The sequence below is a fragment of the Ranitomeya imitator genome, chromosome 4 (genome assembly GCF_032444005.1).
Source record: "Ranitomeya imitator isolate aRanImi1 chromosome 4, aRanImi1.pri, whole genome shotgun sequence".
NCBI lineage: Eukaryota > Metazoa > Chordata > Amphibia > Anura > Dendrobatidae > Ranitomeya > Ranitomeya imitator.
In genome coordinates, this window is record NC_091285.1 from 10,645,017 (window position 1) to 10,789,195 (window position 144,179).

Below are 144,179 nucleotides of genomic sequence, written 5' to 3' on the forward strand. Positions count from 1 at the left end.
GTGGCCACCTGAGTCTGTGCCATGGAAATGCCCAGCGCACCACATGGCACCATGCAGCTACAGGTAATACAGAGCAGCTCGCTGCTGAGAAGCCGGTGGTCCGTGGCCCACCCTTCCATCTTCTGTAATGCAGGACCCTTTGGGTCCACAAAGGGGATCGAGACCCCGGCTGCCAACTATACACGACCCAAGGAGTCTTCAAGAGCTCTGCCATGTCATTCGACGGGAGGAATTGTGACATGGGACTGCAACCAGGACCACCCGTGAACTGCCCCCTCCCCACATACAATAAGACAATCAAAGCTGTGTCTTCTATTCTTTAATTATTTCCAGTCAGGCTCATTTGCATACATTTACATATTTTCATCATTACGTTGGGAAACGATTTTTGCTTGCCTCGCCACACGGATGATGATGACGAGTCTCGTACAGATACATAGTGGTAAGGGATCAACACCGGGCGATATAAGGCAAATGGGTTCATAACCCCTTTCTCCACCAAAAATAGGGTGAAGAGGGGTCAATGTCTCCCCCCGAGATCTATGGACATAAAGTCTATTTAACACCAGAATCTCAATGAGGGTGGAGGTCATGGTGATCTGTGCACAGGAGAACATGGGGAAGGGGCTGTGTCCTCCTGAAAAGGGAACACACTGTAGTCCATGTATCATGGGTTGTCCAATGTTCTGAAGGTTCAGGTGCAAGAAAGACATTCATAACATAATATATAGAAGAAGTCAAAGTATGGAGGAGGAGGCCATGGCCGGAGAATACAGGGCAGTTCTTGGTGATTGAAGTTCTCTTTCTGGAGATGGGAATGCTCTTCTTAGTAATGGTGCTTCTATTCTTGGTGATGGAGGCAAAAGGTCTGTTCCTTGTGATGAATGTCCTCCTCCTTAGGATGGAGGCTCTCTCTGACCGATCTAGAGGTTCACCGCTTGGAGAAGGACAGTCTCTTGTTGGTTATGGAGGTTCCTGAAGCTTGGCGATTGTCTCCCTGGTAATGGAGGTTCTCTCCCCAATGATTGAGGTTCTCTTTCTAATAGAAATTCTCTTCCTGGTTATGCAGTTTCCTAAAGAATTGAAGTTCTCCCTCTGGAGATCATGGCAGATCTTTTCCTGGTTATTGAGGCTTTTGAAGTTCAGAGGTTCTCCTCCTGGTGATGGAAGTCCTTCTCCTGGTGACCCGGATTCTCCCCCTGGAGAATGGTTGTTCTCCCACTGGTGAATGGAAGACCTCGTCTTGGTGAATGGCGGTCCTTGCACTGGTGAATGGAGGTCCTCCTGGGTTTGGTGATTGTCATCTTGAGAGGTTCTCTTCCTTGTGATGGGGGATATCCCCCTAGTAATGGAGGTTCTTGAGGCTTCTAACAATGGCGATGGTGGTTGTCTTCCTTGTGATGGGGGATATCCCCCTAGTAATGAAGGTTCCTGAACTTTGTAGATTCTCTTCAATAGTCATGGTTGTCTTTCTTGTGATGGGGGATTTCCCCCTAGTAACAGAGGTTCCTGGAGCTTGTAGATTCTCTTCCTAGTGTTGGGGGATCTCACCATAGTAATGCAGGTTCTCCTGGAGATGGAAGTTCTCTTCCTAGTGAAGAGGGTTCTTCCCCTGGTAATGGAGGTTCCTAGAGCTTATAGATTCCCTGAAATGGTGGTGGTTGTCTTCCTAGTAACGGGGGATCTCCCCATGGTAATAGAGGTTCCTGGAGCTTGTAGATTCTCTTCCTAGTGTTGGGGGATCTCACCTTGGTAATGGAGGTTCTCATGGAGATGGAGGTTCTCTCCCAAGTGAAGGGGGTTCTTCCCCTGGTAATGGAGTTCCTGAAGTTTGTAGTATATCTTTCCAGTGATGGAGGCTTCCCTCATAGTAGCTCTCAGTTCATATCTAGTCCATAGCGTTGGTCCTTCCCAACCTCTGGATCCTGGCATCTTTCATGTGGCATCTCTTATGGAAGTCTATTGATTAGGTGAACATGTGGCACCACTTATGGGGTTGTGTGGCATCTCCACCTTGGTGCGTTTTGAGCTCTAGTTGACATGCAGAGCACTGAGCCAGTCCTGGGAAGCCACGTATGGAGCCCGGTGAAACTTAGCACCTTCACAGATACCCAGGTAACAGGTGATGATGGCCGCTTCAGTCTCTAGACCCTTGAAGGAGATAGACTATGGTTGCTCAGAACCGGCGGCTGGGAGTCGGGGAGCTGTTAGAGGGGTGCAGCCGGTGAGGAGAGGGTGATGTGGGCTCTGAAGGCAACGCCTGGTCCTCCTCTAGCACCAACTGAGCCCGGAAGGCGCGGAGGATTTCATCCAACTTACGGTCCATCTGTGAAACCTGGACAGGGGAGGGTGACACAACAGGAGACTAATGAATGCATAGAAAGTAGACCACCAGGGTCACCCCATAACACTGGAGGAGACCCCATGATTGCTATGAAGGCCTGCTGGCACTGCGCTGCCCGGGTGGTTACTGTGGGGGGTGGTCTGGGGACAGGAGCCGCGGGAACAATCCGCTGAGCTCATTGTATACGGGGGGCTTTGTTCTGCTGGGCGTCTGGCTGATTCCTAGACACTCAGACAATACTCGCACTCAGCCCATCCAGCTGCCCGGCAATGCCAGACCTGCGTGGCACTGCCAAGTGAGCAGACCTCGTTCCAGCTCAGCAGCCAGCGAGACCCCACAATTACACACCCAAGTGGGTCTCTGTGCTCCCAGGAGCAAGAGGTAAATGGCGGGAGGGGGCCGAGGCGCTGAGGTCTACCCTCCGTGTGCCAGGCTCGATCCTCAGCTGTATTATTCAGCCCTGGGAAAATGCTCCTCTGCCAGAGGAAGCGAGGACGGTGAAGGGCGAAGGGTCCGAGGGGGGTCGCAGGCAACAAAAGGCTGAAGGACACGTTATATCAGGGCTTTATGAAGACGATGAAGACAGCGCGACGTGCCACAAATTAAAGGGCACATCTCAGAGGATAAAGGTGGAGGACCCCTTTAACAATGAGCAGGCAGATTTAGTACCTTGTCTTCCAGACGCATGAGCCTCGATCCCACCGTGTAGAAGCCCTTGTCCAGGCCCTTCTCTGCGGAGAAGATTAGAGAGGGGGATTACAGGGGGGAAAAGGGGCAACAGCCGCCGGGGAACCGCAAACCTGCGCCCGTCAGACTGACAGCAACGTAGCATCATGCAGGACCGGATGGTACAGCACTATACTGCAATGGGCACGGTATGGCGGTACTCTGTGTATACACTGTATGGAGGTATTATGTGCACACTGTATGGCGGAACTCTGTATATACACTGTATGGAGGTATTATGTGCACACAGTATGGCAGTATTATGTATACAATGTGTGGCAGCATTATATAAACACTGTATGGCAGTATTATGTGCACATTGTATGACAGTATTATGTATACACTGTATGGCAGTATGTATACACTGTGTGGCAGCATTATATAGACACTGTATGGCAGTATTATATGCACACTGTATGGCAGTATTATGTGCATATTGTATGGCGGTATTATATACACACTGTATGGCAGTATTATATGCACACCGTATGGCGGTATTATGTGCAAACTATATGGCAGTATTATGTACACAGTATATGGCGGGATTATGTATACACTGTATGGCAGTATTATGTGCACACTGTATGGCAGTATTGCATGCACACTGTATGGCGGTATTATGTGCACACTGTATAGCAGTACTCTGTATATACACTGTATGACGATATTATGTGCACACTGTATGGAAATATTATGCATACACTGTATGGCAGTATGTATACACTGTGTGGCAGCATTATATAGACACTGTATGGCAGTATTATATACACACTGTATGGCAGTATTATGTGCACATTGTATGACGGTAGTATGTGCACACTGCATGGCAGTATTATGTATACACTGTATGGCAGTATTATATATACACTGTATGGCGGTATTAAGTATACATTGTATGGCAGTATGTATACACCTGGTGTGGCAGCATTATATAGACACTGTATAGCAGTATTATATACACACTGTGTGGCAGTATTATGTGCACATTGTATGGCAGTATTATGTGCACATTGTATGGCGGTATTATATACACACTGTATGGTGGTATTATATGCACACTGTATGGTGGTATTATGTGCACACTGTTTGACGGTAGTATTATGTACACAGTATATGGCGGTATTATGTACACACTGTATGGCAGTATTATGTGCACACTGTATGGCGGTATTATGTACACACTGTATGGCGGTATTGCACGCACACTGTATTGCAGTATTATGTGCACATTGTTTGACGGTATTATGTGCACACTGTATGGCAGTATTATCTGCTCACTGTATGGCGGCATTATATGCACACTGTATGGCAGTATTAAGTATACATTGTATGGCAGTATGTATACACTGTGTGGCAGCATTATATAGACTTTGTATGGCAGTATTATATGCACACTGTATGGCATTATTATGTGCACATTGTATGGCAGTATTATATACACACTGTATGGCAGTATTATATGCACACCGTATGGCGGTATTATGTGCAAACTATATGGCAGTATTATGTATACAGTATATGGTGGGATTATGTATACACTGTATGGCAGAATTATGTGCACACTGTATGGCAGTATTGCATGCACACTGTATGGCGGTATTATGTGCACACTGTATAGCGGTACTCTGTATATACACTGTATAACGATATTATGTGCACACTGTATGGAAGTATTATGTATACACTGTATGGCAGTATGTATACACTGTGTGGCAGCATTATATAGACACTGTATGCAGTATTATATACACACTGTATGGCAGTATTATGTGCACATTGTATGACGGTAGTATGTACATACTGCATGGCAGTATTATGTATACACTGTATGGCAGTATTATATATACACTGTATGGCAGTATTAAGTATACATTGTATGGCAGTATGTATACACTGTGTGGCAGCATTATATAGACACTGTATAGCAGTATTATATATACACTGTGTGGCAGTATTATGTGCACATTGTATGGCGGTATTATATACACACTGTATGGTGGTATTATATGCACACTGTATATGGCGGTATTATGTACACACTGTATGGCAGTATTATGTGCACACTGTATGGCGGTATTATGTACACGCTGTATGGCGGTATTGCACGCACACTGTATTGCAGTATTATGTTCACATTGTTTGACGGTATTATGTGCACACTGTATGGCAGTATTATCTGCACACTGTATGGCGGTATTATATGCACACTGTATGGCAGTATTATGTACACCGTGTATGGCAGTATTATGTGCACACTGTATAGCAGTATTATGTACACAGTGTATGGCAGTATTATATACACAGTGTATGGCAGTATTATGTACACACTGTATAGCAGTATTATGTACACAGTGTATGGCGGTATTATGTCCACACTGTATGGCGGCATTATATGCACACTGTATGGCGGTATTATGCATACACTGTATGGCGGTATTATGCATACACTGTATGGCGGTATTATGCATACACTGTATGGCGGTATTATGCATACACTGTAAGACAGTTTTATATACACACTGTATGACAGTATTATGTACGCACTGTATGGCAGTATTATATACACAGTGTATGGCAGTATTATGTGCACACTGTATGGCAGTATTATGTACACAGTGTATGGCAGTATTATATACACAGTGTATGGCAGTATTATGTACACACTGTATAGCAGTATTATGTACACACTGTATAGCAGTATTATGTACACAGTATATGGCAGTATTATGTACACACTGTATGGCGGTATTATGTACACACTGTATGGCGGTATTATGCATACACTGTATGGCGGTATTATGCATACACTGTATGGCGGTATTATGCATACACTGTATGGCGGTATTATGCATACACTGTAAGACAGTTTTATATACACACTGTATGACAGTATTATGTACGCACTGTATGGCAGTATTATATACACAGTGTATGGCAGTATTATGTACACAGTGTATGGCGGTATTATGTGCACAGTGTATGGCAGTATTATGTGCACACCGTATGGCAGTATTATGTACACAGTGTATGGCAGTTTTATGTACACAGTGTATGGCAGTTTTATGTACACACTGTATGGCAGTATTATGTACACAATGTATGGCAGTATTATGTGCACACTGTATGGCAGTATTATGTGCGATATAACTTTCTATTAGGACATTTCCTTTCTCTGGAGCCTTTTCTTTTTGTCTTTGTTATTCTTGGTCCAGATGTAAATCCTTTATTCTGCGTGGGACCTGTGTACATTGTACAGTTGTATGGGCACCATTACTCAGTAGAGGGCCCCTGTGAACTCTAGAGTCTGAGTCATCCCCAGCCTGTGCCCGCTGTGATGGTCACCGCAGTGCTTCCCCGGCTACATGGCAGTCAGGACGGTACCTGGCAGGAAGAGGCCCGGCTTCCCCAGGGAATGGTCCAGTCTGTGAAGAGAAGGATAAGGATGAGTGCGACTAATGGCAGCGAGCGGCCGCGGGACATCCATCCCGCCACATCGTGCATCCGGCGCCGCTGATCTCCTCAGGACACGGTACAGATCAGTATGGAAGGACAGGTCCACAACCTTACAATGTACGCTCTGGTTCACATTCACACAACAGTGAAGATCTCAGCTTGAACTTCTCACAGCTGAGGTTCTGTTACAATTGCATCCTGGCTGGTAATCTCCAGAATGATACAATGGATCCGTGCTGAGGTAACGTCATAAATGACCCCCGAAGTGTCAGATCACCGAGGGTCGTCTCAACTGGATACAACTGTGACAAACAAGCAGCTGTGAGAAGTATCGGGTGCGCGCAGGCGGAGCTGCGGACAGACTAAGCCTTCACCTCCTCTGCAGCTCCTTGATCCGCACCATCATGTTCAGGTGTCCCTGGGAATACTGCTCGATCACGTCCCGGACGTCGTACGGTTTCCGAGCTTGCTGGGAGCGTGGGAAGAAAAGGGACCAGAGAGGAAAGTGTCAGGGCTGCGGCGGGCGGTGCACGGTCTGGCGGTATATAACACTGGAGCTGCAGCACTTACACCGCGCTCCGTTTCGTACCTGGAATTTCCTGCGGGCAACAAAGTACTGCATGCGGCGGGTGACCTTCACTGCCGTCCGGTGCGCGTCTGTCAGTCTGCAACACAGTAACACACACTGGAGAAATTGTGGGGGTAGTAGTACTGCTGCCGGTTGTGGTAGTACAGGTGGAAGTGATGGGGGTTAGAAGTAATGGCGGTGATATAACCAGTGAGGGATGGGGAAGGATCCGAGGTCACTCTTGCGGCATTACGGATATTTCTTATGGCAACGGAAAAAACATGAGGAGAGTGCTGCAGCACAGACACACAGCTGAGTATCGCAGCACAGACACACAGCTGAGTGCCGCAGCACAGACAAACAGGAGAGTACTGCAGCACAGACACACAGCTGAGTACAGCAGCACAGACACACAGCTAAGTATCGCAGCACAGACACAAAGCTGAGTGCCGCAGCAGACACAAAGCTGAGTGCCGCAGCACAGACACACAGCTAAGTATCACAGCACAGACACACAGCTGAGTGCTGCAGCAGACACACAGCTAAGTATCACAGCACAGACACACAGCTGAGTGCTGCAGCACAGACACATAGGAGAGCGCCACAGCACAGACACACAGCTAAGTATCGCAGCACAGACACACAGGAGAGTGCTGCAGCAGACACACAGCTGAGTATCGCAGCACAGACACACAGCTGAGTGCCGCAGCACAGACACACAGTTAAGTATCACAGCACAGACACACAGGAGAGCGCCACAGCACAGACACACAGCAAAGTATCGCAGCACAGACACACAGCTGAGTGCCGCAGCACAGACAAACAGGAGAGTGATGCAGCACAGACACACAGCTGAGTACAGCAGCACAGACACACAGCTAAGTATCGCAGCACAGACACAAAGCTGAGTGCCGCAGCACAGACACACAGCTAAGTATCACAGCACAGACACACAGCTGAGTGCTGCAGCACAGACACACAGGAGAGCGCCACAGCACAGACACACAGCAAAGTATCGCAGCACAGACACACAGGAGAGTGCTGCAGTAGACACACAGGAGAGCGCCACAGCACAGACACACAGCTAATTATTGCAGCACAGACACACAGGAGAGTGCTGCAGCACAGACACACAGCTGAGTACAGCAGCACAGACACACAGGAGAGTACAGCAGAACAGACACACAACTGAGTGCCGCAGCACAGACACACATGAGAGTACAGCAGCACAGACCCACAGCTAAGTATCACAGCATAGACACACAGGAGAGTGCTGCAGCACAGACACACAGAAGAGTGCTACAGCAGACACACAGGAAAGTGCTGCAGCACCAGCACAGACACACAGCTGAGTGCCGCAGCACAGACACAGAGCTGAGTGCCGCAGCACAGACACACAACTAGGTGCCGCAGCACAGACACACAGCAGAGGGCGGCAGCATAGACACACAGCCGAGTGCGGCAGCACAAACACACAGCTGAGTGCCGCAGCACAGACACACAGCTGAGTGCCGCAGCACAGACACACAGCTGAGTACAGCAGCACAGACACACAGGAGTACAGCAGAACAGACACACAGCTGGGTGCCGCAGCACAGACACACATGGGAGTACAGCAGCACAGACCCACAGCTAAGTATCACAGCATAGACACACAGGAGAGTGCTGCAGCACAGACACAGAGTTAAGTATCGCAGCACAGACACACAGAAGAGTGCTACAGCAGACACACAGGAAAGTGCTGCAGCACCAGCACAGACACACAGCTGAGTGCCGCAGCACAGACACACAACTAGGTGCCGCAGCACAGACACACAGCAGAGGGCGGCAGCATAGACACACAGCTGAGTGCGGCAGCACAAACACACAGCTGATTGCCGCAGCACAGACACACAGCTGAGTGCCGCAGCACAGACACACAGCTGAGTACAGCAGCACAGACACACAGGAGTACAGCAGAACAGACACACAGCTGAGTGCCGCAGCACAGACACACATGAGAGTACAGCAGCACAGACCCACAGCTAAGTATCACAGCATAGACACACAGGAGAGTGCTGCAGCACAGACACAGAGTTAAGTATCGCAGCACAGACACACAGGAAAGTGCTGCAGCACCAGCACAGACACACAGCTGAGTGCCGCAGCACAGACACAGAGCTGAGTGCCCCAGCACAGACACATAACTGAGTGCTGCAGCACAGACACACAACTAGGTGCCGCAGCAGACACACAGCAGAGGGCGGCAGCATAGACACACAGCTGAGTGCCGCAGCACAGACACACAGCTGAGTGCCGCAGCACAGACACACAGCTGAGTGCTGCAGCACAGACACACAGCTGAGTGCCGCAGCACAGACACACAGCTGAGTGCTGCAGCACAGACACCACTAGGGAAGACTTGATTGGAATCAGTAGGAATAAGCGCCCCCTTCTGGTGAGGCCTGAATGGATTCTAGGCCACTATATTCAGTTCAGCAGAATAATAGGGGAGGGGAACATCAGAAGGTTGAAACAGTAAATGAAGGCCACGCAGAGGCTGCATGCACACTCGGAGCACGCTCACACTGCAGCCACAGGAGCTCAGGTATAAAAGCGGATTCCTCACTTCTGTCTCCAAGTCCTTTCATAAATCCCTGAACTCCAGATCTTCCCAGAATATTTTGTGCTTTACCCTCCGCCATCTCAGTTAGCTGTCAGTAAATGAAAAAAACCCCAAACACACTGGTCCTGCTCACACAGCTAAACTTCGTTGCAATGTGTTAGTAGCAGCAGTAGCCCAGGATAGGAGAGAAATGTGTGCCCCATCTGCAATTGTAACAAACCCTCAGCTGTGCTGGCAAAACGACGTTACAGTAAGATTTCAGCCTTTGGATGGGAAAATAATAATTAAAAAAAAGTCTCATTCACTGACAGCAAGCATGAAACCCGAGAAAACATCGCTATGGAGTTCCACTTTTATACCTCATCTTCCTGTGCAGACCCTCACCTGCTCATGGCGCTGCCAGGGGGGATAAAGAACAGCGATTACACGGGGCGGGCGTCAGACGGTGCACGCGTATGTACTCAGGGGTCACGAAGCAGAAGGCGCAGGGTGCTCAGGAGCAGCGCCTCTCATGTCCTTGTGGCTGGATGTAGAACTGCAGCTTAGCGTTGTTCACTTCAGCTGCAGTACCTAGGTCGGCCACATGGACATCAGTGGCGCCGATTCTGAAAAAAAATAGCTGACCCTCATTTCTAAAGCATAAATGACAGCTCTCCCCCCCCTCTCGCAGCAAACAGTGAGAGCCGCTGCAGCTACAGCTCCCTCCTCTCCCTCCGCTGTTTTATTGATGGATGTTTTTTAGCGTCAGAGGCGTTTTCTGCGCACAGGTGAGAGTATAATGTACCCTGTCACATGCGGCTTCTGCTTGGCGCCCCCATTACAGATACCGGCGGCAGATTAACCCCCTCCCTCCTCCTTACTGGGATATCTCGGTCACGGCCGGCAGGGAGCTCTCCTCGCTCATGGCGTCCATGTCGTCAGTGTAGCTGTTAGACCTGGAAATATCCGGCAGGGATCCGTCCGCTCGACCTCTCCCTGCAGAGAAATGAAGGATTACTCCAATCACAGCCAAAGCTGCAAACAATATTCTTCCGCTTCTTGTTGGAATTTTTTGGTTTTCATGCACTATACCTTGTACTGAGGAGCTAAGAGACGTGCAGATAGAGAGGGTAGACCAGGACCTACAGCGACCTGTTACAGAGAGGAAGAGGAAGAGACAGAGAAGGTGACAGAGACGCCGGGAAATGTCACCGAGCACGAGACATCAGAGACGTGCACAGAACTATGGAAGGAGCCATGCATAACTAAGCTGCATTACCAACGATGGCCACTAGGTGTCGCCATCCCCATAATTATAGCTGATAGAGGGGAAGCTGAAGGGGAAATTTAAAGGGACAGCACATGTCCAGCGTTACATTCATTGGATAACACTCAATGTAGCCGATGTCTGCCCCCTACCTGCCGGCCCCTGAAAGTTCATGTCTCTGTTCTCGCCCTCCGTATGATGATAGGTGATGTGAGGCACAGACAGCGCATTTTCCGGGGAGAAGACTCGGGGTCCCCGTGCTAGAGGCGAAAGGCATAGCGGGGCTAGTGTAGGACTTGTGGGGGTGACAAGGGCCTCGTGTACAGACTTGGTCTTCTTCTTACTTCTTCTGTTCTGGGGGAAGAGGAAGGAATTTCAGTCATCAAATTTATAAAGCCACCACTAGAGGGAGCTCACTACATACAGATTTATATATACAGCCACCACTAGAGGGAGCTCACTACATACAGATTTATATATACAGCCACCACTAGAGGGAGCTCACTACATACAGATTTATATAGTCACCACTAGAGGGAGCTCACTACATATGGATTATACAGTCACCACTAGGGGGAGCTCACTACATACAGATTTATATATATACAGCCACCACTAGAGGGAGCTCACTACATACAGATTTATATATACAGCCACCACTAGAGGGAGCTCACTACATATGGATTATACAGCCACCACTAGAGGGAGCTCACTACATACAGATTTATACAGCCGCCACTAGGGGGAGCTCACTACATACAGATTTATACAGTCACCACTAGGGGGAGCTCACTACATATGGATTATACAGCCACCACTAGAGGGAGCTCACTACATACAGATTTATATATACAGTCACCACTAGGGGGAGCTCACTACATACAGATTATACAGCCTCCACTAGAAGGAGCTCACTACATACAGATTTATACAGTCACCACTAGAGGGAGCTCACTACATACAGATTTATATATACAGCCACCACTAGAAGGAGCTCACTACATACAGATTTATACAGTCACCACTAGAGGGAGCTCACTACATACAGATTTATACAGTCACCACTAGAGGGAGCTCACTACATACAGATTTATACAGCCTCCACTAGAAGGAGCTCACTACATACAGATTTATACAGTCACCACTAGAGGGAGCTCACTACATACAGATTTATATATACAGCCACCACTAGAGGGAGCTCACTACATACAGATTATACAGCCACCACTAGAGGGAGCTCACTACATACAGATATATACAGCCTCCACTAGAGGGAGCTCACTACATACAGATTTATACAGCCTCCACTAGAGGGAGCTCACTACATACAGATTTATACAGCCACCACTAGAGGGAGCTCACTACATACAGATTTATACAGCCTCCACTAGAGGGAGCTCACTACATACAGATTTATACAGCCACCACTAGAGGGAGCTCACTACATACAGATTTATACAGCCACCACTAGAGGGAGCTCACTACATACAGATTTATACAGCCACCACTAGAGGGAGCTCACTACATACAGATTTATACAGCCACCACTAGAGGGAGCTCACTACATACAGATTTATACAGCCTCCACTAGAGGGAGCTCACTACATACAGATTTATACAGCCACCACTAGAGGGAGCTCACTACATACAGATTTATACAGCCTCCACTAGAGGGAGCTCACTACATACAGATTTATACAGCCACCACTAGAGGGAGCTCACTACATACAGATTTATACAGCCACCACTAGAGGGAGCTCACTACATACAGATTTATACAGCCTCCACTAGAGGGAGCTCACTACATACAGATTTATACAGCCACCACTAGAGGGAGCTCACTACATACAGATTTATACAGCCACCACTAGAGGGAGCTCACTACATACAGATTTATATAGTCACCATTAGAGGGAGCTCACTACATACAGATTATACAGCCACCACTAGAGGGAACTCACTACATACAGCTTTTTACACCTCCCCTTGCATGCTATAATACATTTGTACTCAGTGAGCGCCCCCTAGAGGAGGTATAAAGATTATCACCAGTGAATTTGTTCTAATTAACTTGGGTAGGATTGAATACTGTCAGGAATGCCCAGACCTGTCTCCGCGTGCCCGGGCTGAGTGGCGCCGATGCTGTCTTGCTTCCCTGTTCTGGGGGGGTCAGGTAGATTTTCCATGTGGCGGTGGAGCTATAGGACTTCTCAGCGGCATAGCACCTCCAGAGGGTCTGCACAGGAGACAGGTGAGATGACATTGAGGACCCGCCGTTCCCCCAACACCACCAAAGACCCCTACCTGGATCAGTGACGCCGCCGCCGGGATCTGTCTGTTGAAATGTTTCTGCCTTTGCTTCTGTTGAACCTTCAGAGCAAAACCGGAGCCCAAAATCCCCTATGAGATGAAATAAAAAGTGGTTTACAGAACGCTTCAAGCTCTGCTTGCTGTCAGGGAATGGAATTTGGAAACCTAATACTTCTCACATCTGAGAATTTGTTACAGTGTATCAGTGCAGGAAAAACGAGAAGCAATATGGACGATACTCACCGCTGGAAGAGCAAAGAACGATATGGCAAAGACGGAGAAGCAGGAAGCGATGGTTTTCCCGATCCAGGTCTGCGGGACTTTATCTCCATATCCTATGGTTGTCACTGTGACCTGTGCAAGGGAGACTGAGCCAGGTCATACGGCGGGGTGCAGGGCGGAACAACGTCTATATGGAAACTGTACGGATACAGCTCCCATATACTTCCTGCAGAGGGCAGCAGAGAATGCCGCTTTGGCTGTGACTAGAGAAGATGTGTAGACTATCAGCAGACGGGGTCATACTCACCACTCCCCACCAGAGGGCGTCGGCGTAGCTGGAGAATCCGGTCCTCCCTTCCTCATCTACAGCGTCTTTCTCGGCCAGGTAGACGAAGTACGAGGAGAAGATCAGTCCCAAGAACCCGATGTAGAGTGTGGTGATCAACTCCTGGGGCGGCCGGAGAGCAAGAAGAGGGGACAGAGTGAGATCGCAGCGGAAGACCGAGAAATGCTCATTATTACAGGGCGGCCACTGCCCCGAGGGTGAAAATAGGGGCCGAAACGGAGGACGGCATCAGCTGGGATATGTCCTCACCTGGCGGTGGATGAACACGACAGACCCTAGAAGTCTCCACGTTCCCCCCTGTCGATCTACATGTAGCATGCGGAGGATCTGCAGGAACCGGATCCCTCTAAAGACGGAAGAAAGAGGGAGAAAACCGTCAGGAAAACACAGAATCCAAAGAGACCACTTGTGTTCTACCCCAGAGCTGCACTCGCTATTCTGCTGGTGCAGTCACTGTGTACATACATTACATTACTGATCCTGAGTTACCTCCTGTATTATACTCCAGAGCTGCACTCACTATTCTGCTGGTGCAGACACTGTGTACATACATTACATTACTGATCCTGAGTTACATCTTGTATTATACCCCAGAGCCGCACTCACTATTCTGCTGGTGCAGTCACTGTGTACATACATTACATTACTGATCCTGAGTTACATCCTGTATTATACCCCAGAGCTGCACTCACTATTCTGCTGGTGCAGTCACTGTGTACATACATTACATTACTGATCCTGAGTTACCTCCTGTATTATACCCCAGAGCCGCACTCACTATTCTGCTGGTGCAGACACTGTGTACATACATTACATTACTGATCCTGAGTTACATCTTGTATTATACCCCAGAGCCGCACTCACTATTCTGCTGGTGCAGTCACTGTGTACATACATTACATTACTGATCCTGAGTTACCTCCTGTATTATACCCCAGAGCTGCACTCACTATTCTGCTGGTGCAGACACTGTGTACATACATTACATTACTGATCCTGAGTTACATCCTGTATTATACCCCAGAGCCGCACTCACTATTCTGCTGGTGCAGTCACTGTGTACATACATTACATTACTGATCCTGAGTTACCTCCTGTATTATACCCCAGAGCTGCACTCACTATTCTGCTGGTGCAGACACTGTGTACATACATTACATTACTGATCCTGAGTTACATCCTGTATTATACCCCAGAGCTGCACTCACTATTCTGCTGGTGCAGTCACTGTGTACATACATTACATTACTGATCCTGAGTTACCTCCTGTATTATACCCCAGAGCTGCGCTCACTATTCTGCTGGTGCAGTCACTGTGTACATACATTACATTACTGATCCTGAGTTACCTCCTGTATTATACCCCAGAGCTGCACTCACTATTCTGCTGGTGCAGACACTGTGTACATACATTACTGATCCTGAGTTACATCCTGTATGATACCCCAGAGCTGCACTCACTATTCTGCTGGTGCAGTCACTGTGTACATACATTACATTACTGATCCTGAGTTACATCCTGTATTATACCCCAGAGCTGCACTCACTATTCTGCTGGTGCAGTCACTGTGTACATGCATTACTGATCCTGAGTTACATCCTGTATTATACCCCAGAGCTGCACTCACTATTCTGCTGGTGCAGTCACTGTGTACATGCATTACTGATCCTGAGTTACATCCTGTATTATACCCCAGAGCTGCACTCACTATTCTGCTGGTGCAGTCACTGTGTACATACATTACATTACTGATCCTGAGTTACATCCTGTATTATTCCCCAGAGCTGCACTCACTATTCTGCTGGTGCAGTCACTGTGTACATACATTACATTACTGATCCTGAGTTACCTCCTGTATTATACCCCAGAGCTGCACTCACTATTCTGCTGGTGCAGTCACTGTGTACATGCATTACTGATCCTGAGTTACATTCTGTATTATACCCCAGAGCTGCACTCACTATTCTGCTGGTGCAGTCACTGTGTAAATACATTACATTACTGATCCTGAGTTACATCCTGTATTATACCCCAGAGCTGCACTCACTATTCTGCTGTGTGTGACTCCTGGAGCCCAATAAACTCACCAACCTAATGGCAGACGTGGCGAAGACCTGGCCGTTGGAGCCCACGCTGAGGACAATGATGGAGGCGATGACCACGATGAGATCTGGAGGAGAAGAGGCGATTTGTGGTCTCACATTTTGGTAAATGGAGCTGGAGGTCGGGTGATATTGGGGAGGGGGGGAGAAGCCTCAGGATTGGGGACCTTGGTGTTGGCTCCCTTGACTCCTGGCACCTTCCCTCGCTTTATACTATGAGGGGCACATATAACAGTGGGGTCTTACGTGGCTGAGGAGCTAATCTGCCGTCCGTGGCCCCGGGACCCCGCTGTTGCTGCTGCCTCTACACCCCTGGGAGACCTCAGACAGCAGAGTGTCACCAAAACCAACGCACTCAGCGGATCCATCAGCGCCATCTGTCTCCTTCCCAATTCATCTGCCTGATGGGCGACTCGTGTGACCCTATACCAGACGGTATATCCAACATGGCCGCTCACCAATTATAGAGATGGGCTTCCGGGCAAAACGTATCCGCCCCTTGAAGCCGACGTATTTACTGCGACAGCCGGCCGACCACAGCCGCACCAGGTACTCGGCACCGAAGAAGACCACCAGGACGATCTCCTGCACGACACAAATGGTTAAAGAGACCATCAGGGGCGCTGTGCCAATACAAGCTCTGGGGCTGACAACCTTTATTAGCATGGCGGACATTAACCCCTTCCCAATATCTCATGTTCGTATATGGGACGGGCTCAGGAGCTGCGCTGCACGCCTGTAACAGCCGAGATCAGAGCAGCTCTGACCACCGACACCTGCCTGTAACAGCAGAGATCAGAGCAGCTCCGACCACCGACACCTGCCTGTAACAGCAGAGATCAGAGCTCCTCCGACCACCGACACCTGCCTGTAACAGCAAAGATCAGAGCTCCTCCGACCACCGACACCTGCCTGTAACAGCAGAGATCAGAGCTCCTCCGACCACCGACACCTGCCTGTAACAGCAAAGATCAGACCTCCTCCGACCACCGACACCTGCCTGTAACAGCAGAGATCAGAGCTCCTCCGACCACTGACACCTGCCTGTAACAGTAGAGATCAGAGCAGCTCCGACCACCAACACCTGCCTGTAACAGCCGAGATCAGAGCAGCTCCGATCACGACACCTGCCTGTAACAGCCGAGATCAGAGCAGCTCCGATCACGACACCTGCCTGTAACAGCAGAGATCAGAGCAATTCCAACCACCGACACCTGCCTGTAACAGCAGAGATCAGAGCTCCTCCGACCACCGACACCTGCCTGTAATAGCAGAGATCAGAGCTCCTCCGAACACCGACACCTGCCTGTAACAGTAGAGATCAGAGCTCCTCCGACCACCGACACCTGCCTGTAACAGCAGAGATCAGAGCTCCTCTGACCACCGATACCTGCCTGTAACAGCAGAGATCAGAGCTCCTCCGACCACCGACACCTGCCTGTAACAGCAGAGATCAGAACAACTCCGATCACCAACACCTGCCTGTAACAGCAGAGATCAGAGCTCCTCCGACCACCGACACCTGCCTGTAACAGCAGAGATCAGAGCAGCTCCAATCACCGACACCTTCCTGTAACAGCCAAGATCAGAGCAGCTCCAACCACCGACACCTGCGTGTAACAGCAGAGATCAGAGCAGCTCCGGTCACCGATACCTGCCTGTAACAGCAGAGATCAGAGCTGCTCCGACCACTGATACCTGCCTGTAACATCCGAGATCAGAGCAACTCCGATCACCAAAACCTGGCTGTAACAGCAGAGATCAGAGCAGCTCCAATCACCGACACCTGCCTGTAACAGCCAAGATCAGAGCAGTTCCAACCACCGACACCTGCGTGTAACAGCAGAGATCAGAGCAGCTCCGATCACCAACACGCACCTGTAACAGCCGAGATCAGAGCAACTCCGATCACCGACACCTGCCTGCAACAGCCGAAATCAGAGCAACTTAGATCACCGACACCTGCCTCTAACAGCAGAGATCAGAGCAGCTCCGATCACCAACACCTGCTTGTAACAGCAGAGATCAGAGCAACTAAGATCACCAACACCTTCCTGTAACAGGAGAGATCAGAGGAGCTCCGCTCACTGACACCTGCTTGTAACAGCAAGGATCAGAGCAGCTAGGATCACCAACACCTGCCTGTAACAGCAGAGATCAGAGCAACTCTGATCACCAACACCTGCCTGTAACAGCAGAGATCAGAGCAGCTCGGATCACTGACACCTGCCTGTAAGAGCCGCGATCAGAGCAGCTCCGACTGCCGACACCTGCCTGTAACAGCCGAGATCAGAGCAGCTCTGATCACCAACACCTGCCTGTGAGAGCAGAGATCAGAGCAGCTCCGATCACCAACACCTGCCTGTAACAGCAGAGATAAGAGCAGCTCCGATCACTAACACCTACATGTAACAGGTGAGATCAGAGCAGCTCCGATCAACAACACCTGCCTGTAACAGCCGAGATCAGAGCAGCTTCGATCACCAACACCTGCCTGTAACAGCAGAGATCAGAGCAGCTCTGATCACCGACACCTGCCTGTAACAGCAGAGATCAGAGCAGCTCTGATCACCGACACCTGCTGGTAACAATATCTGATCGCTGCTGTGTAGCCCCTTAAATGTCACTGTTGATCTCTAATGGGGGCATATAAGGACATGACTTGGGTGTTGCGTAGTTTTGAGAATCTATCCGGATCTCGGCAGCGCAATCTCAAGGTGTTGATAACTTTGGAATGACCCCCACGGCTGCCAAGTCGGTACCCGGGGAGCTCCAGCCTGTGGCTCAGCCTCACAGCAGGCGATTATTTCTCTTTCTACACTGCGGCACTAAGGTCGTGCAATGCACAGAACAAGGGTCAGATAGAGGCACAAAAGGACCGAAAAAAAAGAAAGAAAAAGAAAAGACTAATATATAAACCTTTGTATCAGCGCACTCTACAAACTAAATGACGCTGTGAAAAAATAAATAAAACACATTCGCCATTGCTGCGTCCGTAGAAGAGCGATCTGTGAAAATATAAAATCATTCATCACGTACGGAGAACACCACAAAGCAAAAAATCAAAAAGAGGTTTTCCGTCAGCCCCATTCTCTATGCAAACGGGAATTCACGGGCAGCCTGGGAGTTGTAGTGCTTCTCGCTACTCACCATCCAGAATAGAGTCCCAGTGGCAAATTCAGAGTAATGTTCAATGGTGGACAGGACGCTGAAGATCAGACAGATGAGGACGAGGAGGAACCTGCGCGACACAAGCGACAACGGACCACGGTTATTATGTGTCGGGGGCGGAAAGAGACGGCGGAACCCAAGAATGATGGGTGTCGTGCACTACAACTCCCATCATACACAGCGCACTGTCAATCATCTCTACAGAGGATCAGCGGCATCGAAATATCGAACAGCATCGCCCACCCCGATGATACTGTGTGATACTGTCTGCTGAGACGTGTATCTAATCCTCTCCTGTGTGATACTGACTGCTGAGACGTGTATCTAATCCTCTCCTGTGTGATACTGACTGCTGAGACGTGTATCTAATCCTCTCCTGTGTGATACTGACTGCTGAGCCGTGTATCTAATCCTCTCCTGTGTGATACTGTCTGCTGAGCTGTGTATCTAATCCTCTCCTGTGTGATACTGTCTGCTGAGCCGTGTATCTAATCCTATCCTGTGTGATACTGACTGCTGAACCGTGTATCTAATCCTATCCTGTGTGATACTGTTTGCTGAGCCGTGTATCTAATCCTCTCCTGTGTGATACTGACTGCTGAGCCGTGTATCTAATCCTCTCCTGTGTGATACTGTCTGCTGAGCTGTGTATCTAATCCTCTCCTGTGTGATACTGACTGCTGAGCTGTGTATCTAATCCTCTCCTGTGTGATACTGACTGCTGAGCCGTGTATCTAATCCTATCCTGTGTGATACTGTCTGCTGAGCCGTGTATCTAATCCTCTCCTGTGATACTGACTGCTGAGCCGTGTATCTAATCCTCTCCTGTGTGATACTGTCTGCTGAGCTGTGTATCTAATCCTCTCCTGTGTGATACTGTCTGCTGAGCTGTGTATCTAATCCTATCCTGTGTGATACTGACTGCTGAGCCGTGTATCTAATCCTCTCCTGTGTGATACTGTCTGCTGAGCTGTGTATCTAATCCTATCCTGTGTGATACTGTCTGCTGAGCCGTGTATCTAATCCTCTCCTGTGTGATACTGTCTGCTGAGCCGTGTATCTAATCCTCTCCTGTGTGATACTGTCTGCTGAGCCGTGTATCTACTCCTCTCCTGTGTGATACTGTCTGCTGAGCTGTGTATCTAATCTTATCCTGTGTGATACTGTCTGCTGAGCTGTGTAGCTAATCCTCTCCTGTGTGATACTGACTGCTGAGCTGTGTATCTAATCCTCTCCTGTGATACTGACTGCTGAGCCGTGTATCTAATCCTCTCCTGTGTGATACTGACTGCTGAGCCGTGTATCTAATCCTCTCCTGTGTGATACTGACTGCTGAGCCGTGTATCTAATCCTCTCTTGTGTGATACTGTCTGCTGAGCCGTGTATCTACTCCTCTCCTGTGTGATACTGTCTGCTGAGCTGTGTATTTAATCCTATCCTGTGTGATACTGTCTGCTGAGCTGTGTATCTAATCCTCTCCTGTGTGATACTGTCTGCTGAGCCGTGTATCTAATCCTCTCCTGTGTGATACTGACTGCTGAGCCGTGTATCTAATCCTATCCTGTGTGATACTGTCTGCTGAGCCGTGTATCTAATCCTCTCCTGTGTGATACTGACTGCTGAGCTGTGTATCTAATCCTCTCCTGTGTGATACTGTCTGCTGAGCCGTGTATCTAATCCTCTCCTGTGTGATACTGACTGCTGAGCCGTGTATCTAATCCTATCCTGTGTGATACTGTCTGCTGAGCCGTGTATCTAATCCTCTCCTGTGTGATACTGACTGCTGAGCTGTGTATCTAATCCTATCCTGTGTGATACTGTCTGCTGAGCCGTGTATCTAATCCTCCTGTGTGATACTGTCTGCTGAGCCGTGCATCTAATCCTCTCCTGTGTGATACTGTCTGCTGAGCCGTGTATCTAATCCTATCCTGTGTGATACTGACTGCTGAGCCGTGTATCTAATCCTATCCTGTTTGATACTGTCTATGATAACCACCATACACAGAGAGGCAGTTGCCCCTAGCAACCAATCATATCTCTTCTTTTATTTTCAAAATTGCTTTGGAGAAATGAAAGCTGCAATCTGATTGGTTGCTATGGGTAACAGCTTCACCTGAGGCCTACTATGGCTGGTTTATATTACCACTGTCCCTGGAAGACACTGAATATCGGGAAACTGCTGAGTAATCATCTCTGGGGGGCGCGTGTCCTCCCTGGCGAGACCCCCGTGTGGTGAACTCCTATTATCAGGGAGTCTCCACTGGTCAGAAGAGAAGTACGGTAATTAAAATAAACTGAATTATTGATTGGCAGATGACTAACGGCTGGAGTAGTTAACCCCCGCAACGCTGAGCTGCGTAATGAGCCCCCGAGGGCGCTGCGTGCAGCTGGTGAATGGAGAGCGGGAATCCGGACACATAAATTAATGAGAGGAGAACTGGGGACACTGGAAACAGCAGCATGACACAACATGGCGGCGGGCACCAGGGCAAAGAGGGGCGCAAGGGCCAACACTACACTCCGGGCACCAAGTGACAGGGGCGCAGATAGGGTATATGGGTACAGGAGTACATTAGGGGGGCACAGATAGGGTATATGGGTACAGGAGTATATTAGAGGGGCACAGGTAGGGTATATGGGTACAGGAGTACATTAGGGGGGCACAGATAGGGTATATGGGTACAGGAGAATATTAGAGGGGCACAGGTAGGGTATATGGGTACAGGAGTACATTAGGGGGGCACAGATAGGGTATATGGGTACAGGAGAATATTAGGCGGGCACAGATAGGGTATATGGGTACAGGAGAACATTAGAGGGGCACCGATAGGGTATATGGGTACAGTAGAACATTAGGGGGGCACAGATAGGGTATATGGGTACAGGAGAATATTAGGGGGGCACAGATAGGGTATATGGGTACAGTAGAGCATTAGGGGGGCACAGGTAGGGTATATGGGTACAGGAGAATATTAGGGGGGCACAGATAGGGTATATGGGTACAGTAGAGCATTAGGGGGGCACAGGTAGGGTATATGGGTACAGGAGAACATTAGAGGGCACAGGTAGGGTATATGGGTACAGGAGAACATTAGAGGGGCACATATAGGGTATATGGGTGCAGGACAACATTAGAGGGGCACATATAGGGTATATGGGTACAGGAGAACATTAGAGGGGCACAGGTAGGGTATATGGGTACAGGAGAACATTAGAGGGGCACAGGTAGGGTATATGGGTACAGGAGTACATTAGAGGGGCACAGATAGGGTATATGGGTACACGAGTACATTAGAGGGGCACAGGTAGGGTATATGGATACAGGAGAACATTAGAGGGCACAGATAGGGTATATGGGTACAGGAGTACATTAGAGGGGCACAGGTAGGGTATATGGGTACAGGAGTACATTAGAGGGGCACATATAGGGTATATGAGTACAGGAGAACATTAGAGGGGCACAGGTAGGGTATATGGGTACAGGAGAACATTAGAGGGGCACCGATAGGGTATATGGGTACAGGAGAACATTAGAGGGGCACAGATAGGGTATATGGGTACAGGAGAATATTAGGGGGGCACAGATAGGGTATATGGGTACAGGAGAACATTAGAGGGGCACAGGTAGGGTATATGGGTACAGGAGAACATTAGAGGGGCACAGGTAGGGTATATGGGTACAGGAGAACATTAGAGGGGCACAGGTAGGGTATATGGGTACAGGAGAACATTAGAGGGGCACATATAGGGTATATGGGTACAGGAGAACATTAGAGGGAGCACAGGTAGGGTATATGGGTACAGGAGAACATTAGAGGGGCACAGGTAGGGTATATGGGTACAGGAGAACATTAGAGGGGCACAGGTAGGGTATATGGGTACAGGAGTACATTTGAGGGGCACAGGTATGGTATATGGTACAGGAGTACATTAGAGGGGCACAGGTAGGGTATATGGGTACAGGAGAACATTAGAGGAGCAGAGATAGGGTATATGGGTACAGGAGTACATTAGAGGGGCACAGATAGGGTATATGGGTACAGGAGAACATTAGAGGGGCACAGATAGGGTATATGGGTACAGGAGTACATTAGAGGGGCACAGATAGGGTATATGGGTACAGGAGAACATTAGAGGGGCACAGATAGGGTATATGGGTACAGGAGTACATTAGAGGGGCACAGATAGGGTATATGGGTACAGGAGAACATTAGAGGGGCACAGATAGGGTATATGGGTACAGGAGTACATTAGAAGGGCACAGATAGGGTATATGGGTACAGGACTACATTAGAGGGGTACATATAAGGTATATGGGTACAGGAGTACATTAGAGGGGCACAGATAGGGTATATGGGTACAGGAGAACATTAGAGGGGCACAGATAGGGTATATGGGTACAGGAGTACATTAGAGGGGCACAGATAGGGTATATGGGTACAGGAGAACATTAGAGGGGCACACATAGGGTATATGGGTACAGGAGAACATTAGAGGGGCACAGGTAGGGTATATGGGTACAGGAGAACATTAGAGGGGCACATATAGGGTATATGGGTACAGGAGAACATTAGAGGGAGCACAGGTAGGGTATATGGGTACAGGAGAACATTAGAGGGGCACAGGTAGGGTATATGGGTACAGGAGAACATTAGAGGGGCACAGGTAGGGTATATGGGTACAGGAGTACATTTGAGGGGCACAGGTATGGTATATGGTACAGGAGTACATTAGAGGGGCACAGGTAGGGTATATGGGTACAGGAGAACATTAGAGGAGCAGAGATAGGGTATATGGGTACAGGAGTACATTAGAGGGGCACAGATAGGGTATATGGGTACAGGAGAACATTAGAGGGGCACAGATAGGGTATATGGGTACAGGAGTACATTAGAGGGGCACAGATAGGGTATATGGGTACAGGAGAACATTAGAGGGGCACAGATAGGGTATATGGGTACAGGAGTACATTAGAGGGGCACAGATAGGGTATATGGGTACAGGAGAACATTAGAGGGGCACAGATAGGGTATATGGGTACAGGAGTACATTAGAAGGGCACAGATAGGGTATATGGGTACAGGACTACATTAGAGGGGTACATATAAGGTATATGGGTACAGGAGTACATTAGAGGGGCACAGATAGGGTATATGGGTACAGGAGAACATTAGAGGGGCACAGATAGGGTATATGGGTACAGGAGTACATTAGAGGGGCACAGATAGGGTATATGGGTACAGGAGAACATTAGAGGGGCACACATAGGGTATATAGGTACAGGAGAACATTACAGGGGCACAGATAGGGTATATGGGTACAGGAGTACATTAGAGGGGCACAGAGAGGGTATATGGTACAGGAGTACATTAGAGGGGCACATATAAGGTATATGGCTACAGGAGTACATTAGAGGGGCACAGATAGGGTATATGGGTACAGGAGAACATTAGAGGGGCACACATAGGGTATATAGGTACAGGAGTACATTACAGGGGCACAGATAGGGTATATGGGTACAGGAGTACATTAGAGGGGCACAGAGAGGGTATATGGTACAGGAGTACATTAGAGGGGCACAGATAGGGTATATGGGTACAGGAGTACATTAGAGGGGCACAGGTAGGGTATATGGGTACAGGAGTACATTAGAGGGGCACCGATAGGGTATATGGGTACAGGAGAACATTAGAGGGGCACCGATAAGGTATATGGGTACAGGAGAACATTAGAGGGGCACAGATAGGGTATATGGGTACAGGAGAATATTAGGGGGGCACAGGTAGGGTATATAGGTACAGGAGAACATTAGAGGGGCACAGGTAGGGTATATGGGTACAAGAGTACATTAGAAGGGCACAGGTAGGGTATATGGGTACAGGAGAACATTAGAAGGGCACAGGTAGGGTATATGGGTACAGGAGAATATTAGAGGGGCACAGGTAGGGTATATGAGTACAGGAGAACATTAGAGGGGCACAGGTAGGGTATATGGGTACAGGAGAATATTAGAGGGGCACAGGTAGGGTATATGGGTACAGGAGAACATTAGAGGGGCACATATAGGGTACATGGGTACAGGAGAACAGAGGGGCACAGGTAGGGTATATTGGTACAGGAGTACATTAGAGGGGCACAGGTAGGGTATATGGGTACAGGAGAACATTAGAGGGGCACATATAGGGTATATGGGTACAGGAGAACATTAGAGGGGCACAGATAGGGTATATGGGTACAGGAGAATATTAGAGGGGCACAGGTAGGGTATATGGGTACAGGAGAACATTAGAGGGGCACATATAGGGTATATGGGTACAGGAGAACATTAGAGGGAGCACAGGTAGGGTATATGGGTACAGGAGTACAATAGAGGGGCACAGGTAGGGTATATGAGTACAGGAGAACATTAGAGGGGCACATGTAGGGTATATGGGTACAGGAGAACATTAGAGGGAGCACAGGTAGGGTATATGGGTACAGGAGAACATTAGAGGGAGCACAGGTAGGGTATATGGGTACAGGAGTACAATAGAGGGGCACAGGTAGAGTATATAGGTACACAAGTACATTACAGGGGCACAGATAGGGTATATGGGTACAGGAGAACATTAGAGGGCACAGGTAGGGTACATGGGTACAGGAGTACATTAGACGGGCACAGGTAGGGTGTATGGGTACAGGAGAACATTAGAGGGGCACAGGTAGAGTATATGGGTACAGGAGTACTTTAGAGGGGCACAGGTAGAGTATATGGGTACAGGAGTACATTAGACGGGCACAGGTAGGGTATATGGGTACAGGAGTACATTAGACGGGCACAGGTAGGGTATATGGGTACAGGAGTACATTAGAGGGGCACAGGTAGGGTATATGCGTACAGGAGTACATTAGACGGGCACAGGTAGGGTATATGGGTACAGGAGTACATTAGAGGGGCACAGGTAGGGTATATGAGTACAGGAGAACATTAGAGGGGCACAGGTAGGGTATAAGGGTACAGGAGTACATTAGACGGGCACAGGTAGGGTATATGGGTACAGGAGAACATTAGAGGGGCACAGGTAGAGTATATGGGTACAGGAGTACATTAGAGGGGCACAGGTAGGGTATATGGGTACAGGAGTACATTAGACGGGCACAGGTAGGGTATATGGGTACAGGAGTACATTAGAGGGGCACAGGTAGGGTATATGGGTACAGGAGTACATTAGACGGGCACAGGTAGGGTATATGGGTACAGGAGAACATTAGAGGGGCACAGGTAGAGTATATGGGTACAGGAGTACATTAGAGGGGCACAGGTAGGGTATATGGGTACAGGAGTACATTAGACGGGCACAGGTAGGGTATATGGGTACAGGAGTACATTAGAGGGGCACAGGTAGGGTATATGAGTACAGGAGAACATTAGACGGGCACAGGTAGGGTATATGAGTACAGGAGAACATTTGACGGGCACAGGTAGGGTATAAGGGTACAGGAGTACATTAGACGGGCACAGGTAGGGTATATGAGTACAGGAGAACATTAGAGGGGCACAGGTAGGGTATATGAGTACAGAAGAACATTAGACGGGCACAGGTAGGATATATGAGTACAGGAGAACATTTGACGGGCACAGGTAGGGTATAAGGGTACAGGAGTACATTAGACGGGCACAGGTAGGGTATATGGGTACAGGAGTACATTAGAGGGGCACAGGTAGGGTATATGAGTACAGGAGAACATTAGACGGGCACAGGTAGGGTATATGAGTACAGGAGAACATTAGACGGGCACAGGTAGGGTATAAGGGTACAGGAGTACATTAGACGGGCACAGGTAGGGTATAAGGGTACAGGAGTACATTAGAGGGGCACAGGTAGGGTATATGAGTACAGGAGAACATTAGACGGGCACAGATAGGGTATATGGGTACAGGAGTACATTAGAGGGGCACAGATAGGGTATATGGGTACAGGAGAACATTAGAGGGGCACAGATAGGGTATATGGGTACAGGAGAACATTAGAGGGGCACAGATAGGGTATATGGGTACAGGAGTACATTAGAAGGGCACAGATAGGGTATATGGGTACAGGACTACATTAGAGGGGTACATATAAGGTATATGGGTACAGGAGTACATTAGAGGGGCACAGATAGGGTATATGGGTACAGGAGAACATTAGAGGGGCACAGATAGGGTATATGGGTACAGGAGTACATTAGAGGGGCACAGATAGGGTATATGGGTACAGGAGAACATTAGAGGGGCACACATAGGGTATATAGGTACAGGAGAACATTACAGGGGCACAGATAGGGTATATGGGTACAGGAGTACATTAGAGGGGCACAGAGAGGGTATATGGTACAGGAGTACATTAGAGGGGCACATATAAGGTATATGGCTACAGGAGTACATTAGAGGGGCACAGATAGGGTATATGGGTACAGGAGAACATTAGAGGGGCACACATAGGGTATATAGGTACAGGAGTACATTACAGGGGCACAGATAGGGTATATGGGTACAGGAGTACATTAGAGGGGCACAGAGAGGGTATATGGTACAGGAGTACATTAGAGGGGCACAGATAGGGTATATGGGTACAGGAGTACATTAGAGGGGCACAGGTAGGGTATATGGGTACAGGAGTACATTAGAGGGGCACCGATAGGGTATATGGGTACAGGAGAACATTAGAGGGGCACCGATAAGGTATATGGGTACAGGAGAACATTAGAGGGGCACAGATAGGGTATATGGGTACAGGAGAATATTAGGGGGGCACAGGTAGGGTATATAGGTACAGGAGAACATTAGAGGGGCACAGGTAGGGTATATGGGTACAAGAGTACATTAGAAGGGCACAGGTAGGGTATATGGGTACAGGAGAACATTAGAAGGGCACAGGTAGGGTATATGGGTACAGGAGAATATTAGAGGGGCACAGGTAGGGTATATGAGTACAGGAGAACATTAGAGGGGCACAGGTAGGGTATATGGGTACAGGAGAATATTAGAGGGGCACAGGTAGGGTATATGGGTACAGGAGAACATTAGAGGGGCACATATAGGGTACATGGGTACAGGAGAACAGAGGGGCACAGGTAGGGTATATTGGTACAGGAGTACATTAGAGGGGCACAGGTAGGGTATATGGGTACAGGAGAACATTAGAGGGGCACATATAGGGTATATGGGTACAGGAGAACATTAGAGGGGCACAGATAGGGTATATGGGTACAGGAGAATATTAGAGGGGCACAGGTAGGGTATATGGGTACAGGAGAACATTAGAGGGGCACATATAGGGTATATGGGTACAGGAGAACATTAGAGGGAGCACAGGTAGGGTATATGGGTACAGGAGAACATTAGAGGGAGCACAGGTAGGGTATATGGGTACAGGAGTACAATAGAGGGGCACAGGTAGAGTATATAGGTACACAAGTACATTACAGGGGCACAGATAGGGTATATGGGTACAGGAGAACATTAGAGGGCACAGGTAGGGTACATGGGTACAGGAGTACATTAGACGGGCACAGGTAGGGTGTATGGGTACAGGAGAACATTAGAGGGGCACAGGTAGAGTATATGGGTACAGGAGTACTTTAGAGGGGCACAGGTAGAGTATATGGGTACAGGAGTACATTAGACGGGCACAGGTAGGGTATATGGGTACAGGAGTACATTAGACGGGCACAGGTAGGGTATATGGGTACAGGAGTACATTAGAGGGGCACAGGTAGGGTATATGCGTACAGGAGTACATTAGACGGGCACAGGTAGGGTATATGGGTACAGGAGTACATTAGAGGGGCACAGGTAGGGTATATGAGTACAGGAGAACATTAGAGGGGCACAGGTAGGGTATAAGGGTACAGGAGTACATTAGACGGGCACAGGTAGGGTATATGGGTACAGGAGAACATTAGAGGGGCACAGGTAGAGTATATGGGTACAGGAGTACATTAGAGGGGCACAGGTAGGGTATATGGGTACAGGAGTACATTAGACGGGCACAGGTAGGGTATATGGGTACAGGAGTACATTAGAGGGGCACAGGTAGGGTATATGGGTACAGGAGTACATTAGACGGGCACAGGTAGGGTATATGGGTACAGGAGAACATTAGAGGGGCACAGGTAGAGTATATGGGTACAGGAGTACATTAGAGGGGCACAGGTAGGGTATATGGGTACAGGAGTACATTAGACGGGCACAGGTAGGGTATATGGGTACAGGAGTACATTAGAGGGGCACAGGTAGGGTATATGAGTACAGGAGAACATTAGACGGGCACAGGTAGGGTATATGAGTACAGGAGAACATTTGACGGGCACAGGTAGGGTATAAGGGTACAGGAGTACATTAGACGGGCACAGGTAGGGTATATGAGTACAGGAGAACATTAGAGGGGCACAGGTAGGGTATATGAGTACAGAAGAACATTAGACGGGCACAGGTAGGATATATGAGTACAGGAGAACATTTGACGGGCACAGGTAGGGTATAAGGGTACAGGAGTACATTAGACGGGCACAGGTAGGGTATATGGGTACAGGAGTACATTAGAGGGGCACAGGTAGGGTATATGAGTACAGGAGAACATTAGACGGGCACAGGTAGGGTATATGAGTACAGGAGAACATTAGACGGGCACAGGTAGGGTATAAGGGTACAGGAGTACATTAGAGGGGCACAGGTAGGGTATATGAGTACAGGAGAACATTAGACGGGCACAGGTAGGGTATAGGGTGGGTCATGGGTGGCAGTAGTTGGCGGGCTTGCAGATGTCTAATATAAAGGGCACCAGTATATTCATGTGGGGCATAATTAGGGGAACACATCTGTAATGCGGTAGGTTTGGGGCGCGGCGGGCACAGTATGGTGGTTGTATACTGTGTCGGGAGCAGATCTGCATGGAGACACTGTGTTAAGTACAGGACTCGGGCCCTCGCTGTGTGTAACGTTAGATTATAACAACTGTAACCTGTGAATAAAAGATGAAGAGATCAGGACACGGCTAATCCGAGCGACGCGGTGTGTCAGGGTGAGGCACATAACAGGCAGCCCTGACAGACGGACAGCGCAGACACACAACAGGCAGCCCTCACAGACGGACAGCGCAGACACACAACAGGCAGCCCTGACAGAAAGTCAGCGCAGACACACAACAGGCAGCCCTGACAGACGGACAGCGCAGACACACAACAGGCAGCCCTGACAGACGGACAGCGCAGACACACAACAGGCAGCCCTGACAGACGGACAGCGCAGACACACAACAGGCAGCCCTGACAGACGGACAACACAGACACACAACAGGCAGCCCTGACAGACGGACAACGCAGACACACAACAGGCAGCCCTGACAGACGGACAACACAGACACACAACAGGCAGCCCTGACAGACGGACAACGCAGACACACAACAGGCAGCCCTGACAGACGGACAATGCAGACACACAACAGGCAGCCCTGACAGACGGACAACGCAGACACACAACAGGCAGCCCTGACAGACGGACAACACAGACACACAACAGGCAGCCCTGACAGACGGACAACGCAGACACACAACAGGCAGCCCTGACAGACGGACAATGCAGACACACAACAGGCAGCCCTGACAGAAAGTCAGCGCAGACACACAACAGGCAGCCCTGACAGACGGACAACACAGACACACAACAGGCAGCCCTGACAGACGGACAATGCAGACATACAACAGGCTCCCCTGACAGACAGACAGCACAGAAACACAACAGGCTCCCCTGACAGACGGACAGCGCAGACACACAACTGGCAGCCCTGAAAGACGGACAACGCAGACACACAACAGGCAGCCCTGACAGACGGACAGCACAGACACACAACAGGCAGCCCTGACAGACGGACAACGCAGACACACAACAGGCAGCCCTGACAGACGGACAGCACAGACACACAACAGGCAGCCCTGACAGACGGACAACGCAGACACACAACACGCTGCCCTGACAGACAGCACAGACACACAACAAGCTGCCCTGACAGACGGTCAGCGCAGACACACAACAGGCAGCCCTGACAGACGGACAGCACAGACACACAACAGGCAGCCCTGACAGAAAGTCAGCGCAGACACACAACAGGCAGCCCTGACAGACGGACAGCGCAGACACACAACAGGCAGCCCTGACAGACGGACAGCGCAGACACACAACAGGCAGCCCTGACAGACGGACAGCGCAGACACACAACAGGCAGCCCTGACAGACGGACAACACAGACACACAACAGGCAGCCCTGACAGACGGACAGCGCAGACACACAACAGGCAGCCCTGACAGACGGACAGCGCAGACACAAAACAGGCAGCCCTGACAGACGGACAACACAGACACACAACAGGCAGCCCTGACAGACGGACAACACAGACACACAACAGGCAGCCCTGACAGACGGACAGCGCAGACACAAAACAGGCAGCCCTGACAGACGGACAACACAGACACACAACAGGCAGCCCTGACAGACGGACAGCGCAGACACAAAACAGGCAGCCCTGACAGACGGACAACACAGACACACAACAGGCAGCCCTGACAGACGGTCAGCGCAGACACACAACAGGCAGCCCTGACAGACAGACAGCACAGACACACAACAGGCTGCCCTGACAGACGGACAACACAGACACACAACATGCAGCCCTGACAGACAGACGGCACAGACACACAACACGCTGCCCTGACAGACGGACAGCGCAGACACACAACAGGCAGCCCTGACAGACGGACAGCGCAGACACAAAACAGGCAGCCCTGACAGACGGACAACACAGACACACAACAGGCAGCCCTGACAGACGGACAACACAGACACACAACAGGCAGCCCTGACAGACGGACAGCACAGACACACAACAGGCAGCCCTGACAGACGGACAACACAGACACACAACAGGCAGCCCTGACAGACGGACAACACAGACACACAACAGGCAGCCCTGACAGACAGACAGCACAGACACAACAGGCTGCCCTGACAGACGGACAACACAGACACACAACAGGCAGCCCTGACAGACGGACAACGCAGACACACAACAGGCTCCCCTGACAGACGGACAGCGCAGACACACAACAGGCAGCCCTGACAGACGGACAGCGCAGACACACAACAGGCAGCCCTGACAGACGGACAGCGCAGACACACAACAGGCAGCCCTGACAGACGGACAACACAGACACACAACAGGCAGCCCTGACAGACGGACAGCGCAGACACACAACAGGCAGCCCTGACAGACGGACAACACAGACACACAACAGGCAGCCCTGACAGACGGACAGCGCAGACACACAACAGGCAGCCCTGACAGACGGACAGCGCAGACACAAAACAGGCAGCCCTGACAGACGGACAACACAGACACACAACAGGCAGCCCTGACAGACGGACAACACAGACACACAACAGGCAGCCCTGACAGACGGACAGCGCAGACACAAAACAGGCAGCCCTGACAGACGGACAACACAGACACACAACAGGCAGCCCTGACAGACGGTCAGCGCAGACACACAACAGGCAGCCCTGACAGACAGACAGCACAGACACACAACAGGCTGCCCTGACAGACGGACAACACAGACACACAACACGCAGCCCTGACAGACAGACAGCACAGACACACAACACGCTGCCCTGACAGACGGACAGCGCAGACACACAACAGGCAGCCCTGACAGACGGACAGCGCAGACACAAAACAGGCAGCCCTGACAGACGGACAACACAGACACACAACAGGCAGCCCTGACAGACGGACAACACAGACACACAACAGGCAGCCCTGACAGACGGACAGCACAGACACACAACAGGCAGCCCTGACAGACGGACAACACAGACACACAACAGGCAGCCCTGACAGACGGACAACACAGACACACAACAGGCAGCCCTGACAGACGGACAACACAGACACACAACAGGCAGCCCTGACAGACAGACAGCACAGACACACAACAGGCTGCCCTGACAGACGGACAACACAGACACACAACAGGCAGCCCTGACAGACGGACAACACAGACACACAACATGCAGCCCTGACAGACAGACAGCACAGACACACAACAGGAAGGCCTGACAGACAGACAACACAGACACACAACAGGCAGCCCTGACACACGGACAGCGCAGACACACAACAGGCAGCCCTGACAGACAGACAGCACAGACACACAACAGGCTGCCCTGACAGACGGACAACACAGACACACAACAGGCAGCCCTGACAGACAGACAGCACAGACACACAACAGGCTGCCCTGACAGACGGACAACACAGACACACAACACACAGCACTTACAAACGGCACAGACACACAACACGCAGTCCTGACAGACATGGAGGACGCAAATGGGACATGTGCAATAACATGAGCACTACAACCCCCAACATCGTCCGACGACTGGATAGGACTGTATACTACAACTCCCAACATGGTCCGACCACTGGACACGACCGTACACTACAACCCTCAACATAGTCCAACAACTGAATCGTACACTACAATCACCTACATAGTCCGACCACTGGACCCGACTGTACACTACAACCCCCAACATGGTCCGACTACTAGATACGACCATACACTACAACTCCCAACAAGGTCCGACCACTGAACACAACTGTACACTACAACAACCAACATAGTCCGACCACTGGACACAACCATACACTACAACCACTATCATGGTTTGACCACTGGACATGACCGTACACTACAACTACTAACTTCGTCCGACTACAGGACATGACTGTACACTACAACCACCAACATAGTCCGACCATGGACACGACTGTACACTACAACCACCAACATAGTCCGACCACTGGACATGACCGTACACTACAACCACCAACATAGTCCAACAACTGAATCGTACACTACAATCACCTACATAGTCCGACCACTGAACACGACTGTACACTACAACCCCCAACATGGTCCGACTACTAGATACGACCATACACTACAACTCCCAACAAGGTCTGACCACTGAACACAACTGTACACTACAACCACCAACATAGTCCGACCATGGACACGACTGTACACTACAACCACCAACATAGTCCGACCATGGACACGACTGTACACTACAACCACCAACATAGTCCGACCACTGGACACGACTGTACACTACAACCACCAACGTAGTCCGACCACTGGACATGACTGGACACTACAACCACCAACATAGTCCGCCCACTGGACATGACCGTACACTACAACCACCAACATAGTCCGACCACTGGACACGAACGTACACTACAACCACCAATAGTCCGACCACTGGACACGACCGTGCACTACAACCACCAACATAGTCCGACCACTGGACATGACCGTACACTACAACCACCAACATAGTCCGACCACTGGACACGACCGTGCACTACAACTACTAACATGGTTTGACCACTGGACATGACCGTACACTACAACCACCAACATAGTCCGACCACTGGACACAACCATACACAACACCCAATGTGGTAGGAAGTTACAGAAATTTGCCCCATATAATGATATTTTGGGGTCTGGCCCTTTAAATGTACAAATCATTAAATGACAACGAAGCGATGGCTCCAACACCCTGAGCTCTTAATCACTGCACCATCCTCCAGCTATAATCCAAGGGTCCGGTGCCAGGTCCAGTCTGTGCCCATCTGTCATGGGGGCACCGGATTTTATAGGTGGTAATAATGGAAAAATATGCCTCAAACAAGCAGAAAAGCCCCTTATGAGGGCAGAAGGACAACAGGGGGCACAGGAACCAACCAGCAAATCTGCAGTGTAAAGCATGAGGGAGCTGCCGCCTGATCCTATAACAGGACCTTAATGTAATTCTCCGTTTCCCCTCCGGAGGCGCTGCAGAGTCCTCCGCCTGGGTCACGGCAGATCACTGTGGTACTGATACCCCCATCGTCTCCTCCTGTGGAGCGCCATTACAGCGGCTGCTCCCTGGCGCTCGGCCCTGTCTGAGCTGTGAACTCGCACAACATTAAATCTTAATATGTTTCCATTTTTGCAAAGTATCCTGGGCGGTAATTATAAGGTATCACAGATCCAGTGACGCCACTCCGAGAAAGTAGTCATCATCCGTAACCACTACAACTCCTAGTATTTCCTGACAGTCACACCATGAAGACTATTAGCCCAATAGTGTAAGTACCATAGAAACCCATGGCGGAGCGGCCCGATCCACAACCACATCCCCCGACTGCCCCAATGCTCATAGCAGTACCTGCTGCTGCCACTGAGGGGAGCTCAAGAGACTTATACACCCGTCAATGAATCCAATACCAAATGTATACATCCATGTAAGGAGCTCCCCCTAGTGGTGGCTGCAGACAGGATCTTATCATGTATCTCTGTATACAGGGAGCTCCCCCTAGTGGTGGCTGCAGACAGGACCTTATCATGTATCTCTGTATACAGGGAGCTCCCCCTAGTGGTGGCTGCAGACAGGATCTTATCATGTATCTCTGTATACAGGGAGCTCCCCCTAGTGGTGGCTGCAGACAGGATCTTATCACGTATCTCTGTATATAGAGAGCTCCCCCTAGTGGTGACTGCAGACGGGATCTTATCATGTATCTCTGTATACAGGGAGCTCCCCCTAGTGGAGGCTGCAGACAGGAGCTTATCATGTATCTCTGTATACAGGGAGCTCCCCCTAGTAGTGGCTGCAGACAGGATCTTATCATGTATCTCTGTATACAGGGAGCTCCCCCTAGTGGTGGCTGCAGACAGGATATTATCATGTATCTCTGTATACAGGGAGCTCCCCCTAGTGGTGGCTGCAGACAAGATCTTATCACGTATCTCTGTATATAGAGAGCTCCCCCTAGTGGTGACTGCAGACAGGATCTTATCATGTATCTCTGTATATAGAGAGCTCCCCCTAGTGGTGGCTGCAGACAGGATATTATCATGTATCTCTGTATACAGGGAGCTCCCCCTAGTGGTGGCTGCAGACAAGATCTTATCACGTATCTCTGTATACAGGGAGCTCCCCCTAGTGGTGGCTGCAGACAGGATCTTATCATGTATCTCTGTATACAGTGAGCTCCCCCTAGTGGTGACTACAGACAGGATCTTATCATGTATCTCTGTATACAGGGAGCTCCCCCTAGTGGTGACTGCAGACAGGATCTTATCATGTATCTCTGTATACAGGGAGCTCCCTCTAGTGGTGGCTGCAGACAGGATCTTATCTTGTGTCTCCGTATACAGGGTGCTCCCCCTAGTGGTGACTGCAGACAGGATCTTATCATGTGTCTCTGTATACAGGGAGCTCCCCCTAGTGGTGACTGCAGACAGGATCTTATCATGTATCTCTGTATACAGGGCGCTCCCTCTAGTGGTGGCTGCAGACAGGATCTTATCATGTATCTCTGTATACAGGGAGCTCCCCCTAGTGGAGGCTGCAGACAGGATCTTATCATGTATCTCTGTATACAGGGAGCTCCCCCTAGTGGAGGCTGCAGACAGGATCTTATCATGTATCTCTGTATACAGGAAGCTCCCCCTAGTGGTGGCTGCAGACAGGATCTTATCATGTATCTCTGTATACAGGGAGCTCCCCCTAGTGGTGACTGCAGACAGGATCTTATCATGTATCTCTGTATACAGGGAGCTCCCCCTAGTGGAGGCTGCAGACAGGATCTTATCATGTATCTCTGTATACAGGGAGCTCCCCCTAGTGGAGGCTGCAGACAGGATCTTATCATGTATCTCTGTATACAGGGAGCTCCCCCTAGTGGTGGCTGCAGACAGGATCTTATCATGTATCTCTGTATACAGTGAGCTCCCCCTAGTGGTGGCTGCAGACAGGATCTTATCATGTATCTCTGTATACAGGGAGCTCCCCCTAGTGCTGGCTGCAGACAGGATCTTATCTTGTGTCTCCGTATACAGGGTGCTCCCCCTAGTGGTGACTGCAGACAGGATCTTATCATGTGTCTCTATATACAGGGCGCTCCCCCTAGTGGTGGCTGCAGACAGGATCTTATCTTGTGTCTCTGTATACAGGGAGCTCCCCCTAGTGGTGGCTGCAGACAGGATCTTATCATGTATCTCTGTATACAGGGAGCTCCCCCTAGTGGTGGCTGCAGACAGGATCTTATCATGTATCTCTGTATACAGGGAGCTCCCCCTAGTGGTGACTGCAGACAGGATCTTATCATGTATCTCTGTATACAGGGAGCTCCCCCTAGTGGTGACTACAGACAGGATCTTATCATGTATCTCTGTATACAGGGAGCTCCCCCTAGTGGAGGCTGCAGACAGGATGTTATCATGTATCTCTGTATACAGGGAGCTCCCCCTAGTGGCGGCTGCAGACAGGATCTTATCATGTATCTCTGTATACAGGGAGCTCCCCCTAGTGGTGACTGCAGACAGGATCTTATCATGTATCTCTATATACAGGGAGCTCCCCCTAGTGGTGGCTGCAGACAGGATCTTATCATGTATCTCAGTATACAGGGAGCTCCCCCTAGTGGTGGCTGCAGAAAGGATCTTATCATGTATCTCTGTATACAGGGAGCTCCCCCTAGTGGTGACTGCAGACAGGATCTTATCATGTATCTCTGTATACAGGGAGCTCCCCCTAGTGGTGGCTGCAGAAAGGATCTTATCATGTATCTCTGTATACAGGGAGCTCCCCCTAGTGGTGACTGCAGACAGGATCTTATCATGTATCTCTGTATACAGGGAGCTCCCCCTAGTGGTGACTGCAGACAGGATCTTATCATGTATCTCTGTATACAGGGAGCTCCCCCTAGTGGTGGCTGCAGACAGGATCTTATCATGTATCTCAGTATACAGGGAGCTCCCCCTAGTGGTGGCTGCAGAAAGGATCTTATCATTATCTCTGTATACAGGGAGCTCCCCCTAGTGGAGGCTGCAGACAGGATCTTATCATGTATCTCTGTATACAGGGAGCTCCCCCTAGTGGTGGCTGCAGACAGGATCTTATCATGTATCTCTGTATACAGGGAGCTCCCCCTAGTGGTGGCTGCAGACAGAATCTTATCATGTATCTCTGTATACAGGGAGCTCCCCCTAGTGGTGACTACAGACAGGATCTTATCATGTATCTCTGTATACAGGGAGTTCCCCCTAGTGGTGGCTGCAGACAGGATCTTACCATGTATCTCTGTATACAGGGAGCTCCCCCTAGTGGTGGCTGCAGACAGGATCTTATCATGTATCTCTGTATACAGGGAGCTCCCCCTAGTGGTGGCTGCAGACAGGATCTTATCATGTATCTCTGTATACAGGGAGCTCCCCCTAGTGGTGGCTGCAGACAGGATCTTATCATGTATCTCTGTATACACGGAGCTCCCCCTAGTGGTGGCTGCAGACAGGATCTTATCATGTATCTCTGTATACAGGGAGCTCCCCCTAGTGGTGGCTGCAGACAGGATCTTATCATGTATCTCTGTATACAGGGAGCTCCCCCTAGTGGTGACTACAGACAGAATCTTATCATGTATCTCTGTATACAGGGAGCTCCTCCTAGTGGTGATTGCAGACAGGATCTTATCATGTATCTCTGTATACAGGGAGCTCCCCCTAGTGGTGACTACAGACAGGATCTTATCATGTATCTCTGTATACAGGGAGCTCCCCCTAGTGGTGGCTGCAGACAGGATCTCATCATTATCTCTGTATACAGGGAGCTCCCCCTAGTGGTGGCTGCAGACAGGATCTTATCATGTATCTCTGTATACAGGGAGCTCCCCCTAGTGGTGGCTGCAGACAGAATCTTATCATGTATCTCTGTATACAGGGAGCTCCCCCTAGTGGTGACTACAGACAGAATCTTATCATGTATCTCTGTATACAGGGAGCTCCCCCTAGTGGTGACTGCAGACAGGATTATACCATGTACCTCTGTATACAGGGAGCTCCCCCTAGTGGTGGCTGCAGACAGGATCTTATCATGTATCTCTGTATACAGGGAGCTCCCCCTAGTGGTGACTGCAGACAGGATTATACCATGTACCTCTGTATACAGGGAGCTCCCCCTAGTGGTGGCTGCAGACAGGATCTTATCATGTATCTCTATATACAGGGAGCTCCCCCTAGTGGTGGCTGCAGACAGGATCTTATCATGTATCTCTGTATACAGGGAGCTCCCCCTAGTGGTGACTGCAGACAGGATCTTATCATGTGTCTCTGTATACAGGGAGCTCCCCCTAGTGGTGGCTGCAGACAGGATCTTATCATGTATCTCTATATACAGGGAGCTCCCCCTAGTGGTGGCTGCAGACAGGATCTTATCATGTATCTCTGTATACAGGGAGCTCCCCCTAGTGGTGACTGCAGACAGGATCTTATCATGTATCTCTATATACAGGGAGCTCCCCCTAGTGGTGGCTGCAGACAGGATCTTATCATGTATCTCTGTATACAGTGAGCTCCCCCTAGTGGTGACTACAGACAGGATCTTATCATGTATCTCTGTATACAGGGAGCTCCCCCTAGTGGTGACTGCAGACAGGATCTTATCATGTATCTCTGTATACAGGGAGCTCCCTCTAGTGGTGGCTGCAGACAGGATCTTATCTTGTGTCTCCGTATACAGGGTGCTCCCCCTAGTGGTGACTGCAGACAGGATCTTATCATGTGTCTCTGTATACAGGGAGCTCCCCCTAGTGGTGACTGCAGACAGGATCTTATCATGTATCTCTGTATACAGGGAGCTCCCTCTAGTGGTGGCTGCAGACAGGATCTTATCATGTATCTCTGTATACAGGGAGCTCCCCCTAGTGGAGGCTGCAGACAGGATCTTATCATGTATCTCTGTATACAGGGAGCTCCCCCTAGTGGAGGCTGCAGACAGGATCTTATCATGTATCTCTGTATACAGGAAGCTCCCCCTAGTGGTGGCTGCAGACAGGATCTTATCATGTATCTCTGTATACAGGGAGCTCCCCCTAGTGGTGACTGCAGACAGGATCTTATCATGTATCTCTGTATACAGGGAGCTCCCCCTAGTGGAGGCTGCAGACAGGATCTTATCATGTATCTCTGTATACAGGGAGCTCCCCCTAGTGGAGGCTGCAGACAGGATCTTATCATGTATCTCTGTATACAGGGAGCTCCCCCTAGTGGTGGCTGCAGACAGGATCTTATCATGTATCTCTGTATACAGTGAGCTCCCCCTAGTGGTGGCTGCAGACAGGATCTTATCATGTATCTCTGTATACAGGGAGCTCCCCCTAGTGCTGGCTGCAGACAGGATCTTATCTTGTGTCTCCGTATACAGGGTGCTCCCCCTAGTGGTGACTGCAGACAGGATCTTATCATGTGTCTCTATATACAGGGCGCTCCCCCTAGTGGTGGCTGCAGACAGGATCTTATCTTGTGTCTCTGTATACAGGGAGCTCCCCCTAGTGGTGGCTGCAGACAGGATCTTATCATGTATCTCTGTATACAGGGAGCTCCCCCTAGTGGTGGCTGCAGACAGGATCTTATCATGTATCTCTGTATACAGGGAGCTCCCCCTAGTGGTGACTGCAGACAGGATCTTATCATGTATCTCTGTATACAGGGAGCTCCCCCTAGTGGTGACTACAGACAGGATCTTATCATGTATCTCTGTATACAGGGAGCTCCCCCTAGTGGAGGCTGCAGACAGGATGTTATCATGTATCTCTGTATACAGGGAGCTCCCCCTAGTGGCGGCTGCAGACAGGATCTTATCATGTATCTCTGTATACAGGGAGCTCCCCCTAGTGGTGACTGCAGACAGGATCTTATCATGTATCTCTATATACAGGGAGCTCCCCCTAGTGGTGGCTGCAGACAGGATCTTATCATGTATCTCAGTATACAGGGAGCTCCCCCTAGTGGTGGCTGCAGAAAGGATCTTATCATGTATCTCTGTATACAGGGAGCTCCCCCTAGTGGTGACTGCAGACAGGATCTTATCATGTATCTCTGTATACAGGGAGCTCCCCCTAGTGGTGGCTGCAGAAAGGATCTTATCATGTATCTCTGTATACAGGGAGCTCCCCCTAGTGGTGACTGCAGACAGGATCTTATCATGTATCTCTGTATACAGGGAGCTCCCCCTAGTGGTGACTGCAGACAGGATCTTATCATGTATCTCTGTATACAGGGAGCTCCCCCTAGTGGTGGCTGCAGACAGGATCTTATCATGTATCTCAGTATACAGGGAGCTCCCCCTAGTGGTGGCTGCAGAAAGGATCTTATCATTATCTCTGTATACAGGGAGCTCCCCCTAGTGGAGGCTGCAGACAGGATCTTATCATGTATCTCTGTATACAGGGAGCTCCCCCTAGTGGTGGCTGCAGACAGGATCTTATCATGTATCTCTGTATACAGGGAGCTCCCCCTAGTGGTGGCTGCAGACAGAATCTTATCATGTATCTCTGTATACAGGGAGCTCCCCCTAGTGGTGACTACAGACAGGATCTTATCATGTATCTCTGTATACAGGGAGTTCCCCCTAGTGGTGGCTGCAGACAGGATCTTACCATGTATCTCTGTATACAGGGAGCTCCCCCTAGTGGTGGCTGCAGACAGGATCTTATCATGTATCTCTGTATACAGGGAGCTCCCCCTAGTGGTGGCTGCAGACAGGATCTTATCATGTATCTCTGTATACAGGGAGCTCCCCCTAGTGGTGGCTGCAGACAGGATCTTATCATGTATCTCTGTATACACGGAGCTCCCCCTAGTGGTGGCTGCAGACAGGATCTTATCATGTATCTCTGTATACAGGGAGCTCCCCCTAGTGGTGGCTGCAGACAGGATCTTATCATGTATCTCTGTATACAGAGAGCTCCCCCTAGCGGTGACTGCAGACAGGATCTTATCATGTATCTCTGTATACAGGAAGCTCCCCCTAGTGGTGGCTGCAGACAGGATCTTATCATGTATCTCTGTATACAGGGAGCTCCCCCTAGTGGTGACTACAGACAGAATCTTATCATGTATCTCTGTATACAGGGAGCTCCTCCTAGTGGTGATTGCAGACAGGATCTTATCATGTATCTCTGTATACAGGGAGCTCCCCCTAGTGGTGACTACAGACAGGATCTTATCATGTATCTCTGTATACAGGGAGCTCCCCCTAGTGGTGGCTGCAGACAGGATCTCATCATTATCTCTGTATACAGGGAGCTCCCCCTAGTGGTGGCTGCAGACAGGATCTTATCATGTATCTCTGTATACAGGGAGCTCCCCCTAGTGGTGGCTGCAGACAGAATCTTATCATGTATCTCTGTATACAGGGAGCTCCCCCTAGTGGTGACTACAGACAGAATCTTATCATGTATCTCTGTATACAGGGAGCTCCCCCTAGTGGTGACTACAGACAGGATCTTATCATGTATCTCTGTATACAGGGAGCTCCCCCTAGTGGTGACTGCAGACAGGATTATACCATGTACCTCTGTATACAGGGAGCTCCCCCTAGTGGTGGCTGCAGACAGGATCTTATCATGTATCTCTGTATACAGGGAGCTCCCCCTAGTGGTGACTGCAGACAGGATTATACCATGTACCTCTGTATACAGGGAGCTCCCCCTAGTGGTGGCTGCAGACAGGATCTTATCATGTATCTCTATATACAGGGAGCTCCCCCTAGTGGTGGCTGCAGACAGGATCTTATCATGTATCTCTGTATACAGGGAGCTCCCCCTAGTGGTGACTGCAGACAGGATCTTATCATGTGTCTCTGTATACAGGGAGCTCCCCCTAGTGGTGGCTGCAGACAGGATCTTATCATGTATCTCTATATACAGGGAGCTCCCCCTAGTGGTGGCTGCAGACAGGATCTTATCATGTATCTCTGTATACAGGGAGCTCCCCCTAGTGGTGACTGCAGACAGGATCTTATCATGTATCTCTATATACAGGGAGCTCCCCCTAGTGGTGGCTGCAGACAGGATCTTATCATGTATCTCTGTATACAGGGAGCTCCCCCTAGTGGTGACTGCAGACAGGATCTTATCATGTATCTCTGTATACAGGGAGCTCCCCCTAGTGGTGACTGCAGACAGGATCTTATCATGTATCTCTATATACAGGGAGCTCCCCCTAGTGGTGGCTGCAGACAGGATCTTATCATGTATCTCTGTATACAGGGAGCTCCCCCTAGTGGTGACTGCAGACAGGATCTTATCATGTATCTCTGTACAGGGAGCTCCCCCTAGTGGTGACTGCAGACAGGATCTTATCATATATCTCTGTATACAGGGAGCTCCCCCTAGTGGTGACTGCACACAGAATCTTATCATGTATCTCTGTATACAGGGAGCTTCCTCTAGTGGTGGCTGCAGACAGGATTATACCATGTACCTCTGTATACAGGGAGCTCCCCCTAGTGGTGACTATCAGAACCAGTGTTTCCTCAGCTGAAGCTCCTCGTCATTTGTAAAACTACCACTCCCAACCTCTGTCTGTCAGATAATGCTGGGAGTTGTAGATTTGGAAAGCTGATAACAGCGTGGCCGCCGATGCCGTGACCCTAGAGGTATTGATCAGTGGGTGGCGCTGTGGTCAGGAGGCAGATGCTGTGTGGATTCCTCGCAGGAGCTGATATTATCCTCATCCCCCGATTATCCCGGCCAATCACTGCGACATCTGCAGCGCTGACACGGATTATCCACACGCAGGGATTACCGAGCCGCTGTCCTCGAAGGAGAGGCCGATCCCAAAACTTGGCAAGAAACCATCACCAAATCCAGGAATGAAAGTGTTAACCGTTTGCTTTATCAATTAATACAAAAATAAAATTTAAATAAATCATTAACCCTTCTAAGTCTGAAAGCTCCTTAAGGGGAGGACGGGAAAGTAATTATCGGGTATGTACATCTTTAAAAAACCGAGAGATTATTGAAATGTTATAGGTTGGGGGGGGGGGGGGTTAATGAGATGAGACCCCCACTATCCCACTATTATTAGATGAGGGGCTGCAGATTCCCAGCGTGCTCCGCCCCCTTTCATCCCAAATTAGCATAATTCTATTTTTAAGCTGAGGAGACATCACGCGATATTTGGGGTCTCGGCTCTCGGTTCCCCCCATAAGTGATAAAGTCTTCTGACCCGACTCAGATTATTTAAAGGTACGGCAGCATCAATCTAGAAGCCGATAATTGGGGATTTCTTGTCATTTTTCCCATCGGTCAGCACAACAGTGACTGTCTGTAATGGCTGATAACAGAGGACAATAGCTTTCATCCTTCAGCCCAAAAAAAGGAAAAGGGGAATTTGGGTTTGAAGAGAAACGTAGGGAAGCATCAGCATGGAGGCGTCATGTACGGCCGTGGGTTTAGTGTCTGCCCAAGATGGGAAGGGTCATGTGAAAGTAACCGCGACTAGACAAACTCAGCTCTGCTGCATCTGACAAATGTAGTCTTCCGATATGTGACAAATTCAACTTTGCTATTTCTGTTAGTCAGCTCTGCTACATCAGACATGTGGCAAACTCAGCCCTGCTACATCAGACATGTGGCAAACTCAGCTCTGCTACATCAGACATGTGGCAAACTCAGCCCTGCTACTTCAGACATGTGGCAAACTCAGCTCTGCTACATCAGACATGTGGCAAACTCAGCCCTGCTACATCAGACATGTGGCAAACTCAGCTCTGCTACATCAGACATGTGGCAAACTCAGCCCTGCTACATCAGACATGTGGCAAACTCAGCTCTGCTACATCAGACATGTGGCAAACTCAGCCCTGCTACTTCAGACATGTGGCAAACTCAGCTCTGCTACATCAGACATGTGGCCAAGTCAGCCCTGCTACATCAGACATGTGGCAAACTCAGCTCTGCTACATCAGACATGTGGCAAACTCAGCTTTGCTACTTCAGACATGTGGCAAACTCAGCTCTGCTACATCAGACATGTGGCAAACTCAGCTCTGCTACATCAGACATGTGGCAAACTCAGCTCTGCTACATCAGACATGTGGCCAAGTCAGCTCTGCTACATCAGACATGTGGCAAACTCAGCCCTGCTACATCAGACATGTGGCAAACTCAGCCCTGCTACTTCAGACATGTGGCAAACTCAGCTCTGCTACATCAGACATGTGGCAAACTCACCTCTGCTACATCAGACATGTGGCAAACTCACCTCTGCTACATCAGACATGTGGCAAACTCAGCTCTGCTAAATCAGACATGTGGCAAACTCAGCTCTGCTACATCAGACATGAGGAAAACTCAGCCCTGCTACATCAGACATTAGGAAAACTCAGCTCTGCTACATCAGACATGTGAAAACTCAGCTCTGCTACATCAGACATGTGGCCAAGTCAGCCCTGCTACATCAGACATTAGGAAAACTCAGCTCTGCTACATCAGACATGTGGCAAACTCAGCTCTGCTACATCAGACATTAGGAAAAATCAGCCCTGCTACATCAGACATGAGGAAAACTCAGCTCTGCTACATCAGACATGTGGCAAACTCAGCCCTGCTACATCAGACATGTGGAAAACTCAGCTCTGCTACATCAGACATTAGGAAAAATCAGCCCTGCTACATCAGACATGTGGAAAACTCAGCTCTGCTACATCAGACATAAGGAAAACTCAGCCCTACTACATCAGACATGTGGCAAACTCAGCCCTGCTACATCAGACATGTGGCCAAGTCAGCCCTGCTACATCAGACATTAGGAAAACTCAGCTCTGCTACATCAGACATGTGGCAAACTCAGCTCTGCTACATCAGACATGATGAAAACTCAGCTCTGCTACATCAGACATTAGGAAAAATCAGCTCTGCTACATCAGGCATGTGGCAAACTCAGCTCTACTACATCAGACATGTGGCAAAGTCAGCTCTGCTACATCAGACATGTGGCCAAGTCAGCCCTGCTACATCAGACATTAGGAAAACTCAGCTCTGCTACATCAGACATTAGGAAAACTCAGCTCTGCTACATCAGACATTAGGAAAAATCAGCCCTGCTACATCAGGCATGTGGCAAACTCAGCTCTACTTCATCAGACATGTGGCAAAGTCAGCCCTGCTACATCAGACATGTGGCAAACTCAGCTCTACTACATCAGACATTGGGAAAAATCAGCCCTGCTACATCAGACATGTGGCAAAGTCAGTTCTGCTACATCAGACACGTAAGCTCTGCTACATGTGATAAGATCTGCCTCTGATAAGCTCCTCTTTGCTGTACCTGCATACATAATGGATGGGGCTGGGCGCTGGGTTGGGGACTCGGTGCTGGGTTGGGAGCTCGGTGCTGGGTTGGGGGCTCGGTGCTGGGTTGGGGGCTCGGTGCTGGGTTGGGGGCTCGGCGCTGGGTTGGGAGCTCGGTGCTGGGTTGGGGCTCGGCGCTGGGTTGGGAGTTCGGCGCTGGGTTGGGGGCTCGGTGCTGGGTTGGGGGCTGGGTTGGGGGGCTCGGTGCTGGGTTGGGGACTCGGTGCTGGGTTGGGGGCTCGGTGCTGGGTTGGGGGCTCGGCGCTGGGTTGGGGGCTGGGTTGGGGGCTCAGCGCTGGGTTGGGGGCTCGGTGCTGGGTTGGGAGCTCGGTGCTGGGTTGGGGGCTCGGTGCTGGGTTGGGGGCTCGGCGCTGGGTTGGGAGCTCGGTGCTGGGTTGGGGCTCGGCGCTGGGTTGGGAGCTCGGCGCTGGGTTGGGGGCTCGGTGCTGGGTTGGGGGCTCAGCGCTGGGTTGGGGGCTCGGCGCTGGGTTGGGGGCTCGGTGCTGGGTTGGGGGGCTCGGTGCTGGGTTGGGGGCTCGGTGCTGGGTTAGGGGCTAGGCGCTGGGTTGGGGGCTTGGGCCGCCTGCAGACCCCATACTCACACACTGAAGTGGTAGATGAAGCAGCGCCATCCGCTCGGCCTCTCCAGGAAGTTGTAGATGTCGCCCTGCATGCTGGTGCGGGTCAGGTAGTGGCGGTAGAAGCACCTGGGGGAAGATTCCGGGTGGGTTTCCTTGGCGCCCCCACTCGGGCTGTTCACCTGCACCGTGGGGTCTTGCTGCGCAGAGCAGGGGGTCCCAGAGCCATTGTTTAAGGGGGGCTCTGCGCTGAGGGCCACAGATGAGTAGTGCAGGGGGTCCGGGGTCGGGGGCGCCGTGTGGCGGCTGTAGAGGGGGAGCCCCCTGCTGTCCCCCGGACCGCGCGACATGTCGCAGACTGCGGCTGATCAATATTTCACATCCTCAGAGCCGGTGTTAGATTGCAGCTCCGGAGTCCTGAGGGACCTGATGCCTTATCAGTGTCCTGCGCAGAGGGATCACGGCGGAGTCACCGCACAGGAGCCGGAGTCACTGCGGAGTCACCGCACAGGAGCCGGAGTCACCGCGGAGTCACCGCACAGGAGCCGGAGTCACCGCACAGGAGCCGGAGTCACCGCGGAGTCACCGCACAGGAGCCGGAGTCACCGCACAGGATCCGGAGTCACCGCAGAGTCACCGCACAGGAGCCGGAGTCACCGCACAGGAGCCGGAGTCACCGCACAGGAGTCGGAGTCACCGCACAGGAGCCGGAGTCACCGCACAGGAGCCGGAGTCACCGCGGAGCCACCGCACAGGAGCCGAAGTCACCGCACAGGCACCAGAGTCACCGCGGAGTCACCGCACAGGAGTCGGATTCACCACACAGGAGCCGGAGTCACCGCACAGGCACCAGAGTCACCGCACAGGAGTCAGAGTCACTGCACAGGCGCCGCCATCACCCCGAGCTGCGGAGGAAGGAGCACAGGTCACAAACACAGAAACTTTTCCAGAACTTCTCTTCCCTCCTCCGCTTGCTGTCAGTGATCACATCCTCTGCACTGACACACTGTACCACACCTGCAGCTGTGAGAAGCTCTGCAGTAACAAGACCGATTCCATCCACTGACAGCAAGCGGCAGCACCTCATCTGCAGAGCATCGCGCCTGGTTAATACAATGGATAGGAGAAAATGTGGCGGATCTGCAGAGCATCGCACCCAAATCACACTGCATGCGGTTATGTATATACTATATACAATGAGCTGCAGAACATCGCACCAGATATTACCTGCACTTAAACCTACTGTGGTCGTGACTACCCTAAAAAATGGTTAAAGCCCCCCCCCCACTGCTGCAGAGCATTACACCCTATATTCCGTGCACTTTCCTGCTGCAGACCCCTCCTGTACCCTGAGCCCCTAGCACACATAGTCTGCAGAGCATTGCACCCTATATTCCGTGCACTTTCCTGCTGAAGACCCCTCCTGTCCCCTGAGCCCCCCCCCCACAGTCTGCAGAGCATTACACCCTATATTCCGTGCACTTTCCTGCTGCAGACCCCTCCTGTACCCTGAGCCCCCCACACACAGGCTGCAGAGCATTGCACCCTATATTCCGTGCACTTTCCTGCTGCAGACCCCTCCTGTGCCCTGAGACCCACACACACACAGTCTGCAGAGCATTACACCCTATATTCCGTGCACTTTTCTGCTGCAGACCCTTCCTGTGCCCTGAGCCCCCCACACACACAGTCTGCAGAGCATTACACCCTATATTCCGTGCACTTTCCTGCTGCAGACCCCTCCTGTACCCGGAGCCCCCCACACACACAGGCTGCAGAGCATTACACCCTATATTCCGTGCACTTTCCTGCTGCAGACCCCTCCTGTACCCTGAGCCCCCCACAGTCTGCAGAGCATTACACCCTATATTCCGTGCACTTTCCTGCTGCAGACCCCTCCTGTACCCTGAGCCCCCCACACACAGGCTGCAGAGCATTACACCCTATATTCCGTGCACTTTCCTGCTGCAGACCCCTCCTGTACCCTGAGCCCCCCACACACAGTCTGCAGAGCATTGCACCCTATATTCCGTGCACTTTCCTGCTGCAGACCCCTCCTGTACCCTGAGCCCCCCACACACAGCCTGCAGAGCATTACACCCTATATTCCGTGCACTTTCCTGCTGCAGACCCCTCCTGTACCCTGAGCCCCCAGCACACATAGTCTGCAGAGCATTGCACCCTATATTCCGTGCACTTTCCTGCTGAAGACCCCTCCTGTCCCCTGAGCCCCCTCCCCCCCCCACAGTCTGCAGAGCATTACACCCTATATTCCGTGCACTTTCCTGCTGCAGACCCCTCCTGTACCCGGAGCCCCCCACACACACAGGCTGCAGAGCATTACACCCTATATTCCGTGCACTTTCCTGCTGCAGACCCCTCCTGTACCCTGAGCCCCCCACAGTCTGCAGAGCATTACACCCTATATTCCGTGCACTTTCCTGCTGCAGACCCCTCCTGTACCCTGAGCCCCCCACACACAGGCTGCAGAGCATTACACCCTATATTCCGTGCACTTTCCTGCTGCAGACCCCTCCTGTACCCTGAGCCCCCCACACACAGTCTGCAGAGCATTGCACCCTATATTCCGTGCACTTTCCTGCTGCAGACCCCTCCTGTACCCCCCACACACAGGCTGCAGAGCATTACACCCTATATTCCGTGCACTTTCCTGCTGCAGACCCCTCCTGTACCCTGAGCCCCCCACACACACAGTCTGCAGAGCATTACACCCTATATTCCGTGCACTTTCCTGCTGCAGACCCCTCCTGTCCCCGGAGCCCCCCACACACAGCCTGCAGAGCATTACACCCTATATTCCGTGCACTTTCCTGCTGCAGACCCCTCCTGTACCCTGAGCCCCCAGCACACATAGTCTGCAGAGCATTGCACCCTATATTCCGTGCACTTTCCTGCTGAAGACCCCTCCTGTCCCCTGAGCCCCCTCCCCCCCCCACAGTCTGCAGAGCATTACACCCTATATTCCGTGCACTTTCCTGCTGCAGACCCCTCCTGTACCCTGAGCCCCCCACACACAGGCTGCAGAGCATTGCACCCTATATTCCGTGCACTTTCCTGCTGCAGACCCCTCCTGTGCCCTGAGCCCCACACACACACAGTCTGCAGAGCATTACACCCTATATTCCGTGCACTTTTCTGCTGCAGACCCTTCCTGTGCCCTGAGCCCCCCACACACACAGTCTGCAGAGCATTACACCCTATATTCCGTGCACTTTCCTGCTGCAGACCCCTCCTGTACCCGGAGCCCCCCACACACAGGCTGCAGAGCATTACACCCTATATTCCGTGCACTTTCCTGCTGCAGACCCCTCCTGTACCCTGAGCCCCCCACAGTCTGCAGAGCATTACACCCTATATTCCGTGCACTTTCCTGCTGCAGACCCCTCCTGTACCCTGAGCCCCCACACACAGGCTGCAGAGCATTACACCCTATATTCCGTGCACTTTCCTGCTGCAGACCCCTCCTGTACCCTGAGCCCGCCACACACAGTCTGCAGAGCATTGCACCCTATATTCCGTGCACTTTCCTGCTGCAGACCCCTCCTGTACCCCCCACACACAGGCTGCAGAGCATTACACCCTATATTCCGTGCACTTTCCTGCTGCAGACCCCTCCTGTACCCTGAGCCCCCCCCCCACACAGGCTGCAGAGCATTGCACCCTATATTCCGTGCACTTTCCTGCTGCAGACCCCTCCTGTCCCCGGAGCCCCCCACACACAGCCTGCAGAGCATTACACCCTATATTCCATGCACTTTCCTGCTGCAGACCCCTCCTGTGCCCTGAGCCCCCCACACACACAGTCTGCAGAGCATTACACCCTATATTCCGTGCACTTTTCTGCTGCAGACCCCTCCTGTGCCCTGAGCCCCCCACACACACAGTCTGCAGAGCATTACACCCTATATTCCGTGCACTTTCCTGCTGCAGACCCCTCCTGTACCCGGAGCCCCCCACACACAGCCTGCAGAACATTGCACCCTATATTCCGTGCACTTTCCTGCTGCAGACCCCTCCTGTCCCCTGAGCCCCCCACACACAGTCTGCAGAGCATTACACCCTATATTCCGTGCACTTTCCTGCTGCAGACCCCTCCTGTACCCGGAGCCCCCCCCCACACAGTCTGCAGAGCATTGCACCCTATATTCCGTGCACTTTCCTGCTGCAGACCCCTCCTGTACCCGGAGCCCACCACACACAGCCTGCAGAGCATTACACCCTATATTCCGTGCACTTTCCTGCTGCAGACCCCTCCTGTCCCCGGAGCCCCCCACACACAGCCTGCAGAGCATTACACCCTATATTCCGTGCACTTTCCTGCTGCAGACCCCTCCTGTACCCTGAGCCCCCCACACACAGGCTGCAGAGCATTACACCCTATATTCCGTGCACTTTACTGCTGCAGACCCCTCCTGTCCCCGGAGCCCCCCACACACAGCCTGCAGAGCATTACACCCTATATTCCATGCACTTTCCTGCTGCAGACCCCTCCTGTGCCCTGAGCCCCCCACACACACAGTCTGCAGAGCATTACACCCTATATTCCGTGCACTTTTCTGCTGCAGACCCCTCCTGTGCCCTGAGCCCCCCACACACACAGTCTGCAGAGCATTGCACCCTATATTCCGTGCACTTTCCTGCTGCAGACCCCTCCTGTCCCCTGAGCCCCCCACACACAGTCTGCAGAGCATTACACCCTATATTCCGTGCACTTTCCTGCTGCAGACCCCTCCTGTACCCGGAGCCCCCCACACACAGTCTGCAGAGCATTGCACCCTATATTCCGTGCACTTTCCTGCTGCAGACCCCTCCTGTACCCGGAGCCCCCCACACACAGGCTGCAGAGCATTACACCCTATATTCCGTGCACTTTCCTGCTGCAGACCCCTCCTGTACCCGGAGCCCCCCACACACAGTCTGCAGAGCATTACACCCTATATTCCGTGCACTTTCCTGCTGCAGACCCCTCCTGTACCCGGAGCCCCCCCACACACAGCCTGCAGAACATTGCACCCTATATTCCGTGCACTTTCCTGCTGCAGACCCCTCCTGTCCCCTGAGCCCCCCCACACACAGTCTGCAGAGCATTACACCCTATATTCCGTGCACTTTCCTGCTGCAGACCCCTCCTGTACCCGGAGCCCCCCACACACAGTCTGCAGAGCATTGCACCCTATATTCCGTGCACTTTCCTGCTGCAGACCCCTCCTGTACCCGGAGCCCCCCACACACAGGCTGCAGAGCATTACACCCTATATTCCGTGCACTTTCCTGCTGCAGACCCCTCCTGTACCCGGAGCCCCCCACACACAGGCTGCAGAGCATTGCACCCTATATTCCGTGCACTTTCCTGCTGCAGACCCCTCCTGTACCCGGAGCCCCCCACACACAGTCTGCAGAGCATTGCACCCTATATTCCGTGCACTTTCCTGCTGCAGACCCCTCCTGTACCCGGAGCCCCCCACACACAGGCTGCAGAGCATTACACCCTATATTCCGTGCACTTTCCTGCTGCAGACCCCTCCTGTCCCCGGAGCCCCCCACACACAGGCTGCAGAGCATTACACCCTATATTCCGTGCACTTTCCTGCTGCAGACCCCTCCTGTCCCCGGAGCCCCCCACACACAGGCTGCAGAGCATTACACCCTATATTCCGTACACATTCCTGCTGCAGACCCCTCCTGCACCCGGAGCCCCCCACACACAGCCTGCAGAGCATTACACCCTATATTCCGTGCACTTTCCTGCTGCAGACCCCTCCTGTACCCTGAGCCCCCCACACACAGGCTGCAGAGCATTACACCCTATATTCTGTGCACTTTCCTGCTGCAGACCCCTCCTGTACCCGGAGCCCCCCACACACAGGCTGCAGAGCATTACACCCTATATTCCGTGCACTTTCCTGCTGCAGACCCCTCCTGTACCCGGAGCCCCCCACAGTCTGCAGAGCATTACACCCTATATTCCGTGCACTTTCCTGCTGCAGACCCCTCCTGTACCCGGAGCCCCCCACACACAGTCTGCAGAGCATTGCACCCTATATTCCGTGCACTTTCCTGCTGCAGACCCCTCCTGTCCCCGGAGCCCCCCACACACAGGCTGCAGAGCATTACACCCTATATTCCATGCACTTTCCTGCTGCAGACCCCTCCTGTACCCGGAGCCCCCCACACACAGTCTGCAGAGCATTGCACCCTATATTCCGTGCACTTTCCTGCTGCAGACCCCTCCTGCACCCGGAGCCCCCACACACAGGCTGCAGAGCATTACACCCTATATTCCGTGCACTTTCCTGCTGCAGACCCCTCCTGTACCCGGAGCCCCCCACAGTCTGCAGAGCATTACACCCTATATTCCGTGCACTTTCCTGCTGCAGACCCCTCCTGTACCCGGAGCCCCCCCACACACAGTCTGCAGAGCATTGCACCCTATATTCCGTGCACTTTCCTGCTGCAGACCCCTCCTGTCCCCGGAGCCCCCCACAGTCTGCAGAGCATTACACCCTATATTCCGTGCACTTTCCTGCTGCAGACCCCTCCTGCACCCGGAGCCCCCCACACACAGTCTGCAGAGCATTACACCCTATATTCCGTGCACTTTCCTGCTGCAGACCCCTCCTGTACCCGGAGCCCCCCACAGTCTGCAGAGCATTACACCCTATATTCCGTGCACTTTCCTGCTGCAGACCCCTCCTGCACCCGGAGCCCCCCACACACAGTCTGCAGAGCATTACACCCTATATTCCGTGCACTTTCCTGCTGCAGACCCCTCCTGTACCCGGAGCCCCCCACACACAGTCTGCAGAGCATTGCACCCTATATTCCGTGCACTTTCCTGCTGCAGACCCCTCCTGTCCCCGGAGCCCCCCACACACAGTCTGCAGAGCATTACACCCTATATTCCGTGCACTTTCCTGCTGCAGACCCTTCCTGTACCCTGAGCCCCCACACACAGTCTGCAGAGCATTACACCCTATATTCCGTGCACTTTCCTGCTGCAGACCCCTCCTGTGCCCTGAGCCCCCACACACAGTCTGCAGAGCATTACACCCTATATTCCGTGCACTTTCCTGCTGCAGACCCCTCCTGTACCCTGAGCCCCCACACACAGTCTGCAGAGCATTACACCCTATATTCCGTGCACTTTCCTGCTGAAGACCCCTCCTGTACCCGGAGCCCCCCACAGTCTGCAGAGCATTACACCCTATATTCCGTGCACTTTCCTGCTGCAGACCCCTCCTGCACCCGGAGCCCCCCACACACAGTCTGCAGAGCATTACACCCTATATTCCGTGCACTTTCCTGCTGCAGACCCCTCCTGTACCCGGAGCCCCCCCACACACAGTCTGCAGAGCATTGCACCCTATATTCCGTGCACTTTCCTGCTGCAGACCCCTCCTGTCCCCGGAGCCCCCCACACACAGGCTGCAGAGCATTACACCCTATATTCCATGCACTTTCCTGCTGCAGACCCCTCCTGTACCCGGAGCCCCCCACACACAGGCTGCAGAGCATTACACCCTATATTCCGTGCACTTTCCTGCTGCAGACCCCTCCTGTACCCTGAGCCCCCACACACAGGCTGCAGAGCATTACACCCTATATTCCGTGCACTTTCCTGCTGCAGACCCCTCCTGTACCCGGAGCCCCCCACAGTCTGCAGAGCATTACACCCTATATTCCGTGCACTTTCCTGCTGCAGACCCCTCCTGTACCCGGAGCCCCCCCACACACAGTCTGCAGAGCATTGCACCCTATATTCCGTGCACTTTCCTGCTGCAGACCCCTCCTGTCCCCGGAGCCCCCCACAGTCTGCAGAGCATTACACCCTATATTCCGTGCACTTTCCTGCTGCAGACCCCTCCTGCACCCGGAGCCCCCCACACACAGTCTGCAGAGCATTACACCCTATATTCCGTGCACTTTCCTGCTGCAGACCCCTCCTGTACCCGGAGCCCCCCACAGTCTGCAGAGCATTACACCCTATATTCCGTGCACTTTCCTGCTGCAGACCCCTCCTGCACCCGGAGCCCCCCACACACAGTCTGCAGAGCATTACACCCTATATTCCGTGCACTTTCCTGCTGCAGACCCCTCCTGTACCCGGAGCCCCCCACACACAGTCTGCAGAGCATTGCACCCTATATTCCGTGCACTTTCCTGCTGCAGACCCCTCCTGTCCCCGGAGCCCCCCACACACAGTCTGCAGAGCATTACACCCTATATTCCGTGCACTTTCCTGCTGCAGACCCCTCCTGTGCCCTGAGCCCCCACACACAGTCTGCAGAGCATTACACCCTATATTCCGTGCACTTTCCTGCTGCAGACCCCTCCTGTACCCTGAGCCCCCACACACAGTCTGCAGAGCATTACACCCTATATTCCGTGCACTTTCCTGCTGCAGACCCCTCCTGTACCCGGAGCCCCCCACAGTCTGCAGAGCATTACACCCTATATTCCGTGCACTTTCCTGCTGCAGACCCCTCCTGCACCCGGAGCCCCCCACACACAGTCTGCAGAGCATTACACCCTATATTCCGTGCACTTTCCTGCTGCAGACCCCTCCTGTACCCGGAGCCCCCCACAGTCTGCAGAGCATTACACCCTATATTCCGTGCACTTTCCTGCTGCAGACCCCTCCTGCACCCGGAGCCCCCCACACACAGTCTGCAGAGCATTACACCCTATATTCCGTGCACTTTCCTGCTGCAGACCCCTCCTGTACCCGGAGCCCCCCACACACAGTCTGCAGAGCATTGCACCCTATATTCCGTGCACTTTCCTGCTGCAGACCCCTCCTGTCCCCGGAGCCCCCCACACACAGTCTGCAGAGCATTACACCCTATATTCCGTGCACTTTCCTGCTGCAGACCCCTCCTGTGCCCTGAGCCCCCACACACAGTCTGCAGAGCATTACACCCTATATTCCGTGCACTTTCCTGCTGCAGACCCCTCCTGTACCCTGAGCCCCCACACACAGTCTGCAGAGCATTACACCCTATATTCCGTGCACTTTCCTGCTGCAGACCCCTCCTGTACCCGGAGCCCCCCACAGTCTGCAGAGCATTACACCCTATATTCCGTGCACTTTCCTGCTGCAGACCCCTCCTGCACCCGGAGCCCCCCACACACAGTCTGCAGAGCATTACACCCTATATTCCGTGCACTTTCCTGCTGCAGACCCCTCCTGTACCCGGAGCCCCCCCACACACAGTCTGCAGAGCATTGCACCCTATATTCCGTGCACTTTCCTGCTGCAGACCCCTCCTGTCCCCGGAGCCCCCCACACACAGGCTGCAGAGCATTACACCCTATATTCCATGCACTTTCCTGCTGCAGACCCCTCCTGTACCCGGAGCCCCCCACACACAGGCTGCAGAGCATTACACCCTATATTCCGTGCACTTTCCTGCTGCAGACCCCTCCTGTACCCTGAGCCCCCACACACAGGCTGCAGAGCATTACACCCTATATTCCGTGCACTTTCCTGCTGCAGACCCCTCCTGCACCCGGAGCCCCCCACACACAGTCTGCAGAGCATTACACCCTATATTCCGTGCACTTTCCTGCTGCAGACCCCTCCTGTACCCGGAGCCCCCCACACACAGTCTGCAGAGCATTGCACCCTATATTCCGTGCACTTTCCTGCTGCAGACCCCTCCTGTCCCCGGAGCCCCCCACACACAGTCTGCAGAGCATTACACCCTATATTCCGTGCACTTTCCTGCTGCAGACCCCTCCTGTGCCCTGAGCCCCCACACACAGTCTGCAGAGCATTACACCCTATATTCCGTGCACTTTCCTGCTGCAGACCCCTCCTGTACCCTGAGCCCCCACACACAGTCTGCAGAGCATTACACCCTATATTCCGTGCACTTTCCTGCTGCAGACCCCTCCTGTACCCGGAGCCCCCCACAGTCTGCAGAGCATTACACCCTATATTCCGTGCACTTTCCTGCTGCAGACCCCTCCTGCACCCGGAGCCCCCCACACACAGTCTGCAGAGCATTACACCCTATATTCCGTGCACTTTCCTGCTGCAGACCCCTCCTGTACCCGGAGCCCCCCCACACACAGTCTGCAGAGCATTGCACCCTATATTCCGTGCACTTTCCTGCTGCAGACCCCTCCTGTCCCCGGAGCCCCCCACACACAGGCTGCAGAGCATTACACCCTATATTCCATGCACTTTCCTGCTGCAGACCCCTCCTGTACCCGGAGCCCCCCACACACAGGCTGCAGAGCATTACACCCTATATTCCGTGCACTTTCCTGCTGCAGACCCCTCCTGTACCCTGAGCCCCCACACACAGGCTGCAGAGCATTACACCCTATATTCCGTGCACTTTCCTGCTGCAGACCCCTCCTGTACCCGGAGCCCCCCACACACAGTCTGCAGAGCATTGCACCCTATATTCCGTGCACTTTCCTGCTGCAGACCCCTCCTGTCCCCGGAGCCCCCCACAGTCTGCAGAGCATTACACCCTATATTCCGTGCACTTTCCTGCTGCAGACCCCTCCTGTCCCCTGAGCCCCCCCCCACAGTCTGCAGAGCATTACACCCTATATTCCGTGCACTTTCCTGCTGCAGACCCCTCCTGTCCCCGGAGCCCCCCACACACAGGCTGCAGAGCATTACACCCTATATTCCGTGCACTTTCCTGCTGCAGACCCCTCCTGTCCCCGGAGCCCCCCACACACAGGCTGCAGAGCATTACACCCTATATTCCGTGCACTTTCCTGCTGCAGACCCCTCCTGTCCCCGGAGCCCCCCACACACAGGCTGCAGAGCATTACACCCTATATTCCGTGCACTTTCCTGCTGCAGACCCCTCCTGTCCCCGGAGCCCCCCACACACAGCCTGCAGAGCATTACCTGCCTCCTCGCTCCATCCTCCCGCTCTGCCGCCACCTGTCCGCTGTGTCCGCGGCTCCGCCCCTCTCTCCCGGTGTCACTCCCCGTCCTCCCCGACTAATGAACCACAAGTGCCAGCAATGCCAGTGAGTGACGGGTGACTGGAGGAAAATAACCCCCAACATCTCACTGGAATTCACATACTTGTCTGCAGAGCTTCGCACTGCACAATCTATAGCGGCAACTAAAGCCCCGGGCGGAGAAGGAGCCGCCACCAGGGGGCAGTGTGCGGTGGGCGCAGGTCACACCCGGCGTCTGCGCTGCGGAAAGTCGCATCACTGACGGCACAGAGCAGGGGGGATCTGTGCGACATCTACAGGGTCTGCACTGATCACAGAAGATCCCACAGGGTCTGCACTGATCACAGAAGATCCCACAGGGTCTGCACTGATCACAAAAGATCCCACCAGAGTCTGCACTGATCACAGATGATCCAACCAGGGTCTGCACTGATCACAGAAGATCCCACAGGGTCTCCACTGATCACAGAAGATCCCACCAGGGTCTGCACTGCTCACAGAAGATCCCACAGGGTCTGCACTGATCACAGAAGATCCAACCAGGGTCTGCACTGATCACAGAAGATCCCACCAGAGTCTGCACTGATCACAGATGATCCAACCAGGGTCTGCACTGATCACAGAAGATCCCACCAGGGTCTGCACTGATCACAGAAGATCCAACCAGGGTCTGCACTGATCACAGAAGATCCCACCAGAGTCTGCACTGATCACAGATGATCCAACCAGGGTCTGCACTGATCACAGAAGATCCCACCAGAGTCTGCACTGATCACAGATGATCCAACCAGGGTCTGCACTGATCACAGAAGATCCCACAGGGTCTCCACTGATCACAGAAGATCCCACCAGGGTCTGCACTGATCACAGATGATCCAACAGGGTCTGCACTGATCACAGAAGATCCAACCAGGATCTGCACTGATCACAGATGATCCAACCAGGGTCTGCACTGATCACAGAAGATCCCACCAGGGTCTGCACTGATCACAGAAGATCCAACAGGGTCTGCACTGATCACAGAAGATCCAACCAGGGTCTGCACTGATCACAGATGATCCCACCAGGGTCTGCACTGATCACAGAAGATCCCACAGGGTCTGCACTGATCACAGAAGATCCAACAGGGTCTGCACTGATCACAGAAGATCCAACCAGGGTCTGCACTGATCACAGATGATCCAACCAGGGTCTGCACTGATCACAGAAGATCCCACAGGGTCTGCACTGATCACAGAAGATCCAACAGGGTCTGCACTGATCACAGAAGATCCAACCAGGGTCTGCACTGATCACAGATGATCCAACCAGGGTCTGCACTGATCACAGAAGATCCCACAGGGTCTGCACTGATCACAGAAGATACCACCGGGGTCTGCACTGATCACAGAAGATCCCACAGGGTCTGCACTGATCACAGAAGATCCAACCAGGGTCTGCACTGATCACAGAAGATCCAACCAGGGTCTCCACTGATCACAGAAGATCCAACCAGGGTCTGCACTGATCACAGAAGATCCAACCAGGGTCTGCACTGATCACAGAAGATCCAACCAGGGTCTGCACTGATCACAGAAGATCCAACCAGGGTCTGAACAGATCACAGATGATCCCACCAGGGTCTGCACTGATCACAGAAGATCCCACAGGGTCTGCACTGATCACAGAAGATCCCACAGGGTCTGCACTGATCACAGAAGATCCAACCAGGGTCTGCACTGATCACAGAAGATCCCACCAGGGTCTGCAGTGATCACAGATAATCCAACCAGGGTCTGCACTGATCACAGAAGATCCAACCAGGGTCTGCACTGATCACAGAAGATCCCACCAGGGTCTGCAGTGATCACAGATGATCCCACCAGGGTCTGCACTGATCACAGAAGATCCAACCAGGGTCTGCACTGATCACAGATGATCCCACCAGGGTCTGCACTGATCACAGAAGATCCAACCAGGGTCTGCACTGATCACAGAAGATCCCACCAGTGTCTGCACTGATCACAGATGATCCCACCAGGGTCTGCACTGATCACAGAAGATCCAACCAGGGTCTGCACTGATCACAGAAGATCCAACCAGGGTCTGCACTGATCACAGATGATCCCACCAGGGTCTGCACTGATCACAGAAGATCCAACCAGGGTCTGCAGTGATCACAGAAGATCCCACCAGGGTCTGCACTGATCACAGATGATCCCACCAGGGTCTGCACTGATCACAGAAGATCCAACCAGGGTCTGCACTGATCACAGATGATCCCACCAGGGTCTGCACTGATCACAGAAGATCCAACCAGGGTCTGCACTGATCACAGAAGATCCCACCAGGGTCTGCACTGATCACAGAAGATCCCACCAGGGTCTGCACTGATGACAGATGATCCTACCAGGGTCTCCACTGATCACAGAAGATCCCACCAGGGTCTGCACTGATCACAGATGATCCAACCAGGGTCTGCACTGATCACAGAAGATCCAACCAGGGTCTGCACTGATCACAGATGATCCAACCAGGGTCTGCACTGATCACAGAAGATCCCACCAGGGCCTGCACTGATCACAGATGATCCCACCAGGGTCTGCACTGATCACAGAAGATCCAACCAGGGTCTGCACTGATCACAGAAGATCCAACCAGGGTCTGCACTGATCACAGATGATCCCACAGGGTCTGCACTGATCATAGAAGATCCAACCAGGGTCTGCACTGATCACAGATGATCCCACCAGGGTCTGCACTGATCACAGAAGATCCAACCAGGGTCTGCACTGATCACAGAAGATCCAACCAGGGTCTGCACTGATCACAGAAGATCCCACCAGGGCCTGCACTGATCACAGATGATCCCACCAGGGTCTGCACTGATCACAGAAGATCCAACCAGGGTCTGCACTGATCACAGAAGATCCAACCAGGGTCTGCACTGATCACAGATGATCCCACCAGGGTCTGCACTGATCACAGAAGATCCCACCAGGGTCTGCACTGATCACAGAAGATCCCACCAGGGTCTGCACTGATCACAGATGATCCCATCAGGGTCTGCACTGATCACAGAAGATCCCACCAGGGTCTGCACTGATCACAGAAGATCCAACCAGGGTCTGCACTGATCACAGATGATCCCATCAGGGTCTGCACTGATCACAGAAGATCCCACCAGGGTCTGCACTGATCACAGAAGATCCAACCAGGGTCTGCACTGATCACAGATGATCCCACAGGGTCTGCACTGATCATAGAAGATCCAACCAGGGTCTGCACTGATCACAGATGATCCCACCAGGGTCTGCACTGATCACAGAAGATCCAACCAGGGTCTGCACTGATCACAGAAGATCCAACCAGGGTCTGCACTGATCACAGAAGATCCCACCAGGGCCTGCACTGATCACAGATGATCCCACCAGGGTCTGCACTGATCACAGAAGATCCAACCAGGGTCTGCACTGATCACAGAAGATCCAACCAGGGTCTGCACTGATCACAGATGATCCTACCAGGGTCTGCACTGATCACAGATGATCCCACCAGGGTCTGCACTGATCACAGAAGATCCCACCAGGGTCTGCACTGATCACAGAAGATCCCACCAGGGTCTGCACTGATCACAGATGATCCCATCAGGGTCTGCACTGATCACAGAAGATCCAACCAGGGTCTGCACTGATCACAGAAGATCCAACCAGGGTCTGCACTGATCACAGAAGATCCAACCAGGGTCTGCACTGATCACAGATGATCCTACCAGGGTCTGCACTGATCACAGAAGATCCAACCAGGGTCTGCACTGATCACAGATGATCCCACCAGGGTCTGCACTGATCACAGATGATCCCACCAGGGTCTGCACTGATCACAGAAGATCCCACCAGGGTCTGCACTGATCACAGAAGATCCCACCAGGGTCTGCACTGATCACAGAAGATCCCACCAGGGTCTGCACTGATCACAGAAGATCCCACCAGGGTCTCCACTGATCACAGAAGATCCCACCAGGGTCTGCACTGATCACAGATGATCCCACCAGGGTCTGCACTGATCACAGAAGATCCAACCAGGGTCTGCACTGATCACAGAAGATCCAACCAGGGTCTGCACTGATCACAGATGATCCTACCAGGGTCTGCACTGATCACAGAAGATCCAACCAGGGTCTGCACTGATCACAGATGATCCCACCAGGGTCTGCACTGATCACAGATGATCCCACCAGGGTCTGCACTGATCACAGAAGATCCCACCAGGGTCTGCACTGATCACAGAAGATCCCACCAGGGTCTGCACTGATCACAGAAGATCCCACCAGGGTCTGCACTGATCACAGAAGATCCCACCAGGGTCTGCACTGATCACAGAAGATCCCACCAGGGTCTCCACTGATCACAGAAGATCCCACCAGGGTCTGCACTGATCACAGATGATCCCACCAGGGTCTGCACTGATCACAGAAGATCCCACCAGGGCCTGCACTGATCACAGATGATCCCACCAGGGTCTGCACTGATCACAGATGATCCCACCAGGGTCTGCACTGATCACAGAAGATCCAACCAGGGTCTGCACTGATCACAGATGATCCCACCAGGGTCTGCACTGATCACAGAAGATCCAACCAGGGTCTGCACTGATCACAGATGATCCTACCAGGGTCTGCACTGATCACAGATGATCCCACCAGGGTCTGCACTGATCACAGAAGATCCCACCAGGGTCTGCACTGATCACAGAAGATCCCACCAGGGTCTGCACTGATCACAGAAGATCCCACCAGGGTCTGCACTGATCACAGAAGATCCAACCAGGGTCTGCACTGATCACAGATGATCCCACCAGGGTCTGCACTGATCACAGAAGATCCCACCAGGGTCTGCACTGATCACAGAAGATCCCACCAGGGTCTGCACTGATCACAGAAGATCCCACCAGGGTCTGCACTGATCACAGATGATCCCATCAGGGTCTGCACTGATCACAGAAGATCCAACCAGGGTCTGCACTGATCACAGAAGATCCAACCAGGGTCTGCACTGATCACAGATGATCCCACCAGGGTCTGCACTGATCACAGAAGATCCCACCAGGGTCTGCACTGATCACAGAAGATCCCACCAGGGTCTGCACTGATCACAGAAGATCCCACCAGGGTCTGCACTGATCACAGATGATCCCACCAGGGTCTGCACTGATCACAGAAGATCCCACCAGGGCCTGCACTGATCACAGATGATCCCACAGGGTCTGCACTGATCACAGAAGATCCAACAGGGTCTGCACTGATCACAGAAGATCCAACCAGGGTCTGCACTGATCACAGAAGATCCCACCAGGGTCTGCACTGATCACAGATGATCCCATCAGGGTCTGCACTGATCACAGAAGATCCCACCAGGGTCTGCACTGATCACAGAAGATCCCACCAGGGTCTGCACTGATCACAGAAGATCCCACCAGGGTCTGCACTGATCACAGATGATCCCATCAGGGTCTGCACTGATCACAGAAGATCCAACCAGGGTCTGCACTGATCACAGATGATCCCACCAGGGTCTGCACTGATCACAGAAGATCCCACCAGGGTCTGCACTGATCACAGAAGATCCCACCAGGGTCTGCACTGATCACAGAAGATCCCACCAGGGTCTGCACTGATCACAGATGATCCCATCAGGGTCTGCACTGATCACAGAAGATCCAACCAGGGTCTGCACTGATCACAGAAGATCCAACCAGGGTCTGCACTGATCACAGATGATCCCACCAGGGTCTGCACTGATCACAGAAGATCCCACCAGGGTCTGCACTGATCACAGAAGATCCCACCAGGGTCTGCACTGATCACAGAAGATCCCACCAGGGTCTGCACTGATCACAGAAGATCCCACCAGGGTCTGCACTGATCACAGAAGATCCAACCAGGGTCTGCACTGATCACAGATGATCCCACCAGGGTCTGCACTGATCACAGAAGATCCCACCAGGGTCTGCACTGATCACAGAAGATCCCACAGGGTCTGCACTGATCACAGATGATCCCACCAGGGTCTGCACTGATCACAGAAGATCCCACAGGGTCTGCACTGATCACAGATGATCCCACCAGGGTCTGCACTGATCACAGATGATCCCACCAGGGTCTGCACTGATCACAGAAGATCCAACCAGGGTCTGCACTGATCACAGAAGATCCCACCAGGGTCTGCACTGATCACAGAAGATCCCACCAGGGTCTGCACTGATCACAGAAGATCCAACCAGGGTCTGCACTGATCACAGATGATCCCACCAGGGTCTGCACTGATCACAGATGATCCCACCAGGGTCTGCACTGATCACAGATGATCCCACCAGGGTCTGCACTGATCACAGATGATCCCACCAGGGTCTGCACTGATCACAGAAGATCCCACCAGGGTCTGCACTGATCACAGAAGATCCCACCAGGGTCTGCACTGATCACAGAAGATCCAACCAGGGTCTGCACTGATCACAGATGATCCCACCAGGGTCTGCACTGATCACAGATGATCCCACCAGGGTCTGCACTGATCACAGAAGATCCCACCAGGGTCTGCACTGATCACAGATGATCCAACCAGGGTCTGCACTGATCACAGATGATCCCACCAGGGTCTGCACTGATCACAGAAGATCCCACCAGGGCCTGCACTGATCACAGATGATCCCACCAGGGTCTGCACTGATCACAGAAGATCCCACCAGGGTCTGCACTGATCACAGAAGATCCAACCAGGGTCTGCACTGATCACAGATGATCCCACCAGGGTCTGCACTGATCACAGATGATCCCACCAGGGTCTGCACTGATCACAGATGATCCCACCAGGGTCTGCACTGATCACAGATGATCCCACCAGGGTCTGCACTGATCACAGAAGATCCCACCAGGGTCTGCACTGATCACAGAAGATCCCACCAGGGTCTGCACTGATCACAGAAGATCCAACCAGGGTCTGCACTGATCACAGATGATCCCACCAGGGTCTGCACTGATCACAGATGATCCCACCAGGGTCTGCACTGATCACAGAAGATCCCACCAGGGTCTGCACTGATCACAGATGATCCAACCAGGGTCTGCACTGATCACAGATGATCCAACCAGGGTCTGCACTGATCACAGATGATCCAACCAGGGTCTGCACTGATCACAGATGATCGCACCAGGGTCTGCACTGATCACAGATGATCCCACCAGGGTCTGCACTGATCACAGAAGATCCCACCAGGGTCTGCACTGATCACAGATGATCGCACCAGGGTCTGCACTGATCACAGATGATCCCACCAGGGTCTGCACTGATCACAGAAGATCCAACCAGGGTCTGCACTGATCACAGATGATCCCACCAGGGTCTGCACTGATCACAGATGATCCCACCAGGGTCTGCACTGATCACAGATGATCCCATCAGGGTCTGCACTGATCACAGATGATCCCACCAGGGTCTGCACTGATCACAGATGATCCCACCAGGGTCTGCACTGATCACAGATGATCCCACCAGGGTCTGCACTGATCACAGATGATCCCACCAGGGTCTGCACTGATCACAGAAGATCCCACCAGGGTCTGCACTGATCACAGATGATCCAACCAGGGTCTGCACTGATCACAGATGATCCCATCAGGGTCTGCACTGATCACAGATGATCCCACCAGGGTCTGCACTGATCACAGATGATCCAACCAGGGTCTGCACTGATCACAGATGATCCCACCAGGGTCTGCACTGATCACAGAAGATCCCACCAGGGTCTGCACTGATCACAGATGATCGCACCAGGGTCTGCACTGATCACAGATGATCGCACCAGGGTCTGCACTGATCACAGATGATCGCACCAGGGTCTGCACTGATCACAGAAGATCCCACCAGGGTCTGCACTGATCTCACACTGTCACATCCATGTTTATCGCTGATCTTGAACGATGGAAGCTGTAGAGTCTTTATCTCACACTGATCTGGAGATATTTCATCTCTTACTCTGATCACAACCAATCCTGCATCCGGGCTTTATATTATCTCCGTTGATTGCAGCTTTGGATGTGAGCGGAGAATAATGGAGACACTTGGGATCTCACCTGGGACGGAGCGGTTGATCTGTGAGCTTATGGCAGCTAAGAGACGTGTAGATACAGCTTTGGATGTGATTAGAGTATAAAACACAAGATACTCTGGTTCAACAGGCCTGAACTGAGCCCCCTTATCGCGGGGCCCTTATGGGGTCACTATCCGCCCTCTGACCATTTCAGTAAATATTCTTCATGAAAACTCTGCATGGTTCCCCTGTTATTCCTCTTGGAAACGTGTGAATAAATTGACAAGTGGGCGTTACCACTCAGGGGTGTGTCCCTGCCCGTCCAATCAGCACTGAGGTGACCGGAGAGCTCAGGACTGGACAGCGCCGGCCGCAGGTCTCTTGTGGTGACATCTAGTGGCCGATATGGGAACTGCAATCCTTAATACATGATGCCGGGGGTCAGAGGTCAGCGCGGAGTCTATGTAACCATTAACCGACCGTGTATAAAGCGCACCGGGAACCTGAGCCCCGGCCGCGGGGGATGAGGCGCGGGCCCTGGGGACGGCGCTGGTGTCATTGTGCTGGTGAAAGGCTGCGGTGACGGCGGGATCAGGTGTCCGCCCGGGGCACGGGGAGGAAGAAAGACACCGGAGGCCCCGACAATCACCTAATGGGCGGCATTGTGTTACCTGGGGGCAGCGGGGCAACAGGAGGGGGCAACAAGCAGGGGGCGGGGGGCAACAGGAGGGGGCAATAGGAGGGGGCAATAGGAGGGGGCGGGGGGGCAGAGGGCAACAGGAGGGGGCAGAGGGCAACAAGCAGGGGGCAATAGGAGAGGGCGGGGGCAATGCGAGGGGGCAATAGGAGGGGGCGGGGGGGGCAGAGGGCAACAGGAGGGGGCAGAGGGCAACAAGCAGGGGGCAATAGGAGGGGGCGGGGAGGCAGAGGGCAACAGTAGGGGGCAACAAGCAGGAGGGAGCAGGGGACAACACGAGTGAGCGGGGGAGACTAGGGCAACAGGAGGGGGCGGGGGGCAACAAGCTGTGTGATACTGTCTGCTGAGCCGTGTATCTAATCCTATCCTGTGTGATACTGACTGCTGAGCCGTGTATCTAATCCTATCCTGTGTGATACTGACTGCTGAGCCGTGTATCTAATCCTCTCCTGTGTGATACTGTCTGCTGAGCCGTGTATCTAATCCCAACCTGTGTGATACTGACTGCTGAGCCGTGTACCTAATCCTCTCCTGTGTGATACTGTCTGCTGAGCCGTGTATCTAATCCTCTCCTGTGTGTTACTGTCTGCTGAGCCGTGTATCTAATCCTCTCCTGTGTGATACTGTCTGCTGAGCCGTGTATCTAATCCTCTCCTGTGTGATACTGTCTGCTGAGCCGTGTATCTAATCCTCCCTGTGTGATACTGTCTGCTGAGCCGTGTATCTAATCCTCTCCTGTGTGATACTGTCTGCTGAGCCGTGTATCTAATCCTCTCCTGTGTGATACTGTCTGCTGAGCCGTGTATCTAATCCTCTCCTGTGTGATACTGACTGCTGAGCCGTGTATCTAATCCTATCCTGTGTGATACTGTCTGCTGAGCCGTGTATCTAATCCTCTCCTGTGTGATACTGACTGCTGAGCCGTGTATCTAATCCTATCCTGTGTGATACTGACTGCTGAGCCCTGTATCTAATCCTCCCTGTGTGATACTGTCTGCTGAGCCGTGTATCTAATCCTCTCCTGTGTGATACTGTCTGCTGAGCCGTGTATCTAATCCTCTCCTGTGTGATACTGTCTGCTGAGCCGTGTATCTAATCCTCTCCTGTGTGATACTGTCTGCTGAGCCGTGTATCTAATCCTCTCCTGTGTGATACTGACTGCTGAGCCGTGTATCTAATCCTATCCTGTGTGATACTGTCTGCTGAGCCGTGTATCTAATCCTCTCCTGTGTGATACTGACTGCTGAGCCGTGTATCTAATCCTATCCTATGTGATACTGTCTGCTGAGCCGTGTATCTAATCCTCTCCTGTGTGATACTGACTGCTGAGCCGTGTATCTAATCCTATCCTATGTGATACTGTCTGCTGAGCCGTGTATCTAATCCTCTCCTGTGTGATACTGTCTGCTGAGCCGTGTATCTAATCCTCTCCTGTGTGATACTGTCTGCTGAGCCGTGTATCTAATCCTCTCCTGTGTGATACTGTCTGCTGAGCCGTGTATCTAATCCTCCCTGTGTGATACTGTCTGCTGAGCCGTGTATCTAATCCTCCCTGTGTGATACTGTCTGCTGAGCCGTGTATCTAATCCTCTCCTGTGTGATACTGTCTGCTGAGCCGTGTATCTAATCCTCTCCTGTGTGATACTGTCTGCTGAGCCGTGTATCTAATCCTCTCCTGTGTGATACTGACTGCTGAGCCGTGTATCTAATCCTATCCTGTGTGATACTGTCTGCTGAGCCGTGTATCTAATCCTCTCCTGTGTGATACTGACTGCTGAGCCGTGTATCTAATCCTATCCTGTGTGATACTGTCTGCTGAGCCGTGTATCTAATCCTCCCTGTGTGATACTGTCTGCTGAGCCGTGTATCTAATCCTATCCTATGTGATACTGTCTGCTGAGCCATGTATCTAATCCTCTCCTGTGTGATACTGTCTGCTGAGCCGTGTATCTAATCCTCTCCTGTGTGATACTGACTGCTGAGCCGTGTATCTAATCCTCTCCTGTGTGATACTGACTGCTGAGCCGTGTATCTAATCCTATCCTATGTGATACTGTCTGCTGAGCCGTGTATCTAATCCTCTCCTGTGTGATACTGACTGCTGAGCCGTGTATCTAATCCTATCCTGTGTGATACTGACTGCTGAGCCCTGTATCTAATCCTCCCTGTGTGATACTGTCTGCTGAGCCGTGTATCTAATCCTCTCCTGTGTGATACTGTCTGCTGAGCCGTGTATCTAATCCTCTCCTGTGTGATACTGACTGCTGAGCCGTGTATCTAATCCTATCCTGTGTGATACTGTCTGCTGAGCCGTGTATCTAATCCTCTCCTGTGTGATACTGACTGCTGAGCCGTGTATCTAATCCTATCCTATGTGATACTGTCTGCTGAGCCGTGTATCTAATCCTCTCCTGTGTGATACTGACTGCTGAGCCGTGTATCTAATCCTATCCTGTGTGATACTGTCTGCTGAGCCGTGTATCTAATCCTCTCCTGTATGATACTGACTGCTGAGCCGTGTATCTAATCCTCTCCTGTGTGATACTGACTGCTGAGCCGTGTATCTAATCCTATCCTGTGTGATACTGACTGCTGAGCTGTGTATCTAATCCTATCGTCTGTGATACTGACTGCTGAGCTGTGTATCTAATCCTATCCTGTGTGATACTGTCTGCTGAGCCGTGTATCTAATCCTCTCCTGTGTGATACCGTCTGCTGAGCCGTGTATCTAATCCTCTCCTGTGTGATACTGTCTGCTGAGCCGTGTATCTAATCCTCTCCTGTGTGATACTGACTGCTGAGCCGTGTATCTAATCCTCTCCTGTGTGATACTGACTGCTGAGCCGTGTATCTAATCCTCTCCTGTGTGATACTGACTGCTGAGCCGTGTATCTAATCCTCTCCTGTGTGATACTGTCTGCTGAGCCGTGTATCTAATCCTCTCCTGTGTGATACTGTCTGCTGAGCCGTGTATCTAATCCTCTCCTGTGTGATACTGACTGCTGAGCTGTGTATCTAATCCTATCCTGTGTGATACTGTCTGCTGAGCCGTGTATCTAATCCTCTCCTGTGTGATACCGTCTGCTGAGCCGTGTATCTAATCCTCTCCTGTGTGATACTGTCTGCTGAGCCGTGTATCTAATCCTCTCCTGTGTGATACTGTCTGCTGAGCCGTGTATCTAATCCTCTCCTGTGTGATACTGTCTGCTGAGCCGTGTATCTAATCCTCTCCTGTGTGATACTGACTGCTGAGCCGTGTATCTAATCCTCTCCTGTGTGATACTGTCTGCTGAGCCGTGTATCTAATCCTCTCCTGTGTGATACTGTCTGCTGAGCCGTGTATCTAATCCTCTCCTGTGTGATACTGATTGCTGAGCCGTGTATCTAATCCTTTCCTGTGTGATACTGACTGCTGAGCCGTGTATCTAATCCTATCCTGTGTGATACTGTCTGCTGAGCCGTGTATCTAATCCTCTCCTGTGTGATACTGTCTGCTGAGCCGTGTATCTAATCCTCTCCTGTGTGATACTGTCTGCTGAGCCGTGTATCTAATCCTCTCCTGTGTGATACTGTCTGCTGAGCCGTGTATCTAATCCTCTCCTGTGTGATACTGTCTGCTGAGCCATGTATCTAATCCTCTCGTGTGATACTGTCTGCTGAGCCATGTATCTAATCCTCTCCTGTGTGATACTGTCTGCTGAGCCATGTATCTAATCCTCTCCTGTGTGATACTGTCTGCTGAGCCATGTATCTAATCCTCTCCTGTGTGATACTGTCTGCTGAGCCGTGTATCTAATCCTCTCCTGTGTGATACTGACTGCTGAGCCGTGTATCTAATCCTCTCCTGTGTGATACTGACTGCTGAGCCGTGTATCTAATCATCTCCTGTGTGATACTGTCTGCTGAGCCGTGTATCTAATCCTCTCCTGTGTGATACTGACTGCTGAGCCGTGTATCTAATCCTCTCCTGTGTGATACTGTCTGCTGAGCCGTGTATCTAATCCTCTCCAGTGTGATACTGTCTGCTGAGCCGTGTATCTAATCCTATCATGTGATACTGTCTGCTGAGCCGTGTATCTAATCCTATCCTGTGTGATACTGTCTGCTGAGCCGTGTATCTAATCCTATCCTGTGTGATACTGTCTGCTGAGCCGTGTATCTAATCCTCTCCTGTGTGATACTGACTGCTGAGCCGTGTATCTAATCCTCTCGTGTGATACTGTCTGCTGAGCCGTGTATCTAATCCTCTCCTGTGTGATACTGTCTGCTGAGCCATGTATCTAATCCTCTCCTGTGTGATACTATCTGCTGAGCCATGTATCTAATCCTCTCCTGTGTGATACTGTCTGCTGAGCCATGTATCTAATCCTCTCCTGTGTGATACTGTCTGCTGAGCCGTGTATCTAATCCTCTCCTGTGTGATACTGTCTGCTGAGCCGTGTATCTAATCCTCTCCTGTGTGATACTGTCTGCTGGGCCGTGTATCTAATCCTCTCCTGTGTGATACTGACTGCTGAGCCGTGTATCTAATCCTCTCCTGTGTGATACTGTCTGCTGAGCCGTGTATCTAATCCTCTCCTGTGTGATACTGTCTGCTGGGCCGTGTATCTAATCCTCTCCTGTGTGATACTGTCTGCTGAGCCGTGTATCTAATCCTCTCCTGTGTGATACTGTCTGCTGGGCCGTGTATCTAATCCTCTCCTGTGTGATACTGACTGCTGAGCCGTGTATCTAATCCTCTCCTGTGTGATACTGTCTGCTGGGCCGTGTATCTAATCCTCTCCTGTGTGATACTGTCTGCTGGGCCGTGTATCTAATCCTCTCCTTTGTGATACTGTCTGCTGAGCCGTGTATCTAATCCTCTCCTGTGTGATACTGTCTGCTGGGCCGTGTATCTAATCCTCTCCTGTGTGATACTGACTGCTGAGCCGTGTATCTAATCCTCTCCTGTGTGATACTGACTGCTGAGCCGTGTATCTAATCCTCTCCTGTGTGATACTGTCTGCTGAGCTGTGTATCTAATCCTCTCCTGTGTGATACTGACTGCTGAGCCGTGTATCTAATCCTCTCCTGTGTGATACTGTCTGCTGAGCCGTGTATCTAATCCTCTCCTGTGTGATACTGACTGCTGAGCCGTGTATCTAATCCTCTCCTGTGTGATACTGACTGCTGAGCCGTGTATCTAATCATCTCCTGTGTGATACTGTCTGCTGAGCCGTGTATCTAATCCTCTCCTGTGTGATACTGACTGCTGAGCCGTGTATCTAATCCTCTCCTGTGTGATACTGTCTGCTGAGCCGTGTATCTAATCCTCTCCTGTGTGATACTGTCTGCTGAGCCGTGTATCTAATCCTCTCCTGTGTGATACTGTCTGCTGAGCCGTGTATCTAATCCTCTCCTGTGTGATACTGTCTGCTGAGCCGTGTATCTAATCCTCTCCTGTGTGATACTGACTGCTGAGCCGTGTATCTAATCCTATCCTGTGTGATACTGTCTGCTGAGCCGTGTATCTAATCCTCTCCTGTGTGATACTGACTGCTGAGCCGTGTATCTAATCCTATCCTATGTGATACTGTCTGCTGAGCCGTGTATCTAATCCTCTCCTGTGTGATACTGACTGCTGAGCCGTGTATCTAATCCTATCCTGTGTGATACTGTCTGCTGAGCCGTGTATCTAATCCTCTCCTGTATGATACTGACTGCTGAGCCGTGTATCTAATCCTCTCCTGTGTGATACTGACTGCTGAGCCGTGTATCTAATCCTATCCTGTGTGATACTGACTGCTGAGCTGTGTATCTAATCCTATCGTCTGTGATACTGACTGCTGAGCTGTGTATCTAATCCTATCCTGTGTGATACTGTCTGCTGAGCCGTGTATCTAATCCTATCCTGTGTGATACTGTCTGCTGAGCCGTATATCTAATCCTCTCCTGTGTGATACCGTCTGCTGAGCCGTGTATCTAATCCTCTCCTGCGTGATACTGTCTGCTGAGCCGTGTATCTAATCCTCTCCTGTGTGATACTGACTGCTGAGCTGTGTATCTAATCCTCTCCTGTGTGATACTGTCTGCTGAGCCGTGTATCTTATCCTATCCTGTGTGATACTGACTGCTGAGCCGTGTATCTAATCCTCTCCTGTGTGATACTGACTGCTGAGCCGTGTATCTAATCCTCTCCTGTGTGATACTGTCTGCTGAGCCGTGTATCTAATCCTCTCCTGTGTGATACTGACTGCTGAGCTGTGTATCTAATCCTATCCTGTGTGATACTGTCTGCTGAGCCGTGTATCTAATCCTCTCCTGTGTGATACCGTCTGCTGAGCCGTGTATCTAATCCTCTCCTGTGTGATACTGTCTGCTGAGCCGTGTATCTAATCCTCTCCTGTGTGATACTGTCTGCTGAGCCGTGTATCTAATCCTCTCCTGTGTGATACTGTCTGCTGAGCCGTGTATCTAATCCTCTCCTGTGTGATACTGACTGCTGAGCCGTGTATCTAATCCTCTCCTGTGTGATACTGTCTGCTGAGCCGTGTATCTAATCCTCTCCTGTGTGATACTGTCTGCTGAGCCGTGTATCTAATCCTCTCCTGTGTGATACTGTCTGCTGAGCCGTGTATCTAATCCTCTCCTGTGTGATACTGTCTGCTGAGCCGTGTATCTAATCCTCTCCTGTGTGATACTGTCTGCTGAGCCGTGTATCTAATCCTCTCCTGTGTGATACTGACTGCTGAGCCGTGTATCTAATCCTCTCCTGTGTGATACTGTCTGCTGAGCCGTGTATCTAATCCTCTCCTGTGTGATACTGTCTGCTGAGCCGTGTATCTAATCCTCTCCTGTGTGATACTGATTGCTGAGCCGTGTATCTAATCCTTTCCTGTGTGATACTGACTGCTGAGCCGTGTATCTAATCCTATCCTGTGTGATACTGTCTGCTGAGCTGTGTATCTAATCCTCTCCTGTGTGATACTGTCTGCTGAGCCGTGTATCTAATCCTCTCCTGTGTGATACTGTCTGCTGAGCCGTGTATCTAATCCTCTCCTGTGTGATACTGTCTGCTGAGCCATGTATCTAATCCTCTCGTGTGATACTGTCTGCTGAGCCATGTATCTAATCCTCTCCTGTGTGATACTGTCTGCTGAGCCATGTATCTAATCCTCTCCTGTGTGATACTGTCTGCTGAGCCATGTATCTAATCCTCTCCTGTGTGATACTGTCTGCTGAGCCGTGTATCTAATCCTCTCCTGTGTGATACTGACTGCTGAGCCGTGTATCTAATCCTCTCCTGTGTGATACTGACTGCTGAGCCGTGTATCTAATCATCTCCTGTGTGATACTGTCTGCTGAGCCGTGTATCTAATCCTCTCCTGTGTGATACTGACTGCTGAGCCGTGTATCTAATCCTCTCCTGTGTGATACTGTCTGCTGAGCCGTGTATCTAATCCTCTCCAGTGTGATACTGTCTGCTGAGCCGTGTATCTAATCCTATCATGTGATACTGTCTGCTGAGCCGTGTATCTAATCCTATCCTGTGTGATACTGTCTGCTGAGCCGTGTATCTAATCCTATCCTGTGTGATACTGTCTGCTGAGCCGTGTATCTAATCCTCTCCTGTGTGATACTGACTGCTGAGCCGTGTATCTAATCCTCTCGTGTGATACTGACTGCTGAGCCATGTATCTAATCCTCTCCTGTGTGATACTATCTGCTGAGCCATGTATCTAATCCTCTCCTGTGTGATACTGTCTGCTGAGCCATGTATCTAATCCTCTCCTGTGTGATACTGTCTGCTGAGCCGTGTATCTAATCCTCTCCTGTGTGATACTGTCTGCTGAGCCGTGTATCTAATCCTCTCCTGTGTGATACTGTCTGCTGGGCCGTGTATCTAATCCTCTCCTGTGTGATACTGACTGCTGAGCCGTGTATCTAATCCTCTCCTGTGTGATACTGTCTGCTGAGCCGTGTATCTAATCCTCTCCTGTGTGATACTGTCTGCTGGGCCATGTATCTAATCCTCTCCTGTGTGATACTATCTGCTGAGCCATGTATCTAATCCTCTCCTGTGTGATACTGTCTGCTGAGCCGTGTATCTAATCCTCTCCTGTGTGATACTGACTGCTGAGCAGTGTATCTAATCCTCTCCTGTGTGATACTGTCTGCTGAGCCGTGTATCTAATCCTCTCCTGTGTGATACTGTCTGCTGGGCCGTGTATCTAATCCTCTCCTGTGTGATACTGACTGCTGAGCCGTGTATCTAATCCTCTCCTGTGTGATACTGTCTGCTGGGCCGTGTATCTAATCCTCTCCTGTGTGATACTGTCTGCTGGGCCGTGTATCTAATCCTCTCCTTTGTGATACTGTCTGCTGAGCCGTGTATCTAATCCTCTCCTGTGTGATACTGTCTGCTGGGCCGTGTATCTAATCCTCTCCTGTGTGATACTGACTGCTGAGCCGTGTATCTAATCCTCTCCTGTGTGATACTGACTGCTGAGCCGTGTATCTAATCCTCTCCTGTGTGATACTGTCTGCTGAGCCGTGTATCTAATCCTCTCCTGTGTGATACTGACTGCTGAGCCGTGTATCTAATCCTCTCCTGTGTGATACTGTCTGCTGAGCCGTGTATCTAATCCTCTCCTGTGTGATACTGACTGCTGAGCCGTGTATCTAATCCTCTCCTGTGTGATACTGACTGCTGAGCCGTGTATCTAATCATCTCCTGTGTGATACTGTCTGCTGAGCCGTGTATCTAATCCTCTCCTGTGTGATACTGACTGCTGAGCCGTGTATCTAATCCTCTCCTGTGTGATACTGTCTGCTGAGCCGTGTATCTAATCCTCTCCAGTGTGATACTGTCTGCTGAGCCGTGTATCTAATCCTATCATGTGATACTGTCTGCTGAGCCGTGTATCTAATCCTATCCTGTGTGATACTGTCTGCTGAGCCGTGTATCTAATCCTATCCTGTGTGATACTGTCTGCTGAGCCGTGTATCTAATCCTCTCCTGTGTGATACTGACTGCTGAGCCGTGTATCTAATCCTCTCCTGTGATACTGTCTGCTGAGCTGTGTACCTAATCCTCTCCTGTGTGATACTGTCTGCTGAGCCGTGTATCTAATCCTCTCCTGTGTGATACTGACTGCTGAGCCGTGTATCTAATCCTCTCCTGTGTGATACTGTCTGCTGAGCCGTGTATCTAATCCTCTCCTGTGTGATACTGACTGCTGAGCCGTGTATCTAATCCCCTCCTGTGTGATACTGTCTGCTGAGCCGTGTATCTAATCCTCTCCTGTGATACTGTCTGCTGAGCCGTGTACCTAATCCTCTCCTGTGTGATACTGTCTGCTGAGCCGTATATCTAATCCTCTCCTGTGTGATACTGTCTGCTGAGCTGTGTATCTAATCCTCTCCTGTGTGATACTGTCTGCTGAGCCGTATATCTAATCCTCTCCTGTGTGATACTGTCTGCTGAGCTGTGTATCTAATCCTCTCCTGTGTGATACTGTCTGCTGAGCCGTGTATCTAATCCTATCATGTGATACTGTCTGCTGAGCCGTGTATCTAATCCTATCCTGTGTGATACTGACTGCTGAGCCGTGTATCTAATCCTATCATGTGATACTGTCTGCTGAGCCGTGTATCTAATCCTATCCTGTGTGATACTGTCTGCTGAGCCGTGTATCTAATCCTCTCCTGTGTGATACTGTCTGCTGAGCTGTGTATCTAATCCTCTCCTGTGTGATACTGTCTGCTGAGCCGTGTATCTAATCCTATCCTGTGTGATACTGTCTGCTGAGCTGTGTATCTAATCCTCTCCTGTGTGATACTGTCTGCTGGGCCGTGTATCTAATCCTCTCCTTTGTGATACTGTCTGCTGAGCTGTGTATCTAATCCTCTCCTGTGTGATACTGTCTGCTGAGCCGTGTATCTAATCCTATCCTATGTGATACTGTCTGCTGAGCTGTGTATCTAATCCTCTCCTGTGTGATACTGTCTGCTGGGCCGTGTATCTAATCCTCTCCTGTGTGATACTGTCTGCTGAGCTGTGTATCTAATCCTCTCCTGTGTGATACTGTCTGCTGAGCCGTGTATCTAATCCTATCCTGTGTGATACTGTCTGCTGAGCTGTGTATCTAATCCTCTCCTGTGTGATACTGTCTGCTGGGCCGTGTATCTAATCCTCTCCTGTGTGATACTGTCTGCTGAGCTGTGTATCTAATCCTCTCCTGTGTGATACTGTCTGCTGAGCCGTGTATCTAATCCTATCCTGTGTGATACTGACTGCTGAGCCGTGTATCTAATCCTCTCCTGTGTGATACTGTCTGCTGGGCCGTGTATCTAATCCTCTCCTGTGTGATACTGTCTGCTGGGCCGTGTATCTAATCCTCTCCTTTGTGATACTGTCTGCTGGGCCGTGTATCTAATCCTCTCCTGTGTGATACTGATTGCTGAGCCGTGTATCTAATCCTCTCCTGTGTGATACTGACTGCTGAGCCGTGTATCTAATCCTCTCCTGTGTGATACTGTCTGCTGAGCTGTGTATCTAATCCTCTCCTGTGTGATACTGACTGCTGAGCCGTGTATCTAATCCTCTCCTGTGTGATACTGTCTGCTGAGCCGTGTATCTAATCCTCTCCTGTGTGATACTGACTGCTGAGCCGTGTATCTAATCCTCTCCTGTGTGATACTGACTGCTGAGCCGTGTATCTAATCATCTCCTGTGTGATACTGTCTGCTGAGCCGTGTATCTAATCCTCTCCTGTGTGATACTGACTGCTGAGCCGTGTATCTAATCCTCTCCTGTGTGATACTGTCTGCTGAGCCGTGTATCTAATCCTCTCCAGTGTGATACTGTCTGCTGAGCCGTGTATCTAATCCTATCATGTGATACTGTCTGCTGAGCCGTGTATCTAATCCTATCCTGTGTGATACTGTCTGCTGAGCCGTGTATCTAATCCTATCCTGTGTGATACTGTCTGCTGAGCCGTGTATCTAATCCTCTCCTGTGTGATACTGACTGCTGAGCCGTGTATCTAATCCTCTCCTGTGATACTGTCTGCTGAGCTGTGTACCTAATCCTCTCCTGTGTGATACTGTCTGCTGAGCCGTGTATCTAATCCTCTCCTGTGTGATACTGACTGCTGAGCCGTGTATCTAATCCTCTCCTGTGTGATACTGTCTGCTGAGCCGTGTATCTAATCCTCTCCTGTGTGATACTGACTGCTGAGCCGTGTATCTAATCCCCTCCTGTGTGATACTGTCTGCTGAGCCGTGTATCTAATCCTCTCCTGTGATACTGTCTGCTGAGCCGTGTACCTAATCCTCTCCTGTGTGATACTGTCTGCTGAGCCGTGTATCTAATCCTCTCCTGTGTGATACTGTCTGCTGAGCTGTGTATCTAATCCTCTCCTGTGTGATACTGTCTGCTGAGCCGTGTATCTAATCCTATCATGTGATACTGTCTGCTGAGCCGTGTATCTAATCCTCTCCTGTGTGATACTGTCTGCTGAGCCGTGTATCTAATCCTGTGTGATACTGACTGCTGAGCTGTGTATCTAATCCTCTCCTGTGTGATACTGTCTGCTGAGCCGTGTATCTAATCCTCTCCTGTGTGATACTGACTGCTGAGCTGTGTATCTAATCCTCTCCTGTGTGATACTGTCTGCTGAGCCGTATATCTAATCCTCTCCTGTGTGATACTGTCTGCTGAGCCGTGTATCTAAACCTCTCCTGTGTGATACTGACTGCTGAGCCGTGTATCTAATCCTCTCCTGTGTGATACTGTCTGCTGAGCCGTGTATCTAATCCTATCCTGTGTGATACTGACTGCTGAGCCGTGTATCTAATCCTATCATGTGATACTGTCTGCTGAGCCGTGTATCTAATCCTATCCTGTGTGATACTGTCTGCTGAGCCGTGTATCTAATCCTCTCCTGTGTGATACTGTCTGCTGAGCTGTGTATCTAATCCTATCCTGTGTGATACTGTCTGCTGAGCTGTGTATCTAATCCTCCTGTGTGATACTGTCTGCTGAGCTGTGTATCTAATGCTATCCTGTGTGATACTGTCTGCTGAGCTGTGTATCTAATCCTCTCCTGTGTGATACTGTCTGCTGAGCCGTGTATCTAATCCTATCCTGTGTGATACTGTCTGCTGAGCTGTGTATCTAATCCTATCCTGTGTGATACTGTCTGCTGAGCCGTGTATCTAATCCTATCCTGTGTGATACTGACTGCTGAGCCGTGTATCTAATCCTATCCTGTGTGATACTGTCTGCTGAGCTGTGTATCTAATCCTATCCTGTGTGATACTGTCTGCTGAGCCGTGTATCTAATCCTATCCTGTGTGATACTGACTGCTGAGCCGTGTATCTAATCCTATCCTGTGTGATACTGTCTGCTGAGCTGTGTATCTAATCCTCCTGTGTGGTACTGTCTGCTGAGCTGTGTATCTAATCCTCCTGTGTGGTACTGTCTGCTGAGCCGTGTATCTAATCCTCTACTGTGTGATACTGTCTGCTGAGCTGTGTATCTAATCCTATCCTGTGTGATACTGACTGCTGAGCCGTGTATCTAATCCTATCATGTGATACTGTCTGCTGAGCCGTGTATCTAATCCTATCCTGTGTGATACTGTCTGCTGAGCCGTGTATCTAATCCTCTCCTGTGTGATACTGTCTGCTGAGCTGTGTATCTAATCCTATCCTGTGTGATACTGTCTGCTGAGCTGTGTATCTAATCCTCCTGTGTGATACTGTCTGCTGAGCTGTGTATCTAATCCTATCCTGTGTGATACTGTCTGCTGAGCTGTGTATCTAATCCTCTCCTGTGTGATACTGTCTGCTGAGCCGTGTATCTAATCCTATCCTGTGTGATACTGTCTGCTGAGCTGTGTATCTAATCCTATCCTGTGTGATACTGTCTGCTGAGCCGTGTATCTAATCCTATCCTGTGTGATACTGACTGCTGAGCTGTGTATCTAATCCTATCCTGTGTGATACTGTCTGCTGAGCCGTGTATCTAATCCTATCCTGTGTGATACTGACTGCTGAGCCGTGTATCTAATCCTATCCTGTGTGATACTGTCTGCTGAGCTGTGTATCTAATCCTCCTGTGTGGTACTGTCTGCTGAGCCGTGTATCTAATCCTATCCTGTGTGATACTGTCTGCTGAGCTGTGTATCTAATCCTATCCTGTGTGATACTGTCTGCTGAGCTGTGTATCTAATCCTCTCCTGTGTGGTACTGTGAGCCGCTGTTATTCGGCCTCTGCTCCGGGGCGCCCCTCTCTGGCAGCGGTGGGCAGTGCACCTCTCGCCCTGTAGGAGGGGGGTGAGCGCGGTGACATTTGGGGGTCTCTGGGGGGGGAGATTCCTGATGACTCTTCTCCTCCATTAGACTCTTTCTTTCCTCTCCGGTTTCCTGATGGAATCGTCAGATAGAAAGGGATCAGCGGCGGCCGAGACATTCCACCGGTATCAGCGGGAACAATCCGACACCGAGGAGACGGGAAAGTGATCCAAGGTGTGAACAAGACCGAGCACCAAAGTGTCCCCCAGTACAGGAGCGCGGAACGGGGGTCCGACATGTACACGTCCTCACAGATACCAGAGCGTCCCCCCAACTGGAGCATTATGGGGGCACTGTGGATATCACTGTTATTATGGGGGCACTGTGGATATCACTGTTATTATGGGGGCACTGTGGATATCACTGTTATTATGGGGGAACTGTGGATATCACTGTTATTATGGGGGCACTGTGGATATCACTGTTATTATGGGGGCACTGTGGATATCACTGTTATTATGGGGACACTGTGGATATCACTGTTATTATGGGGGCACTGTGGATATCACTGTTATTATGGGGGCACTGTGGATATCACTGTTATTATGGGGACACTGTGGATATCACTGTTATTATGGGGGCACTGTGGATATCACTGTTATTATGGGGGCACTGTGGATATCACTGTTATTATGGGGGAACTGTGGATATCACTGTTATTATGGGGGCACTGTGGATATCACTGTTATTATGGGGGCACTGTGGATATCACTGTTATTATGGGGACACTGTGGATATCACTGTTATTATGGGGCACTGTGGATATCACTGTTATTATGGGGCACTGTGGATATCACTGTTATTATGGGGGCACTGTGGATATCACTGTTATTATGGGGGCACTGTGGATATCACTGTTATTATGGGGGCACTGTGGATATCACTGTTATTATGGGGGGCACTGTGGATATCACTGTTATTATGGGGGAACTGTGGATATCACTGTTATTATGGGGGCACTGTGGATATCACTGTTATTATGGGGGCACTGTGGATATCACTGTTATTATGGGGCACTGTGGATATCACTGTTATTATGGGGCACTGTGGATATCACTGTTATTATGGGGGCACTGTGGATATCACTGTTATTATGGGGGCACTGTGGATATCACTGTTATTATGGGGGCACTGTGGATATCACTGTTATTATGGGGGGCACTGTGGATATCACTGTTATTATGGGGGAACTGTGGATATCACTGTTATTATGGGGGCACTGTGGATATCACTGTTATTATGGGGGCACTGTGGATATCACTGTTATTATGGGGGCACTGTGGATATCACTGTTATTATGGGGACACTGTGGATATCACTGTTATTATGGGGGCACTGTGGATATCACTGTTATTATGGGGGGCACTGTGGATATCACTGTTATTATGGGGGAACTGTGGATATCACTGTTATTATGGGGGCACTGTGGATATCACTGTTATTATGGGGGCACTGTGGATATCACTGTTATTATGGGGCACTGTGGATATCACTGTTATTATGGGGACACTGTGGATGTCACTGTTATTATGGGACACTGTGGATATCACTGTTATTATGGGGACACTGTGGATATCACTGTTATTATGGGGGCACTGTGGATATCACTGTTATTATGGGGACACTGTGGATATCACTGTTATTATGGGGGCACTGTGGATATCGCTGTTATTATGGGGGCACTGTGGATATCACTGTTATTATGGGGCACTGTGGATATCACTGTTATTATGGGGCACTGTGGATATCACTGTTATTATGGGGCACTGTGGATATCACTGTTATTATGGGGACACTGTGGATATCGCTGTTATTATGGGGGCACTGTGGATATCGCTGTTATTATGGGGGCACTGTGGATATCGCTGTTATTATGGGGACACTGTGGATATCACTGTTATTATGGGGACACTGTGGATATCGCTGTTATTATGGGGGCACTGTGGATATCGCTGTTATTATGGGGACACTGTGGATATCACTGTTATTATGGGGACACTGTGGATATCACTGTTATTATGGGACACTGTGGATGTCACTGTTATTATGGGGGCACTGTGGATATCACTGTTATTATGGGGCACTGTGGATATCACTGTTATTATGGGACACTGTGGATATCGCTGTTATTATGGGGACACTGTGGATATCGCTGTTATTATGGGGACACTGTGGATATCACTGTTATTATGGGACACTGTGGATATCACTGTTATTATGGGGGCACTGTGGATATCGCTGTTATTATGGGGGCACTGTGGATATCGCTGTTATTATGGGGACACTGTGGATATCGCTGTTATTATGGGGACACTGTGGATATCGCTGTTATTATGGGGGCACTGTGGATATCGCTGTTATTATGGGAACACTGTGGATATCACTGTTATTATGGGGCACTGTGGATATCACTGTTATTATGGGGGCACTGTGGATATCACTGTTATTATGGGGACACTGTGGATATCACTGTTATTATGGGGACACTGTGGATATCACTGTTATTATGGGACACTGTGGATATCGCTGTTATTATGGGGGCACTGTGGATATCGCTGTTATTATGGGAACACTGTGGATATCACTGTTATTATGGGGGCACTGTGGATATCACTGTTATTATGGGACACTGTGGATATCGCTGTTATTATGGGGGCACTGTGGATATCGCTGTTATTATGGGGGCACTGTGGATATCACTGTTATTATGGGGGCACTGTGGATATCACTGTTATTATGGGGACACTGTGGATATCACTGTTATTATGGGGGCACTGTGGATATCACTGTTATTATGGGACACTGTGGATATCGCTGTTATTATGGGGGCACTGTGGATATCGCTGTTATTATGGGAACACTGTGGATATCACTGTTATTATGGGGCACTGTGGATATCACTGTTATTATGGGGGCACTGTGGATATCACTGTTATTATGGGGGCACTGTGGATATCACTGTTATTATGGGGACACTGTGGATATCACTGTTATTATGGGGGCACTGTGGATATCACTGTTATTATGGGGACACTGTGGATATCACTGTTATTATGGGGGCACTGTGGATATCACTGTTATTATGGGGGCACTGTGGATATCACTGTTATTATGGGGGCACTGTGGATATCACTGTTATTATGGGGGCACTGTGGATATCACTGTTATTATGGGGACACTGTGGATATCGCTGTTATTATGGGGGCACTGTGGATATCACTGTTATTATGGGGACACTGTGGATATCACTGTTATTATGGGGCACTGTGGATATCGCTGTTATTATGGGGACACTGTGGATATCACTGTTATTATGGGGACACTGTGGATATCGCTGTTATTATGGGGGCACTGTGGATATCACTGTTATTATGGGGGCACTGTGGATATCATTGTTATTATGGGACACTGTGGATATCACTGTTATTATGGGGGCACTGTGGATATCACTGTTATTATGGGGGCACTGTGGATATCGCTGTTATTATGGGGGCACTGTGGATATCGCTGTTATTATGGGGGCACTGTGGATATCACTGTTATTATGGGGACACTGTGGATATCATTGTTATTATGGGACACTGTGGATATCACTGTTATTATGGGGGCACTGTGGATATCACTGTTATTATGGGGGCACTGTGGATATCGCTGTTATTATGGGGGCACTGTGGATATCACTGTTATTATGGGGGCACTGTGGATATCACTGTTATTATGGGGGCACTGTGGATATCGCTGTTATTATGGGGGCACTGTGGATATCACTGTTATTATGGGGGCACTGTGGATATCACTGTTATTATGGGGGCACTGTGGATATCACTGTTATTATGGGGACACTGTGGATATCACTGTTATTATGGGGACACTGTGGATATCGCTGTTATTATGGGGGCACTGTGGATATCGCTGTTATTATGGGGGCACTGTGGATATCACTGTTATTATGGGGACACTGTGGATATCGCTGTTATTATGGGGACACTGTGGATATCGCTGTTATTATGGGGACACTGTGGATATCGCTGTTATTATGGGGGCACTGTGGATATCGCTGTTATTATGGGGGAACTGTGGATATCACTGTTATTATGGGGACACTGTGGATATCACTGTTATTATGGGGACACTGTGGATATCGCTGTTATTATGGGGGAACTGTGGATATCACTGTTATTATGGGGACACTGTGGATATCACTGTTATTATGGGGGAACTGTGGATATCACTGTTATTATGGGGGCACTGTGGATATCACTGTTATTATGGGGGCACTGTGGATATCACTGTTATTATGGGGCACTGTGGATATCACTGTTATTATGGGGACACTGTGGATATCACTGTTATTATGGGGACACTGTGGATATCACTGTTATTATGGGGGCACTGTGGATATCGCTGTTATTATGGGGACACTGTGGATATCACTGTTATTATGGGGGCACTGTGGATATCACTGTTATTATGGGGACACTGTGGATATCACTGTTATTATGGGGGCACTGTGGATATCACTGTTATTATGGGGGCACTGTGGATATCGCTGTTATTATGGGGGCACTGTGGATATCACTGTTATTATGGGGGCACTGTGGATATCGCTGTTATTATGGGGACACTGTGGATATCACTGTTATTATGGGGACACTGTGGATATCACTGTTATTATGGGGACACTGTGGATATCGCTGTTATTATGGGACACTGTGGATATCACTGTTATTATGGGGGCACTGTGGATATCACTGTTATTATGGGGACACTGTGGATATCACTGTTATTATGGGGACACTGTGGATATCGCTGTTATTATGGGGGCACTGTGGATATCGCTGTTATTATGGGGGCACTGTGGATATCACTGTTATTATGGGGACACTGTGGATATCGCTGTTATTATGGGGACACTGTGGATATCGCTGTTATTATGGGGGCACTGTGGATATCACTGTTATTATGGGGGCACTGTGGATATCACTGTTATTATGGGGACACTGTGGATATCGCTGTTATTATGGGGACACTGTGGATGTGACGTGTATTTCGGGGCTGCCTGATATGACGTATTCCGCTCACGGTAGTGACGTCACTGCTCTCCCCGTTGCTCCGCCCCCTCAGTATTTCGCCTCCTGCCTTAGTTTGTCCCTCTCTTCTCGCCGTCCGCAGACAGTAATGATGGCGGCCTCCGTGCTGTTTCGGGCTTGTGTGACCCTTCAGGGCTCCGCGGTCTCCTCGGTGCTGGTGCGGGGCAGCAGTGCGGTGCCGGCGGTGTCAGGTGAGGGCGCAGGTGTGCGGGAACCCTGGTGGTAGAACTACTGGTCCCAGCAAGTCTGGATACCAACTACAGGACATTCACACCATGCTGACCTACAACCCCCAGCATGTGCGCGTACAGGAGGGAGGATGGGGGTGATCGCTCTCCGGTGTCTTTCCAGGTTCTCACAGAAAACGTCCCGGACCGAGAAATGTGCAGAGGAAGGAGGTGAGCGGAGCCCCCCGGGGTGAGAGGCGGAGCCCCCGTATGACAGCTGGAGCCCCCCGGGGTGAGAGGCGGAGCCCCCTATATGACAGCTGGAGCCCCCTATATCCCAGGCGGAGCCCCCTATATGACAGCTGGAGCCCCCTATATCCCAGGCGGAGCCCCCTATATCCCAGGCGGAGCCCCCTATATCCCAGGCGGAGCCCCCCTATATGACAGCCGGAGCCCCCCGGGGTGAGAGGCGGAGCCCCCTATATGACAGCCGGAGCCCCCCGGGGTGAGAGGCGGAGCCCCCTATATGACAGCTGGAGCCCCCCGGGGTGAGAGGCGGAGCCCCCTATATGACAGCCGGAGCCCCCCGGGGTGAGAGGCGGAGCCCCCTATATGACAGCTGGAGCCCCCCGGGGTGAGAGGCGGAGCCCCCTATATGACAGCCGGAGCCCCCCGGGGTGAGGGGCGGAGCCCCCTATATGACAGCCGGAGCCCCCCGGGGTGAGGGGCGGAGCCCCCAATATGACAGCCGGAGCCCCCAATATGACAGCCGGAGCCCCCGATATCCCAGGCGTAGCCCCCTATATCCCAGGCGTAGCCCCCTATATCCCAGGCGTAGCCCCCGATATCCCAGGCGGAGCCCCCTATATCCCAGGCGTAGCCCCCTATATCCCAGGCGTAGCCCCCTATATCCCAGGCGTAGCCCCCTATATCCCAGGCGTAGCCCCCTATATCCCAGGCGTAGCCCCCTATATGACAGCCGAAGCCCCCCGTATCCCAGGCGGAGCCCCCTATATCCCAGGCGGAGCCCCCGATATCCCAGGCGAAGCCCTCTATATGACAGCTGGAGCCCCCGATATCCCAGGCGGAGCCCCCGATATCCCAGGCGGAGCCCCCGATATCCCAGGCGGAGCCCCCGATATCCCAGGCGGAGCCCCCGATATCCCAGGCGGAGCCCCCGATATCCCAGGCGGAGCCCCCTATATGACAACCAGTGACCCCTATATCCCAGGCGGAGCCCCCTATATCCCAGGCGGAGCCCCCTATATCCCAGGCGGAGCCCCCTATATGACAACCAGTGACCCCGATATCCCAGGCGGAGCCCCCGATATCCCAGGCGGAGCCCCCTATATGACAACCAGTGACCCCTATATCCCAGGCGGAGCCCCCTATATCCCAGGCGGAGCCCCCTATATCCCAGGCGGAGCCCCCTATATCCCAGGCGGAGCCCCCTATATCCCAGGCGGAGCCCCCTATATGACAACCAGAGCCCCCGATATCCCAGGCGGAGCCCCCTATATGACAACCAGTGACCCCGATATCCCAGGCGGAGCCCCCGATATCCCAGGCGGAGCCCCCTATGACAACCAGTGACCCTTATATCCCAGGCGGAGCCCCCGATATGACAGCTGGAGCCCCCCGATATCCCAGGCGGAGCCCTCTATATTGCCGCCGGAGCCCCCTATATCCCAGGCGGAGCTCTGCCCCCTCACGCTGGATACATTGTATCTGTCCTGTTACTAGGTAACCGCCTGTCAATCACTCCTCAGGTCCCGCCTCCTCGCGCAGAGAAGATGCCCCCGGAGCAGGAGTGGAGCAGCGTCTTCCCCTCCGCCGCCTCCTTCCGGCCGGCCGCCGTCCCGCTGCCCGTGCGCATGGGATACCCCAAGAAGAAGGCGGCGCCCCCGGACAAGATCGGGAACCTGGAGCTGCTGAAGGTATTGGGGGGATCACATCAGGAAACTTCTGTGCGGACTACAACTCCCAGCATCCTCTGCATCCTTTTTATTTTCCCAGATTCCCAACTTCCTGCACTTGACGCCGGCCGCCATCAGGAAGCACTGCGCCGTCCTAAAAGGTACGGTCCGAAAATCTCATCTACTCCAGTCACATCCAAAGCAGCAAATAAATGGGAATGCGGCAGAGTTGTGATTGCAGCTCTGGATGTGATTGGAGCATAGGACGGTAACTGTGACCTATGACCCGTCCTCAGACCGTCCCCCGGCTCTCTGTATATAGGGATCCGGGCAGACAAGGGGCCGCTGACCTCTTCCCTTCTGTCCCCTGCAGAGTTCTGCACTCCGTGGCCGGCGGCGCTCACCAGCGATGATTCCTGCAGCCGCCACTTTCCCATCCAGCTCCAGTCCATGGATTACCTGTCCGCCGGTCCGTCGCTCCGCAACCCGAAGGCTCGAGCTGTGACCTTACAGGTGGGTGCCGTCCGGTCACATGGGGGGTCTTCAGGGTCAGCAGCCGTTAATCCCGGGACCCTCTCCGCAGGTGACGCTCTCCAGTCTGAACCTGGACACTCACGCCCAGAGGAAGCTGATAAAGCTCGTGGGGCCGCGGTACAACCCCGAGGACGATACCCTCACCCTCCGCACCGACAGGTAGGGCGGACCCCCGAATAAGAGCAGCATTACTGGGGTCCACGACTGACAAAATTCTGCCTCATTCCAGGTGTCCAGTCAGGAAACAGAATCAGGACTACGCCCTGTACCTGCTGACCGTCCTCTACCACGAGGCCTGGGTGCGTAACACATCGCCAGCAGAATAGCGAGCGCAGCTCTGGGGTATAATACAGGATGTAACTCAGGATCAGTAATGTAATGTATGTACACAGTGACTGCACCAGCAGAACAGTGAGTGCAGCTCTGGAGTATAATACAGGAGGTAACTCAGGATCAGTAATGTATGTACACAGTGACTGCACCAGCAGAACAGTGAGTGCAGCTCTGGAGTATAATACAGGAGGTAACTCAGGATCAGTAATGTCATGTATGTACACAGTGACTGCACCAGCAGAACAGTGAGTGCAGCTCTGGAGTATAATACAGGGTGTAACTCAGGATCCGTAATGTCATGTATGTACACAGTGACTGCACCAGCAGAACAGTGAGTGCAGCTCTGGAGTATAATACAGGATGTAACTCAGGATCAGTAATGTAATGTACACAGTGACTGCACCAGCAGAATAGTGAGTGCAGCTCTGGGGTATAATGCAGGATGTAACTCAGGATCAGTAATGTATGTACACAATGACTGCACCAGCAGAATAGTGAGTGCAGCTCTGGAGTATAATACAGGATGTAACTCAGGATCAGTAATGTAATGTATGTACATAGTGACTGCACCAGCAGAATAGTGAGCGCAGCTCTGGGGTATAATACAGGATGTAACTCAGGATCAGTAATGTAATGTATGTACATAGTGACTGCACCAGCAGAATAGTGAGTGCAGCTCTGGGGTATAATACAGGATGTAACTCAGGATCAGTAATGTAATGTATGTACATAGTGACTGCACCAGCAGAATAGTGAGCGCAGCTCTGGGGTATAATACAGGATGTAACTCAGGATCAGTAATGTAATGTATGTACACAGTGACTGCACCAGCAGAATAGTGAGCGCAGCTCTGGGGTATAATACAGGAGGTGTGCTGTATGAGGGTGGTGCCCCTCGCTGGGCATGTGGTGGTACTGCGCTCCTTGCAGCGCTCCTGTCTGCAGCCTGTCACTGTGATGTCCTCCCCCGTTCTGCGCTCCGCCACCTGATCTCGGGCCGTTCCCTGTACACAAACCTCCTGGCGCTTTCATTACCTTTCAGTGTCTCGTTAATAATTCAGCTCCTGCTCGTCGGATGAATCGCCTTTGATTGCTCTGCATATTTTATGAGCCTCGCTGACACTTGTGATTTTTCCATGATCCGGGGCGAGGGCTTGTGTTGGGTTGCAGGATGCAGGGGGGGATCCCGGAGGCGGCGGCGAGCTCCTGGCTACCCCCGCGGCACAGACACTTTTCTTTTGCCTTTGTATAATACCGACCCCTCCTCTCCATCTGCCGTGGAACTACAACTCCCACAGTGTCCTCACTGCTGCCGGCATCCTGGATGTTGTAGATACCTGGACATCTGCAGGGTGCACACCGTGCAGTCTACTGCTCTCTGTTGTCAGGACACTGCTGAGCAGCATCATTAATGCTGAGGTGGCTGATAACAGAGAGCAATTGCCTGTTCACCACCACTGCACTCAGTGCTTCTCCATCATGTACTGGCTGATGGCAATTACTTATGTCTTTCCCACTGTCAGCTTTTACTGTATCATGAAGTGGCTGATAACAGAGGGCAGTAGCACACTTGCCTCTGCTACAGTTGGCACAGTGCTAGTGCTGGGCTATGCCATGCCTTATGCTCTAGTCACATCCAAAGCTGCAAGTTATGAGCAGTGTTCCCATTGATTATTCATTCATTTTTCTGCATTTACGGGAAACAGTCAGCAAGCATGTTATCAACCACAGCTGAAGCAGCGGAGGATGCTGGGAGATTTCAGCTCCTGGTTAATAATGAAATCACTACAACATGACTTTTTTATTTTATCTGACAGAAAACGGAAGCGTGGGAGAGTGAGAAGGACGAAAGCGACATGGAGGAGTACGTCTGGGAGGGCAGCCGGTCGCAGCGGAACGTCCTGGACACGCTCTCCAGGATGCCGGGTAACGCCGCCTCCAGCGAACAGATCCTCCAGTCCCCAGGCGTGCAGGAATACCGCCGCGCCATGCTGAACCTGCGCAACCAGGGCGAGACCGAGGAAAGCATCAGCCTCTACAAGCAAAGTGTCAAGAGTCTACTGGGCGTGGCCTAACTACATCACATGACCTGTCCTGCCCTATAGACTCTCATGTAGACCTGTCATCTGCTGTGATTGGACTGAATAAATCAGAATTCTTTATTATATGATTGAAATTTTCCCTCGTATGCCCCAAAAATTATTTAATTGCTGCCCCCAAAAATAGAAAAGCCCTTTTAAAATGTGACTTCCCCAAGTGGTGGCTGTGTAAATCTGCATGTACTGAGCTCCCTCTAGTGGTGGCTGTATATATAAATCTGTATGTAGTGAGCTCCCTCTAGTGGTGGCTGTATATATAAATCTGTATGTAGTGAGCTCCCTCTAGTGGTGGCTGTATATATAAATCTGTATGTAGTGAGCTCCCTCTAGTGGTGGCTGTATATATAAATCTGTATGTAGTGAGCTCCCTCTAGTGGTGGCTGTATATATAAATCTGTATGTAGTGAGCTCCCTCTAGTGGTGGCTGTATAAATCTGTATGTAGTGAGCTCCCCCTAGTGGTGACTGTATAATCTGTATGTAGTGAGCTCCCTCTAGTGGTGGCTGTATAATCTGTATGTAGTGAGCTCCCCCTAGTGGTGACTGTATAATCTGTATGTAGTGAGCTCCCTCTAGTGGTGGCTGTATAATCTGTATGTAGTGAGCTCCCCCTAGTGGTGACTGTATAATCTGTATGTAGTGAGCTCCCTCTAGTGGTGGCTGTATAATCTGTATGTAGTGAGCTCCCTCTAGTGGTGACTGTATAATCTGTATGTAGTGCGCTCTCTCTAGTGGTGACTGTATAAATCTGTATGTAGTGAGCTCCCCCTAGTGGTGACTGTATAATCTGTATGTAGTGAGCTCCCTCTAGTGGTGGCTGTATAATCTGTATGTAGTGAGCTCCCCCTAGTGGTGACTGTATAATCTGTATGTAGTGAGCTCCCTCTAGTGGTGACTGTATAATCTGTATGTAGTGAGCTCCCTCTAGTGGTGGCTGTATATATAAATCTGTATGTAGTGAGCTCCCTCTAGTGGTGGCTGTATAAATCTGTATGTAGTGAGCTCCCTCTAGTGGTGGCTGTATAATCTGTATGTAGTGAGCTCCCTCTAGTGGTGACTGTATAATCTGTATGTAGTGAGCTCCCTCTAGTGGTGGCTGTATATATAAATCTGTATGTAGTGAGCTCCCTCTAGTGGTGGCTGTATAAATCTGTATGTAGTTAGCTCCCTCTAGTGGTGGCTGTGTAAATCTGTATGTAGTGCGCTCTCTCTAGTGGTGACTGTATAAATCTGTATGTAGTGAGCTCCCCCTAGTGGTGACTGTATAATATGTATGCAGTGAGCTCCCTCTAGTGGTGACTGTATAAATCTGTATGTAGTGAGCTCCCCCTAGTGGTGACTGTATAATATGTATGCAGTGAGCTCCCTCTAGTGGTGGCTGTATAATCTGTATGTAGCGAGCTCCCTCTAGTGGTGACTGTATAATCTGTATGTAGTGAGCTCCCCCTAGTGGTGGCTGTATAATCTGTATGTAGTGAGCTCCCTCTAGTGGTGGCTGTATAAATTTGTATGTAGTGAGCTCCCTCTAGTGGTGACTGTATAAATCTGTATGTAGTGAGCTCCCTCTAGTGGTGGCTGTATAAATTTGTATGTAGTGAGCTCCCTCTAGTGGTGGCTGTATAAATTTGTATGTAGTGAGCTCCCTCTAGTGGTGGCTGTGTAAATCTGTATGTAGTGAGCTCCCTCTAGTGGTGGCTGTATAAATCTGTATGTAGTGAGCTCCCTCTAGTGGTGGCTGTATATATAAATCTGTATGTAGTGAGCTCCCTCTAGTGGTGGCTGTATAAATTTGTATGTAGTGAGCTCCCTCTAGTGGTGGCTGTGTAAATCTGTATGTAGTGAGCTCCCTCTAGTGGTGGCTGTGTAAATCTGTATGTAGTGAGCTCCCTCTAGTGGTGGCTGTGTAAATCTGTATGTAGTGAGCTCCCTCTAGTGGTGGCTGTATAAATTTGTATGTAGTGAGCTCCCTCTAGTGGTGGCTGTGTATACCTATGAGTGTGGATTGCGGCTGTTTTCCCGGGAGCTCGGGCTTTGATTTCAGGGCGGATTATGTGTCTGGCGTCTGTGCGATGAGATAAAGGTCGTACTGTAAAGTTCGGGGCCTGGATTACACCCGTCACATTTTTACACGACGCCTCCAATTTCTGCCACTGATAAATCCTTATGTGTCGATGGACTGGGGGGATAACCTGCTTCGCTATACAGCTGCTGGTTGTGTTTGACCATAAGTATGTGCGCCCCCCCCCTCCTGTAATCAGCGGCTTTGCTTTCTATAAGCCCGAGATCTCCGTCTGCACAGCGCCAAGCGGCTGCTGCAGAAACGTAAAGCCACCAGATGGAAAGGAGGGAGGCAGTGTCCTGTAATTCTAGGACCCCCCGACCCAGGAGACTTGACCCTTTCCACGCCCGTCTCTTAGGATCATCCTTTGTGGGTGTTTGCCATAATCCCCGGGGGTCACGGCGTCGGTGATGTCGCCCATCTGATATAATTCTTGCTGTTGACCTCCTTCTAATCTGAGGACACGAAATCCCCATTTCTGGAGCCGATCCAGTGGCGGTGACCTTCACAGGCCGCTCCCCGAGCGAGAACCCAAACATCCCAGAAGAATGGAGCCATTCAGCGAGACCCCCCCGACTAAGGGGAGGAGGAGGACGGGGGGATACGCTCACCGCCGGGCAAACAGCGCCAACAAATAGGAAATTCCTTTAATCCGGCATCAATGGGATCTGACACTTTTCCAGATTATCAGATATTCTGGATTATCAAATTGCATCTCACTGAATGATTCTCCCAAAAAAAAAAAAAACAATCTGCGTCGGATTGTCGGACTTTCTGGATTATCGAATGTCACATTTCTAGTAGGTAAAATGCACGTTTTTCGTTTTTCAGGCTCTCATCGCGCTGGAGGTGTGGGGACTTTTGCAACATACCTTTTAGGGCTCAAAAAAAAATAGTTTGCAAAGTAGTCTCGAAAAATAAATCCGTTTTACGTATACAGGCGCCTAGAAAAGAGAAGGTGTGTATACTTTTGCAAATAAGAAATGTCTGCCGTTATGAGTATACAGCTCCTTTGCAGACCTATGTGTCCTGTCTTTCCCCCAACACCCGCCCCCCCCCCCACCCCCCGCAGAGGAGGCAGAATCACATGGATACGGGACCCCAACTACACAGGGGTTATTTGTAGTCTGTCGCCCTGGAGACGCATCGCTCTGCCTTGGTGCTGTAGACGCAGAACGGTAGGAAACTTCTCATCAGGACTAGATACAAAGTTGCTTCTTTTTCGATTCTCTGTGCACAGAAATAGTAAAAAAAACACATTGCATGCAAAAGTATACACACCCCAAAGTGCAAGGATAAATAATGTTGCAGTTTTTTTAGGTGCAAACTTTTAATTATCGTCCCAAATGTCCAGGGGAAGTGTCCTGCGGCTGCAATGTTGGGGGTGCAGCTGCCCCCCCTCCAGGTAGTTCGGGGCCTGGCCATTCCCTCACCTTTCAGTACCGGTATTATCCACCTGGGGGCCCGAGGGTCAGTCCTTCTCCTTGAGCAGAGTGCAAGTAATGAGGGTCCTTGTGCCGGTCCTCGGTGCCCTCCAGGGCCGGTACCTCCCGCGTCGCCGCCTCCTACAGCACCCAAACGCCAGGACCCCCGAGCAGCAGCACAATAGGGTCACCGTGGACCCGATCATCGTAGGAAGGGGCCACAGACTGGCCCAGGTGTCCGTAGGGTCCTCGATTTCCCCGTCGTATGTTTGGTTCCGGCCGCCGTGGCCCTTGGTTTCGTTCACGTGTTGCTTGCTGCTGTCCAGGTGCGCGGGGCTCTGCAGCTCCGGGCGATCCAGGGGCGGTGAGGACGGAGGGGCCTCCTGGTCGGGCATCTCGGCTCCTCGGGGGAAGACCGATGTCGTGTCTTGAGCAGTGATTGGAGGAGAATAAGTGGGAGCCAAAGAGCGGAGAGGAGAGTCCGCCGGGGACGGGGGCTGAAGAGGAGGGGGCTGGGTTGCCGTCGGCTCATCGTGTGGACTGGTGGGCAAAGACTGAGGCTCCTTGGAGGGTCCGAGAGTCGGAGGCACCCGGGATATGTTCAGACGCTCCCACTTTAGGGATGACCGAGGGTTCAGGTCGATCTGTTCCAGTTGATCGAATACCAGCAGATCCGGATCCACACCTAACGGGGAAACCCGATGATCGTCAGCACGTCCGAAGTTTAAGCAAATGACGGCGACTACAGTAGGAGAAGTTAGCTACTTCCTCTCTCTGAGAGCAAGCGAAGCTGAGGACGGGGGGAGATCACTTACTGTGACTGCCAGGAAGCTAAGAGAGTCCATGAAGCGCGCTATGGAAGACTTACCTGCTGTGACCGTGTAGAGACGCTGGGCTCTCGGAGCTGGAGGAGAAGTTAGCTACCTCCTCTGTCTGAGAGCGAGCGAAGGTGGGGACCACTTACTGTGATTGATTGCCAGGAAGCTAAGAGTGTCCCTATGATGCGTGCTAGGGAGGACTTACCTTCTGTGACCGTGTAGAGGACACTGCACACTCGGAGGAGGAGAAGTTAGCTACTTCCTCTCTCTATGAAAGCAAAAGTGAGCACGGGGGATCATTTACTGTGATAGATTGCCAAGAAGAGCTAAGAATGTCCGCTTGAGGTCAGCTACGGAGGACTTACCTGCTGTGACCGTGTAGAGGATGTTGCGCTCTCAGAGCTGTAGATGGAGAAGTTAGCTACTTCCTCTATGAGAGCGATAATGTGATTGATTTCCATGAAGAGCTAGGCGAGTCCCCATGACGAGCGCTAGGGAAGACTTACCTGCTGTGACCGTGTAGAGGACGCTGCGGAACTGGAGGATGAGAAGCTACTTGCTGTCTCTATGAGAGCGCAGGTGAGGATGGGGGATCACTTACCGTGATTGCCAGGAAGCTCAGAGAGTCCCCATGACACGCGCTACGGAGGACCTACCTGCTGTGACCTTGTAGAGGACCATGCGCTCTCATAGCTGGAGGAGAAGTTAGCTACTTCCTCTCTCTGAGAGCGAGTGAAGGTGAGGATGGGGGATCACTTACTATTATTGATTGCCAGGAAGCCTAGAGAGTCCCCATGATGCGCGCTGCGAAGGACCTACCTGGAGGAGGAGAAGTTAGCTACTTCCTCTGTCTGAGAGTGACGGTGTGGACGGGGAATCACTTACTGTGATTGCCATGAAGATCTAAGAGAATCCCCATGATGAGCGCTGCGGAGGACTTACCTGCTGTGACCGTGTAGAGGATGCTGCGCTCTCGGAGCTGGAGGAGACAGCTCTCGGGCTCGGGGCAATGCACCAGGTGACAGTCTCCGCTCTCAGCGCTCGTCTCAATGTAAAAGACGGCCACGTTGCACGAATCTGGGAACAAAGGGTCGAAACGCAATTACGAAACGCAGCAGAGGGTTTGTTACATGTGCATGTGACCTGCACTGACACACTGTAGCAGAAGTGCTCCTGGAATACCTTGGTGGCAGCACTTGCGGCTGCACATTTGGGCGGAGGTCTCTGGACGCCTCTGTAACAGCCGGGCTCCGCGCTGCTCCGATCCGGAGAAACTGAGGACTATTCCGGGGAAGCGTCTGATCCAGCAGCCATGGTAGAAGGCGGTGTGCGGGCACAGGGCGCTGGGCAGGCAGCAGATCCAGGGCACATCCAGGAGGGAGAGGAGCAGGAGACTCACGGACTCCACACTCACTGCCATCGCCGGGGGCTATGGGGTGGGGGGTCCTGCAGAGGGGACAGGAAAGGTACGGGGTCTCAGTTACCGCTGCATCCAATCATCCGCCTAAACCTTCTAATATACTTAAGACCAAGGAGATCTCCAAACACCACCATGAAGACCAACGAGATCTCCAAACAACACCATGAAGACCAAGGAGATCTCCACACAACACCATGAAGACCAAGGAGATCTCCAAACAATACCATGAAGACCAAGGAGATCTCCACAAAACACCATGAAGACTAGTGAGATCTCCAAACAACACCATGAAAACCAAGGAGATCTCCAAACAATACCATGAAGACCAAGGAGATCTCCACAAAACACTATGAAGACTAGTGAGATCTCCAAACAACACCATGAAGACCAAGGAGATCTTCAAACAACACCATGAAGACCAAGGAGATCTTCAAACAACACCATGAAGACCAAGGAGATCTTCAAACAACACCATGAAGACCAAGGAAATCTCCAAACAAAACCATGAAGACCAAGGAGATCTACAACCAACACTATGAAGACCAAGGAGATCTACAACCAACACTATAAAGACCAAGGAGATCTCCAAACAACACCATGAAGACCAAGGAGATCTCCACACAACACCATGAAGACCATGGAGATCTCCAAACAAAACCATGACAGCCTAGGAGATCAACAAATAACACCATAAAGACCAAGGAGATTTCCACACAACACCATGAAGACCAAGGAGATCTCCGAACAACACCATGAAGACCAAAGAGATCTCCAAACAAAACCATGGCGGCCTAGGAGATCTACAAATAACACTATGAAGACCAAGGAGATATCCAAACAAGTCAGGGGCAAAGTTGTTGAGAAGTACAAATCAGGGTGGGGGTATAAAAGTCCCAGTCTCTGATGATCCCCGGTGCACCATCAAATCCATTATTATCAAATGAAAAGAACATGGCACCACAACAAACCTGCTAAGAAAGGGCCACCATCCCAAACTCTCCCACTGGGCAAGGAGGGCATTAATCACGGAGACAGCACAGAGAACAAAGGAAGCTCTGAAGGAGCTGCAAAGATCCCATGCAGAGACTGGAGAATCTATCCATACAACCACAATAAGCCAGACACTTCATAGAGGTGGTCTTTATGGAAGAGTGGGCAGAAAAAAAGCCTTTACTTGCACACAAAAATTGTAAGGCATGTTTTGACTTTGCCAAAAGACGTGTGGGAGACTTCTCAAATGTATGAAGGAATGTGCAGTGGTCAGAGGAGACCGAAATTGAACTTTTTGGCCATCCAGCTAAACACTATGTCTGGGGCCAAACTAACAAAGCTCATCGCCCCAGAAGCACCATCCCCGCAGTGAAACATGGTGGTGACAGCATCATGCTGTGGGGAAGCAGCAGGGACAGAGAAAATAGTCCAAGTTGAGGGGAAGCTGGATGGTGCGAAATACAGGGATATTCTTGAGCAAAACCTGGTTTAGTCTTGGGACTAGGACTGAGACCACCTTCCAACAAGACAATGACCCAAAGCATACTGCTAAAGCAACACTCAAGTGGTGTAAGGGGAAATGTGTGAATGTTCTGCAGTGGCCGAGTCACGGCCCCGACCTTCATCCACTGGAGAATCTGTCGTCAGACGTGAAGATCTCGTCACCAGAGAAAACTTATAACGTGAAGGAGCTGAAGGAATGGGCAAAAATGCCAGTGACCAGAAGTGGAAAACTCAGAGAGACTTCTCCAAAGCGACTGCAGCTATAAATGCCGCAAAAGGAGGATCTACAAAGTACTGACTTTAGGGGGGTGAATAGTTATGCACTCTGAAGTTTTCAGTTATTTTGTTCTATTTGCTTCACAATAAAAAGAAAAACAAATGTTCACAGTTATCGGCACGTTCTCTACATGAACTGATGCAAACACTAAAAAAATTACCTGCATTAATTGCTCCTGTTTGACCTCGTTACCTGTATATAAGACACCTGTCCACACACTCAATCACTCTCCACCCTCTCCACCATGGCCAAGACCAAAGAACTGTCTGAGGACTTCGGGTACACAATTGTAGACCTGCACAAGGCTGGGATTGGATACATGACAATAGGCAAGCAGCTTGGTGAGAAGGCAACAACTGTTGGCACAATAATCAGAAAATGGAAGAAACGTAAGATGACTGTCAGTCTTCCTCTGGTCTGGGGCTCCATGCAAGATCCTGCCTCGTGGGGTGAGGATGAGAAAGGTCAGGATTCAGCCCAGACCTACACAGGAGGACCTGGTCTGTGACCTGAAGAGAGCTGGGACCACAGTCTCAAACATTACCATTAGTAACAATACGCCATCATGGATTACAACCCTCCAGGGTACACAAAGTTCCCCTGCTCACATCAGCACATGTTCAGGCCCGTTAGAAGCTCACCAATGACCATCTGGATGATCCAGAGGAGGCATGGGAGAAGGTCATGTGGTCAGATGAGACCAAATAGAACTTTTTGGTATAAACTCCACTCACCATGTTTGGAGGAAGAAGTTGAGTTCAACCACAAGAACACCATCCCAACTGTGAAGCATGGTGGAGGAAACTGCAGAAGCATTCCCAAAGTATGACGTTTCCTCCACCATGCTTCACAGTTGGGACGGTATTCTTGTGGCTGACAGGACAATGGCACCATACTAAAGGGAGGATGGATGGGGTCATATATCGCATGATTTAGGCCAACAACCTCTTTTCCTCAGTAAGAGTATTGAAGATGGGTCGTAGCTGGGTCTTCCAACATGACAATGACCTGAAACATACAGCCTGGGCAACTAAGGAGTGTCTCCGTAAGAAGCATTAACAGGTCCTGTAGTGGCCTAGCCAGTCTCCAGACCTGAGCCCAATAGAAAATCTTTAGAGGATCTGAAACTCAATGTTGTCCAGCAACAGCCCCGAAACCTGAAACATCTGGAGAAGATCTGTATGGGGGAGGGGGCCAATATCCCTGCTGCAGTGTCTGCAAACCTGGTCAGGAACTACAGGAAACATCCGACCTCTGTAACTGCAAACAAAGGTTTCTGGACCAAATATTAAGTTCTGTTTTTCTATTGTATCAAATACTTATTTCCTGCAATAAAATGTAAATTAATTATGTAAGAATCCTACAATGTAATTTTCTTTTTTTTTTATTAGATTATGTCTCTCATGGGTGAAGTGTACTTTTTTTATATGGGGTGTGCTGTCTGATATACTGGATCTGCCTATGGGGGGGGTGCTGACTTATATACAGGATCTGCCTATGGGGGGTGCTGACTTATATACAGAATCTGTCTATGGGGGAGGGGGGGGTGCTGCCTTATATACAGGATCCGGCTATGGGGGGTGCTGACTTATACTACAGGATCTGCCTATGGGGGTGCTGACTTGTATTATATTGAGGACTATCTGGCACATTATACTATATGGAGGTTATCTATGGGGGCCATCATACAGTGTGGAGATTACAGTAAAGGGGCCATTATACAGTGTTGGAGCCATCAAACAGTTTGGAGGCTACTAAGGGGTCAGTATACTGTGTGGGTGGTACTATACAGTGAGGGGGCATTACACTGTGTATAAGAGAGCATCATACTGTGTATAGGGCAGCTGTACGGGGGGAGACTCGGGACATTATTAAATGTAAAGTGGGCACTTATTGTTATAGGGGAACTCAGGTTACTGTGACTATCAAAGGGGCACACAGGGCAATATTACCGTCTAGGGGGCAAAATGTGGGCGCTGTTTTCTAGGGCACTTGCACCCGGCATTACTATATTATAGAGGGGTGCCTTAGAATTTAGAGGACACAGAAAACCACACAGCAGGCGCAGTAATAGAGACACATAGGGCAGCAGCGGCTCAGTATTGGGGTATCAGGGGCAGTAATAGGGACACATATGGCAGCAGCGGCTCAGTATTGGGGTATCAGGGGCAGTAATAGGGACACATACGGCAGCAGAGGCTCAGTATTGGGGTATCAGGGGCAGTAATAGGGACACATATGGCAGCAGCGGCTCAGTATAGGGGTATCAGGGGCAGTAATAGAGACACATATGGCAGCAGCGGCTCAGTATTGGGGTATCAGGGGCAGTAATAGGGACACATATGGCAGCAGCGGCTCAGTATTGGGGTATCAGGTGCAGTAATAGGGACACATACGGCAGCAGTGGCTCAGTATTGGGGTATCAGGGGCAGTAATAGGGACACATATGGCAGCAGCGGCTCAGTATTGGGGTATCAGGTGCAGTAATAGGGACACATACGGCAGCAGTGGCTCAGTATTGGGGTATCAGGGGCAGTAATAGGGACACATACGGCAGCAGTGGCTCAGTATTGGGGTATCAGGGGCAGTAATAGGACACATACGGCAGCAGAGGCTCAGTATTGGGGTATCAGGTGCAGTAATAGGGACACATATGGCAGCAGCGGCTCAGTATTGGGGTATCAGGGGCAGTAATAGGGACACATATGGCAGCAGCGGCTCAGTATTGGGGTATCAGGTGCAGTAATAGGGACACATACGGCAGCAGTGGCTCAGTATTGGGGTATCAGGGGCAGTAATAGGGACACATACGGCAGCAGCGGCTCAGTATTGGGATATCAGGTGCAGTAATAGGGACACATACGGCAGCAGCGGCTCAGTATTGGGGTATCAGGTGCAGTAATAGAGACACATACGGCAGCAGAGGCTCAGTATTGGGGTATCAGGGGCAGTAATAGGGACACATACGGCAGCAGCGGCTCAGTATTGGGGTATCAGGGGCAGTAATAGGGACACATACGGCAGCAGTGGCTCAGTATTGGGGTATCAGGGGCAGTAATAGGGTCACATACGGCAGCAGCAGCTCAGTATTGGGGTATCAGGGGCAGTAATAGGGACACATATGGCAGCAGCGGCTCAGTATTGGGGTATCAGGTGCAGTAATAGAGACACATACGGCAGCAGAGGCTCAGTATTGGGGTATCAGGGGCAGTAATAGGGACACATACGGCAGCAGCGGCTCAGTATTGGGGTATCAGGGGCAGTAATAGGGACACATACGGCAGCAGCGGGTCAGTATTGGGGTATCAGGTGCAGTAATAGGGACACATATGGCAGCAGCGGCTCAGTATTGGGGTATCAGGTGCAGTAATAGAGACACATACGGCAGCAGAGGCTCAGTATTGGAGTATCAGGTGCAGTAATAGGGACACATACGGCAGCAGCGGCTCAGTATTGGGGTATCAGGGGCAGTAATAGGGACACATATGGCAGCAGCGGCTCAGTATTGGGGTATCAGGGGCAGTAATAGAGACACATACGGCAGCAGAGGCTCAGTATTGGGGTATCAGGTGCAGTAATAGGGACACATATGGCAGCAGCGGCTCAGTATTGGGGTATCAGGTGTAGTAATAGGGACACATACGGCAGCAGAGGCTCAGTATTGGGGTATCAGGGGCAGTAATAGGGACACATACGGCAGCAGCGGCTCAGTATTGGGGTATCAGGTGCAGTAATAGAGACACATACGGCAGCAGCGGCTCAGTATTGGGGTATCAGGTGCAGTAATAGAGACACATACGGCAGCAGCGGCTCAGTATTGGGGTATCAGGTGCAGTAATAGGGACACATACGGCAGCAGCGGCTCAGTATTGGGGTATCAGGGGCAGTAATAGAGACACATAGGGCAGCAGCGGGTCAGTATTGGGGTATCAGGGGCAGTAATAGGGACACATACGGCAGCAGTGGCTCAGTATTGGGGTATCAGGGGCAGTAATAGAGACACATAGGGCAGCAGCGGGTCAGTATTGGGGTATCAGGGGCAGTAATAGGGACACATACGGCAGCAGTGGCTCAGTATTGGGGTATCAGGGGCAGTAATAGGGACACATACGGCAGCAGCGGGTCAGTATTGGGGTATCAGGGGCAGTAATAGAGACACATACGGCAGCAGCGGCTCAGTATTGGGGTATCAGGTGCAGTAATAGGGACACATACGGCAGCAGAGGCTCAGTATTGGAGTATCAGGTGCAGTAATAGGGACACATACGGCAGCAGAGGCTCAGTATTGGGGTATCAGGTGCAGTAATAGGGACACATACGGCAGCAGAGGCTCAGTACTGGAGTATTAGGTGCAGTAATAGGGACACATACAGCAGCAGCGGCTCAGTAATGGGGTATCAGGTGCAGTAATAGGGACACATACGGCAGCAGAGGCTCAGTATTGGGGTATCAGGTGCAGTAATAGAGACACATACGGCAGCAGAGGCTCAGTATTGGGGTATCAGGTGTAGTAATAGGGACACATACGGCAGCAGCGGCTCAGTATTGGGGTATCAGGTGCAGTAATAGGGACACATACGGCAGCAGCGGCTCAGTATTGGGGTATCAGGGGCAGTAATAGGGACACATACGGCAGCAGCGGCTCAGTATTGGAGTATCAGGGGCAGTAATAGGGACACATACGGCAGCAGCGGCTCAGTATTGGGGTATCAGGTGCAGTAATAGGGACACATACGGCAGAGGCTCAGTATTGGGGTATCAGGGGCAGTAATAGGGACACATACGGCAGCAGAGGCTCAGTATTGGGGTATCAGGGGCAGTAATAGAGACACATAGGGCAGCAGCGGGTCAGTATTGGGGTATCAGGTGCAGTAATAGAGACACATACGGCAGCAGAGGCTCAGTATTGGAGTATCAGGTGCAGTAATAGGGACACATACGGCAGCAGCGGCTCAGTATTGGGGTATCAGGGGCAGTAATAGAGACACATAGGGCAGCAGCGGGTCAGTATTGGGGTATCAGGTGCAGTAATAGGGTCACATACGGCAGCAGAGGCTCAGTATTGGAGTATCAGGTGCAGTAATAGGGACACATACGGCAGCAGCGGCTCAGTATTGGGGTATCAGGTGCAGTAATAGAGACACATAGGGCAGCAGCGGGTCAGTATTGGGGTATCAGGGGCAGTAATAGGGACACATACGGCAGCAGTGGCTCAGTATTGGGGTATCAGGGGCAGTAATAGGGACACATACGGCAGCAGCGGGTCAGTATTGGGGTATCAGGGGCAGTAATAGAGACACATACGGCAGCAGCGGCTCAGTATTGGGGTATCAGGGGCAGTAATAGGGACACATACGGCAGCAGAGGCTCAGTATTGGGGTATCAGGTGCAGTAATAGGGACACATACGGCAGCAGTGGCTCAGTATTGGAGTATCAGGTGCAGTAATAGGGACACATACGGCAGCAGCAGTGGCTCAGTATTGGAGTATCAGGTGCAGTAATAGGGACACATACGGCAGCAGCGGCTCAGTATTGGGGTATCAGGTGCAGTAATAGGGACACATACGGCAGCAGCGGCTCAGTATTGGGGTATCAGGTGCAGTAATAGGGACACATACGGCAGCAGCAGTGGCTCAGTATTGGAGTATCAGGTGCAGTAATAGGGACACATACGGCAGCAGCGGCTCAGTATTGGGATATCAGGTGCAGTAATAGGGACACATACGGCAGAGGCTCAGTATTGGGGTATCAGGGGCAGTAATAGGGACACATACGGCAGCAGAGGCTCAGTATTGGGGTATCAGGTGCAGTAATAGAGACACATACGGCAGCAGCGGCTCAGTATTGGGGTATCAGGTGCAGTAATAGAGACACATACGGCAGCAGAGGCTCAGTATTGGGGTATCAGGTGCAGTAATAGAGACACATAGGGCAGCAGCGGGTCAGTATTGGGGTATCAGGGGCAGTAATAGAGACACATAGGGCAGCAGCGGGTCAGTATTGGGGTATCAGGGGCAGTAATAGAGACACATACGGCAGCAGAGGCTCAGTATTGGGGTATCAGGTGCAGTAATAGAGACACATACGGCAGCAGCGGCTCAGTATTGGGGTATCAGGTGCAGTAATAGAGACACATACGGCAGCAGCGGCTCAGTATTGGGGTATCAGGGGCAGTAATAGAGACACATAGGGCAGCAGCGGGTCAGTATTGGGGTATCAGGGGCAGTAATAGAGACACATAGGGCAGCAGCGGGTCAGTATTGGGGTATCAGGGGCAGTAATAGAGACACATACGGCAGCAGCGGCTCAGTATTGAGGTATCAGGGGCAGTAATAGGGACACATACGGCAGCAGCGGCTCAGTATTGAGGTATCAGGGGCAGTAATAGGGACACATACGGCAGCAGTGGCTCAGTATTGGGGTATCAGGGGCAGTAATAGGGACACATACGGCAGCAGCGGGTCAGTATTGGGGTATCAGGGGCAGTAATAGAGACACATAGGGCAGCAGTGGCTCAGTATTGGGGTATCAGGGGCAGTAATAGGGACACATACGGCAGCAGCGGGTCAGTATTGGGGTATCAGGTGCAGTAATAGAGACACATACGGCAGCAGAGGCTCAGTATTGGGGTGTCAGGGGCAGTAATAGGGACACATACGGCAGCAGAGGCTCAGTATTGGAGTATCAGGGGCAGTAATAGGGACACATATGGCAGCAGCGGCTCAGTATTGGGGTATCAGGTGCAGTAATAGGGACACATATGGCAGCAGCGGCTCAGTATTGGGGTATCAGGTGCAGTAATACGGACACATATGGCAGCAGCGGCTCAGTATTGGGGTATCAGGTGCAGTAATACGGACACATACGGCAGCAGCGGCTCAGTATTGGGGTATCAGGTGCAGTAATACGGACACATATGGCAGCAGCGGCTCAGTATTGGGGTATCAGGTGCAGTAATACGGACACATATGGCAGCAGCGGCTCAGTATTGGGGTATCAGGTGCAGTAATAGAGACACATACGGCAGCAGTGGCTCAGTATTGGGGTATCAGGTGCAGTAATAGGGACACATATGGCAGCAGCGGCTCAGTATTGGGGTATCAGGTGCAGTAATACGGACACATATGGCAGCAGCGGCTCAGTATTGGGGTATCAGGGGCAGTAATAGAGACACATACGGCAGCAGAGGCTCAATATTGGAGTATCAGGGGCAGTAATAGAGACACATACGGCAGCAGAGGCTCAATATTGGGGTATCAGGTGCAGTAATAGGGACACATACGGCAGCAGCGGGTCAGTATTGGGGTATCAGGTGCAGTAATAGGGACACATACGGCAGCAGTGGCTCAGTATTGGGGTATCAGGTGCAGTAATAGGGAACATACGGCAGCAGCGGCTCAGTATTGGGGTATCAGTGGCAGTAATAGGGACACATATGGCAGCAGCGGCTCAGTATTGGGGTATCAGGTGCAGTAATAGGGTCACATATGGCAGCAGCGGCTCAGTATTGGGGTATCAGGGGCAGTAATAGAGACACATACGGCAGCAGAGGCTCAGTATTGAAGTATCAGGGGCAGTAATAGGGACACATACGGCAGCAGAGGCTCAGTATTGGAGTATCAGGGGCAGTAATAGGGACACATATGGCAGCAGCGGCTCAGTATTGGGGTATCAGGTGCAGTAATAGGGACACATATGGCAGCAGCGGCTCAGTATTGGGGTATCAGGTGCAGTAATACGGACACATACGGCAGCAGCGGCTCAGTATTGGGGTATCAGGTGCAGTAATACGGACACATACGGCAGCAGCGGCTCAGTATTGGGGTATCAGGTGCAGTAATACGGACACATATGGCAGCAGCGGCTCAGTATTGGGGTATCAGGGGCAGTAATAGAGACACATACGGCAGCAGAGGCTCAGTATTGGGGTATCAGGGGCAGTAATAGGGACACATATGGCAGCAGCGGCTCAGTATTGGAGTATCAGGTGCAGTAATAGGGACACATACGGCAGCAGAGGCTCAGTATTGGAGTATCAGGGGCAGTAATAGGGACACATACGGCAGCAGTGGCTCAGTATTCAGGTATCAGGTGTAGTAATAGGGTCACATACGGCAGCAGTGGCTCACTATTGGGGTATCAGGGGCAGTAATAGGGACACATACGGCAGCAGTGGCTCAGTATTGGGGTATCAGGGGCAGTAATAGGGACACATACGGCAGCAGCGGCTCAGTATTGGGGTATCAGGGGCAGTAATAGGGACACATATGGCAGCAGTGGCTCAGTATTGGGGTATCAGGTGTGATAATAGGGACACATACGGCAGCAGCGGCTCAGTATTGGGGTATCAGGTGCAGTAATACGGACACATATGGCAGCAGCGGCTCAGTATTGGGGTATCAGGTGCAGTAATAGAGACACATACGGCAGCAGCGGCTCAGTATTGGAGTATCAGGGGCAGTAATAGGGACACATACGGCAGCAGCGGGTCAGTATTGGGGTATCAGGTGCAGTAATAGGGACACATACGGCAGCAGCGGCTCAGTATTGGGGTATCAGGGGCAGTAATAGAGACACATACGGCAGCAGCGGCTCAGTATTGGGGTATCAGGGGCAGTAATACGGACACATACGGCAGCAGCGGCTCAGTATTGGGGTATCAGGGGCAGTAATACGGACACATACGGCAGCAGCGGGTCAGTATTGGGGTATCAGGGGCAGTAATAGGGACACATACGCCAGCAGCGGGTCAGTATTGGGGTATCAGCGGGATGAGGAGTTTGTGCAGGTTGGGAATAGATGGTGATGGGGCTGGAATGTCGGTCTGGGCCAGATGAAAAAGACAGGAAAAGTGAACGATTCCATCAGAGAGAACGTCAGCGGTAAGTCATTATCTGTAACTGTGCTGTGATCTATGTTCTGTAGGACTGGTATCTACCACTGACCATATGACGGTAATATCCATATTGGTCTTTATGTAGAGATTATCTTCAGTAACAGCGCGGTCATCTGCTGAGGTTCTCCTCCAGTATTAGGGGGCGTCACCGAGCTGTAATCAAGGTTACCTGGTTAGGGGCCCACTCAGAAGCTTCGCCCCCTGAACCAAAACCCTAGCTACACCTATGTCGCCACTGTATATATTATAGTGGGTAACAGACAAATCCACACAATGTACAATAATGAGTGTATAGTATACACAAGTGTGTAATAATGCCATGTGTGCTGCGTATAATACGGTATATGGTCTATAATGTGGATATAGTATATACCAGTGTTTATATATAGTGTGTGATGTGTATACTGTACACTATATGTACTGCATACTATGTGCACAGATTATATATAACAGTGTGAGGTGTAGATCATAGAAACATAGAATGTTAGAGTTGGAAGGGACCCCCGGGGTCCTTGTGTCTGACCCCCACTCAATGCAGTAGTCACTACTCCATCTCCGGCAGATGTCTGTCCAGCCTCTGTGTGAAGACTTCCATTGAAGGAGAACTCACCACCTCTCATGGCCGCCTGCTCCACTCATAGATCACCCTCTCTGTCAAAAAGTTTTTTCTAATCTGTATTTTCTCCCTTTACCATGATACATGTATAAGATCCATATTGGCCCCTCGCGGTGCTTTTCCTCGGTGTATCAGCCTCCTGTATGAGTGTGCACTCACCTCTTACCAGGCGCCGACCCCATGTGTTGGCTCATGCTGCTCCTCGCCTCTCATGGTTCTCTCCTCTCCAGATTTCAGGATCCCCCCTGAATGTCTCCTCCTCTCCTCCGTCACACAGTCCATTCTGTCCTCCGGGCCGGACTGGGGGAGGGGGACATGCACGTAATTGGCTGAAATTTTAAAAGAAACCAAAGTCTGGAATATAAAACTTTTCATCAAACGTTTTTTTGGGGGGGAGGAGGGGCAGCGGGGGAGATATTAATCTTTTAATACAAATATAATTAAAAGAGGCAAAAAACAAGTTTCAGATTATTTTTGTAGGATGAGAAAGTGGCGAAATTTTGAAATCTATAGTGAAGGGATCAGGGACTGACAGGAAAGATGAGAAAGGCAGGTGGACAGTGATTGAACATAGGGGGAGCTTAAATATTTAGAGCCCATGGGTAAAAACCAAGGCCTCTCCTACATTACCTTCCTATTAATAGCACTACTGTACCTTTATGTGGCAGGAGCCTCTATATCAGTGGTCCCCAACTCCAGGCCTCGAGGGCCGCCAACAGTGCAGGTTTTCAGGATTTCCTTAGTATTGCACGGGGGGGGGTTGGAATCATCACCTGTGCAGATGATCACATTACCACCGATGCAATACTAAAGAAATCCTGAAAACCTGCACTGTTGGCGGCCCTCGAGGCCTGGAGTTGGGGACCCCTGCTCTATATCCACTAGTGATTCTCTGGGGTACCGCCATGGGGTCTCATTTGACCCCTACTTTAAAAATGGCTATAGGTAGATTCATGGGTTGAGCAGGCCTCTTTCTCCACCATTAGGGTTGTGATATTAGGATGGCTGAGGGTCTCCTGTGCCAAAATAATAGAAGTATATTAGCCAGATGGTTCTGCTTGCTATCAGTAAATGGTATTTTTGTGTTTACACCTGAAAGACAAAAGCCTATCCTGATCTAATTACGTCTCACTGATGTTAGAGTTGTGCCCTGCGTAGACAATCCTCTGTGAACTAAACACAAAAACAGCACAAATCTCTCCCCTGTGCTCAGTCTGTATTCTGTTTCGCTCACAGAGGATTGGATACAACTTTCAAGTGTGGGACATATTAAATCTACAGAGGTTTTAAGTCTCTGAATGTAAAGCAGAATGCTACTATTCACTGACAACAAGCAAAAACCCTTTTAAGCGTCACATTGTGTATGTTGGAATCTCATGTGTTATACAGGGGTTATTCACAGGATCGTCTTCTTGTCACTGTCATGTGACTGATACGGTTTCCTCCTGTCATTGTGTCGCTCGTCCTCGGCCCGCGTTCCCACGCTCACTATTCTGTTGCTCATTGAACTGAGACTTTCAGGCTGAGTCCACAATAAACCTGAGCGTGATCCGCCCCGCGCTGCATTCTCTGCCCTATCTGCAAAGTGCATTACAGCTGAATGCAATCTATTGTTCCCTGTTATCAGCCATTTCAGGTAGAAACTGACTGTAGTGTTCTGTAATGGGAGCAGAACCCCCCTCTCCTGTGGTCACCAGTTTATATCACACATCACAGATGTCACTGCAGCACCACCTGTGTAATATAAGAGTAATGTGAAACGCGGAGCACCCAGATCACTGTGCTACAAGTGCCACCTGCTGGTCACAGGTGATAGCACAGAGAACACTGTGCCACAGGCATAACACCGGGTGCCACCTGCTGGTCACAGGTGATAGCACAGAGAACATTGTGCTACAGGCATAACACCGGGCGCCACCTGCTGGTCATAGGTGATAGCACAGAGAACATTGTGCTACAGGCATAATACTGGGCGCCACCTGCTGGTTCCAGGTGATAGCACAGAGAACATTGTGCTACAGGCATAATACCGGGCGCCACCTGCTGCTCATAGGTGATAGTGCAGCACTCCCACGTAAGGGCAATGGGGTACTCAGTACTGGGTCCTTCAGTTCCCTCAGCGAGGATGTCATGGTGGCCCGACCCGGACCGTGGCCCTATGAGGGGCACCCAATGGAAGGCAGAGTTCGTAGATAACGGTAGTGTTCGTGACGCCACCTGTGGTATTCGGTCAGGGTGACCGACGCTGCTTAGGGGTCCGCTGGGGTGATGTTATGGCAGCCAGATGGTATACCTTACCACAGGTGAAATATGTCCCCAGGGCTTCCCAGAAGAGTAGATGTTGCTGGTGGATGGTGAGAGGTGCGGTGAATAACGAGGACACAAGGTTGCAGTCTCTTTACCTTTACTGAAGGCTTCAGCATCCACAGTCCAGAGTGCCGGATGACAGGGTAGCAGAGTCCGGCCGGTCCGATGGCAATTCCAGAGTCCCCTGATCGAGGTAGAAATCAGTAGCCTTCCCCTTGCGCACAGTAACATAGTAGGTCCCTACTTGCATTATCTCCCATAGGGTCCTCACTCTTGTTACTTCTTTCTCTCTGTCCCCCAGATGGATAGGACATAACCCTTATGACGGTGGTGGCCTGAGGCTATTTTATAGGGACCCTAGTGTCGCCCCTCCTCCACAATTGCCACCTTGTCTGCTTAGGCCTTTAGGTCGGACAGCCAGCTTGGAACTGACTGCCCTGCCGGTCTCTGAAGTAAAGCGTAGAGTCTATTACTCCCTCGGTGTTCCGGCCACTGGATCTGCGCTTCAGATGGAGGCAGCCTGCTTCTAGCTGGTCTCCCACTGATGTTTTACTCCTGTTGCTACGACTTCATTTCTCACTTACCACGACACGTTTCCCTTTCGTGTCCTTTCCTAGGATGCTGCCGCAATCAGGTGCAGCTCCGTGTCCTTTCTGCCCTCCTCAGACCACAGTCTAGATCTGACTGGAGATCACTCCAGCCAGCTCGACCTGGAGACCTTTCTTCGTCGGTCTCCAGCCAGGAACTCTCCCTCTCCTCGTTCCCCTTAACTTCCTATCCAACTACCAGTTTTACCCTAATGTGAGGAGTGGCCTAATATATAGAACCTTTTGCTCCCCCTGGTGGCTGGAGTGTGAAATGTGTGTGTGGCTGTGATACCTGGCAGGGTGAACTCCTCTGGTGCCATCAGACGTAACATCACTCCCCCTGGTGGAAGAGCGACATTACTGCAACGACCAGGACTCTGGGGCGCTGCACTAGCACTGAGGACACTGCTACAGGCATAATACCGGGCGCCACCTGCTGGTCAAAAGAGGTTAAACAGCAGCCACCTAAGAGTATACACGGCTCAGCAGTCAGTATCACACAGGAGAGGATTAGATACACGGCTCAGCAGTCAGTATCACACAGGAGAGGATTAGATACACGGCTCAGCAGTCAGTATCACACAGGAGAGGATTAGATACACGGCTCAGCAGTCAGTATCACACAGGAGAGGATTAGATACACGGCTCAGCAGTCAGTACCACACAGGAGAGGATTAGATACACAGCTCAGCAATCAGTACCACACAGGAGAGGATTAGATACACGGCTCAGCAATCAGTACCACACAGGAGAGGATTAGATACACAGCTCAGCAATCAGTACCACACAGGAGAGGATTAGATACACGGCTCAGCAGTCAGTATCACACAGGAGAGGATTAGATACACGGCTCAGCAGTCAGTATCACACAGGAGAGGATTAGATACACGGCTCAGCAGTCAGTATCACACAGGAGAGGATTAGATACACGGCTCAGCAGTCAGTATCACACAGGAGAGGATTAGATACACGGCTCAGCAGTCAGTATCACACAGGAGAGGATTAGATACACGGCTCAGCAGTCAGTATCACACAGGAGAGGATTAGATACACGGCTCAGCAGTCAGTACCACACAGGAGAGGATTAGATACACAGCTCAGCAATCAGTACCACACAGGAGAGGATTAGATACACGGCTCAGCAATCAGTACCACACAGGAGAGGATTAGATACACAGCTCAGCAATCAGTACCACACAGGAGAGGATTAGATACACGGCTCAGCAGTCAGTACCACACAGGAGAGGATTAGATACACAGCTCAGCAATCAGTACCACACAGGAGAGGATTAGATACACGGCTCAGCAGTCAGTACCACACAGGAGAGGATTAGATACACGGCTCAGCAGTCAGTACCACACAGGAGAGGATTAGATACACGGCTCAGCAATCAGTACCACACAGGAGAGGATTAGATACACGGCTCAGCAATCAGTACCACACAGGAGAGGATTAGATACACGGCTCAGCAATCAGTACCACACAGGAGAGGATTAGATACACAGCTCAGCAATCAGTACCACACAGGAGAGGATTAGATACACGGCTCAGCAGTCAGTACCACACAGGAGAGGATTAGATACACAGCTCAGCAATCAGTACCACACAGGAGAGGATTAGATACACGGCTCAGCAGTCAGTACCACACAGGAGAGGATTAGATACACGGCTCAGCAGTCAGTACCACACAGGAGAGGATTAGATACACGGCTCAGCAGTCAGTATCACACAGGAGAGGATTAGATACACGGCTCAGCAGTCAGTATCACACAGGAGAGGATTAGATACACGGCTCAGCAGTCAGTACCACACAGGAGAGGATTAGATACACAGCTCAGCAATCAGTACCACACAGGAGAGGATTAGATACACGGCTCAGCAATCAGTACCACACAGGAGAAGATTAGATACACGGCTCAGCAGTCAGTACCACACAGGAGAGGATTAGATACACAGCTCAGCAATCAGTACCACACAGGAGAGGATTAGATACACGGCTCAGCAGTCAGTACCACACAGGAGAGGATTAGATACACGGCTCAGCAGTCAGTACCACACAGGAGAGGATTAGATACACGGCTCAGCAATCAGTACCACACAGGAGAGGATTAGATACACGGCTCAGCAATCAGTACCACACAGGAGAGGATTAGATACACAGCTCAGCAATCAGTACCACACAGGAGAGGATTAGATACACGGCTCAGCAGTCAGTATCACACAGGAGAGGATTAGATACATGGCTCAGCAGTCAGTACCACACAGGAGAGGATTAGATACACGGCTCAGCAGTCAGTACCACACAGGAGAGGATTAGATACACGGCTCAGCAGTCAGTACCACACAGGAGAGGATTAGATACACGGCTCAGCAGTCAGTATCACACAGGAGAGGATTAGATACACGGCTCAGCAGTCAGTACCACACAGGGAGGATTAGATACACAGCTCAGCAGTCAGTATCACACAGGAGAGGATTAGATACACGGCTCAGCAGATAGTGTCACACAGGATAGGATTAGATACACAGCTCAGCAGTATCACACAGGAGAGGATTAGATACACAGCTCAGCAGTCAGTATCACACAGGAGAGGATTAGATACACGGCTCAGAAGACAGTATCACACAGGATAGGATTAGATACACAGCTCAGCAGACAGTATCACACAGGACAGGATTAGATACACGGCTCAGCAGACAGTATCGCACATGATAGGATTAGATACACATCTCAGCAGACAGTATCACACAGGAGAGGATTAGATACACGGCTCAGAAGACAGTATCACACAGGATAGGATTAGATACACAGCTCAGCACACAGTATCACACAGGATAGGATTAGATACACGGCTCAGCAGACAGTATCGCACATGATAGGATTAGATACACATCTCAGCAGACAGTATCACACAGGATAGGTTTAGATACACGGCTCAGCAGTCAGTATCACACAGGATAGGATTAGATACACGGCTCAGCAGACAGTATCACACAGGATAGGATTAGATACACATCTCAGCAGACAGTATCACACAGGATAGAATTAGATACACGGCTCAGCAGTCAGTATCACAGAGGAGAGGATTAGATACACGGCTCAGCAGACAGTATCACACAGGATAGGATTAGATACACAGCTCAGCAGACAGTATCACACAGGATAGGATTAGATACACGGCTCAGCAGACAGTATCGCACATGATAGGATTAGATACACGGCTCAGCAGACAGTATCACACAGGATAGGTTTAGATACATGGCTCAGCAGTCAGTATCACACAGGATAGGATTATATACACGGCTCAGCAGTCAGTATCACACAGGATAGGATTAGATACACGGCTCAGCAGACAGTATCACACAGGATAGGATTAGATACACGGCTCAGCAGTCAGTATCACAGAGGAGAGGATTAGATACACGGCTCAGCAGACAGTATCACACAGGATAGGATTAGATACACAGCTCAGCAGACAGTATCACACAGGATAGGATTAGATACACATCTCAGCAGACAGTATCACACAGGATAGGATTAGATACATGGCTCAGCAGACAGTATCACACAGGATAGGATTAGATACACAGCTCAGCAGTCAGTATCACACAGGAGAGGATTAGATACACGGCTCAGCAGTCAGTATCACAGAGGAGAGGATTAGATACACGGCTCAGCAGACAGTATCACACAGGAGAGGATTAGATACACGGCTCAGCAGACAGTATCACACAGGAGAGGATTGGATACACGGCTCAGCAGTCAGTATCACACAGGATAGGATTAGATACACGGCTCAGCAGTCAGTATCACACAGGATAGGATTAGATACACGGCTCAGCAGACAGTATCACACAGGAGAGGATTAGATACACGGCTCAGCAGTCAGTATCACAGAGGAGAGGATTGGATACACGGCTCAGCAGACAGTATCACACAGGAGAGGATTAGATACACGGCTCAGCAGTCAGTATCACAGAGGAGAGGATTGGATACACAGTTCAGCAGACAGTATCACACAGGAGAGGATTAGATACACGGCTCAGCAGTCAGTATCACAGAGGAGAGGATTGGATACACGGCTCAGCAGACAGTATCACACAGGAGAGGATTAGATACACGGCTCAGCAGACAGTATCACACAGGATAGGATTAGATACACGGCTCAGCAGACAGTATCACACAGGAGAGGATTAGATACACGGCTCAGCAGACAGTATCACACAGGAGAGGATTAGATACACGGCTCAGCAGACAGTATCACACAGGAGAGGATTAGATACACGGCTCAGCAAAAACAGTATCACACAGGAGAGGATTAGATACACGGCTCAGCAGACAGTATCACACAGGAGAGGATTAGATACACGGCTCAGCAGACAGTATCACACAGGAGAGGATTAGATACACGGCTCAGCAGACAGTATCACACAGGAGAGGATTAGATACACGGCTCAGCAGTCAGTATCACACAGGAGAGGATTAGATACATGGCTCAGCAGTCAGTATCACACAGGAGAGGATTAGATACACAGCTCAGCAGTCAGTATCACACAGGAGAGGATTAGATACACGGCTCAGCAGACAGTATCACACAGGAGAGGATTAGATACACGGCTCAGCAGACAGTATCACACAGGAGAGGATTAGATACACGGCTCAGCAGTCAGTATCACACAGGATAGGATTAGATACACGGCTCAGCAGTCAGAATTACACAGGATAGGATTAGATACACGGCTTAGCAGACAGTATCACACAGGATAGGATTAGATACACGGCTCAACAGATGGTATCACACAGGAGAGGATTAGATACACGACTCAGCAGTCAGTATCACACAGGAGAGGATTAGATACACGGCTCAGCAGTCAGCATCACACAGGAGAGGATTAGATACACGGCTCAGCAGTCAGTATCACACAGGAGAGGATTAGATACACAGCTCAGCAGACAGTATCACACAGGATAGGATTAGATACACGGCTCAGCAGTCAGTATCACACAGGAGAGGATTAGATACACAGCTCAGCAGACAGTATCACACAGGATAGGATTAGATACACGGCTCAGCAGACAGTATCACACAGGAGAGGATTAGATACACAGCTCAGCAGACAGTATCACACAGGAGAGGATTAGATATACGGCTCAGCAGTCAGTATCACACAGGAGAGGATTAGATACACGGCTCAGCAGTCAGTATCACACAGGAGAGGATTAGATACACAGCTCAGCAGACAGTATCACACAGGAGAGGATTAGATACACAGCTCAGCAGTCAGTATCACACAGGAGAGGATTAGATACACGGCTCAGCAGTCAGTATCACACAGGAGAGGATTAGATACACGGCTCAGCAGTCAGTATCACACAGGAGAGGATTAGATACACGGCTCAGCAGTCAGTATCACACAGGAGAGGATTAGATACACGGCTCAGCAGTCAGTATCACACAGGAGAGGATTAGATACACAGCTCAGCAGACAGTATCACACAGGAGAGGATTAGATACACGGCTCAGCAGTCAGTATCACACAGGAGAGGATTAGATACACGGCTCAGCAGTCAGTATCACACAGGAGAGGATTAGATACACGGCTCAGCAGTCAGTATCACACAGGAGAGGATTAGATACACGGCTCAGCAGTCAGTATCACACAGGAGAGGATTAGATACACAGCTCAGCAGACAGTATCACACAGGAGAGGATTAGATACACGGCTCAGCAGTCAGTATCACACAGGAGAGGATTAGATACACGGCTCAGCAGTCAGTATCACACAGGAGAGAATTAGATACACGGCTCAGCAGTCAGTATCACACAGGAGAGGATTAGATACACTGCTCAGCAGTCAGTATCACACAGGAGAGGATTAGATACACGGCTCAGCAGTCAGTATCACACAGGAGAGGATTAGATACACAGCTCAGCAGACAGTATCACACAGGAGAGGATTAGATACACGGCTCAGCAGACAGTATCACACAGGAGAGGATTAGATACACAGCTCAGCAGTCAGTATCACACAGGAGAGGATTAGATACACGGCTCAGCAGTCAGTATCACACAGGAGAGGATTAGATACACGGCTCAGCAGTCAGTATCACACAGGAGAGGATTAGATACAGGGCTCAGCAGACAGTATCACACAGGAGAGGATTAGATACACAGCTCAGCAGACAGTATCACACAGGAGAGGATTAGATACACGGCTCAGCAGTCAGTATTACACAGGAGAGGATTAGATACACGGCTCAGCAGACAGTATCACACAGGAGAGGATTAGATACACAGCTCAGCAGTCAGTATCACACAGGAGAGGATTATTCGGGGTCTTATTCTGTGGATTATTCGGGGTTTTTGGTGCACTTGTAATATAAGTGACTACATGCTGTGTCCGGGTTGATGTGACCCCTCTGCTGTTGGAGGGGCTGTGGTGCCTCTTCTGGGGTACACACTGATGGAGGAGGTGCCTGTGTGTGAGGAGAGGCCGGGATTCGGGGCGGTGACTCTGTATTATGCAGGAAGTGCAGACAGGAGGGTCTGTGTCTGTGTGGTGGGAGGACGGGGGGATGTCTGCTGTCCCCCCACACACAGCGCCAGACATCAGGTAAGGGGATGTCCGTCCTCACAGCCGCTTCTCCCCTGCACTTTGGGGTCTCGGATGTGTCTCCCCCGTTACTGTATATAGGGGTCGGGGTCTCGGATGTGTCTCCCCCATTACTGTATATAGGGGTCTGGGTCTCGGATGTGTCTCCCCCATTACTGTATATAGGGGTCTGGGTCTCGGATGTGTCTCCCCCGTTACTGTATATAGGGGTCTGGGTCTCGGATGTGTCTCCCCCATTACTGTATATAGGGGTCGGGGTCTCGGATGTGTCTCCCCCATTACTGTATATAGGGGTCTGAGTCTCGGATGTGTCTCCCCCGTTACTGTATATAGGGGTCTGGGTCTCGGATGTGTCTCCCCCGTTACTGTATATAGGGGTCTGAGTCTCGGATGTGTCTCCCCCGTTACTGTATATAGGGGTCTGGGTCTCGGATGTGTCTCCCCCGTTACTGTATATAGGGGTCCCCCTGGTAGTGAGCGGTCAGAGCCCCCATAGAAAATGGGCGAGGGTCTGCCGGGCATGGAGTCTTCTGGGTATGACAGGCCTCGGCCCTGTAGGGGGCGCATACTGCTCCTCCTCGGCCCTGTAGGGGGCGCCCTCTGCTCTGTAGGGGGCGCATACTGCTCCTCCTCGGCCCTGTAGGGGTCACCCTCTCCTCCTCCTCCTTGACCCTGTAGGGTGGGCCCTCTGTTCCTCCTCGGCCCTGTAGGGGGCGCCCTCTGCTCCTCCTCGGCCCTGTAGGGGGCGCCCTCTGCTCCTCCTCTGCCCTGTAGGGGGCGCCCTCTGCTCCTCCTCTCCACTGTAGGGGGTGCCCTCTGCTCCTCGGCCCTGTAGGGAGCGCCCTCTGCTCCACCTCGGCCCTGTATGGGGAGCCCCCTGTTTCTCCTCGACACTGTAAGGAGCGCCCTCTGCTCCTCCTCGGCCCTGTAGGGGGCGCCCTCTGCTCCTCGGCTTTGTAGGGGGCGCCCTCTGCTCCTCGGCCCTGTAGGGGCGACCTCTGCTCCTCCTCTGCCCTGTAGGGGGCGCCCTCTGCTCCTCCTCGGCCCTGTAGGGGGCGCCCTCTGCTCCTCCTCGGCCCTGTAGGGGGCACCCTCTGCTCCTCCTAAGCCCTGTAGGGGGCGCCCTCTGATCCTCCTCGGCCCTGTATGGAGCGCCCTCTGCTCCTCCTCGGCCCTGTAGGGGGCGCCCTCTGCTCCTCCTAAGCCCTGTAGAGGGCGCCCTCTGCTCCTCCTCGGCCCTGTAGGGGGCACCCTCTGCTCCTCCTAAGCCCTGTAGGGGGCGCCCTCTGATCCTCCTCGGCCCTGTATGGAGCGCCCTCTGCTCCTCCTCGGCCCTGTAGGGGGCGACCTCTGCTCCTCTCGGCCCTGTAGGGGGTGCCCTCTGCTCCTTCTCTGCCCTGTATGGAGCGCCCTCTGCTCCTCCTAAGCCCTGTAGGGGGTGCCCTCTGCTCCCCCTCGGCTCTGTAGGGACGCCCTCTGCTCCTCCTCGGCCCTGTAGGGGGCGCCCTCTGCTCCTCGGCCCTGTAGGGGGGCGACCTCTGCTCTTCGGCCCTGTAGGGAGCGCCCTCTGCTCCTCCTCGGCCCTGTAGGGGGCGCCCTCTGCTCCTCCTAAGCCCTGTATGGAGCGCCCTCTGCTCCTCCTCGGCCCTGTAGGGGCGACCTCTGCTCCCCCTCGGCTCTGTAGGGGGCGCCCTCTGCTCCTCCTCGGCCCTGTAGGGGGTGCCCTCTGCTCCCCCTCGGCTCTGTAGGGGGCGCCCTCTGCTCCCCCTCGGCTCTGTAGGGGCGACCTCTGCTCCTCCTCGGCCCTGTAGGGGGCGCCCTCTGCTCCCCCTCGGCTCTGTAGGGGGCGCCCTCTGCTCCTCCTCGACCCTGTAGGGGCGACCTCTGCTCCTCCTCGGCCCTGTAGGGGGCGCCCTCTGCTCCCCCTCGGCTCTGTAGGGGGCGCCCTCTGCTCCCCCTCGGCTCTGTAGGGGGCGCCCTCTGCTCCTCCTCGACCCTGTAGGGGCGCCCTCTGCTCCTCCTCGGCCCTGTAGGGGGCGTCCACTGCTCCTCCTCGGCCCTGTAGGGGGCGCCCTCTGCTCCTCCTCGGCCCTGTAGGGGGCGCCCTCTGCTCCTCCTCGGCCCTGTAGGGGGCGCCCTCTGCTCCTCCTCGGCCCTGTAGGGAGCGCCCTCTGCTCCTTGCAGCGTGTAGATTATTTGGGGTCTGTGTCATATGCCTTTTCTTTGATTGACAGGTGTGTGATGTCCCCCCGGAGCGGTGTCGATGCGCGGTGTGATGTCCTCGCTGGACCAGGTGCAGATCCTCCTGGGCGGCCGGTCGTACCGCGTGCCCCGCGAGCGGCTGGAGGCGCAGAGCGGCTTCTTCCAGGCCCTCTTCCGCTCTGGGATGCGTGAGAGCAGCGGAGACGCGGTGACGCTCCACGGGCTGAGCCAGGAGGGATTAGAGGGGGTCCTCCGCCACATCATGGGGAGCCCCCTCCAAGACTGCATCCCCCCCGCAGAGAGCAGACGTGGACGTAAGAGACCGAGTGCGGAAGAGCCGGGGTCCGAGGCGGCCCCTCTGCAGGCGCTGGTGGAGGCCGCCTGCTACCTCCAGGTGCACGGCCTCCTGTCCCTCCTGCAGACCTCGCTGTCGGCGGACACCTGCCTGGACCTCCTGGACGTCTCCCAGCTACACGGTCAGTGGGATCTGGCGTCCGCCGCGCTCCGGTATATGGCGGCTCACTACCACTCCATGCTGCAGAGGTCGGACTTCCAGGACAGCCCCGAGGCTCTGAAGGAGCGGGTGCTGGAGGAGCGGCTCCGGGGGGCCCCGGCACTGCTGGTGCTGTCCCAGCAAGGCGCCGGCTCCTGGGTGCTGCTCCGCTACCTACAGGAAGCTGGCGGCTGGCAGGTGATGCCCGGGACCGTCCCTCCCAGCATGCTGCGGGTGCAGGGCTATGGCGCCACCGTCCTAAATAATTACCTGTACGTGGCCGGAGGCTCCCGGGACAATGGGCAGGAGGTCAGCGCCGTGCACTCCTACAATCCGAGCATCGGGAGCTGGAGCGAGGAGCCAGCCATGAACCAGAAGAGGTAACCCCCAATGTGGTCACAGGACGGCCCTCATTAAAGGGGATGTCACCCGGGTTGCTCCAGATCTTTGTAGTGGGTGCTGGGGGGGGGGGATAAACTGAGGGATGCCGAACTCTACCCCTTAAAATATATAAGGCACAACCCCACCGAAGACCCCTGAGTCCTCCAGAAAACACATCAGTGCCCTGCAGCATTACCAGCTATAATGCCCCCGTTATCAGTGCCATCACAGTGCCCCCATAAGAATGAGTCACAGTGCCTCATAAAGTAGTGCCAGCCCCTGTGCCCCCTGTATCAGTGCGAGCCCCCTGTATCAGTGCGAGCCCCCTGTATCAGTGCGAGCCCCCGTACCCCCTGTATCAGTGTGAGCCCCTGTGCCCCCTGTATCAGTGCGAGCCCCCTGTATCACTGAGCCCCCGTGCCCCCTGTATCAGTGCGAGCCCCCTGTATCAGTGTGAGCCCCCTGTATCACTGAGCCCCCGTGCCCCCTGTATCAGTGTGAGCCCCCTGTATCAGTGCGAGCCCCCTGTATCAGTGTGAGCCCCCTGTATCACTGAGCCCCCGTGCCCCCTGTATCAGTGTGAGCCCCCTGTATCAGTGTGAGCCCCCTGTATCAGTGTGAGCCCCTATGCCCCATGTATCAGTGCGAGCCCCCTGTATCAGTGTGAGCCCCCGTGGGCCCTGTATCAGTGCGAGCCCCCTGTATCAGTGTGAGCCCCCTGTATCAGTGTGAGCCCCCTGTATCAGTGTGATCCCCATGTATCAGTGCGAGCCCCCTGTATCAGCTTCAGTGTCGTCCCCCTTTTAGACCCATAATCTGTGCCCGTTCGGCTCTGCTACATCTGAGCCCCGCTCTGTAAGGGGTTAATGTGCGGTGCCGCCGTCCCGCTCCCTTATTTGGAGTTCTGCACTGAGGAGACTCATCATCATCCTCCCTGGTCTGTGTGGAGAGGTGGAGCGGCGGAGGTCTCCTGTGCGCCCCCCGGGCCACCACCACCACATCCCCATACAAGGACCCCCGTGCTTCTCATCTGTGGGGGATTTATGGCGTCACCTGCAGAGTGGGGCGATAATGGGGTGACCTGTCCTGCAGCTTCTATTGCACCTCATCGCCCGGCGGCGGCTCTGCTGGCTGTCAGTGAATAGAGACAGTCTCCCTATAGTCACAGGCCATGAGTAATGGGGACATGGAAACCCCGACGCTGTCAGCCTCGTCTCCAGTCACTGACAGCAAGCGGAGAATAGGAGCACAATGCAGGTAAGGAGGCGGCCGGGCGCGGAGTGCAAGGCTGCCACTAGGAATTTCGGGGCCCCATACTGGTAAAATTTCCAGGCCCCCTTGAGTCTCCGCCCAGGCTCCACACCAGCTCCGCCTCCACCTTCCAACCTTCCACAGTCCCACCGCCCGGTCTTGGAAAAACTCAACTTCTGCACCACGTCCTCATCAAATGGATATTAACAGTTCCCATCAAGCACCAGATCACATTCATAACCAGCAGCTTTTGTTCTGTCCAAAAGAATTTTTAAGCTGCCACCACGACACGGTAGACTCTTTTGGCCGGGCCCTACTCTACTGTAAACTATTAATATAAATATATTTGTATGTATTTTTCTTTAAGGGAATGAGTCACATACATTTTTTTTAATGACCATTAATACAACATACAACGGACAAATATTGTAACACCATGACCAGACCACGTATTACCACCACATAGTGACCGAATAATACCACATACAAGGGACAAATACCGTCACACCATGACTAGACCATATATTACCACCACATTGTGACTGAATAATACCACATACAAGGAACAAATGCCACTACACCATGACCAGACCACATATTACCACCATATAGTGACCGAATAATGCCATATACAAGGGACAAATACCACCACACCATGACCAGACCACATATTACCACCATATAGTGACCGCATAATGCCACATACAAGGGACAAAAACCACCACACCATGGCGAGACCACATATCACCACCACATAGTGACCGAATAATACCACATACAAGGAACAAATACCGCCAAACCACATATGACCACCACATAGTGACCGAATAATGCCACATACCAAATACCATGACAAATACCGCCAAACCACATACAGTAATACCATATAGTGACCTATAATACCACATACAAGGGACAAATACCACCATGGCCAGACCACATATTACCACCACATAATGATCGAATAATACCACATACAAGGGACAAATACTGTAACACCATGACCAGACCACATATTACCACCACATTGTGACCAAATAATACCACATATAGAACGCCCACCAGGGTCGGTGGGCACTTGGTACCTGGTCCGTTCGCAATTAAAGGGGTGGTCACGGTGGCAGCGATCCGGTCCGTGGCCCTGGGCACTCAAGTCAAAGGGACGGTCTTTAAAGGGGTTTGAAAAAATAATAAATGTTCGTGACGCCATCTGTGGTATTCGGTCAGTAGGGACCGACGCTGCTTAAAGGGGTCCACTGGGGTGATGTTATGGCAGCAGATATAGTATGGCTTCCCACAGGTGAAGTTGGGTCCCCAGTGCTCCCGATGTTGTATAGATGGTGAGTGGTGTAGTAAGAACAAAGGACGTAGTTGTGCAGTCTCTTTACCGGTTTTACTGATGGTAACAGGCAGCCACAGTCCAGGGCAGCAGATCACAGGTAAAGGCAGGGTCCGGCTGGCTTGGAAGCGAGTTCAGAGTCCCCTTAACCAGGTGGAGTTAAAAGCCTTCCTAATAGCGCGGTGATGTTGTAGTCCCTTACTGCTTATGGCTTCTGATAAGGTCCTCACAGTTCTCTCTGCCTCCCATGTAGGTTAGGACACAAACCCGTGTGACAGGTGACTCGAGCCTTTTTACAGGGTCTCTATCACGACCCGAGCTCTATGTGTCACTGTGTCTCCCGGGTGTTAGGGCGAGCAGGTGATGTATAATCCAGCTGTCCTGCCGGTTTCTGCTATGTGTCTTAGAGTCCCACTAAAGCCTAGGTCTTCCGGCTACTGGTGTCTGCGCTCAATCAGGGATGTAGCCCAGTCGCAGCTATTCTCCCCTGTTGTCACACTCCTATGCTTTGCGCTCTGGCACGTTAGCTAAAGGCTGTTCTTCTTTCTGTATCTCGCTATCTAGGAGCTACAGCACCTCGGGCTGTACGGCCCCTCACCCGTCCTTCTGCCTCAGACCGCTCCCATCTGCTCTCTGGCACCAACTGTCTAAATCTTCCCAACTGCCTATCAACTAGCTCCTCTTACTGCCCAGAGAGAGCAGCTCCCCTGAAGTCGGGTGTAGAGCTCCCCCTTCTGGCCTGGAGTCAGAACGGTGTTGTATGTGCTGATTACCTGTTAAGAGGAATCTTCCATCGCTTCCAAGCGGGACATCACTCTCCCCATGAGGAAAGCAATGCCACTGTGACAGCCAGGACCCTGGGGAGTCACACATACAAGGAACAAATGCCACTACACCATGACCAGACGACATATTACCACCACATAGTGACCGAATACTACAATACTGATCATTAGTTAAAAAAACAAAAAAACACAATGCTCAGTGCCATTATACTCAGGAACTCTTTATTTACTGTCAGTGTACAGGTAATACAGTGATCACCAGTGACATTATACACAGAAGCTCTGTATATAGTGTTAGTGTACAGGTAATACAGTGATCACTGGTGACATTATACACAGAAGCTCTGTACAGAGTATACAGTGTATAGTGTCAGTGTACAGGTAATACACTGACTCCCCAGTGACATCTCTAGCTGAAGGCCTTCATCTTTGCCTTTCTTTTTCATCCAGCACAGACCGCCATCACTTTTTCCAGCAGGACTCATCTCTGCATAAAATAACACAGTTACTTAGAGCACCACTTCCAGAGCACATTCCCCACTTTTTCCCTTTCTTCTACACTACACATCTGAATATAGATATGCACCCACCATTAATATTTAATTGGTTATTATGCAAACCACCATTCCAAATATAAATTATATTCCGCCACTGTGCTCCAACTAACTATACATAGCCTTAAAAAGCTTTGTATTGAAAATGAGAATGTAACATGTCATTTATCTTGTTATTCTTAATAAAAATTTATTTGAATAAAAAAAAAAAAACTATACATAGCCTTTTCCCCCACCTAATAAATATATATATTAACCCCTTACCGGCATCGGACGTACTATACCGTCCGATGCCGGCTCCCCTGCTTTGATGCAGGGCTCCGCGGTGAGCCCGCATCAAAGCCGGGACATGTCAGCTGTTTTGAACAGCTGACATGTGCCCGTAATAGGCGCGGGCAGAATCGCGATCTGCCCGCACCTATTAACTAGTTAAATGCCGCTGTCAAACGCAGACAGCGGCATTTAACTACCGCTTCCGGCCGGGCGGCCGGAAATGACGTCATCGCCGACCCCCGTCACATGATCGGGGATCGGCGATGCTAGTGAATGGTAGCCATAGAGGTCCTTGAGACCTCTATGGTTACTGATTGCACGTCGCTGTGAGCGCCACCCTGTGGTCGGCGCTCACAGCACACGTGCAATTCTGCTACATAGCAGCGATCAGCAGATCGCTGCTATGTAGCAGAGCCGATCGTGCTGTGCCTGCTTCTAGCCTCCCATGGAGGCTATTGAAGCATGGCAAAAGTTAAAAAAAAATGTGAAAAAAATAAAAAAAACATAAAAGTTTAAATCACCCCCCTTTCGCCCCAATCAAAATAAATCAATAAAAAAAATATCAAATCTACGCATATTTGGTATCGCCGCGCTCAGAATCGCCCGATCTATCAATTAAAAAAAAGTATTAACCTGATCACTAAACAGCGTAGCGGGAAAAAAATTCGAAACGCCAGAATTACGTTTTTTTGGTCGCCGCGACATTGAATTAAAATGCAATAACGGGCGATCAAAAGAACGTATCTGCACCGAAATGCTATCATTAAAAACGTCATCTCGGCACGCAAAAAATAAGCCCTCAACCGACCCCAGATCACGAAAAATGGAGACGCTACGAGTATCGGAAAATGGCGCAATTTTTTAAAATATTTTTTTAGCAAAGTTTGGATTTTTTTTTCACCACTTAGATAAAAAATAACCTAGTCATGAACTCGTACTGACCTGGAGAATCATAATGGCTGGTCATTTTTAGCATTTAGTGAACCTAGCAAAAAAGCCAAACAAAAAACCAATGTGGGATTGCACTTTTTTTGCAATTTCACCGCACTTGGAATTTTTTTCCCGTTTTCTAGTACACGACATGCTAAAACCAATGATGTCGTTCAAAAGTACAACTCGTCCCGCAAAAAATAAGCCCTCACATGGCCAAATTGACGGAAAAATAAAAAAGTTATGGCTCTGGGAAGGAGGGGAGCGAAAAACGAACACGGAAAAATGAAAAATCCCCCGGTCATGAAGGGGTTAATTAGCAGCTGTACTCTTTCCCCAATTCATTACCAGTCACTGCATACTCGATGCCCCCCATCTTCTCTCACACCCTCTATTAATTATCAACAGCTCTACCCTCTCATTCAATACATCATTTACTCCCCCACTCTCAAAATTCATTATTATTTGCTCTCTCCCAATCATCATTTGCTCTCCCCACCCCCCACCTTCAATTCAATTGCTGTCCCTCTTCCCTCACTCTCAATTCATCATGTGCAGTCCCCCTTTAACCCCCTCCCCATATCATCATGTGCAGTCCCCCTTTACCCCCACATCATCATGTGCAGTCCCCCTTTACCCCCACATCATCATGTGCATTCCCCCTTTAACCCCCCTCCTCACATCATGTGCAGTCGCCCTTTACCCCCACATCATCATGTGCAGTCGCCCTTTACCCCCCACATCATCATGTGCAGTCGCCCTTTACCTCCCACATCATCATGTGCACTCGCCCTTTACCCCCCCACATCATCATGTGCAGTCCCCCTTTACCCCCACATCATCATGTGCAGTCACCATTTACCCCCCCACATCATCATGTCCAGTCCCCCTTTACCCCCACATCATCATGTGCAGTCACCATTTACCCCCCCCACATCATCATGTGCAGTCCCCCTTTAACCCCCCTCTCCACATCATGTGCAGTCCCCCTTTACCCCCACATCATCATGTGCAGTTGCCCTTTACCCCCCATCATCATGTGCAGTCCCCCTTTAACCCCCCTCCTCACATCATCATGTGCAGTCCCCCTTTACCCCCCACATCATCATGTGCAGTCGCCCTTTACCCCCACATCATCATGTGCAGTCCCCCTTTAACCCCCCTCCTCACATCATCATGTGCAGTCCCCCTTTACCCCCCACATCATCATGTGCAGTCGCCCTTTAACCCCCCTCCTCACATCATCATGTGCAGTCCCCCTTTACCCCCCACATCATCATGTGCAGTCCCCCTTTAACCCCCTCCTCACATCATCATGTGCAGTCCCCCTTTAACCCCCCTCCTCACATCATGTGCAGTCGCCCTTTAACCCCCCCTCTCCACATCATGTGCAGTTGCCCTTTAACCCCCCCACTCCACATCATGTGCAGTCACCCTCCTCCCCTCACCCATTTAATTAATTTTGTACAAAAAACAAAAAAGTTTTGTATACTTACCTCACAGTCGCTCCCCAGCAGCGCGGCTCCACCTCCAGCGTTAGGTACTTCGGGTGGCGCACAGGTCACCTGACAAAGTACACAGAAGATGGAGGGGGCAGGAGCTGCGCAGCCATCAAGGTAAGACGGCCATGCACAGCTCTGGGAGAGCTCCCGGACCCCAGCGCCAACGTGTGCGCCGCAGCGCGCACCAATTTGCTCCACTACGGGGCCCGATGAACAGTAGCACATAAGCGGGGTCCCATACAGCAGTAATGCCCTGATGTCGGCCCTGGCGGAGTGACTGACGTCTGCTCATTACTGTTCTCCCTCCAGGTACAACTTCCGCTTGCTGGCAGTGAATGGGGCTCTGTATGCAGTCGGCGGCCATTCCCTGCAGACCATGGAGTCCTACAGCCCTGCGCAGAACACGTGGACGCTCGCGGCCCCCCTACCGGACACTCTGGTGGAGTTCTCAGCCTGCGAAAGTATGGGGAGGATCTACGTGGTCGGAGGCTACACCCCCCGGGGTCCGTACTCACTGCCCACCTTACACTAGTGCCCAAATCTGACAGCAGAATAGTGAGCGCAGCTCTGGGGTATAATGCAGGATGTAACTCAGGATCAGTAATGTAATGTATGTACACAGTGACTGCACCAGCAGAATAGTGAGTGCAGCTCTGGGGTATAATACAGGATGTAACTCAGGATCAGTAATGTAATGTACACAGTGACTGCACCAGCAGAATAGTGAGTGCAGCTCTGGGGTATAATACAGGATGTAACTCACGATCAGTAATGTAATGTATGTACACAGTGACTGCACCAGCAGAATAGTGAGTGCAGCTCTGGAGTATAATACAGGATGTAACTCAGGATCAGTAATGTAATGTATGTACACAGTGACTGCACCAGCAGAATAGTGAGTGCAGCTCTGGGGAATAATACAGGATGTAACTCAGGATCAGTAATGTAATGTATGTACACAGTGACTGCACCAGCAGAATAGTGAGTGCAGCTCTGGAGTATAATACAGGATGTAACTCAGGATCAGTAATGTAATGTATGTACACAATGACTGCACCAGCAGAATAGAGAGTGCAGCTCTGGAGTATAATACAGGATGTAACTCAGGATCAGTAATGTAATGTATGTACACAGTGACTGCACCAGCAGAATAGTGAGCGCAGCTCTGGGGTATAATACAGGAGATAACTCAGGATCAGTAATGTAATATATGTACACAGTGACTGCACCAGCAGAATAGTGAGTGCAGCTCTGGAGTATAATACAGGATGTAACTCAGGATCAGTAATGTAATGTATGTACACAGTGACTGCACCAGCAGAATAGTGAGTGCAGCTCTGGGGTATAATACAGGATGTAACTCAGGATCAGTAATGTAATATATGTAGACAGTGACTGCACCAGCAGAATAGTGAGTGCAGCTCTGGAGTATAATACAGTCGGTAACTCTGTCCTTTCTCTGCACAGGTCGGAATATGAGCGTCCTGCGTTACTGTCCGTCAGTGGACGAGTGGTCGGTGTTTGACCTGTGCCGGCAGCACGTGCGGAAGCAGCAGATGGTGTCTATAGAGGAGACCTTGTTTGTGGTTGGGGGCTTTAGACGGGACCCCCTGTCGGGGCTGAGCGAGGACTCGCTGAGCGTTCAGTCCTATAGTACCAGCAGCAGAGAGTGGAACTGTCTGAAAGTCAATACCTCCAAGTCCGGCCTGAGCGTCAGCTGCTCCCTACACAACGACGGGATCTACATCCTGAGCCGGGACGTGAACCCCAACACTGTGGGGCGACACCGCATATTCCTCAAATACTGTGTGTTTACAGGGGTCTGCGAGTACGTACGCGGACCCCCGAGCGAGGGGAACAATATGCAGCTCTTCTCTATGTACCTCGCCCTCCATAGCAGCTGAGAGGCAAAACTACCAAAATCTGCAGCCCCCAAATGTGGACTGCGACCGTCCCTCCCACCGGAGACCACAATCACTGCAAAAGTCTTATTAAAGGGATTGTCCACAGCAGACGCCCACACTCCATGTGCCCCGATAAGCTATAGGGACTGCCCCTTTACCACCCAATCAGGATGTCTCTCTGTAAGCAAAACCAGAGTGTGACCCCCTAATCCATTAAAGGGGCGACCGCTGACATTCCTTGTCGGTGAGCAATGTGTCACTTTGCCTTCACGGTTCCATTCTGCAGATGATAAATGCCGATTGGCACCTGCCCACTGAAAAAAGTGGACCACCCCTTTAAGAGGTAGAACTATGTCAATAAAGGGAATTGAAATGAATGAATGTTATATGTCGCAATTTGATCTCTGCTCCTGGGGATCGCAAACGTTGCCCTTTAAATGGTTGTTTCAACAAAATTTGCATAAATCAATGCTGCAAGTGACTAATAAATTTGATAATTTATTACACCCCCCCACTTTGCATGTCCCGACCTCTTGAAATTATAATTTTGCTTCGTAAAATTGCCAAAATTTATCTTGGTAAAAACAATATTGAGTGGCGAAAACAAGGCATACGAGTGCGGAGAGACACAGATAGTGCTGCAGCTTTCTATTAAGTTTTATCCCACTCCAGTTCTGGATTCACAGCTACACTGCTCAGTACTGTATATTGTCCTCCATTATGCTGTTTTTTATTAAGTGTTTTGTCCCTCACCAAAGTTGGTTTTATGGCTATACTGCTCAGTACTGCTATAGAATGACCTCCATACTTCTGTGTTTTATCCCATTCCAGAGCTGGATTCACATCTACACTGTTTAGTACTGCAAAATATTGTTCTACTTGCAGTTGTAGCTATCTAGTAAGTATTTTATCACACTCCTGTTGTTGATTCACAGCTACATGGCTCTGTACTGATGTATAGAGGTGGGCGGACCCCTGAATGTTCGGGTCTGGTGGGTTCGGCTGAACTGAGGCTGTGTTTCCAGCTGTGCCCCTGAACTGCAGTGACCTCAGTGAGATCACCACTAGCAAAGTGAGACTTTTTCTCTATGCTAGCAGTGATCACCGTAGTTCAGGGGCCCACTCGCTTCAGCTCATTCTTCTTTGCTTCTCAGCATGAATTGTCGCATGATGCCACTGTTCATGGTGAACAGCACATGTCGCACCAATGGATTACGGCATAGGTCACTATGGATTCCATCTCTCAGCCATCCATCCCTCATCCATCCATCTCTCTTTCATTCATCCCTCTTTCATCCAGCCATCCATGTATTCCTCAGACATTCAGCCATACCTCCAGCCATCCCCCGCCATCCATCCACCCCTCAGCCAGCCAGCCATCCCTCATCCATCCATCTCTCTTTCATTCATCCCTCTTTCATCCAGCCATCCATGTATTCCTCATACATTCAGCCATCCATCCCCCGCCATCCATCCACACCTCGTCCAGCCAGCCATCCCTCCATCCCACACAGCCTCCGGGACGGGCGGTAATCTCGATGAGGTCACCGCTGCTCACTGATGCTGCGCTCGCAGCAGCTCATTCCTCAGTAGTTCTCAGCCTGGACAGTCGCATCTTGGCACCGTCCAGGTTAGAAACGGTTTATCCCCCAGACATGGATTACGGCGTGGGGTAGAGCGACGGACAGTAGAGGGATATTGTTGTTTTATATTTTTGTTTTATTACAGGAGACGAGGGATTCAATGTAATGGGCTTTAGGTGAGTATAACTGTGTGTTTATTTTTATATATAAACCGTGCTTTGTTTTTATTTCAGATAAAGGACTTTATTCTGTCTGTGTTTATTTACAATACAACTATAGGATTAGTAATGGATATAATGTGTCTTATAGACGCCTCTCCATTACTAAGCTGTGGGCTTGTTGTCATCTGACAATACAAACGTGACGTCAACCCCACAAATATGAACCCCACTTGCCACCGCTACAGGGCGAGTGAGAAGAGCCGGGCAAAGCTCCAGAATTGGTGCGTCTAATAGGTGCGCCTTTTCTGGGCAGCTGCGGGCTGCTAATTTTAGGCTTGGGGAGGTCAATATCCATGGCCCCTTACCAGCATGAGAATGCGATCCCTCAGCTGTCTGCTTTAGCTTGTCTGGTTGTCAAAAATGGGGGAGGGGGAATCCCACACCAGTTTTTAAAATTATTTATTTAAACATTTTAAAAAAATAACGTGTGGGGACCCCTCTATTCTTGATAACCAGCCAAGCTAATGCTGACAGCTGAGGGTTGCAGCCCCCAGCTGTCAGTTTTGTCTGGCAGGTTATCCAAAATACAGGAGAACCCACGCCATTTATTTATTTTTTTAATCTTTATTTAGATCGCACCTGCCGGCTGATGAATACTCCCATCAGCCGCCGCCTGCTCTCACTGTCATGACAGCATTGCGATCCACCCACGGCTGTTAACATGTTAAATGCAGCTGTCAATCTCTGACAGCGTAATTTAGCATGCCTGCGTTGGAACGGTGTCACTATCCCTGCCCTTTGGCGCCCTTGTCACATGATCCCTGGGGGTTAATGGGTTGGCTGCTTTGTTGTAAGCGTTTACCTCACCCTAGTTCGGAGTTCACAGCTACACTGCTCAGTAAGCCTGTAAAATGTCCTACACACTGCTGCTTTGCTGTAAGTGTTTACTTCACCCTAGTTCTGGGACCACAGCTACACTGCTCAGTAATACTGTATGATGTTCTCCTTTTGAACATGTGCTGCATAGAAACAGTGATGATTAAAGGTAGAGGCTGCAGAGGGGGAAACTCGTGAAAAATGAGGATACAAGTCTAGGAGCTGCGTCCATAAAATGATAGCAGAGTGATGTAGTCCTCTGTGAGACACACAAGTCAGCTTTCTCTCCAGTGCTGAGTGCTTGTTACAATGTATCAGTGAATGTATTGTTCAGGATACTACATGTTCCAGAGAACTGGCTATATGGCACGCGTCTATGGGAATCCTCAGAGGTGTTTATAATGGATGTCGGATTTTAGGGGAGTTTATAAAGGATGTCAGATTTTAGGGGAGTTTATAAAGGATGTCGGATTTTAGGGAGGTTTATAAAGGATGTCAGATTTTAGGGAGGTTTATAAAGGATGTCAGATTTTAGGGGGGTTTATAAAGGATGTCGGATTTTAGGGAGGTTTATAAAGGATGTCGGATTTTAGGGAGGTTTATAAAGGATGTCAGATTTTAGGGGGGTTTATAATGGATGTCGGATTTTAGGGAGGTTTATAAAGGATGTCGGATTTTAAGGGGGTTTGTAAAGGATGTCGGATTTTAGGGAGGTTTATAAAGGATGTCGGATTTTAGGGGGGTTTATAAAGGATGTCGGATTTTAGGGAGGTTTATAATGGATGTCGGATTTTAGGGAGGTTTATAATGGATGTCAGATTTTAGGGGGTTTATAATGGATGTTGGATTTTAGCGAGGTTTATAAAGGATGTCGGATTTTAGGGGGGTTTGTAAAAGGATGTCGGATTTTAGGGAGGTTTATAAAGGATGTCGGATTTTAGGGAGGTTTATAATGGATGTCAGATTTTAGGGGGGTTTATAAAGGATGTCGGATGTTAGGGAGGTTGATAATGGATGTCGGATTTTAGGGAGGTTTATAATGGATGTCGGATTTTAGGGGGGTTTATAAAGGATGTCGGATTTTAGGGAGGTTTATAAAGGATGTCGGATTTTAGGGAGGTTTATAAAGGATGTCGGATTTTAGGGAGGTTTATAAAGGATGTCGGATTTTAGGGAGGTTTATAATGGATGTCGGATTTTAGGGGGGTTTATAAAGGATGTCGGATTTTAGGGAGGTTTATAAAGGATGTCGGATTTTAGGGGGGTTTATAATGGATGTCGGATTTTAGGGAGGGTTATAATGGATGTCGGATTTTAGGGGGGTTTATAATGGATGTCGGATTTTAGGGGGGTTTATAATGGATGTCGGATTTTAGGGGGGTTTATAATGAATGTCGGATTTTTGGAAGGTGGATAATGGATGTCGGATTTTAGGGGGGTTTATAATGGATGTCGGATTTTAGGGAGGTTTATAATGGATGTCAGATTTTAGGGAGGTTTATAATGGATGTCAGATTTTAGGGGGGTTTATAAAGGATGTCGGATGTTAGGGAGGTTGATAATGGATGTCGGATTTTAGGGAGGTTTATAATGGATGTCGGATTTTAGGGGGGTTTATAAAGGATGTCGGATTTTAGGGAGGTTTATAAAGGATGTCGGATTTTAGGGAGGTTTATAAAGGATGTCGGATTTTAGGGAGGTTTATAAAGGATGTCGGATTTTAGGGAGGTTTATAATGGATGTCGGATTTTAGGGGGGTTTATAAAGGATGTCGGATTTTAGGGAGGTTTATAAAGGATGTCGGATTTTAGGGGGGTTTATAATGGATGTCGGATTTTAGGGAGGGTTTATAATGGATGTCGGATTTTAGGGAGGGTTATAATGGATGTCGGATTTTAGGGGGGTTTATAATGGATGTCGGATTTTAAGGGGGTTTATAATGAATGTCGGATTTTTGGAAGGTGGATAATGGATGTCGGATTTTAGGGAGGTTTATAATGGATGTCGGATTTTAGGGAGGTTTATAATGGATGTCAGATTTTAGGGGGGTTTATAATGAATGTCGGATTTTAGGGAGGTTTATAATGGATGTCGGATTTTAGGGGGGTTTATAATGGATGTCGGATTTTAGGGAGGTTTATAATGAATGCTGGATTTTACTGGAGTGAAGCGATACAGGACTCGGACCACTTTGGGGATGTTTGTAGCTTGTTACCATAGAGAGCTAAGCTAAGAGCCCCATTCTCAGGATGGGTTGGACCCCCCACTGATGAATCATCCATCCAAATAGTCTCCAAAAAGGGGTTTGACTGTTGGGGCTCTTTTTGGGGGGCCCCAGGGAGGATCTCGTGCTCCTCTCTGGTACACCGCAATGTCGTATCTAACATTGATTTATTTGCCTGGAGCTTAAGTCTTGTGGAATGGACAATGTTGCATTGCAGTTTTGTATGTGAACACCAGGGGGAGCTGTGGTGCAATCAATTTCATTATCTGCTCAAAATAATTGAGTAAATCAGAAGGTCGCCCAATCTTCTTGGCTGCGGGCGAAATCCACGGGCAAATATTATTATCAGCGGTTAACAAAGTGAAAACTTCATATATTCTGGATAGAACACCCAGGCGGAGCGAGTTAACTCTATGAGGCCCTTATAGGACGATGGTTATTAGAAGGGTTATGAAGATGACTGGGAGACCATCAGACCTTCGAGAAACAAGGTCGTAAATGAAAATATCAAAAAAGTCATTACATTCACTGATGGTTTCCACGAGTAACTTGGAATGGACACAGCAGCTTGCTGATGGTTTCTGTTCAGCGACAAAATATCGACCAACTGAAAACAATCAGTAAAAATAGGAAGAAATGTAACAAGGATAGAACCTGGTGTAAAGAGGCGGTAATCACCCTGCCGGACCCCGATCTGCAGGTTACATCTGAACTGTGTGCAAGACCAGAAAGAAAGCCTCCGACTTCTACAGACCTCCAGGAGGCACCTGTGAAAACATCTATGGAAACCCACCCAAGGCTATCTGGGTGGGCTGCAGTCGAGAAGGAGTTAAACAACAGCTCAGAGAGGCCAGGATAGGTTCTTACAGGTCCATGAGCTGAAACTTGTGGCTGTTAGGGCATGATGGGAGTTGTAGTTTCTCAAAAGTTATGAGAAACTATTAATCTATTATCAAAGAGAGATGGATGGGGGTTGGGGTCCAACTGGTGGAGCTCCCCCTAGTGGCGACTGCAGACAGGATCTTACCATGTATCTCTGTATACAGGGAGCTCCCCCTAGTGGAGGCTGCAGACAGGATCTTACCATGTATCTCTGTATACAGGGAGCTCCCCCTAGTGGTGACTGCAGACAGGATATTATCATGTATCTCTGTATACAGGGAGCTCCCCCTAGTGGTGACTGCAGACAGGATCTTATCATGTATCTCTGTATACAGGGAGCTCCACCTAGTGGTGGCTGCAGACAGGATCTTATCATGTATCTCTGTATACAGGGAGCTCCACCTAGTGGTGACTGCAGACAGGATCTTATCATGTATCTCTGTATACAGGGAGCTCCCCCTAGTGGTGGCTGCAGACAGGATCTTATCATGTATCTCTGTATACAGGGAGCTCCCCCTAGTGGTGGCTGCAGACAGGATCTTATCATGTATCTCTGTATACAGGGAGCTCCACCTAGTGGTGACTGCAGACAGGATCTTATCATGTATCTCTGTATACAGGGAGCTCCCCCTAGTGGTGGCTGCAGACAGGATCTTATCATGTATCTCTGTATACAGGGAGCTCCACCTAGTGGTGACTGCAGACTGGATATTATCATGTATCTCTGTATACAGGGAGCTCCCCCTAGTGGTGGCTGCAGACAGGATCTTATCATGTATCTCTGTATACAGGGAGCTCCCCCTAGTGGTGACTGCAGACAGGATCTTATCATGTATCTCTGTATACATGGAGCTCCCCCTAGTGGTGACTGCAGACAGGATCTTATGTATCTCTGTATACAGGGAGCTCCACCTAGTGGTGACTGCAGACAGGATCTTATCATGTATCTCTGTATACAGGGAGCTCCCCCTAGTGGTGGCTGCAGACAGGATCTTATCATGTATCTCTGTATACAGGGAGCTCCCCCTAGTGGTGGCTGCAGACAGGATCTTATCATGTATCTCTGTATACAGGGAGCTCCCCCTAGTGGTGGCTGCAGACAGGATCTTATCATGTATCTCTGTATACAGGGAGCTCCCCCTAGTGGTGGCTGCAGACAGGATCTTATCATGTATCTCTGTATACAGGGAGCTCCACCTAGTGGTGACTGCAGACAGGATCTTACCATGTATCTCTGTATACAGGGAGCTCCCCCTAGTGGTGGCTGCAGACAGGATCTTATCATGTATCTCTGTATACAGGGAGCTCCCCCTAGTGGTGACTGCAGACAGGATCTTATCATGTATCTCTGTATACAGGGAGCTCCCCCTAGTGGTGACTGCAGACAGGATCTTATCATTATCGCTGTATACAGGGAGCTCCCCCTAGTGGTGACTGCAGACAGGATCTTATCATTATCGCTGTATACAGGGAGCTCCCCCTAGTGGTGACTGCAGACAGGATCTTATCATGTATCTCTGTATACAGGGCGCTCCCCCTAGTGGTGACTCCAGACAGGATCTTATCATGTATCTCTGTATACAGGGAGCTCCCCCTAGTGGTGACTGCAGACAGGATCTTATCATTATCGCTGTATACAGGGAGCTCCCCCTAGTGGTGACTGCAGACAGGATCTTATCATGTATCTCTGTATACAGGGAGCTCCCCCTAGTGGTGACTGCAGATAGGATCTTATCATTATCGCTGTATACAGGGAGCTCCCCCTAGTGGTGACTGCAGACAGGATCTTATCATGTATCTCTGTATACAGGGAGCTCCCCCTAGTGGTGACTGCAGACAGGATCTTATCATGTATCTCTGTATACAGGGAGCTCCCCCTAGTGGTGACTGCAGACAGGATCTTATTATGTACAAGTCCTTCTCAAAAAATTAGCATATAGTGTTAAATTTCATTATTTACCATAATGTAATGATTACAATTAAACTTTCATATATTATAGATTCATTATCCACCAACTGAAATTTGTCAGGTCTTTTATTGTTTTAATACTGATGATTTTGGCATACAACTCCTGATAACCCAAAAAACCTGTCTCAATAAATTAGCATATTTCACCCATCCAATCAAATAAAAGTGTTTTTTAATAACAAACAAAAAAACCAACAAATAATAATGTTCAGTTATGCACTCAATACTTGGTCGGGAATCCTTTGGCAGAAATGACTGCTTCAATGCGGCGTGGCATGGAGGCAATCAGCCTGTGACACTGCTGAGATGTTATGGAGGCCCAGGATGCTTCAATAGCGGCCTTAAGCTCATCCAGAGTGTTGGGTCTTGCGTCTCTCAACTTTCTCTTCACAATATCCCACAGATTCTCTATGGGGTTCAGGTCAGGAGAGTTGGCAGGCCAATTGAGCACAGTAATACCATGGTCAGTAAACCATTTACCAGTGGTTTTGGCACTGTGAGCAGGTGCCAGGTCGTGCTGAAAAATGAAATCTTCATCTCCATAAAGCATTTCAGCCGATGGAAGCATGAAGTGCTCCAAAATCTCCTGATAGCTAGCTGCATTGACCCTGCCCTTGATGAAACACAGTGGACCAACACCAGCAGCTGACATGGCACCCCACACCATCACTGACTGTGGGTACTTGACACTGGACTTCAGGCATTTTGGCATTTCCTTCTCCCCAGTCTTCCTCCAGACTCTGGCACCTTGATTTCCGAATGACATGCAAAATTTGCTTTCATCAGAAAAAAGTACTTGGGACCACTTAGGCTACGTTCACATTAGCGTTACGCTAATGTGCGTCGCTGTTGCGTCGGCGACGCAGCGGCGACGCAGCGGCGACGCGCCCCTATGTTTAACATAGGGGACGCGTGCGTCTTTTTGCACGCGTTTTCCGACACGTGCGTCGTTTTAGACGCTAGCGTCGGACGCAAGAAAACGCTACAAGTTGCATTTTTCTTGCATCCGATTTCGGCAAAAAACGACACAACAGCGACGCGACGCTAATGTGAACGTAGCCTTAGTAACAGTCCAGTGCTGCTTCTCTGTAGCCCAGGTCAGGCGCCTCTGCCGCTGTTTATGGTTCAAAAGTGGCTTTACCTGGGGAATGCGGCACCTGTAGCCCATTTCCTGCACACGCCTGTGCACGGTGGCTCTGGATGTTTCCACACCAGACTCAGTCCACTGCTTCCTCAGGTTCCCCAAGGTCTGGAATCGGTCCTTCTCCACAATCTTCCTCAGGGTCCGGTCTCCTCTTCTCGTTGTACAGCGTTTTCGGCCACATTGTTTCCTTCCAACAGACTTACCATTGAGGTGCCTTGATACAGCACTCTGGGAACAGCCTATTTGTTGAGAAATTTCTTTCTGGGTCTTACCCTCTTGCTTGAGGGTGTCAATGATGGCCTTCTTGACATCTGTCAGGTCGCTAGTCTTACCCATGATGGGGGTTTTGAGTAATGAACCAGGCAGGGAGTTTATAAAAGCCTCAGGTATCTTTTGCATGTGTTTAGAGTTAATTAGTTGATTCAGAAGATTAGGGTAATAGGTCGTTTACAGAACCTTTTCTTGATATGCTAATTTATTGAGACAGGTTTTTTAGGTTATCAGGAGTTGTATGCCAAAATCATCAGTATTAAAACAATAAAAGACCTGACAAATTTCAGTTGGTGGATAATGAATCTATAATATATGAAAGTTTAATTGTAATCATTACATTATGGTAAATAATGAAATTTAACACTATATGCTAATTTTTTGAGAAGGACCTGTATCTCTAAATTTGACACTACAACTGTTAGAATGTCCTCAAATCTAAGACTCCCTAGTCTAGATTACTGACATCATCACATGTTTGATGTCACAATGTCACCTTTTTCATGGCAGGGAAGAAGGACATTTTCCACAATTTCATATATTGAGAGGGATATTACAGAGGCGTGTTCTGTCCAGAATCCTAATCACTGAGCCACAGGATGGGGGATAAGAAATACTCTCCACTCAACTAGTACTTATCACCTATCCGGAGGACAGACCCCCACCCATCTAGTAATTATCACCTGTCCAGAGGGTCAGACTCCCACCCATTTAGCACCTATCCATACCCAACACAAGGACTATAGTGAGCGCCGCCCCTTTAAGCCGAGTGGTCTCTTCCTATAAATGTCTTTTTCCTTTAATGCTGAGTGTTTATGAGGACGTGGGTTGTAAATTTGGCCACAATTATCGGGGGTTCAGAACCAGACAGCGCTTTGCTTACTTTGGACACTGGATTTATTACACATTCTGTACAAATTCCACCAGTCGCCACATTTCATGCACAAAAGAGAAAAAAATAAAATAATAATAATAATAATGTTCAATTCAATATAAAAAAACAAACAAAAAAAAAACACATAAGATCTTGGCGAGTTCTGGACGTAAAGTGCAACATGAAACGGGACGCCAGCAGCACAAGGAATAAAAAAATAACGCAATAAATACAGAATTCAACCAATAAATAAGGGGAGGGGGCCGCGAGGGCGAGCGGCTGTGCAGTATTACAGACGGCGGGGGGGAAAACAGCGCACGTGGGGTCCGGGGCGGTCTCCGATCAATAGGTATTTACAGGAAATAAATATTTAACAAATGTGCATAAGTCCAGAATTTTCTGTTTCCGCTGCACTCCCCGCTCTTCTTTATTATTTTTTTTTTATTTCTTTATTTTTTTTAAAGTTTTTTTGTTCTTTTGTAATGTCTCTTCAATAGAAGTGGAAGCTCCAGTTGAATTCTCATTGCGTGCTGTGGAGAAAAAAAACAAAACAAGGGGTTAACCGTTTGTCAAAATGTAACTAATGAAAGTAATATAAAAACACAACATAGAATAATAAAAAGGAAATGAAAAAAAAGCCAAAAAATAATATTTTTAGTAAAAAGAAAATAGAAAAAAATATCTAAAAAATAAAAGATTGATAAAAAAAATCCAGTCATTATAAATAACAAATGTTTTTATTAAAAAAAAAATATTAATTAAAAATATATATTATTTCAGTTATTATGAAGAACAAATATTTTATTAAAAATAAAAAAACTAAACTAAAAAAATAAATAAAAATATTAATTGCAAAAAATAGGCAGTTATTCGTAGAATAAAATAATGTATAAAAAAAAGTAAAATAATATGAATAACTGTTTTTTATTAATATTTTTATTTATAAATATTTTCAGCACTTTTTTTAATTACGGTATGTAAATATTTCTATCAAAAAAACTAAAAAAAAACAAATAATGAAAAAGAAAGCCAGTTATGTCTAACAAATACTTTTTATTGAAAAGAAAAGTAAACTAAAAAAATAAAATACTAATAAGAAAAATATATAGAAAAAATATTTTTATAAAAAAAAAAAAATATTAATATAAAAACTGTTATTATGTAGAACAAATATATATTTTTTTAGATATAAAAGATAAATAAAATCATTTAAAAAAAAATTAGAAAAAGAAAGCCAATTATTATGTAGGATCAATCTTTTAGAACTATGGTGCTGGTGTTCCTGCTAAATTTCTTTTGTTCTTAGAGAGGCTATGAAAATTGCCTAAATGCTCCTGAATGGACAATCCCTTTAATCTATGTATTTAACTGATTAATAATAATAATTTAATCAATTTAATTTATAATTAATTTTATTTAATTTTATTTATGTTTTTTTTTTATTTTTGTCCTTTTTTTTTCATACCAATTGAGACAAAACAAATGAAATAAAAAAAAGGAAAAAATTGAGGGTAAAAATTGTACTAAATAATATAATTTGATTTAAAAAAATTTTTTATAATAAAATAAATTTGGATCCAGAATATCCCATAAAGTGTTTGGTCACTCGAAGGCTCAGGATTCAGGAAACGTTTCCAGCTGTAAGAAAGACACAACTATACTGCCGCTCGCCCTAAGAAAAATAAACCGGAGCCATTTCCTGAATGGAGGGAGTGGGAGGTGAGCAGAACATCTTCCATTATGCGGAGATGTAAATTTGTTGTTGCCGACATATTTGGGGGTTGGATGGAATGTCTCGAAACTCTCCGCTCTCCCTAGAAACTGCATCTCCCTTACACTAAACTCTTGCGGATAAATATCTGTATTAGTCGTGGTTTTTCCGGAGGACGCCCGTCCAGAATGCACTTAAATTTCACCGTCTTGCAGTAAAATTTGCAGTTTGCTTGGAAAGTCACAAAACGCGTTGGCGCAGGCATCGGAGGGGGGGAGGATCGAGTGCTCAGGCCGAAAAAGGATCACGCTATATGTTTTTAGGCTTCTCGTATACACTTCTCTTTTACGAAGGGGGATCTAAACAAAGTCTTAAAGGGGTTGAAACAGATCATGGCTTCTCGCTGGTGGACTCCAAAAGCAGCCATGTTTTTTTTTTCTTCTCCTGGAATACACCTTTAAGGTGACCATACTCCACAATTTGGCCAACAACTATCTGCCCCAAAAACGGGTACAATCTCTTGGCAGAAACTCCTGGCTCCACTTTTGCTTTGACCCTGTAGGTGGAGATCCAACTTTTTGGATCCGACTTTGACTATTAAAAGGGGGCCCTCAACAAGAGTCAGACTGAAGAACATTGGCCCACCAGAGGATTTTATTCTGAGGGCCCTCCTTTCTCCCCCACTCAAACCCCCATATCAGCTGCAAGGTTTGCACTATGAGCTCTCCTTAAGAAGAAGCCAGGGCCCACCGGAGGATTCTCCAGTTCTCTGGTGGGCCAGTCCACCCCTGCCCTCAACTTTGTACCACCCTAGGAGGTATTAAATAGACATGAACTAGTTTTGCTCCACGTTCTCTACTGACCTGATACCGAGGTCTTCCCACCAAAGGTCCAATCCGGGCGGGTCCTGAAGACTTTCTAACGCCGACCGCTCTCTCCTTTTCCTCTTTTCCTGTTCCTTCCTCTTTCCCGGTTTCCCCTTCTTCTTCTTGCCGGGAATCTTAGGTGGGGGATCCTTGAAGCTGAGAGATTTGTGCGTCTCCTGAGTCAAGTGACTTGTGACTGCCTCCTCCTCACCCACCAACCGTAGGGTGTTGTAGTTCTTGACGCTGGGGATCGGGCGCGGCAATTCATCAGGCGCCGCTCGTATTTCTGCCGTGTTCACCCCATCAATGAGGCTCTGTAGGAAGATTCTGCGGCGTAGATCTTGGAGGGATCTACCTTTATCATGGAGGAGCTGATGTTCTGAGACGGCTCGCCGCCTAAGGTAAGGGAAAGCAAAGCGTCATTAGAAAAATGGCTGACCTAGTGAGGCATTATGTATAACTGGCAACTCATGGTGTCCTCATTGAAAAGACTCAAATGCATAAATAAAATTATTATTTTTTTACATTTCCTAGATCTTTTCTTGCGTTGATTCTCAACATTTTCAAAATTTCTCATTCATTCTTTCCATTCAGACATAGAAGCCCCCCCCCACCTGATCCAGTCCGGTACACACATCTGCAGGCTGTCACAATGTGGTCCTGGCCTACATTAGGAGAGCTATAGCTAAAAATTAATAATTTCATTCACTGAAAGCAAGCTGAGATAAAAAAAAAGGTGATAAATTGAAACATAAGCTATATAAGAAAGGTGCGGAACTTTTATACCATAATTAAAGGGGTTGTCTCAGAGACGCTGTGGCATGTTGGGCGGGAGTGTTGCCAAAGCAACCGACTGATGCCTGGGAGTTATCACACGTGTCCTATTCCAGTTAATTGTGCACGTGTATGATAAATGCCGGGTGTCAGAAGGTTGCTTTGGGGCTGAACAGTCCCTTGAAGTGTTATTTAGATTAGATTAGATGATCCCTTTAAATAATCGTAGTGATCGAAAGGGACCTTTCTACAATAAATATAGCAGTGGCTCCCGGAGTTGTTCTGTCCAGATGCGTTTTCACATTTGACATGCAACATCTTGAAAAGGAATACCCCAAAAGTCGCATCGGCCAACCTCAGAGTACCCTACTATGTGTGCTCCATATAAATCCCTACATGACCCTTGTAACCCAAATTACCTAAGAATACTGACCTCTATGGTCCAAAAAAACAAAAACTGGAGGAATTGGTATTGCTTTCAAAGCCATAAACCTTGGTTCTTGGCAGCACAAGACAATGTGCTGCCTATAATAATAATAATAATTTTTAGGCCAGCCTAAAAATTATCGCATCCAATGAACGATCATTTTGCTGTTTGAAATGGGTCGAAAGTCTGGAATGAGCGCGTATTGTTTCCAAAGCCAGAAACCTTGGTTCTTGGCAGCACAAGACAATGTGCTGCCTATAATAATAATAATTTTTAGGCCGGCCTAAAAATTATCGCATCCAATGAATGATGATTTTGCTGTTTGAGATGGGTTGAAAGTCTGGAATGAGCGTGTATTGTTTCCAAAGCCAGAAACCTTAGTTCTCGCAGTGTCTTGTGCTGCCTATAATAATAATAATTTTTAGGCCGGCTCAAAAATTATCGCATCCAACGAATGATCATTTTTCTGTTTGAGATGGGCCAATAGTTCGGAACGTTCCCTTGTTTCCCGAATGTTATACATGGGACTTAACACTTCCCACAAGCTATCATTAACAATTAGTCACCTTCTTGGACCTTCGCTGCACCACTTATACTCCCTCAAAAACTATTTTTAATCAATCTCATGGGACACACAATTTTTTTAAATTTTTTTTTTATTTTGGGGCAGCACTAATAAGGCGTCTGATTCCCTCTCTTCTAACCAGCCTGGAAACACAATCCAGCATTTATCCGAGCGCTTTGCCCTCAGGGCTCCGACTCCTGCGAGCTTCTTTCCCGTGCAGATATAATTACACGCTCCCATAAAAGTTACATGTGCTCACTTGATTTTCGTGCTGTTTCCTTTCTGCCGTCGGATCCGTCTCGCAGCATTAATCCCTTTCTCTGGGTGTCACTTTGATTTTGCCAGAAGGCTGCGTTTGATATTAATGTGTGAACATATATGGACACGTGTCGATAATCATACGTGCCCCTCCGCTATAAAACATGTTCTGCGGCCCGAATGACCTCATCGAGGTTTAAGAAAAATGTTCACCGTTTTCAATATCTCTGCTTTCTCTCAGTGAATGTTACAACCGAAACCTATTCTTTTTGGTTTGTTACAATCCTCTGTGAGCAAAACACATCAACAGCACAAACCTCTCTCCTCTCCTGAAATAAAGGATTCTATATCTGACTACATTCACACATGGCAGATATTTCCATCACTGTCCTATTCAGCTTAATGGAGTTTGCAGAAATCCATAGGCAAGTCGCCAAAGCAACCTGATGCATGTGAATCTAGTCTTATAACAAGACACTGTAACAAATTCTTAGCTGTGTGAGTAAAACGCCACATTACATAATAGGGTTTAATCCCCTCCATTGAATCACCAGCCGACTATGCAAACTGATGGTGAATTATCTCTCGGACTATTGTACTTTTGCATGGACACGTACGTATACTTTATATATACACATACACTGCCGAGTTAATAAAGACAGAGCTAGTCACTTACACTCTGCTGTTGATCCCTTGCGTCGGTCTCCCGTGAGCGGGGAAGGAACAGCTTAAGATGAAGACCGCCAAGCTGCAATGTGGAAGGAGGCTCCGCAACATCCTGAGCGTAACCAAGACCTGCGAGGATAGAGAAAAAGCCGATCAGTGTCCACATCGGTAGTACCCTCCGCCGGCGTGTGAACCAGACAAGGTGGCACACCGAAAACCAAATTATGGAAGTACTAAGAAGACGACAGTCCTAATCTCAGAAAACGTCACACAGTGAAATAGGTCGACGACCCAAGACGCCACGTGACCTGTCTACCGATAAATAGGGGCAATTATTCCAATTAACTGACCACCCCGAAGGGTTAATACTACAGGACTGAGAACTTCATCAAGAAACCTTATAAAGGTTCCGATATCTCATACTATATATCCACATTAAGAAGTGACCACGCCACACGAAGAAGTGATCGCGTAACATGAAGAAGTGATCGCGCAACATGAAGAAGTGATCGCGCAACATGAAGAAGTGACTGCACTGCATGAAGTAACCACGCTGCATGAAGAAGTGACCGCGACACATGAAGAAGTGACCGTGACGCATGAAGAAGTGATGCACAACATGAAGAAGTGACCGCACCGCATGAAGAAGTGAC

At 50.2% G+C, this 144,179-nt stretch overlaps 5 protein-coding genes across 8 annotated transcripts in view; 2 read left to right on the forward strand and 3 right to left on the reverse strand.

Annotated features, from left to right (window-relative positions):
• Positions 1-303: 303 nt before the first annotated feature.
• Positions 304-58,036, reverse strand: LOC138675042 (potassium voltage-gated channel subfamily KQT member 1-like). 3 transcript variants are annotated; one of them, XM_069762998.1, is made up of 18 exons: positions 57,846-58,036; positions 46,973-47,853; positions 19,074-19,164; positions 16,382-16,508; positions 15,913-15,991; positions 14,070-14,166; positions 13,782-13,922; positions 13,496-13,606; positions 13,247-13,342; positions 13,050-13,178; positions 11,095-11,296; positions 10,768-10,827; positions 10,557-10,671; positions 7,113-7,188; positions 6,898-6,992; positions 6,452-6,492; positions 3,014-3,075; positions 304-2,335 (listed from the first exon to the last, which is right to left on the reverse strand). In XM_069762998.1, the coding sequence occupies exons 2-18, from the start codon at positions 47,296-47,298 to the stop codon at positions 2,177-2,179; spliced, it is 2,007 nt and encodes a 668-aa protein (XP_069619099.1). In that variant the 5' UTR covers positions 47,299-47,853; positions 57,846-58,036; the 3' UTR covers positions 304-2,176. The 3 variants fall into 3 exon arrangements, 2 of the variants coding, with proteins under 2 accessions (XP_069619099.1, XP_069619100.1); XM_069762999.1 differs by lacking the exon at positions 10,768-10,827 and having other exon boundaries at positions 57,846-57,909; XR_011320637.1 differs by lacking the exons at positions 304-2,335; positions 57,846-58,036 and having other exon boundaries at positions 3,019-3,075; positions 6,898-6,988; positions 46,973-47,815.
• Positions 58,037-85,137: 27,101 nt separating this feature from the next.
• On the forward strand, positions 85,138-90,214 carry MRPS35 (mitochondrial ribosomal protein S35). The gene is made up of 8 exons (XM_069763007.1): positions 85,138-85,291; positions 85,452-85,498; positions 87,037-87,204; positions 87,284-87,344; positions 87,557-87,696; positions 87,767-87,876; positions 87,947-88,016; positions 89,867-90,214. The coding sequence occupies exons 1-8, from the start codon at positions 85,189-85,191 to the stop codon at positions 90,122-90,124; spliced, it is 957 nt and encodes a 318-aa protein (XP_069619108.1). The 5' UTR covers positions 85,138-85,188; the 3' UTR covers positions 90,125-90,214.
• A 2,625-nt stretch (positions 90,215-92,839) lies between these two features.
• MANSC4 (MANSC domain containing 4) lies at positions 92,840-107,406 on the reverse strand. Of its 2 annotated transcripts, XM_069763006.1 has the most exons (5): positions 107,312-107,406; positions 106,586-106,689; positions 95,631-95,894; positions 95,391-95,525; positions 92,840-94,315 (listed from the first exon to the last, which is right to left on the reverse strand). In XM_069763006.1, exons 3-5 carry the CDS (start codon positions 95,866-95,868, stop codon positions 93,678-93,680), a joined length of 1,011 nt encoding a protein of 336 aa, XP_069619107.1. In that variant the 5' UTR covers positions 95,869-95,894; positions 106,586-106,689; positions 107,312-107,406; the 3' UTR covers positions 92,840-93,677. The 2 variants fall into 2 exon arrangements, with proteins under 2 accessions (XP_069619107.1, XP_069619106.1); XM_069763005.1 differs by lacking the exon at positions 106,586-106,689 and having other exon boundaries at positions 107,312-107,389.
• A 9,145-nt stretch (positions 107,407-116,551) lies between these two features.
• Positions 116,552-128,790, forward strand: KLHL42 (kelch like family member 42). The gene is made up of 4 exons (XM_069763003.1): positions 116,552-116,662; positions 118,897-119,737; positions 126,682-126,875; positions 127,840-128,790. Exons 2-4 carry the CDS (start codon positions 118,926-118,928, stop codon positions 128,274-128,276), a joined length of 1,443 nt encoding a protein of 480 aa, XP_069619104.1. The 5' UTR covers positions 116,552-116,662; positions 118,897-118,925; the 3' UTR covers positions 128,277-128,790.
• Positions 128,791-138,232: 9,442 nt separating this feature from the next.
• PTHLH (parathyroid hormone like hormone) overlaps positions 138,233-144,179 on the reverse strand; it is a 13,033-nt gene continuing 7,086 nt past the window's right edge. The window contains exons 4-6 of the mRNA XM_069763013.1: positions 143,537-143,655; positions 140,834-141,232; positions 138,233-138,789 (exon numbers count right to left, since the gene is read on the reverse strand). Of these exons, the coding sequence (XP_069619114.1) occupies positions 138,780-138,789; positions 140,834-141,232; positions 143,537-143,637 (510 nt within the window). The 5' untranslated portion in view covers positions 143,638-143,655 and the 3' untranslated portion in view covers positions 138,233-138,779. The remainder of the gene's footprint in view (positions 138,790-140,833; positions 141,233-143,536; positions 143,656-144,179) is intronic.

Excerpts from the sequence above, each read along its gene's own strand:
- MANSC4 (XM_069763006.1), bottom strand. The coding sequence starts at position 95,868 with ATGGCAGTGAGTGTGGAGTCCGTGAGTCTCCTGCTCCTCTCCCTCCTG. Across the intron at positions 95,526-95,630 it reads CCGCAAGTGCTGCCACCAAG|ATTCGTGCAACGTGGCCGTC; the intron begins GTATTCCAGGAG and ends CTTTGTTCCCAG. Across the intron at positions 94,316-95,390 it reads CCTCTACACGGTCACAGCAG|GTGTGGATCCGGATCTGCTG; the intron begins GTAAGTCCTCCG and ends TTTCCCCGTTAG.
- LOC138675042 (XM_069762998.1), bottom strand. The coding sequence starts at position 47,298 with ATGTCGCGCGGTCCGGGGGACAGCAGGGGGCTCCCCCTCTACAGCCGC. Across the intron at positions 11,297-13,049 it reads GCCCGGGCACGCGGAGACAG|AACAGAAGAAGTAAGAAGAA; the intron begins GTCTGGGCATTC and ends CTCTTCCCCCAG. Across the intron at positions 7,189-10,556 it reads GCCGTGACCGAGATATCCCA|ACTGACAGACGCGCACCGGA; the intron begins GTAAGGAGGAGG and ends ACTGTGTTGCAG.
- KLHL42 (XM_069763003.1), top strand. The coding sequence starts at position 118,926 with ATGCGCGGTGTGATGTCCTCGCTGGACCAGGTGCAGATCCTCCTGGGC. Across the intron at positions 119,738-126,681 it reads CCAGCCATGAACCAGAAGAG|GTACAACTTCCGCTTGCTGG; the intron begins GTAACCCCCAAT and ends TTCTCCCTCCAG. Across the intron at positions 126,876-127,839 it reads CGGAGGCTACACCCCCCGGG|GTCGGAATATGAGCGTCCTG; the intron begins GTCCGTACTCAC and ends TTCTCTGCACAG.
- MRPS35 (XM_069763007.1), top strand. The coding sequence starts at position 85,189 with ATGATGGCGGCCTCCGTGCTGTTTCGGGCTTGTGTGACCCTTCAGGGC. Across the intron at positions 87,205-87,283 it reads GGAACCTGGAGCTGCTGAAG|ATTCCCAACTTCCTGCACTT; the intron begins GTATTGGGGGGA and ends TTATTTTCCCAG. Across the intron at positions 87,345-87,556 it reads GCACTGCGCCGTCCTAAAAG|AGTTCTGCACTCCGTGGCCG; the intron begins GTACGGTCCGAA and ends TGTCCCCTGCAG.